Source organism: Vigna angularis, chromosome 2, assembly GCF_016808095.1.
Source record: "Vigna angularis cultivar LongXiaoDou No.4 chromosome 2, ASM1680809v1, whole genome shotgun sequence".
Lineage (NCBI taxonomy): Eukaryota > Viridiplantae > Streptophyta > Magnoliopsida > Fabales > Fabaceae > Vigna > Vigna angularis.
In genome coordinates, this window is record NC_068971.1 from 3,560,001 (window position 1) to 3,677,879 (window position 117,879).

General features: G+C 34.6%; 9 protein-coding genes and 1 long non-coding RNA gene across 22 annotated transcripts; 7 read left to right on the plus strand and 3 right to left on the minus strand.

Annotated features, from left to right (window-relative positions):
• The first annotated feature begins 5,891 nt into the window (after positions 1-5,891).
• Positions 5,892-8,677, plus strand: LOC108323030 (ninja-family protein AFP3). Its single transcript, XM_017555358.2, has 2 exons — positions 5,892-6,836; positions 8,103-8,677. The coding sequence occupies exons 1-2, from the start codon at positions 6,110-6,112 to the stop codon at positions 8,510-8,512; spliced, it is 1,137 nt and encodes a 378-aa protein (XP_017410847.1). The 5' UTR covers positions 5,892-6,109; the 3' UTR covers positions 8,513-8,677.
• Positions 8,678-10,965: 2,288 nt separating this feature from the next.
• On the plus strand, positions 10,966-22,457 carry LOC128195429 (uncharacterized). 7 transcript variants are annotated; one of them, XR_008246904.1, is made up of 4 exons: positions 10,966-11,185; positions 12,144-12,231; positions 17,251-17,317; positions 17,432-19,046. It is a non-coding gene; the product is annotated as an uncharacterized LOC128195429 (long non-coding RNA). The 7 variants fall into 7 exon arrangements; XR_008246905.1 differs by lacking the exons at positions 17,251-17,317; positions 17,432-19,046 and adding an exon at positions 22,221-22,457 and having other exon boundaries at positions 12,132-12,231; XR_008246900.1 differs by lacking the exons at positions 17,251-17,317; positions 17,432-19,046 and adding an exon at positions 19,085-19,375 and having other exon boundaries at positions 12,132-12,231.
• Positions 12,686-15,028, minus strand: LOC108323061 (probable endo-1,3(4)-beta-glucanase ARB_01444). Its single transcript, XM_017555391.2, has one exon. It carries the CDS (start codon positions 14,824-14,826, stop codon positions 12,856-12,858), a length of 1,971 nt encoding a protein of 656 aa, XP_017410880.1. The 5' UTR covers positions 14,827-15,028; the 3' UTR covers positions 12,686-12,855.
• An 8,207-nt stretch (positions 22,458-30,664) lies between the features above and the next one.
• Positions 30,665-32,720, plus strand: LOC108323039 (probable endo-1,3(4)-beta-glucanase ARB_01444). The gene is given in 2 exon segments (XM_017555365.2): positions 30,665-31,573; positions 31,575-32,720. Coding segments are annotated over 2 exon segments (2,055 nt in total).
• Positions 32,721-36,701: 3,981 nt separating this feature from the next.
• Positions 36,702-38,898, plus strand: LOC108323051 (probable endo-1,3(4)-beta-glucanase ARB_01444). The gene has a single exon (XM_017555375.2). It carries the CDS (start codon positions 36,746-36,748, stop codon positions 38,720-38,722), a length of 1,977 nt encoding a protein of 658 aa, XP_017410864.1. The 5' UTR covers positions 36,702-36,745; the 3' UTR covers positions 38,723-38,898.
• Positions 38,899-40,560: 1,662 nt separating this feature from the next.
• LOC108323038 (B-box zinc finger protein 21-like) lies at positions 40,561-41,124 on the minus strand. Its single transcript, XM_052872252.1, has 4 exons — positions 41,022-41,124; positions 40,958-40,985; positions 40,752-40,914; positions 40,561-40,707 (listed from the first exon to the last, which is right to left on the minus strand). Exons 1-4 carry the CDS (start codon positions 41,122-41,124, stop codon positions 40,561-40,563), a joined length of 441 nt encoding a protein of 146 aa, XP_052728212.1.
• Positions 41,125-57,013: 15,889 nt separating this feature from the next.
• Positions 57,014-63,085, plus strand: LOC108323062 (serine carboxypeptidase-like 25). The gene is made up of 8 exons (XM_017555392.2): positions 57,014-57,435; positions 59,208-59,411; positions 60,179-60,354; positions 60,428-60,712; positions 61,211-61,341; positions 61,420-61,515; positions 61,883-61,988; positions 62,739-63,085. The coding sequence occupies exons 1-8, from the start codon at positions 57,018-57,020 to the stop codon at positions 62,880-62,882; spliced, it is 1,560 nt and encodes a 519-aa protein (XP_017410881.2). The 5' UTR covers positions 57,014-57,017; the 3' UTR covers positions 62,883-63,085.
• A 3,190-nt stretch (positions 63,086-66,275) lies between these two features.
• On the plus strand, positions 66,276-69,093 carry LOC108323064 (exocyst complex component EXO70E2). Its single transcript, XM_017555394.2, has 2 exons — positions 66,276-66,507; positions 66,667-69,093. Exon 2 carries the CDS (start codon positions 66,847-66,849, stop codon positions 68,896-68,898), a length of 2,052 nt encoding a protein of 683 aa, XP_017410883.1. The 5' UTR covers positions 66,276-66,507; positions 66,667-66,846; the 3' UTR covers positions 68,899-69,093.
• Positions 69,094-77,941: 8,848 nt separating this feature from the next.
• Positions 77,942-87,530, plus strand: LOC108323048 (glycine-rich RNA-binding protein blt801). 3 transcript variants are annotated; one of them, XM_052873724.1, is made up of 6 exons: positions 77,942-78,096; positions 78,840-78,984; positions 79,055-79,123; positions 79,551-79,657; positions 80,128-80,582; positions 87,512-87,530. In XM_052873724.1, the coding sequence occupies exons 2-6, from the start codon at positions 78,849-78,851 to the stop codon at positions 87,513-87,515; spliced, it is 771 nt and encodes a 256-aa protein (XP_052729684.1). In that variant the 5' UTR covers positions 77,942-78,096; positions 78,840-78,848; the 3' UTR covers positions 87,516-87,530. The 3 variants fall into 3 exon arrangements, with proteins under 3 accessions (XP_052729684.1, XP_052729682.1, XP_052729683.1); XM_052873722.1 differs by lacking the exon at positions 87,512-87,530 and adding an exon at positions 84,124-84,260; XM_052873723.1 differs by lacking the exon at positions 87,512-87,530 and adding an exon at positions 80,729-81,009.
• LOC108323059 (protein RIK) lies at positions 82,578-97,187 on the minus strand. Of its 5 annotated transcripts, XM_017555384.2 has the most exons (13): positions 96,783-97,184; positions 96,220-96,442; positions 95,137-95,238; positions 95,022-95,056; positions 94,860-94,935; positions 94,389-94,508; positions 94,232-94,309; positions 93,282-93,375; positions 93,058-93,175; positions 86,825-86,870; positions 86,207-86,734; positions 83,204-83,429; positions 82,578-83,030 (listed from the first exon to the last, which is right to left on the minus strand). In XM_017555384.2, exons 1-13 carry the CDS (start codon positions 96,860-96,862, stop codon positions 82,906-82,908), a joined length of 1,851 nt encoding a protein of 616 aa, XP_017410873.1. In that variant the 5' UTR covers positions 96,863-97,184; the 3' UTR covers positions 82,578-82,905. The 5 variants fall into 5 exon arrangements, with proteins under 5 accessions (XP_017410873.1, XP_017410874.1, XP_017410872.1 ...); XM_017555385.2 differs by having other exon boundaries at positions 86,207-86,870; positions 95,137-95,183; positions 96,220-96,438; XM_017555383.2 differs by having other exon boundaries at positions 86,207-86,870.
• Positions 97,188-117,879: the final 20,692 nt, after the last annotated feature.

The following is a 117,879-nucleotide window of genomic DNA, read 5'->3' on the forward strand; positions in this document are numbered from 1 at the left end:
TGAATGAACAAGATTGCTGGATAAGCTTTAAAACCATTTTCACATGTTTAATATAGAAAACGTGAGTCCCAACATGTTTGTTTGTGCGGAACTGACTTTGAATTTATTAGAACCACTCAAATTCATATACGTCGTATTAGTGGATTCCATGTGTCAAGCGAGGGGTTCGACACTCAGATGGGCGAAGGCAGGTGTTGGCAGATAAGCGGACGCTTGTTTTGACGTTAGAAGGAAAACTTGATTTTCAGAAATCCACGCCACTCACTGCATGCACCCTTTTTCCCCAAATTCTGAAAAATCTCATTTTCTCCTTCTTCTCTCTAAAAGATATTCCTTCTCTCTACAAAATCTCACCCTTTCTCTTCTCCGATCACCACTTAGGCACCGCAGAAACACTTTCGGCGTTAAGAGCTTCCAGTTAAACCGTTAGGTTTGTGAAGCTGAGCTGGTAAGTTCTTCTCTTCACTCAGTCGTGCGTTTTCCTGGACATGCAAACCAAGTTCTGATTTCACGTGTTGATCACCCTTCTCATAATGAGTGGTTCTGATAGTGTTGGGTTTTCACTTGGTGTAGTTTGGATTGTCGAGCGTTGAGGGTAGAAGAACTTGTAGTGGTGTGAACTGTATTCTGCCTCTGTGAACGTTCGGTCACGCTCAGAGGTAATGGAAGCTTATTTAATTTAATTTGGATGTTGCTTGTATTGCATGTATGTTGGTTGAGTTTACTGAATTAATATGATTGTTGCTATGATCTGATTGTATGAAGTATGGAAATTCAATATGATATGGATGTATGAGATTTTGAAGATAAATAATTCTAAGTATGAAATTCCCTATGATAAAGTATGTTCGTTACTGAATTGTCTTTGATTGTTCGGTTTTTCTCGGGGACTCGTTTAAAACTGAACTCTCTCATTTGGAAGGAGTTTATGTTGAGGACGAGCGTCTTTGTCTAGTACAGTTTGTGTACAGGCGTTCCACCAAGGATATTATTTTCTTGGCATTTTGATATAAATTTAAGTATGTCCATAGGTAGTAGTATAGTCGTTCGTTCTTGAATATTAATTAAATAATATCTTATATTCCAAGCGTTCGTACGATTTAGTGCTAGGTCTTTCACCAAGCGATCGTACTATCTACTCATAGGTCTTTTATCAAGCGTTCGTACTATTTAGTGATGGGTATTACATCAAGCGCTCAGTCTCTTTTCTATAATTTATCTAGATGAAAATAGCGTTCGTCCAACTTCAATGGTGTTCACCTCTACCGTGCTCGGTCTTTGACTAGTATTCGGTTTTCTTGAGGATAAATTTATAAGTAAGCTAAGTATTTATAAACGTTCGATTTCTTCATATGAGTCTTCTAAGTACTATTATTTGAATGTCTCGTGGTGTCTGTCTCCATTGGTTTCTGCCTAGAGTCTTAGTACTCGGTCTAGGCTTTAAGTTGTTCAGTTTAAACACTCATGGGTCAGTTCATCAAATTGACTCACCTTGTAAATAACGTTTGATCCTTTTAAATCTTGAGAAATAATATTGAACTCTGTCTCTTTGAAATCTCGGTAGCAATTCTCTCTCGGCTTCGATCTATTCTGGAACTGGAAACCTCTCGGTCTCCATCCAAGTGTTCGGTCTCGTTAAAGGTTAAAGTTTCACGTTCGGTATTTTGTATCTTAAGTGATCTTAGTTAAAATTAAAGTTTGAAAATGGAAGATGATGGAATATAATGTATATGAAATGTATTTGATTTTGAACGAGTATTCCGGGGAGGAATATCTCATTATTGGATATTGGAATTTGGTAAAGTATGAATGTGGGCATGCTAAGCTGGCAGTTCATCCTAATGTTCCATGATTACTCTTCCTCACGTAGAGGAGGGTAAGTCATGTGTGGGAACGGCAGGAGGTTCTAGTCCTTATGGTTAATTTGGACAGATAAGACTAACCTCGGGTGGCAGCTATTGAGGGCATCCCAGTTACTACATCACCCGGGTGCACGAACGTCGTAGCTACACAGATTTCATACAGTTCGGACAATCAGTCAGTCTAGTATTAGGCTTTGCATGAACGAATGATGATTTATCTTGTTTGGTTGATTGTGTGAAATATATGTTTATACATGAATTAAATTACATAAGCTTATCCTATGTTTCCTGTCTTGTCTATTTTGTACGTTCGGTTGTCCTTCTGTTGCAATGATCATCCATGTGGATGTGAGCAAAAGGAGACGAGCTGTTGGAAGAGGCGCTGGAGGAAGATAACTTAGTGGAGGTAGAAGTTAAAACCGAACAATAGAATCATTCGGTCAGTAGTATAGTCTAATAGTAAGGTGATCGCTCGGTCACCTTTTCCCTTTGCTTTTGTATGATCGTTCGGTATGGACTTTTGTACACCGTTCGGTCAGAATTGCTTAATTTTAAGATAATCGTCCGATCATCTTTTCTCTTTTTCTTTTGATAGGACTGTTTGGTATAGTATTTTGTAAACTGTTCGGTCGGGATTTGTTTATGTCGTTCGATTTTAAATTTTCTAGTTTTTCTGTAAAGTCGTTCGGCCACAAGCATACTTCTCTTTTAATGTAAGACTGATCTGTAATATTATTTAATGTGATTATTCTATTATATAGTTTTAGACTGTATTCTTGGGATGTTATATAATTTTATAAAAAATGTTTTATGTCGTAATCTTTAAAATGAAAAAACATATAATTAATAATACAATGATTAAAAAAAGAGTGAGAAAAAAAAATAGAGTATATTTTGATTTCCTTCGCACTTAAAAATATGTTGAAAGCTAGTATTTGCGAATGCTTTTGTAAAGGTGTTTGTTTAGTGAAAAGTGTGCGTGTTTGTCTGTTGAACTATGTATTGGATACGTAGAAAAGAACATGAAAGAAAGAAAATGAAAATAGTTGTTTGATTGAATGTTGAGTGTTGCAGCAGTAGCAACAGTAATAATAGGAAAAAATATGGAAGAGAGAGGGTGGGTTTAAGAAGAAGGAGAAGCAGAAAGAGACACGTGTTGAAAAGAGATGGGTAGTTGCGTTTAGAGTAATAACACTGTTCCACCGGTCACCTCAGTCTGACACACAACCTAGCGCTTTTTTTCACCACATTCACGTTAGCCACGTCATTCTCTCTCTGCAACTTGCTCCTCTCTCCAACCGTGCAGGGACGCGTGGCACTCACCCGCTCAATGCAGAAAAGCAAAAGCGCAAGTTGGCCTCTGCCCGGGCCCCACCGCCGGATCTCAATATCTCATCTGCTGCCGTGTTGTCCGGAGATTCCTTGGGTTTCTGTCTCTCCCCAACCATTCTCCACCCTCCGATCCCAATCATCCTCTTCTTACGTACGATCCACGATTCTGCCTTCACACAACTTGCTATTCTCTATTTTTTTATTTTTTTATTTATTCTCTTATTAATCAAACTACACATGTTTATGTCATCCTCGTGGCTAATCTTCGAGGAAAAAATAAATGTAAACACAACTTTCTACAAATCCTCACACAAACCATGAATGGACCAACTTTTGTTATATTTCCTTATTCGATTTGAACGATGTTCTATCGTACTACAAACTCCTGTAAACAATTACTTGAATTCATATATTTCACTGAAATAGAACCTTCAATAGAATTATATATGCTTTCTGCTCCTAATCATTCAAAATAATACTCATAAAGCAAAACCATATCGAGCAAAAATTATCGAATATATATACAAAGCACGCCATGTAAGATAGAGAAATTATTAAATTCATAGCAATTGGTTTAAAAACCACTAATATTTTGTCTGATACAATAAAGAATGAATATATTAAGAGACTTATTTAAGAAAAATAAAGTCATATTTTTAAAATGGTTTGTTTGAGAGAAATACTTAAGAATTGAGTAAGAAAGAGCACAATAGAAAAAATGAAAAGAAAGTGTTCATTGTTAAGTGGTTGTTTTTAAAATTAATTATTTGAATAAAATTTTGATAAATGATTTTTAAAAAACAAACAATGGTAAAAATATAATCAAAATTTTGTCTTCATTTCTCCTCTACTTTTAATCTCTGGAGGTTTTTGTGACTGTTAAAATTTAGATGCAAAAGTATTAAATATGTGAATTTAATGAAAAATTTAATTAAAATTGAACCATTTTAAAGGTCAAGACTGTTTTTTTGAACAACCTTCTTCAAGTTTCAAGAGTAAAGATTGAGTGTAGGAAAAACAGTATTTATTTTAAATATTTAATTTTTTCTGTTCTTGGAAAGAGTAAAATATATACAAAATATTATAATTTTATTATTTATTACACTTGTTAATAATAAATTTATACATTTGTTGTCATAAAAACATTAATCTTTTTAAAGACGTGTTTGGATAATATTTATATTCTAGATTTCTGTGCCAAAGACATTTTTTAAAGATTTAAAAGATTGAGTGAACTTTTTCAAAAAATGAAACGGTGGTTATCAGAACGTACTCACTCAGATTAGTTTTATTTAAGAGAAGATAATTTTATTTAAGAATGATTGATTTTATTGATCTACGGAAAGACTCGAGAAAAAAAACTAAATGAATAGAAGTAAGGAATTACTTTTTGGTTAAGACGAAAGAGTAGTTTATTAACAAAAAGGCAAACACGTCCTAAGGTTAGATGTTGGGAGAGAAATACGGTGCAGAGGTGATAGAAGTGAGTGAAGTAAAAGCCAAAAGAAATTGTTAGAAAAGATTGTCGTGTATGGAAGCAGAGCAGGAGGGTTTATAGGTTGAAAGAGCGTAGAAAAAGTACTGCGAAAAAACAAGAACCCAAGAACATGCATTTGCTAAGAAAGGTGTCGTAACCGATGAAAGTGTGCGATGATTCATCATTCAATTGAACTAGTTGCTCTTGCACAGGAAAAGAAAAGAGTGCAACTGGGTAACCCTCCCTCACCCTTTCACCTCAATCAATTTCTTGTTATTGGGTTCACTTACACACAAAATTAACTTCAAACAATCCAATAAACCTGTGGGGACCGATTCAGAGTAATCATCGAATTATGTGTTACAACGAAGAAAAAAAACATATTTTTGAATGAAAAATTATAAATGAGAAAAGGTTCATAAATATATTGTATTGAAAAGGACCCTACATAGTTGACAGAAGCACATGTGTTGATCTTTCGTTGTTCACTGTCTGTCCATGTAGGCTCCACGTTCAACCCTGTTCATTTTATTCATATAAATTCTATAAATAATAATTTACTGTTTTAGCTTTTAACTTGAAACTGTAACTGAATTACTGAATTAATTCAAATACCCATTTAATTAACTGATTTTATTATCACATTTAACACCATATTAAAAGATCAGTTACTCAGATGTAAAATGCTGGCCAGTAACAGTAATTAAAAGATAGGAAGTTTAAGAAAATTATATTCAGAAAGGGATATGTGTTACATTATTATTGATGATAGATGACATAAAATCTGGGATTGATTCAGTCATGTGAATAGATAAAATAAAATATGTTTTTTTTTTCCTGTAAAAAAAAGAGTGAGTGTGTGCAAGCTGGGTGTTGTGTGGGACGTTATCTTGTATTTCAGTATTCATCCTAACCCATATATGTGTCACCTTCTCATTCCATCACGTGTGGTTTGCTTTCACTCTCACCATTGTGGCGACACGTGTGCATCGAAAATTGCAATCATCTTTCCCAATTTTCTTCTCTCCTACCTTTCCTTTCCTACGAGACAAACACAATAGCCTCGTACGCGCCACCTCACCACTCTCTCTCATCGCCACGTGTACCTCCAAGCTTCCCTCCTCTCCCCACGTGTCGCCTCCTTATCCCTTAGCCCCATTCTCGTCATTTCATACCTTTTCACTCTCGCTCTTTTTCCTTTCTCTCATTAATTCCTTTATTTTCTCTTTCTCTCTCTTTATCCCTCTCACAACAACACACTCAGAAAATGTAGAAATGCAACAAAGTTTTCTTCCAAACAGAAAACGGATGAATTGGTCGGTTTAACAATGAATCATCTTTCCTTACCCACATAATCACCAACTCCAATTTTACATTTTTTTCTTCAGGTTTTACCCTCTCTGTCTCTTTCTCTGTTTCTGTCTCTTAGTTTCTTTCAATGGCACAAGTTCAAGACAGAGACAACACCCACAACAAACATCATTACATTTCTTCAGCACCCACAACAACAACACAATCTCCAATGAACAATTTGCCACGAGATCTGTTGAGAAGCTTCATGGGAGTGAATAATCATCACAGCCGCCATGGTAATCATCAGAATTTGCCTCTGCCGGTGGTGAAGTTGGAGGAAGAAGAGGAGTTGGAACTAAGTCTCGGGCTTTCTATGAACGGTCGATTTGGGGTGGACCCCACCGCCAAGAAGATAAAGAGAACGACGTCGATTCCGGAGTTCGTGAGGGACGAGGAGATGGGGTACGCTGCTGTGGGGTGCACGGGGCCTCTGGTGAGGACATGCTCGCTGCCGACGGAGACGGAGGAGGAGTGGCGGAAAAGGAAGGAGTTGCAGACGATGCGCCGCATGGAGGCTAGAAGGAAGCGCTCCGAGAAGCAGAGAAATTTGAAGGCTGTCAGAGAGCAACAACAACTAAGGGTTGGGTCTGAAGGGAATAATCCTGTGGAACAAGGTGCAGGGGCTTACGCTGAGGGTGCACCCCTGGGGAGAACCGTGTCGTTGACCACACGCGTTTGTGGACTCGGTTTGAATGGGGACATCGAGAAAGAGAAGAAGGAGAAGGGTGGAGTAGTGTTGGCGCCTCCATCGCCTTCGCAGGGTTCCATTGGTTCTTCGGGAACCTCAGAAGTTGAGTCTCAACAAGGTCAAGGTAATAATTATTAATTGCTATTTTTTATTTTACACTTTTTTTCAAGGGCTTTTGGTTATTTGTTTTTGCATTTGATTGCTTTCTTTGACTGTTCTGGTTTTATTCCTTTTCAATTTTTTTCTTGTTGTGTTTTCCCTTTGGGATATTGGTCATCAATCAAGCAGGAAAAAAGTTGAAATATTTTTTGCTGTTTTTTATTTTTTAACTTTTCACCCCTAGTCAGGGATTAAGTTAGGGAGGGTGAGACCTACTAGGGTCCCCCATAGTGGCATGATTGTCCTAGGTTATGATATCGGGTTTCTCATTTTATACCAAAAAAGAGAAATCAGGAGAAGTCAGCCTCTGCTTGGGGTTTAACTTTTCAACTCTTAATTGAAAATTAGAATTACTGTTTTCTTAATAGATGTAAATTTGTTGAATGATGAGATGATCAGGATGAGTGAGTTTTATTTTGCAGATGTCAGATCATGTCTGGGCCAGAAAAAATTAGTCAGAGTTTTGTCTTAGTTCAATTTTGCATTTGCTGGGTAATTTTTGTAACAACCCAACTAGATATTTAGGAGTATTATTGTTTAAGCTGAATTTGGCCTTTGATTTGAAATGATAATCCAAAGTGGCTAGTATTTAGCACTTCACCGTGATCTTTTGTGCATACCTTTGGGCTGACATTTGTTATGTTGAGAATGTCTCCAAAAAGATAAGCATGACACCAGAGGTTGTATCCTTGTGTGTCAAACAAAGTTGGAGAACATGAATGTTGAAAAAATTATATTAGTCATTTTTCTTGTAATGCTTATTCATTTAGAGCAAATATCATTACCCTTTACTTCCATTGGATTCTGACCTCGAATCAGTTGATTGTGAATTCTCTTTTGGAAAATCTAATGATGGCTACTGCAGTACATGTAAGCTTTAAGAAATGGTTGTCTATAATCACTGTTGCATAGTTCTTTAGATTGCCTGCCTCTATTTGGTAGAGCAACACAATAATATCTTCTAAGAGCTGAAGAATTCAGAAAGGTGTGTTTCAACGGATCTATATATTGAATTTGGCATTTTACTGAAAATTTCATTTAATCTGTTAAAATGTATATGAAGTTTATATTATCAGAAACATTTTCAGCTTCTGTAAGGCTTGGGAATAGCAAGCTAAATAGTAATTAATGAAATGCTTTGTTCATCCTGTTCTATGACTAGTAGTTGACTACTGCAAAGCCATTTTTGGTATCTTAAATTATTTTGCAACCTATTTTGGCTAAACTTCAGGACCAACACCAGTAGATGTTAGAAGTCCTACTAGTGCCAACTTGGTGCCAGAAGGTGATCTGAAATCACCAATGGCTGCCCAAGAAAGTGTTGCAGAGAACGGAACCAAGAATGCTGCTGCAGTGGATATGAGAAGTGAATCTAACAAGCATTCACTACCCCAAAACAGAACCAAAGACATTGTGAGGAACTTGTTGGAAGACATGCCCTGTGTCTCCACAAAAGGTGATGGTCCTACTGGAAGAAGAGTGGAAGGTTTTCTTTACCGGTATGGGAAAGGGGAAGAAGTGAGGATAGTGTGTGTTTGCCATGGCAGTTTTCTCACCCCTTCAGAGTTTGTTAAGCATGCTGGTGGCGGTGACGTGGCAAACCCATTGAAGCATATTGTTGTTAGTCCAAGCATTTTGTGAGGCCAAGAGAAAGAACCAACCAATCATGAGTCATCAAATTTTTACTCAATTGATTCCTATGTTCACTCTTGAACTCACCTTGACTTCTAAACTGCATGTTATGTTCAAGTTCTGTTCCTTTGAAATCATAGATAATATATTATTATGAATCTGGTTTCTTATTCAGGTATTCTTCTCCTTTGTTCTTATGCATTAGAACGGAAGGGGTTATTTGTTACTTCTCAGACTTTGTTGGTGGGCTGCTTTTCATTTTTCTGATATATGATAACTGTCAAAAGAAAAGTTTCACATGGTTTATTGTTTCCATATTTTACAACTGAAAAGGTATAAAAATTCTATCTTTGGAAAAGGGTTGTTGCATCATTTCATATATATATATATATATATATATATATATATATATATATATATATATATATATATATATATATATATATATATATATATTTATGTGCAATTGTATGGATTTGATACGCCAACCTGTTTATACTAAAGACCCGAAAAATATTTTGTTTTTCTATTGAGGAGAAATATTTTTCTCAGTGTTTACATTTATTTTTTTCTCTTTCATCCCTTCCCCTTCCCCACCTGAAAGAAAAGTAAATATTAAGCACCAAAACGTTTAATCTATGAGCAATGGTAGGTTGAAATACTTACACTTATTTGACATGATATTTACATAAGAGATTACAATAGGAAAATGAGAAAATGTCAAATGAGTGTAGAACTGTATATTATTACACTGGGAATTCTTTTCTGTTTTTTTGTGTCTACATTTGCATAATCTACTTGATGCCTGCTTCTGATTTTGTTTTTGTTTGTCGTCTGTTATACTTGCTTGCTATTATGAAGGAATTAAGAAAAACCTCTCCAAATACATATTGTATCATACCTCTTATTGTTTTATTTCACTAATTAAGGATGCATTACTGTGTAATTTTTACACTTTAAATCAATTAGAAGTTATTATTGAAATCAATGTGGAGATAATTATTACAAATATTATTATATATTATTATCATATACATTATTACTATCTACATGTCTTCTTGAAGTTACATACATGTCCTCTTGAAGTTTGTTCTTGGATAAAAGTAATAAAACAAGCAGTATCAAAATCTATCTTAATCTCATACAGCTATTTTTATTTTATCATCACCAAAACCTCTGGGTGGATATCTAAATAACATGCTCCCTTCCATGAGCACAAAGATATCTCAAAATTGAAGAAAACTAGGTCCAACTATGGCTGTGTTCTTTTGGGTAGATTTGGGGGAGATGATTTGAATGGATTTGAGGGTAATTTTTTAGTTGTTTTTTTGAGTGGATTTGTGGGTAATTGAGAGTGGATTTAGAAATAAAGTTTGTGAGAATTAGTGTAGGATTTGATTGATGTGATAGATTTTAAAAATTAGTTTAATTGGTAAAAATTAAAGATTAGAAAAATGTCCCTAATTATAAAAGTAATATAAAATGTTATATTTAATTATAAAAATGTTTATAAAGAAAAAAATTATAAATAATTTATAAAATTAATGTTTAAAAATTATAAAAATTAAATAATCAACTTATTTTTAATAAATTAGAAAATATAATATACTTAATTTTATTAAAATGTACATTTTTAAATTATAATATTAAAATAATTATAAAAAAAATTGAAAAATATATATTGCGTAACCGGTTACGCGTTCGCCAGGTTACGTGGGTGCAAGCAAAATTCATTCTTCTCTATAATCAGTTACACTTTGCTGTAACCGGTTATTTTTGGCTAATGCGGTAATTCACGTGAATAGTATTTTTCTTCCAAACGAACACAGCCTAAGAGAGTAATCTTTGATTAAGAATTTAAGAATGTTTATTTTTTTCTATTGAATGTTTATTATAAATGGTGATGTATATCTTATAAATGTGGACAATTTCTTTCTATATTTATTTTGTACTCTCATAAATTTTTATATTTCAAATTGAATAATTTAAAATATATTTTTTATAAAAATGTGGATAAAAATTGTTGTATTTTAAATTATATAATTTAAAATGCATAATGTGGATAAAAAATATGGTACAAGAAGAAGAAATGATAAGGTGTGTTAGCATCAATCATCTCAAAACATTCTTCTAGATGTATCAGTTCAGTCATGGTAGAGAAAACAGAAAACTATTCTCCATTTTCAGAACATAAATTTAGGGTCAAAGTTCAATGGTGTCAAACATTTTACTCCGTAGAAGTAAATCTTATGTTCTTTTGATGGTAAAGTCCCTAGTTTCAGCATCACCAAGTTTAGAACAGAAGACTTAGTTTAAATTTCTAGCTTTAGCAAAGCTTTCACTAATGATACAGGATGGTCAAAGGAAAAAATATAAAATAAATATGCAACCCACGTAATATACTTTTATTTAATTAGAAAGTAAAAAGTAAAAAATTACTTTTTTGTGTCTTAAAACTGAAATTTTTAATTTAATTTATTTTTTCATGAATCCAAAATTTAATTTTTTTTACATCTTCCTTAACGGTCACGTTATCCTAAGCTCTTCAGAGCCACAGAAATTCCCCAAATCCCAGGAACGAGATAAGAGCCAGAAACACATTCGAACGAACAACACCAAAACGTAAAATTTCCAATACTTTCTCCGTGGATTCAAAGAAAGCCTCAAATCAAAATTGCCAAGGTGAATTGCGTTTTTTCTTCTTCTTTTTTCCAGTTGATATGCTTTTGGTAATAATTATTGAATGAGAATGAATTTCATTTTATTTTAATTTTGATTTACTGGCATGGTTGATTTTAAGGCTTTGTTTTGGCCATGGAAGTGTTAGTTAGGAAATGCCTATGTGTTGACGGGATTATGATTTGAGAGTTTCTGAGTTCAATAGCATGGGAGTTTGTGGCCTAGTGGTTTGAGATGCCATGTATCACGATGAAGAGAAATTACATTTGTAAAGCTCCTTAGTTTTCTGTATGACAAAGAGAATTATAGGAAAAACAACGGGAAGTGCTTGATTAGAATTAGTCATTATCAGATAATGTGGTGTACACAGAAGGCACAATAGTATGGAGAGTATTTTAACACAATTTGTATGACTGAAGAAACGTGTGATTGGGGAAGGAAATTTTTCAATGTGGCGTGCTTTGTGGTGCTTTGGTGGGAACGTGTGTTGCGGAGTGGTGGGGGCTGTTGTTGGTGCAATGAAATGGAATGCATATGGTGGTATTTGTCAATGCTGTGGTCCGCAAATAGTGTGTTACATGCTACAGTTTTGAAGTATGCACACAAACAAGAACAAGACTTTTTTTTTCTTCTAACTATGTTCCATATAGGGATTTCTTTGGAATACATAAGTGGACAACAAATGTAATAATATATTAGATGCTTTTTTGGGGCTAATCCTTATTCCAAATTAGAGTTCTACTTTGATTTCAGTAACTTGCATAATAGAAGCTGACTCTAATTATCAGGATGAAGTTTCAAGTTTGATTGAAATAAGATATCACACTTAAGTTTATTTTTAGAATTGATAAAAATAAGATATCTTCTGTTTCTTTATTATATATTATTGAATTTGGAAGCAAGTTGAAAATGAAAGCTATAAGTTGTTCATTGAATCTCAGTTCTGCAGTCTCTAACCCAGGTACACTGGCCTTGTGGTAGTTCAATACCAGTTCTGGTAGCTAAGCCAAATTATGAACAAACTGTGGACGTCTCTGGCTTCTGCCTTGGTAATATACTCTTGTAATTTCTTGCCAACACAAATTATGAATATTTTTGTTTCAACTGCTATTTTCACAATACCGACTCAAGCGTTGTCCAGTGAACTACAGAAAGTGTGAGAAGATTTTTCATGAGTCGAATATTACTTTACTCAAACACACTATCAGAGCTTCGGATCTTTTTGGTGCAACAAAACGTTTAATCAGTTTGGACTTGTTGATGAGAGTCATTCTTGGTTTTGAAGTGTTCTATTCTAGGATTAGGAGGTTGGCTTATCATTCATTTTGGATCATTAAATTAACCCGGTGCTTTTATAGCTTCGTTGTCTCAATAAGCTTGAACATCATTTGCTAATTAGATTGATCCTACATCAATAGATGCCAAACATAAAAATTCTGTTAAAAGTTACAGGGAACTGACTGAACTTCTAATTACAGAGGAAAAATCTGCTAAACTGCAAGGTTTAAAAAATTCTTAAAAATTATTAAATATTAAATTTACCTCACCACATTAACAACAACTGATACGAGATGTAGAATTTCATAAATTACAGTGAACAAAAAATGTTGACAAGGATCAAATTGAAAAGTAAGATTACAAGAACTTGTCCAAAAACTTGTTTGCATTACTCCTCATCTGCTGTGAATCCACCAGAGGAGGTTACTGAACGAGTTTCCATCATCGAAACCTGTCAACGTTCTTATTTTCTTTAATGCTGTACTTTTATCATAAATTCCTTGCAAGGCATAGGTGAATCCCTTCCAGCCTTCTACATTTGTTTTATTCTTCAAAGAAGGCAGTGTCCATTCCACAAGCTCCTTGGTATAAACAGTATCAGAGAACAAGGTCTCAGTGACAGGCAACAAGGGTAGAACTTGGATACTAAGCCTACACTCTCTACACTCGGCAGTAGCCCACCATAGCTTACTGTCCCTCTTGTTAGCCCACAGAATACCCACAATCCTGTTATCTTTTGCAAATTCTTCTTCATACAAGTTGTCTTCCGCTTTTACATGCCACCATGTTTGTGTAGCACGAATTTCCAATGCTAACAGTGTCGATCCAGTATCAACAAGACGGCTATCACCATAAGCTAAACCCATCAAAGCTGCTGCATAGTATGCATTTACAGCTTCACTTGTACTCTCCTGATTCCTTCCATCTTCAAATTCAGTCAGCCCTGAAGCCCAAGAGTGTAACTTGTAAAGGTCAAAACACCTTAGGCGTGGATAATCTGAGTTATATCTTTGGCCCAAGTTCATAAAATCTGTCACAAGTGAATAAGCTTGCGGTTTGAATTTTTTGCCCCAGGCAGGGTCAATCTTTGCAAGAACTGCAATTCCATAAAGGAAGTACCCCAAATGAAAATGGTGATCGTTATATATTCCAAACCCAAAATCAGCAGTTGAATCTGTGGAGCCTTGTTCGGTAACAATTCCACGCCATTTTCTTTCGTATAGAAAACCATTCCCTTTGAAAGTTCCATCCAACCAGGGCTCAATGGTTTCCTTCAGAAACTTTTTAATCTTGGGAATCACCTTAGGATAAGACACTTCTTCTGCGATCAAGGCTAACCTTGCAGCCCTTCCAACAAGCTTTCCATAGAAATAAGATGAATTTGTTGTTATTGCAGAAGAATTTAGCCCCTTGACATCCTTATAAAGTGCTGAGACAATCTCACCAAATGACTCTCTATTGATCCCTTTTTTAGAATGCCATGTCACAGGAATAGGGTCCGTCTCCAACACCCATGAATCTCCAACAACACCAACAAGATCACCGTCAACACTTCTATACTTAAAATCGTGCAGAATGGTAACGTTACAATCATGTGATAGAAGCTTAGCATGAAGAGGGTGCGCTAGCATGAGCAAGTCCCCTGACCTTTTCTTTTGCCATTTATACTCCACTCGGAAACGCTTACTGAGTGCAGCACCACCCGACACAGGGTAACAAGAACTGAACTTGTCAAGAGTTGCCACATTATTGGGGTTGGAATCAGGCAACGCTGCTATACGAATGATGCCAGAAAACGGCTTGGATGTAACCTCAGAAGCAACATGGTTCAAATAGATTGGGGAGGAGGCGTATATGAGCCATGTCTGAGTGTTGTTAAGCTGAAGGATAAACTTGGTATTGTCATCATAGGAAGACAAAGAGACTATGGTGTGCACTGTTTTGATGGAAAGAGATGTTGGCTTTGTGACAGAAGCAGTTATGAAAGGGCTTCCTCTGACAAGAAAGAACCTGAGGTTGGAACTGGGGATGTCCAAAGTGACACCAAGATCACTGTAGGATGAGATGACACGGTTTTGTCCATATGAGTTTGTTTGAGAGGCTGAGATGGTGAGATCTGGGACAAAAATTTGGTACAGGACAGCTGCTGTAAAGAAGAGAAAAGGGTAGGAAGCAGAGAGTGAGGAGTTTGAGGACTGAATGTGGTAGGGGTGAAAGTACTCAGGCACTGTACCATTTGGAATAACAAAGTTTTGGAAGAAAGAGTTTGTGGGGAGTGGAGATGAAAGGAGGTTTGGTGAGAAGTAGGTTGAAGGATCAGGGACAACTGTTGATTGAGTTTGAGGGAATAGAAAAGAAGGAGACATTGTTTGTGACGAGGAAGAGATGTGATTGCTTGCTGCAATGTGTGTGGTCTCTTATATGAACCAAGCTAAGAGTTTCTTTGACCTGCCAAGTTGACTTTAGAATAATGCTTTCGTATATTATTACACTTATTGCCTCACCATCCTTGTGTTTGGTTTTGTAATGGTAAAACAACATTTACCTTCTCACACTTTTCGTATACTCCCTCCCAGACGTCACGTAATTGAAAGCTATGCGATTAAGTGTAGACTGGGTAAATTATACGATTTTTCATTTGTTGGTTTGTGTTTGCTGGCAGTTTAGTTGGAGGACACGGAAGATCAATTCCAAGGCTTGTTCAATTTCCAAGCCGAACGGAAACTTTTTCTTTGCTTTGTTAAACCTCTCTCTCTCTTTCTCCACTTTTCAATGTATTGTTTAGTATTCAAACATGGCATATTTTAAGAGTTTTTGTTTATGGATCGGACGATAAACTCTCACTGTGGAAAAATGTTATATTCTTGTATAAAAGATATTTAATATCTTGAAAACATAAAATGTTTTATATATTTATTTATCTATTATATTACTTAAGTAAGAAAAGTAGCAGGAAGAAATTTTTAGAGGATTCAGATTGACTCATTCTTATATAACTATTATTCTGAAGTGTATAGCACATGACATAACTGTTATTGTTAATTAAGTTAAAAATAATATCTAGAAGTTTAGCAATTATTGAGAATATTGCCGTTGTAAAGAAGTATCTTTTGGATTTTTGTGGACATACTTTGCTGGCTTTGTGTGTTTGGAAGCAGAAAGTGAAAGGTACTGTAGTTCTTGAATGTCGAATCCGTATGTAGCACAGAACACAAGCAGTAGCATAATCCCATTTATTGTTGTGTCTTTTTGAAAGTGGAAGCCAAAAGCCATATACGTTACAATTTGATTTTTTTTTTCTTGTATGTGTGTAACGGTGGTTTGATAAGACTGAGTTAGGCATCAAATTTATTTTTAAAAGTATAGCAAAATTTAATATTTGTTAGATATATTATTTAATTAATTAATACACAATAAATAAATAAATATATATATATATATATATATATTTTGTGAGATGAGTGAATTGAAAATGTCGAGTAAAGTTAAAATTAAATTAAAATATATAAATAGTTTAAATTTTATCAAGTTGAATTAGATTTAAAATTCATCTTCTAACAATATTTATAATTTATATTTTTTTTTTTAAATTTTCATCATATCATATATGAGATTTTCTAAAAATACATAATAACAACTTTATAGATCTTTTACTCATATTTTATTCATAATACTTATATTTAAAGTGATACTTTAATTTATCTTAAATTTTTAATAAATATTATTATATATTAAAAATTACTTAGTTACTATGCAACTTACTGAGAAACTAAGTTTGAACATGTGATTATATTTTAGTCAGCACACACTTACTACTTGTTGGGACCTTAACCATTTTGAATACAATTACCATATTTTGAATGACTGGTGCTTGTGATCTAGACAAAAAGAAATGAGGAGCATATAATAAGTATAAAATTATATTTTTCTTAAAATACCATTATTTAATATAAAGTGTAAATGGATTTTGTTGTTTGATTAATATTTTTTAGGAAGTTCTTTAAACAAGTTGTAGTTAGAGTATCACTCCAATTAGTTTTATAAATAGCTCATTTATTTTTTTTGGATATATTTAATAATTTTATATTATTTAAAAATTAAGATAAAAAAATTTAAATATATGTTATTTTTTAAATTTTAAATTTTTAAATAGATTTTTTAAAAACAAAACTATAATAAGAATTTCTAATTTTAAAGTCGAAATACCTGAAATATACCGAATATGACAATAATGAAAGATTAAAAATAATTTCAATACATTGGCATCCATATGTTTTAAAAAAATAAATAATATTTTAATACGTATAATGAATTATTAAAATTTAATATGATAAGAGGTATTAAAGTAAGAATTTTATATGCATATGTAGCAATAAAACTATGAATCGATGAAAAGTATATATCTCTTATGAAAGAAACGACATATCTATATATACCACTATTTTTTCAATTAAAAGTGTGATTTTGATGGGAATATATATATATATATATATATTTAAAGTATGTCCTTTGTCAGAACCATAAAAATGCACTCAGATTCGTTTTAGTGGGTTTCATGTATCAAGAGAGAGGCTCGACACTCAGCTGGTAGAGGATAGGTGTTGGCAGGCGAGCGGATGTCCGTCTTGACGTGGGAAGTAAAACTTTGAATTCTAGGAAAACTCACGTCATTCTCTGCATGCACCTGTCTTCCTTAAAACTCTGATATTTTTATTTCTCCTCCTTCTCTCTAAAAGATCTCCCTTCTCTCTACCAAAACTCACCCTTTCTCTTATCCGATCTCTGTTCAGACACCGTAGAAGCATTTACTGCATCAAGAGCTTCAGTTTGAACCGATCAGTTTCAAGTTCTGAACTGGTAAGTTCATCCCTCCTCCATTCGTGTGTTTTCTGTAACATGTAAACCCAGATTCTTGGTTGCATGAGTTGATCTTATCATTCTGAGTATTTTCTGGTCTTGTGTTTGTTATAGTTCTTAAAACGTGTCTAGAACGTTAAGGCCTCTGTTAGAGGAAAACCCTAGTCTGTATCTGTGAGCGTTCGGCTATCTTAAAAGGTAAGGGAAGCTTATTTAATTTAATTTGTATGTTGTTGTGCTGCATGAACGTTCGTTTATTTAATGATTGGAAATCAAATGTGATTGTGCTATGTTCTGATGTATGAAATATTTGGAATTTCTATGATATGGATTGTATGAAGCATGAAAAGTGATTATGAGACGAATGTATAAAGTTATGAAACTATATGTTAAGAAATGAATTGGAATATAAATGATTCTGATATGAAATTTCTATATGAAAGAGTACTTCGTCACCAAATGGTCATCGACCGTTTGGTATTTCATAGTAAATTTGGTTAGAATTGGATTCTTTCATTTGAGAAGAATCTTAGTTGAGGACGATCATCTTCGTTTCAAAATACTGTGCATGAGCGATCGTCTGAGTAGTGCTTGGTCTTACACCAAGCGATCGTCTGAATGGTGCTTGGTCTTACACCAAGCGATCGTTCTGAGTAGTGCTTGGTCTTACACCAAGCGATCGTCTCAATACTTTTATAATATATCTTGATGAAAATAGCATTCATCCAACTTCAATAGAGTTTTCTCTACAGAGCTCGGTCATTAACTGACATTCGAATTTCTTGATGTAAATTCAAATAAGTTAAGGATTCATAAGCGTTCGGTTTCTTTATGTGAATTCTTCTAAGTATGATTCTTTAAATGTCTTGACGTGTCTACCTTTATTGATTTCGGCCTAGAGCCTTAGTACTTGATATGGTCTTTTCGGTGTTCGGTTAGAACTTGCAAGAGTCAGCTCATCTAATTGGCTCACCTCTTAAGTAACGATCGTTCGTTCTGGTCGTTCATGTTTTATAGGATTGAACTCAGTTTCTTTCTCAAACCGATAGTAATCCTTTTGGTCTTATTCTATTCTGGAACGGGAGACTTCTCTATTTCGTTCCAAGTGTTCGTCCTCGTTCTGAGTGAGGATTGAACGTAGGGTATCGGGTGTCCGTAAGAATCCTTGAACAAAGATGGAATTTAACTGATTGGTAATGAAAGATGACTTTGAGAAAATTGATAATGAAAGATGAAATTGAGAATGATTAGGAATGAAATATGAAGAGAATGTGATATGAATGAAATGTAGTGGATTTGAACGAGCGATCCGGGAGGAACGACTCATGGATGAATATTGGAATTGGTAAAGTATGACTGTGGGCATGCTAATGTTGGCGGTTCATCCTGATGTTCCGTGAGTACTCGTCCTCACGTAGAGGAGGGTAGGTCATGTGTGGGAACGGCAGGAGGTTCTAGTCCTTAGGGGTACTTTGGACAAATAGGACTAACCTCGGGTGGGTGGCAGCTGATGAGAGTATTCCAGTTACTACATCACCCGGGTGCATGAACGCCTATAGCTACACAAATTTCATACAGTCCGGACAGTCAGTCTAGTATTAGGCTTTATGTGAAAAGTATGTTGAAATATATCTTGTGTGTTTGATTGTGTGAAATGTATGTTTATACATGAATTAAATTACATAAGCTTACCATGTGTTTCCTGTCTTGTCTTGTTTTGTACGTTCATCTTGTCATTGCAATGATCATCCGTGTGGATGTGAGCAGAGGGAGACGAGCTGTTGGAAGATGCGCTGGAAGAGGAGAACCTGGTCGAGGTTGAAGTTAAGACCGAACAGTAGGACGTTCGGTCAGTAGTTTAGTTGTTTTAAGGTGGTCGTTAGATCACCTTTCCTTTTGTTATGTACGACCGTTCGGTATTTTCCTGTTGTAAACTGTTCGGTCAGACTTTTACTCCTGTACAGTTTAAGTTTGTAACTTTTCCTGTAAGGCCTTTTGGCTATAGACTTGCGTTCGCTTTACTTTAGTGTAAGAACTGAGCTGTAATATTATTATACATGATCATTCTATTATATGGTTTTACACTGTATTTTTGGGATGTTACATCCTTCCATGTAACTTATTTTTTATTTTTATAATATAAGAAATAGGTTTAACAAAACGTAAATACATTTGAAATTAAGACAAACAATAAGATTGATTTTAAATTGATGAAAGAAATAAAGTAGAATGAAATACAAGGAGATTAATTTCTATGTACAATGAATGTAAAATATATAAATTAATAAAAAAGTATTATTTATATGATTTTTAAAGTAATTCTTTTGAACACTAACTAATTTACAATACATTACCGTAAGTTAGATAAATTGTCTTCAGTGTTTTGGAGTATTTCCTAATTGGAACTACAATTTTATCTAGATATTCCATATAGTACAAGTTTTCATTAAACATTAATACAAGTTAGTATAGGTTATTAAAATGAAAATTTAATTTTAATTAGAGATTAATCTAAAAATTGTATCTAAATTTTATAAATCCTTTATTATATTTACTCACCATCAACTATTCTGATGTTGTAAGACCTTGGAAAATTAAACCGTAAGCCAGCTGTCAAATCTAATTAATGCACTACTGAGTCACCTGGTTGCTCTCATAAATGCACCACGCCACACGCTCAGTGCCATTAAAAACGCACTCACTAATCTGACGCACCACTGCCAAGTGTCACGGTTGGAACATTCTGAAATCAGTAGTGGAAGACAGGTGTCCGCATGTGAGAGTACGTCCGTTTGACATTGGGAGGGGAAAAGATTTTTCTGAAACACTCATTCCCATTCTCTGCATGCACCCTCCTTCTTCCCCAAAACTGACTTCTCATTTTTCTCCACCTTCTCTCTAGAAAACCTCCATCTTCTCTCTACTGTAACTCACCCATTTCTTCTCCGTTCAACATTTAGAACCGTAGAAACGTTCCCTGTGTCGTGAGCTGCATCCTGGACCGAACAGCTCCAGATTTTGAGACCGGTAAGTCTCTCGACTTAGACACTCGTTTCTGGATGACACGCGAAACCAAGATTGGTTGCATGAATGGGTGTAAGCTAAAGTTTTCCGTGTTTCTTTCGGTTAGATTTAGTTGAAGAACTTAAGAGAGGCGTTGAGGGTAGAAAGCTATTGTTGGAAGAGTCAAGATCACCCTCTTAGTACATTCACTACTGGTCCAGGTAAGGGAAGCTTATTGTGATTTAATTGATGCTGTATGTTGTATGAACGTCTGATATGGACTGAATGTATGAGATAAATGTTGATTGATGATGTATGAACGATCGCTGTTATAATGAATGAATATGGTATGCATTGGTTGATACGTATGCTGATGGTTGCTAGGTATGAATGATTAATGTGAATCATATAAAGTTTGTAATTTGATATTTTGATATGAAGTTATAAAGTATGAGCTGATATGTTAAATCTGGAATTTTGATAATATGGATTATGATAAGAAATACCCCTTATGATTATGTACGTACGTCACTGGACGGTCTTTGACCGTTCGGTATTCTAGTGAAAATGATTTGGTAAGGGATTCTTTCATTCGGAAGGAATCCTAGTTGAGGACGAACGCCCTATTGTATTATTGCTACGTTCGAGCGTTCGGCCGAACGTAGATATCCGAGTGAAATGTAAGGAGTTGAGAAACTTATAGTTGTACCTTTGGACTCTTAGTCATTTCTAAATTCTATCTGCACCATCTCGTATTACCTTTGATTATATTTGCCATTATGAATACAAGTCCGCGATGGGTCTCGAACCAAAGCGTTCGTTATGAGTGGCGCTCGGTCTTATACCGAAACGCTCGTCCTAGTATTAAATTGCCAATCAGGAAAATAGCGTTCGTCCAAAACTTTAGTAAAATCCGTATACCGCGTTCGGTCATCTACCTAGCGTTCATCCTAAGTAGTGCTTGGTATTATATCAAGCGTTCGTATTATTATGTGATCAACCTTGATAAAATAACGTTCGTCTATCTGTAATAGTAATTCCCTTTTCTTCACGTTCGGTCATTTACCGGCATCGGTCTATCGTATGTGAATTACTTCAAAAATAATTCTTAATATTCTTGGTTCTCCTTCTTAAGTTGGATTCGGCCTAGAGTCTTTGTACCTAAATTATTCTGAATGTTGATTTAGATCATTCTACAGTCAGTTCATTCAACTGATTCGATTAAGAAATAACGTTCGGTAAATCTGATGTGTCAGTGTAATCCTTCCTGAAACAAGAATCTTTTTGTTTACTCTTTTACGTTCGTCCTCATTATGAAGAGGGCTGAATGCTCGTTATTTTATGGAATTGAAATGGAGTATGAAAATGAGTTTAAGGTGAAGAATGATAATGAACGAACAGTATATGATATGAATTAATGATTGTGGATTTTGAACGAGCGTTCCAGGGAGGAACGACTCATGGATGAATATGGAATTTTGTAAAGTATGACTGTGGGCATGCTAATGCTGGTTGTCCATCCTGATGTTCCGTGGGTACTCGTCCTCACGTAGAGGAGGGTAGATCATGTGTGGGAACGGCAGGAGGTCCTAGTCCTTAGGGGTACTTTGGATAGGGCTAACCTCGGGTGGCAGCTGATGTGTTTTTCCAGTTACTACATCACCCGGGTGCTAGGGACGCCTGTAGCTACACAGATTCATACAGTCCGGACGGTCGGTCTAGTGATAGTTTTTAGATGATTATTCATGTTGAAATATTCTGGTGTGTTTGAAATGTTAAATGTTTATGTTGATGTATGAATTAAATTACATAAGCTTACCCTTCGTTTTTCCTTGTGTTGTCTTTCGTCCTTGTACGTCCGTCTTGTCTTCGCGATGATCATCCGTGTGGATGGGAGCAGATGGAAGTGAGCTACTTGAAGAGGCGCTGGAAGAAGAAAATTTGGAAGATGCGAGCCTCGTAGATGTGGAAGTAAAGGCCGAGCCCTAGCGCGCTCGTTTGTTTAGTTTTGAATTGTTTAGTCTTATTAGTGAACGTTCGGTTATTTTGGTTTTGTAAAATCGTTCGTCCCTGACTCTTCTTATCTCTGCTGTATTGTATTTTTGGTTTCTGTATTGTAAGCCGTTCGGCTTTTTGAACCCAGTTTTAATGTAAGACTGCTTTGTTTAATTGATTAATGTAATTAAATTCTAATTTATGGTGATTACTGTATTTTGGGATGTTACATATGTCAGCTAATGTTTTCATTGAATTGCTTTTTTTTCTTAGCAATGTAAAATTCTATATGATCGTCATTATTTTTTCTTATCAAAATTATGTTCATCAGCTTGTTTTAAGTTTTTTTTTTCTGTTGTTGTAGATTTAATGCTGCTAATTTAAGTTTTTATTTTATTTCTAATGCTTAGAAATTGTAAAAAATGGTGTATATTTAGTTCGAGTTGAGGGTATATCGAGGGATAAGAAAACGCAATAATTTTATTGAAAGTAAGGAGTAGAAGAGAAAATTCTAGACGAAAATAAAAAGATCAAAGGTAACGAATATATATATTTAAATGTATTATTCTTTTGAAAATCTATAAACAATTTTTAAATAAAAATCAAATTAGAAATGTGTATGATTTGATTTGATTTTATTGAACTGTGTTGTCAGAGTAGATGACCGTTGAAAAAATATATTGTAAATTAATTCCGATAATCTTCAACGCTTCATTAATTGTTAAAATATAATATAATATCATCAATCTGGTTGAGTAATGGCTTAAAACACTGGTTAAAAAATTAAGAAAAAATCACAAGGAATTAAGAAAATACATTTTTCTACAGTCTTACGTAAGAGTTTAGATTTAAAGTAGTTTAAATATTATTTTTCTTTTTTATTTTTTAAGATAATCTTAAAAATAAAATTATGATGAAATTACATACTTTACGATAAATAACATATTAAATATTTAGTGATGGACTATAATGATATTATAATACACGTACATCGAAACCATATCTATTTTGAAATATTAAATTAAAAGAGATATCGAATATTATTAAATTGAAAAATCTAAAACGTAGTCCGTAGGAAATCAAATATCGATGGTTTACGTTAAGACGCTCCCTTGTAGAAAAGGTGACCGTTAAAGAACAAACAAAAGTGTTTTCACATATTCTAAAGCAAATTAGAAAACAAAAAACCACCGTTGGACTTTATTATTATTTATTAACCGAAATCCATTAATTTATGCACTAATTAATTTTTAAAATTAATTAGGGTAACGGTTTAAACTTTTGTGACTTGAGTTAATATTATTATTATCATCAACAATTTAATAATAATGTATTTTAGAAGATTTTTATTTCTAGTCAATTATATTTTTTAGTAAATTGTGATATAAAAAGAACAAAATAAAAAATTTCAAAGTAAAAAAAAATCAAATGAAGACACTTAAAAAATAGAATAAGCAATATTTTTTAATAAAAAAACGAAATAAATTATTATTATTATTTAAAATTAAAAAATAGTTTTTCTTAAGTTCCGTGCAATTCCCTTTGATATATGTTTGATTTTCAATTTTTTAGTCCACATTGACGTTTCAATAAATGCACCAAAGTCTTGCTTTTTCTGTAGACGTGCTTTGCAATTGCAAAGACTCTTCTTTCTTTTGTTTCAATAATTCATCTCTCTCTCTCTCTCTCTCTCTCTCTCTCTCTCTATATATATATATATATATATATATATATATATATATATATATATATATATATATATATATATATATATATTTGTGTATATTGTTTTTATACAATATTACATTTCTTCTTCTCACAAAGTAATTTTTTTTACATATAAACAATTGTGTCAATTATTTTTTTTATTTTAATGACTTTAAAAGTGTCGAATATTAATGCTTTTACTAGTAATAATAATAATAATATTATATATATATATATATATTATTACGCTGTAAAAATCAATTGTTATAAATAATCATAATCAGAACTAGTTTTCGCATAAAGACAACTATTTTACAAAATAATTAATTTATTTTAATATGATAAAGTTTGTTTTATATATAAGAAGAGTATCTATAAACCTAATGCAGAAAAAATAGTTATTGAAAAATAATCATAAGTTATAAATTGTTAAATTATGAAGACTTAAAAAACGTTTTAACTCCTTAATTTAACATAACTGTTTTAAGTATTTAAATTATGTAGAAATTAATCTTAAAAGAAGAGTATTAATTCCTTTTAGTACGTTTCAAATGGAGAACACGCTATCAATTCAATTGTGATCTGGAATTAATGAATTCACTGTAAAATAAGACATGTCGATTTTTATTTTTGATTTATTTCGTCAATTCTTATTAATTTATTAACGTTGACGAGAAAAGAAATAATATGTTATGCTTTAATGAATTTTCCTTTTACTAAAATTAAAAATATATTTTAAAATCCAGCTTATATTAAAGAGAGAGAAAAAAGAAAATGAGAAAAGTTGTTCAAGTTGTGTACAGTGTCCAGATGTAGGAATTGGAGCATAGGTGAAGCTTAGCAATAATCTGGGGCAGCCATGTACGACCCAAAACCCTAAAATAATAGAAGCAGCAGCTATGTCACAAGGCCATGTGTTTGGTGAGCAACTTCAATAATTTTCTTTTTGGGAGCACTCTCAAATATTACTTACTTTTCTGTCAGAGACTTCTGTTGTCTATTCTCGATCTCTTGCACTTTATTAATTAAATTTGTTAAATAATTTTGTATCTTACTTTTTAATTTTATTATGTTATTTTAAATGTTTTTAAATTTCTTTTAAAAACGTTTGGAAGTTGAAAAAAATATTTAAATTAAGTCTCGATTCTTAAAAAAATGTGATACTGTTAAATAAGATAAAAACAATAATTAAATATAAATAGTAAACATTAGATAATATTTAATAACTAATATTAAGTTTGACAATAGATATTATATTTCTTTATTTTTAAAAGAAGTAAAAATTAAAAATGTTTAAAATAGCAAAACCAAATTTAAAAAAGAAACATTATAATACTAAGATCGAAACGCATTTTCAACCTAATTGAATTTTTTTGTTGCCCTTGTTGATAAAAGAATAATGTGTTCAGATCTATTGTTATTAGTTAACTCTTTTTTCTTTTTGTTGTCTTACACTAATGATTTGATGCATTTTGCCTCGTGCTTATAATTAATTATTGGGTTAGTGAGTTTTATAGTTGTCTTTTTAATGATGGTTGATAAATAATAGATATGATAACACGAGTCTAAAGTGATTTCATTTGTTAAATGGAAAATGTATTTTTTACACCACTTATACACTTTGATAAATTCAGTTTTAAAGATATTTTTTTGTCATAAAAAAGAGTCAACTGTTATATTTGTAAAAAAAAGGTGAAAGATGGAAAAAAAAAATAATAAATGTTGAATATAAAAATAATATTATCCTTATTAAATTTATAAATCTTGTACCTTAGAACAGAAAAAGGTAAAATAAATGTAAGTGGAGCAAGTGGAGTATTTTGTGAAGTGAAAAGAATAGCATCAAATATTGACACACTGAATAATGTAACATCATTATAAATCCAGAACTGTCAAGGAGAAAAGAATGTTAAAAAAAGAACATGTTGTTACCTTAGAGTTCACATGAAAAATTACATTTTAAATTCATGGGAAAGTTCTTCATATGCTCCTCTCCCTATTGGCTATTTTATTTTTTATTTTTCTGTCATTAAACATCACAAAGTTAGAGTTAATAATTATTTTAATCATTAGAGAATGTTTAGTTAATTATTACTAATGGGCTTAAGTCAAAAGAAATGAATTTTTTGAATGGGCCTTTAGGGTCCAATAGGAGATTGCTATTTATAAATCCTAAATCATATATACCCAGCTAATAGTTCGTTTGGCACAGGATAAGTAGAATAAAGGAGAAGAAAAAAGAAGTTATTTGAAGGATGAAAGCATATATTAAAAAAAGCAGAAAATGTTGTGAATAATAGATTATAATGACATTATTGATTATGGTAAATTGAAAATGTACCCTCCTCTCTCCTTTTCTTTGATAAGATTAGTAATACCTTTTCAAAATTTATATTATATAAAAGGTAAGTAAACTTTTAAGTTATTTTTCAATCAAATGTATTTTATTTTCATATTTTTCTCCTTTACTTTCCTTTTTTTTCTACCAAACATATGATAAGTGAATGTAGTTCATTCATTACATATGTTTCCTTTCCTTTTAATTGATATCAATATAGTATTTGACATTTTCAGTAATATTTCCTTAGTCACATTTATTAAAAATGATAGCATAGAAAAATTTGACATCTGTAGTAATACTTTTTAAAATAAACGTTGCTATAAATAACATGAACACAATATTATAATAGTTTTAAATAAATGTTACTATAAACTAAACCAATCCCGCTTATTATATAGTTTTTAAAAATGATACTAAAAGGTCATTTATATAAAAAAAAAGTATATTATTATTATTATTATTATTATCACTTATTGCTTTTATTATAAAAATTAATTATTTAAAATTCATTTCATAGAATTACTATTTCTCTGTTAGTAAGAGAGTATTTTTTTTTATGTCCGAATATTATATTGGTGGAAATGGAACAATTGTAAAATTGAAAGCGATAGTAAATTTAAAACTTTTGGAAGAGATATTACATCTCTTACACAATAAATCGATGTTAAAAATGAACTCAAGCACTCTAACTTTTTGTTCTCACTTTTTCCGGTGTTGCAAGTTGACATATTGCATAGTTTCAAATTTCACATCCATCATAACAAATTATAAATTATAAATTGATGTAAAACACATCCTACTTTTCAACTATGGGATATGGTTCTATAAGTAATGTAGAATGTAAAATACAATCAATGTTAAAAGTCTTTTTTCTTTTTTTTCAAATAGTGCTAAAACAAATTTATTTTGCCTTCTTTTAATATTTCTGAAATAGACATTCATCATTTCAAAAAATCCAACCGTTTTGTTCAATGAGAAGTTGTGTTTGAGTAAGCTCCTCTTTGTCATTTTGTGAATAAAATTATCGAGTTCTTGATCAAATTACTTAGACGGGATCTTAAACTAGTTTGATTTTTTATTTAAGTAATGTGGTGTATATATATATATATATATATATATATATATATATATATATATATATATATATATATATATATATATTGGTAGGTTGAAATATATAATAAGTTTAGTACAAATAGGTTTTGTTTGATTAGATTATATTGATATGATTATATAGCAATTTGAAACTGTTTTAATTGAAAAAGGAATTTTTGTTATTTATGAACTAGGTTACACAAAATTTTAAGTTAAGTGAAGGGTTTCTTGTTCAAGCCAAATTTTGAGAATAAATTAGATTAGATATCAATCTAATTTTCATTTAAGTGAAGCTTTATCGCTTAAGTGAATATTATGCAGAATTGATAGAATTATTCTTGATCTATATTTGCTTAAACAAGATTTTAGTCGTTCAAGTAAAATTGAGATTGAGAGTTAGTTGGTCTTTGATCAATACTTATCCTAGTAACGAAAATTTCACTTAAGCAAAAATTGAACAGAAAATCACCTTGTTTGCAAGTCTACTATTGGTTAAGAGAGAAGTCTTTTGCTCAAGCAAAGAAAAGGTATATTTCTTTAATTAAATAAGTACAAGGGTTATATGTGCATATGAATATATAGAATTTGAAATATGATTTGAAGTGGTGAATTTAATCTGAAGTATTACAAACATAAATGTTTATAGAAAAAAATATTATGTTGGGTCTAACAAGGAGGAGTTTTTCCGAGAAGGCACAATACCAATGAAATATGAGTCCAACTATAGAAGAGATTGACACCACTCTCTATCTAAAATCTTAAGGCAATAGGTTAATGTGTCATTCACCTTTATATACTGCTATACTTTCTCATTTCTATCTAATGTGGAAGTTAAACTCATACTTGGATTTCCAACACATAGTGATTCTAATATATGCTTGAAACTTGAATGACTTGTACAAATGATCTATGTGTTTGTTTTTCTCTTTCTTTCTCTTTCTCTTTTTCTCTCTTTCACACTCACAATTTTTAACATAAAACATTAAGATAAAATGTTTGTTGCTCTTTCTTGTCTAATATATCACTCATTTTTTTATATTTCTATTCAAAATGAAACTTCTCACTCAAATTTAAATTCTTACAACATCCTTAATTTTCATATCTACAAAAATAAAATATAAGGATTTGGATCTATCTAATCCAAAATAGTTCACGAAAAATAATATAAAAACTTATCACATTTTTATTTTAAAAATAAAAATTAAATAAATCAATCAAACTAATCTTATTATTATACATTTAGTTTCAATTCATCTCCATAAATCACGTTTATTAATTTGTTCCTTTCCATTCCTTCACTCTTTTTTTTGGTTGATCACCTCTCTACCCAAAATGGAGTGTACAAACATTTTTCATAACAATTGTTGAGTAAGGAATACGAAAATCACAACTTTTGTTTTCTTTTTGAAAAGTTTCATTTAATAATAAATATTGTACATTAGATTTTTTATTGCCTTAAATACTCTTTTTATTTCTATTTTTGTCAATTTTATTTTATGTAACACTTTTTTGATTTCTATTAAATATTTATTCATTATTTTTAAACCAATTCTAACTATATTATTAGAATATAACTATTACATTTATGTTTGAGTTTTTCTACCTATTAAAAGTAGGGTTAGGATGGGATTAACTATAATAATGAAATTTTCTTTTTCTAACTTTAAAAATAAGTTAAAAAACTTGGATGATCATATATTTATACAGTAATCTCAATTCGATTGTAGGGTTAGGATGGGTTTAACAATAATAATGAAGAATTTTTTTCTAACTTTAAAAATAGGTTGAAACCGCAGAGACTGCAAACCCCCGCGCTGCAAAGACGCCACCACCGTGATACTTGCGAGAATGGAGGTCACGCTTGCCGTAGGAACTCACATCCCCTCCCTACGGAAAACCTCCTCCAGAAGGAGAAAAGGGAAAGAAGAAAGGTGCCTTCCCCCTTGCACAAGCCGAACAAGAACCAAATAAAGGGGAAGGAGAAGACACCCTCCCTAGCCAAAGAGTCCCTCCAAGCATGGTTTGTTCGAGAAAGGGAAGAAAAAGAGCCAAGGGTTTTCGAGAAAATGACACCCAATTCCACGTCATCCAATTAAAAATAATAAAGGATTTTCGTTCTAATTATAGAAATAAATTATAATTTTTCTTTAAATTTTAAAACTGATGAATAATTGTCCTTATAATTTTAAAAACAATAATGAAGAATTTTCCTTTTAATTTTAAAAATAATGATTAATTTTCCTTTTAATTTTAAAAATAATGAATAACTTTCCTTTTAATTTAAAAATACGAAAAATTTTCCTTCTAATTTTAGAAATAAGGACAAATTTTCCTTTTAATTTTAAAAATAATGATGAATTTTTAATCTCATTTTAAAAATAATGATTTTCCTTTTAATTTTAAAAATATTAATAATTTTCCTTCTAATTTTTGAAAATTAATGAGAAACTTTCGCTGTAATTTTAGAAATAATAAACAAAATTTCTTTAAGTTTTAAAAATAATGAAGACTTTTTTTATCTCCTTTTAAAAATATTGAAAAAAAAAATTCTTATAACTTGGAAAATAATGAGGAAATTTTCTCTTAATTTTAAAAATAATAAGAAATTTTTATTTAATTTTAAAAATAATGAAGAATCTTTCTTGTAATTTTAAAGAAATGAAAATTTTTCTTTTAATTTTAAAAATAATGAACAGCTTTTCATTTAATTTGAAAATTTTAAAAATGATGATTTTTTTTTTCTAAAATTGAAAATTAAGTCTAAATGGAACAAAACTAACGAAATTTGAACTAAATTAACAAAACTAATGAAAATTAGAAGTGAATTAAATATAAGACACAGACATACAACAATATTAAGGTAATAGTGATACTGACTCACACATAACACTAAAATTGACTTCACACGTAACACTAAAATTAACTTCAGACATAAGACTTGACATGTAAAATTAATATTGTTGCATGAAACAAAGTTAAAGTGAATAATTTTTTAAAAATTAATAAAATTTAAAAAAAAAATCACACATCAACACGTAGCACATTATTTTATCTTCCATTAACTATTTAAACAAGAAAAAAAGAACAAAGTAAACATAATATATCAAAATAAGAGCCACGTTAAAATATGGAAAAAAAAAGTGAATATGCACATTAACAAAGTCAACGACAATGGGAATAAAAGTATTTAAGCTTTTTCTTTCCTTATGGAGATTCCAATCTCAATCTGCATACATACAAGATTGCATACGGATCAACGAATCCTTTTGCTCTTCCATACAACAATGTCTTCTTCTTCCCCTTTTGTGTTCCCTCAAACTCAATCCACAGTTCTCCCAGACCCTTCTTCAACTTACTTCTCCGCAAACCTTCTTTCATCTCCACTTCCCACAAACTCTTTTTTCCAAAACTTTGTTCTTTCAAACGGATCAAAACCTGAGTATATTCATCCCTACCTCATCCAAACCTCAAAGTCCTCACTATCTGCCTCATACCCTCTTCTCTTCTTCACTGCATCAGTCTTGTACCAAACTTTTGTGCCGGATCTCACAATCTCTTCTACTCAAACACTTTCAACTCAACAAAACCATGTAATCTCATCCCACAGTGACCTTGGTGTCACCTTGGACATTCCCTCCTCCAATCTCAGGTTCTTTCTCTCAAGAGGAAGCCCTTTTATAACTGCTTCCGTCAAATCTTCAACATCTCTTTCTATCACAACGGTGCACACCATACTCTCTTTATCTCCCAGTAATAACAAAAACACCAAGTACACCCTTAAGCTCAACAACACTCAGACATGGCTCATATACACCGACTCCCCAATCTCTTTGAACACGCTTGGTGCTTCTCAGGTTACATCGAAACCATTTTCTGGCATCATCCGTGTAGCAGCGTTGCCTCATGACAACCCCAACAATATGGCAGTTCTCGACAAGTTCAGCTCTAGCTACCCTTCATCGGGTAATGCAAAACTAGAGGATCCTTTCCATTTGGTGTATCAATGGAAAAAGGAAGGTTCTGGGGATTTGCTCATGCTGGCTCACCCTCTTCATGTTAAACTTTTATCAAATAATAATAAAACTGGTAATATTGCCATTTTGCATGATTTTAAGTATATATAGTAGCATTGATGGTGATCTTGTTGGCGTTGTCGGAGATTCATGGAAGTTGCAAATGAATCATATTCCCGTGACATGGCATTCTAACAAAGGCGTGGAAAAAGAGTCATATCAGGAAATTATCTCAGTACTTTCCAAGGATGTTCAAGCACTATCTCCAATAGCAACGGCATCCTCCTACGCATATGGGAAACTTATTGCAAGGGCTGCAAGGTTGGCGTTGATAGCGGAAGAAGTGTCTTTTCCAAACATGATTCCCAACATTAAGGAGTTTCTGAAGAAGAATATTGAGCCTTGGTTGGATGGAACATTCCCAGGGAATGGTTTTCTATATGAAAAAAAATGGGGTGGACTTGTAACGAAAATGGGGTCAACTGATTCACGCGCTGATTTTGGGTTTGGAGTGTACAATGATCACCATTACCATTTGGGGTACTTTCTTTACGGAATTGCGGTTCTAGCAAAGATCGACAACGAGTGGGGAAACAAATACAAGCCACAAGTTTATGCACTTTTGTCAGATTTTATGAACTTGGACGAACAAAACTCTCATTATCCACGTCTAAGGTGTTTTGACCTCTACAGGTTACACTCTTGGGCTTCAGGGCTGACAGAATTTGGTGACGGACGGAACCAAGAAAGTACAAGTGAAGCTGTGAATGCATACTACTCAGCAGCTTTGGTGGGTTTAGCATATGGTGACTCACATCTTGTTGCCACTGGATCAACGCTACTGGCGATGGAAATTCTAGCTACACAAACTTGGTGGCTTGTGAAAGTTGAAGACAACTTGTACAATAAAGAATTTGCAAAAGACAATAGGATAGTTGGTGTTCTGTGGTCTAATAAGAGGGATAGTGCATTATGGTGGGCGGCTGCTACATGCAGAGAGTGCAGACTTGGAATCCAAGTGCTACCCTTGTCGCCTATCACTGAGACATTGTTCTCTGATGCTGCTTATGTGAAGGAGCTTGTGGAATGGACATTTCCATCTTTAAGTAGTCAGAGTTGGAAGGGAATGACCTATGCCTTGCAGGGAATTTACGATAAGCAAACAGCATTGCGTAACATAAGAACGTTGACAGCTTTTGAAGATGGAAACTCATTCTCTAATATCTTGTGGTGGATTCACAGCAGATAATTATGGAGTCGTGATGCGCATAACTTTGAACAAATAATGTTTCAACTCGATAATCTAGATTGAAGCAACATGTGCAACGTCGAATCTCATCTCAGTTTTGCTAGTTTCTGATTATGGATATCAATTTAATAAAAAAATTTATAGACTTTGTTCCTTGTTACAGTGAAGTTGAACTTTTGTCACAGTTATATCTTTAGGTTATTACTCTATCACAAAAGATAAAAGATATTATGTTGAAGACAAAAACAATATAAATATTTATTTTAATTTTACGATTTATACGAAGGCATCTTTAGAGAAATTTAAAATATTTGAAGTCTTTTTTTAAGGTATTTACAATGAAAGATTTTTTTGTATTAAAACGTTTGAACCGGTTTCGAATTTTAAGATTAAGGTAACGATTGTTTCAAACTTGAATGTTATGGGGATAAGATGTAAAATGATTGTGTATAGAAAGAGAACTTTTGAATTTTTTTTTTCTATACGGTATAGTAAATCTATTTTCATAATTAAAATTATTGAACTATTACCATTATTATAAGTAAAGTTGAGTCACAATTCGTTTTCGTTATAAATATATAAGTTAGACTTTTGACGTAAATTAAAAATAAGATCAATTTAAAATAAAATATACAAGCATAAATTTTATTTTATAAATCTGTTTTATATATTAAATTAAGTTTAAAGTTTATTTTTTTTAACGATATTAAATTTTCTTTTTTAAATATACATAACTTTTAAGTTATAAAAGGTACGTGCTCTTCGTAAAATATTTTCAATAATATATTCTAGTTTTTAAAATTACTTGATTAATTAATTTATATAATATATTTTTCGATGGCCAAATATTTTTAAAATATTTCTTCAGTATCAACCTAAATAAAACATTTTCTAACTACATGCAATATATTTTATGTGAAAAACTAACACGATAACATGTGTTATGTTTTATCAAAGTGGAGTTAGAGGGTAATTTATGGCTCAATGAATTAACAGAAGTTCTTCGAACATGGCACGTTTAAACATTAATCAAAGGCATTTTAAAAGGAAAAAAAAAACATTAATGAAGAATGCAACGAAAAAGTTTTGGTTCCACCGTAGGAATTGGACGTGCCTTGGAAATTGAGACATGTTCTGCCTAGTAAGAATAGGAAGCTCATGCTATAAAATATAATCATTGACACCCTCGAGCTTACTAACAGCCTACAAATCCAAAATTAATAACAAAAATAATACTTTGACAGCATAATGTTTGTTTTTCACATTCAAATTGACATGGTAGGTCCTACTTTTTCTAATATTTATTAAAGATAAAAAAATAATTTTGAAAGAAATAATTGAAAAATAACGTATCAATTGAATATTTTCGTTACATAAACGTAGTGCTCAATTAATAAACAAAGGTAAACCTCAATTACTATTCATAACAAAAGAATATTTATTTTTAAATATTCTTTTTAATTATCTTACATAGTTTAACAAATATTTTGAATTCAATTGATCTGTGATCTTTGGTTACGTTATCACATCACATATTTAATTTTATGAGAAGGATTTTTTTAAAAATAAAATAAAATATTAATAAAATTTAATGTAATATGTAAAATTAGTTTTTTATGTGGGAACGGAAAGTACTACTTCCGAATCTTTCGTTTGATTCTATCATTTATTTATTTATAATTTTAAACTTTCCAAAATAGCTTATTAATTTTAATTATATGCATGCTGGGAAATAAAAATAATAATATGAATGAAAAACGAGAGATATGAATGAATTATAACAAATTATAATAGTTTTCATATAAAGAAAAATGTCAATTATTTTTTAATGTATGTATTACAATCTCTTAAAGTTATTTTTAAAATTTGATTTGAGTCTATTTTAACTCCATAGATAATAGCTTGTAAATGTTTAACACTTTATATGTATACACGAGAATTTGTATTTAAGATCAAATATCAACTATAAATACGATTAATATAAACAATTTTTATCTTACAAATTAATTTTATAAAATTTAATTACATTGATAATTGTAAAATCTGTTTTATAAATTGTTTGCTGTTGGTTCTATCAAATTACTTCTTACCTAGTTCTAATTAATTGAATATCATCAAATTGTTATTAATCCATTCACAAATGTTTAATTTTGCAATCTCTTAACTCTCGTGGGTGTTTGAAATCAACTCTGACTAGTATACGAGAAACATAATGCTTTTGTAAGATAGAGATAATAATTATTTAACAAATCAGTGGATTAAATTAGGTTCAAAAGTGGATTCTAAGATGATGCTACATTTTATCTTATTGATTTTGATGGACCTCTTTATTGAATTATTAACAATCTGCCTACAAAATTTTAGTCTTTGCAAACTTGTAAATATTTAATCGTGTAAACAAATGTGATAATGCTTATCCTATATTTAAAAAATAAATTTAATGCTTACAATCTATTTATTTAACAAACAAAAGCTTCATGTTGTATATATTTTAATGGAAGATAATTAACTAGAGAATATGAATATATATAAATTAGAAGAGTGTTCCTTCCCTATTACACAGGAAGATTATGAATTAACATTTTTTAGGGTATACTTATCAAGGAACGGGAATAAAAATATGTAACTTGTAATTTAATAACGGGATGAAAAGAGTCTAAAAAGAAATATAAGGTCGTTAACCAAACGTGTGGGGCAACATATATAATATGCAAGAAGCAATGTTATTCAAAGAAAAACAAAATACCCTTTGTACGTACGTACCTTGAAAGAAAAATTATGCAAATAACAAATGATACCACATACGGAAAATATAAAATATGTCTAACTTAAAGTAAAATAAATATCATAATTTGTTCTATTAAGAACATTAATGCCTTTATTATATGGAAACTGATGTTTTAACATTTTTGGATTTCATTAACTACTTGTTAATTTATTATTGTTAAAAGTTTTAAGTACCTTGTCGACCGAACGGTAAGGAACGTTACTCTGGGTTCATATAATATCGATAAGTTAAATGACATAAGATCCTAAGAAACCGAACGATCAACAGGAAAGAGCCTCTCAACCGTTTGGTCCCGACAACCATTGAGCAGAGTTAATGTATAAATAAAGGTGATAACGACTACGGTTAAACAGTTAAGGTTTGCATTAATAACCATTAAGAGTAAACTAATTGGTCAGATTCTTTTAAACTCTATAAATAAGCAGGAGGACGTTCGACGGAGATCCTCGTCCTATTTCAACATAAACAATATATAAATAAATATAAATTTCATCTTATCAATTAATTTTATGAGATAGAATCATAAATAAAGTATATCCTAGAATGTTAAAAATCTCATAAGAGATAAAATCCATTTATAATTAATATATATAAATGCAAACATTATTTTATAAGTTATTTTTTAAAATAACTTCTAATTTATATACTATTTACAAATTATCGTATTAATTCAAATATTTATATTATTATATTGTTATAACCAAGTAGTTGTACTTAAACTAAAATATATATATATATAAAAGCATTATTACTCGTTATATCATACACTTTCTTGCACCCCGTGAATCATGAGCTCAGTAGGAAAGAAAGAAAAAACTATGAACACAAAATTAGCTAAAAATATAATACATCAAGTTGCTCTTTCATCTTATTTATGACAACTTAGCAACTTTTTCTTCATTTTTAGTAGCACCATTTCAATATTTTATACTAATTGTTTCTCTCACTTTTAACTTGCTTCCTTGCACTTATAGACTCTAAAATGACATTCAACATCTGTTCATAATGATTAAAAGAGTAATAAATAAGAGCAACACAAATTGTTTTATTTTTAATGAAACTCATTTAATAATAATGAGTGTACAGTGGCAGCCGGGCAAGAATATAAATTTATAGCCTAGCATTTTCTCTTGGTTCTAAAAGTCAACCATTAGGCCAAACAAACTCTTATCTTTACTTATAAAATGGCTGAGGCAGCGGCACCACACAACACTGCAAGAAGCAACCACAGACAACAATGTCTTCTTCTTCTTCTTTCTCTTTTCTGTTCCCTCAAACTCAATCCACAGTTCTTCCAGACCCTTCAACCTACTTCTCCTCAAACCTTCTTTCATCTCCACTTCCCACAAACTCTTTCTTCCAAAACTATGTTATACCAAACGGATCACAGCCTGAGTACATTCACCCTTACCTCATCCAAACTTCAAACTCCTCTCTATCAGCCTCATACCCTTTTCTCCTCTTCACCACAGCACTCTTGTACCAAGCTTTTGTGCCAGATCTCACCATCTCTTCCACTCAAACACTTTCAACTCCACAAAACCGTGTAATCTCATCATTCAGTGACCTTGGTATCACTTTGGACATTCCCTCCTCCAACCTCAGGTTCTTTCTCTCAAGAGGAAGCCCTTTTATAACTGCTTCCGTCACATCTTCAACATCTCTTTCTATCACAACAGTGCATACCATACTCTCTCTGTCTCCCAACAATGACAAAAACACCAAGTACACCCTTAAGCTTAACAACACTCAGACATGGCTCATATACGCCTCCTCCCCAATCTATTTCAACCATGATGGTGCTTCTCAGGTTACCTCAAAGCCATTTTCTGGCATCATTCGTTTAGCAGTGTTGCCTGATCCTAACTATGCGACAATTCTTGACAAGTTCAGCTCTTGTTACCCTTTGTCGGGTCATGCAACACTGCAGGAGCCTTTCCGTTTGGTGTATCAATGGAAAAAGGCAGGTTCTGGGGATTTGCTCATGCTGGCTCACCCTCTTCATGTTAAACTTTTATCAAGTAAAAATAACGGGCAAATTACTGTGCTGAGTGATTTTAAGTATAGAAGCATTGATGGTGATCTTGTTGGTGTTGTTGGAGATTCATGGGTTCTGGAAACGGATGGTATTCCAGTGAAATGGTATTCTAACAAAGGAGTGGAAAAAGATTCATATGATGAGATTGTGTCGGCGCTTGTTAAGGATGTGCAGAAGCTTAATTCTTCAGCAATAGGAACAAATTCATCTTATTTTTATGGAAAGCGAGTTGGAAGGGCTGCAAGGTTGGCATTGATAGCGGAAGAAGTGTCTTTTTCGAAGGTTGTTCCCACCATTAAGGATTTTCTTAAAGAGGCCATCGAGCCTTGGTTAGATGGAACTTTCGTAGGGAATGGTTTTCTGTATGAAAACAAATGGAGTGGACTTGTAACCAAACTAGGGTCAACGGATTCAACCGCTGATTTTGGGTTTGGAGTTTACAATGATCACCATTACCATTTGGGGTATTTTTTATATGGAATTGCGGTTCTTGCAAAGATTGATCCCGAGTGGGGACAAAAATACAAGCCACAAGTTTATTCACTTGTGACAGATTTTATGAACTTGGGTCCAAGGTATAGCAGAATTTATCCACGTCTAAGGTGTTTTGACCTCTATATGTTACATTCTTGGGCGGCAGGAGTGACCGAATTTGAAGATGGTAGGAACCAAGAAAGCACGAGTGAAGCTGTGAATGCATACTATTCAGCAGCGTTGGTGGGTCTGGCATATGGTGACTCAAATCTTGTTGCCACTGGGTCAACGTTAGTGGCGTTGGAAATTCTAGCTGCACAAACTTGGTGGCATGTTAAAGTGGAAGACAACTTGTACGAAGAAGAATTTGCAAAAGACAATAGGATAGTGGGAATTTTGTGGGCTAATAAGAGGGATAGTAAGTTATGGTGGGCCAGTGCTGAATGTAGAGAATGCAGACTTGGAATCCAAGTGCTACCCTTGTTGCCTATCACCGAGACATTGTTCTCTGATGCTGCTTATGTGAAGGAGCTTGTGGAATGGACATTTCCATCTTTAAGTAGTCAAAGTTGGAAGGGAATGACCTATGCCTTGCAGGGAATTTATGATAAGCAAGCAGCATTGAAGAACATTAGAACGTTGACAGGTTTTGATGATGGAAACTCTTACAGTAATCTCTTGTGGTGGATTCACAGCAGATGAGGGATGATTGGACACAAGTTAAATTTCTGGACTATTTATGATGTTTCAATTTGACTATTTATCAATGTTTTCATTTGTAGTAATTTCTGAAATTATGTATCTCTGCGATTTTTCAAGAATGTAATAAAATTTGCAGTTTACAGTGGTATTCTAGAGCTGTAAAAGTTCAGATTCATATATGTTGATTGTAACACAACATTACTCACTATTTTGGTGTACGTTTGTCTGAGCTTTGGGAATGTGGTCAAAGGAATGATGCTGAAGCACATCGAATCTACAAAGGTAGCAAAATTCCCTGTAGATATGATTTCATTTTCGTACCTTTTGGTGCTTTAAAAGAGTGTTATTTTGGCAATAGAGAGTTTTTAAATAAGCAGAAATGGATAGTCCACGAACCGCACAACTCTTTATGTAAATAGCAGTGTTTGATGCAATGTCAACTTAAAAAGTGGTAAACCTGAAAAAGAAACATCAAAATTAAATTATAAAATTAAAATTTTCAGTAGCACAAATCCTTTTTCTTTTTGTTAAAAATAATAAAAGAATGCGTAATGTGGATCTTAGAAGCAAGTGTTCAGACTCCTCCTTAATCACTTCATCTGGGCCTTCGAAAATTATGGATGACCTTTAGCTTTAGGCCTTTAGGGATTCTCCATTAAAACTTCGGTGAACAAAACTGTACCATACGGTCGAAGTTCCAAATGATGTGACAGGCCCACTACCATTAGGCCGATCACAGGTCCGACTAGGCCAATCACTCGAGCAGTATAGCCAAACAAACATGGTTGATTGGGTATCCTTAAATGTTCAGCTATAATGACTTATTAAGTCTCTAAAACAAATTAAGGTGTAATTTGAATATTTTTAGGTCAGTAAAATGTAAAAGTTCATCACAGCTATTATAAACAAAGGTTTCATGTATGACTTTAACATCATACACATAATATATATATATATATATATATATATATATATATATATATATATATATTTAACCATCAAAATGTTTACCTACTTACTTAAAACATGAGAGTATTTCTATGGATGATCATAACAAATTATAGATGAACTTTCCAACAGCTCGATCAATCTCTCCAATCATTCAATCTATTACAGGGGGTCAGTGCACGATCGACCTTCTACATTTTATGTCAAATCTGCTACAATGCTTTTCAACCGTCTCAAACTTCGAATTCGGTTTAAAACTCAAAAATAAAAATAAAAACTTCATGAATCGAAATTAGATTTTGTACGAAAAATACCCAAATTCAAAAAAGTCCAAACTGATTTAGTAGTTTGATTTTGACATTTCTTTTACTCAAAACTCTCGTAATAATTATTATAAATGCACTTAAATAGACTATATTCTCAGACAGCAATGCCCATTTCAAACCATTTATAGAAAAAATGGTTAACTGAAGAAAAAATGTTTAGTTGGAAAGTGCCAACAAGTAATTACAGAGGAAACTTATCGTGAAAAAGTATAATTAATATAATCTCATCATAATTTAAAAAAAATAAAATAACAGTTATTTTTTTAAGGGTTAAATATGTTTTTCGTCCCTTAAATATCACACGTTTTTGGTTTTAGTCCCTACTCAAAACTTTGATGATTTTTAGTCCTTATAGTTTTGAAACTCTGAGTTTTAGTCTTTCAAATTGAACGGTGTTAAGTTTTAGTAGAGGTGGCAAACGGCGTTGCCACATGAAATACCAGCCCTCTTCTCTTTCTGCCACGTTCTTGATTGAAATCAAATTAATAAATAGGATTCTTAATTGGGCAATTAGGGTTCTTAATTGGGAAATTAGGGTTCTTAATTGGGGCAAAGTAAATTTTTTCAATTGGAGAAAATTTCACGAGCACCGGAACGAAAGGGAACAGAATATGAATCGAGAAAGTCTTCAACCTGCCACCCAGGAAGAGTCTCTATCAAATACTCCGATATGCTGCTAGCGTCGGTGGAAGCCGCCGCTTCAACACCAACCTTATTGACGATGGAAGATAAAGGTAATGTTTTTTATGAGAAACGTCAAAAAGAGAATCAGGGGCGGAGTTTGAAGGAGAAGGGGTTTCTTGCGATGAAGAAGAAGCAGAAAGTTTAACACCAGCGAGAAGGAACCTATCATGCTTAAGGGTGTGTTCATTCGCAGATTGAATCGACACGTCGCACTCTCTACACAGAACGTGAATGCTCTTCTCTCCTACGACAATGCAGAAAAAAATTAATCTTCAACAATTTCAAACATCTGAAAAAACAGTTTCCTTTTTCATTTATGTTTTGTTCGTTTAATCAGTTACTAACCTGACAAACATTGCAGATAGGGTGTTGTCTGGGTCGAAGAAGAGAGAAACGCTGGTGTTTGGAGGCTAGTTTGTTTGCGTGGTGGATGCACCGTTTCATCACACCCACCGTTCCTTAAGAACCCTAATTAACTTTGCCCCAATTAAAAACCCTAATTGTTAATTTGATTTCAATCAAGAACGTGGCAGAAAGAGAAGAGGGCAGGTGGTATTTCACATGGCAACGCCGTTTGCCACCTCTACTAAAACTTAACACCGTTCAATTTGAAGGACTAAAACTCAGAGTTTCAAAACTATGAGGACTAAAAACAATCAAAATTTTGAGTAGGGACTAAAACAAAAAACGTGTGATATTAAGGGACGAAAAACATATTTAACCTTTTTTTTAATTAATGTGCAGTTCACACTCACAAACCATACTCTATTTCTCCCTTCTGTATTAAATTATCTTTATTGTAAATCGCTAAAGAAAATTATTAATTTAAAAAAGGGCTATAATTGTGAGTTTATTAAAAGATTCAAATAAAATACTAACAAAAGTACGTTAAGAGAAAAATTAAAACATCTAAAGAGATATTGTTGTGCATGTTAGTAAAAGTGGTGAGACGTAAGAAGAGTGATGATTGGATCTTAAAAAAATTTCAAGTCCATCACAAATTTATATAAACGTTCTAAAGTGAAGATTTGAGATACTTAATCCCCTTAGTCCACTATAGAATTTCCTATTCCTTTCTTAACTTAAACTTTAGGCCATCCACCACTTTCTTATTCAGATTCCAACCATCACTGATACCTAGATTCATGTTACCAAACTCTCACAGCGTCATTCCGTTTCTCATCAACACTTCCCTCTCTTCTGACTGCTGACGTTACTGATATACTAAACCCAACTCATTTCTCAAACCTTGCTACAACCATGCTTATCCACAGCTTCCCTTAATCTACCCTCTGAACTTCTTGCGTACGATATAAGATCTTCTGACTTTGTTTCTTGAAAGTCTCTTCACCTAAAACATTACTTCTAAACTCCCACATCTTCACCCGTCCTTGAATCTGCATCCCTCTACTACCATAGAGCATAATACACCACCACAAAAGCAAGAACAAAACAGGAATTACTACAGGAAACAACACTGGAACTCTAACTCTCTCTTATCTCAAACCTTCAGAATTAAGAAAGGAAAATCATCTATGGTAAAAGTCATGAGTGTGCACCCTCATTACTCTTATCAAGACGTTTTCTGTTCTCAAAACTTCTAGTTAGATACACACCTTACTATATAGACTCGGAGGAAATGGTAAATCATACCATTTACACTTAATTCTTCACAGAGAAGACACGACAAACCCACAACACAGAGGTCATCCAAAGGATGAACTGCTCTGATACCATAAATGTAACATCCCAAAAAAATTTTGCCCTTTTAAAAAACAAAATTTAAAATATTGTAATAATACAATTACGGAAACACCCCGAACCTCAAACTTAAATCTATACATAAGTTTTAAGCTCAGACTTAACAGTAAAGATAACATTGAATCCTTCTAATACGATCTTCCATCTCTTCCTGCACTTGCGCCGGATCACGCGACATCCCTTCATCTGCTCTCGTATAACAAAACGTTATACGATCATCGCAAAAATATGATTTTCCGATACATGCACAAATAAGTAAGGGTGAGCTAACATGCAATATATCATTTATAAAAAAATATGCATAATTGCTTTGATATAAACATCATATAATATTTAGGTTAGACATCCCCATATTCCATCATACCAAAATTTCTACTAGACACTCATACGGATGATACATTGCTGAGCTACTGGACAAAGCTATTCCCCAAACATTCTAACCGGATCCTATTTGGACGAACGCTATTTGCCGAACACTATCTGCCGAGCGCTATCCGCCGAATGCTATTTAATGAATGCTATTTGGATGAATCCCAATTGAATGGACGCTAGGTGATCATGTACTATTGAGCCGAATGCTAAACTCAGAAAACCATAATGACCGAACACTCTCATAATGAACACTGAGATCAAACACTAGGCCGATTGCTAGAAACCGAACGCCAGATCAAATATTATTAGGCCGAACGTTATTTGCTTAAACGTCACAGAAATGAACGCTAACTCAATGAGCTTCCTATTTATCGAATACCGTTTGCACGAACGTTAAGATTGATCACTTAGGCTTGACACTAAACACCAAACGCTATTAGACCGGATACCAGTAGGTTGAACACCAAGAGACCGAACGCTAAGTAAGATCAAGCACTTAGACTTCATGCTGAGACAACGCACTCTACTAGAACAATTACTATTATTTCGAACATCATTCAAACGATCGCTCAAAGATCAAATCTCGCGCACCACAGATTGAGTACCATTCGGACGAACGCTTAATTGATCACTTTACTGGATTTAACACTATCTGAGGGTAACCTCATCGAGACCGGATGTTCCCTACGTATGACCACTAACTGTTAACAATCCTTATCTGAGACAAGCGTCATCCAAACCGAGCACTACCTATGAATGATCACTGCCTGAATCATGCATCATCACGACTGGTCACTACTTATTAACCGATCGCTACCTCAATGAATATCAAGGCCGGTCACTCCCCATAAATGATTGCAACCTCAGAGCAACATCACCAATAAAGACCATTCTCTAAGAATGATCGCTACGAGATAGAACACTATAATAACGAACGTTTGGGTCTGGGTTAAACGCCTAGAGTACTCTGCTGAACACCTAAGTACTGACCGAACGTAATCAAACTAAACCACAGGGTACCAAATTAAGACCGGACGCTAGCTACCTCAGGACAACTAACATCAAGATCAACAGTTACCTAATAACGCTCGTTACCTGCAAATAAATAACACCAAGACCGAACGTCACTAATAAGAACGCTCGCTACTACTTATAGACCCAACAAGTTTTACTTCCCGTCTCTCTCGAAGAATTATTCCAAATCCAGCTTTATCTGCATTACCATTTCTCCCGTACCAGTACGATCATCACGGTTGGAAACCACAGCCACAACATGCAAGATGAATATCCGGAAGTATCACATCATAAACCCATTACATATAAACTATCACAATTTCCATGATTTAATATAAGTCGACACACATGACATTATAGACTAGTCCTTCATAAACAATGTCGTTTACTTGTAATTCGTCGTCATAACCTGCTCTCAATAACAGGCGACCCGAGCCGTCTTCCATCGCGACTTCAGACCTATGTCCCTGACTCCTCAAGGACTAACGAGTAAAAACATCGATACTATGCGTAACGATGCACTATACTCAACACGAGCCGAAGTCATTGGGCGAGACATTCACCTCCTCGCTCAGAAGAAGGTGACACTCGAATCTCAGTCTCACGCGAGACTAGCAAAAATGCTCAAAAGACAGACGAAGTTACAAGTAAATAACATAGTGTATGTACCACCTCCAACAGAGTAAACGTGCTCAATCACGAATTCATACATATTCTCAATAACATGTATAAATAAACCAATATTAGAGCAAGGAAATAACCAACAATTCTCAATAATTGTTTCAAAATACTCCCACGGATTCATACATTATCGCCGAACGCTATTTTCAACTCGGATACTGTCTGGACGAACATTCTGGGATCAATCATCATCAAAGGCCGAACACTGCCGATGAACACCAAACGTTATTAAACCAAGCCCCAAAGGACGAACACTCAAGATCAAGCGTAGTCGTAACAATACCTCTAACGAGTACTTCCTGAGGATTAACATCATCGAGAACAAACGCTCACAATCACAATTAAACCAAGGTCAAACGTCCAAGATCCAAACCTAAGAGTACCAACTTAAAGCCGAACGCTCAAGATTGCTACCCAAGAATTCCAAGTTAAGAACGAACGCTTATACTCACTAATATCTCAATACCGAACACTCAAATCAAACACCATTAATCCGGACACGATTAGGACGAACGTTTTGATACTTAGTCGAACTCCTAGGTCACTTTGCCGAACGGCATTAAAAGAAGCCTGACCGAACGACATAAATCAGCAGCTAACTGAACGGTGCTAAAATCAAAACTTAACCGATCAGCAGAAACTAACGACCGAACGCTCATTAGTCACTAATACCCCAAGGCCGATCGTTCAAGATTCAAAACTTAAGAATAAGTAACTTAAAACCGAACGCTCACTGATACCCAAAAACCGAACGTTCAAGATTCAAACCTAAAAATATCAATTTAAGGCCGAACGCTCACAAGCTAAACCTGAGAATACCTCATCAAAACCGAACGCTTACTATTACCAATGCATAATCAAGACCGAATGCTAAGGATCACCAGCTGAGACTACCAAATTAAAACCGATAGTTATAATCACTAATATACGAAGACCGATCGTCAAACGCTCACTAAACAAGCCCAGAACGAACGTAACGCTCGTTATTGGAGGAGGCAAGACCGAACGGTTAATTTGTCCGACCACTAGGTTGAGCACTAGTTGAGCGAACGCTCGTTCTACACTTTATAATTTGGCCGACCACTATTTGGTCGAGCACCAATTGGACGAACGTCCAATTTTGACTCACCAAAATTGGACGTACGCGCGTTCTGCAGAATTCTGCAGAATCGCACCAACTTTTCCAGAAACCCAGAAACTCCATTTTTGTCCCCTTTCTTCCCAGATTTGCATCAACACAGTATAATTCAACAATCAAACAAATGGATCTAGCTCCCCTTACCTTCTACCCATCATACAATATACACGCACCATCAAACATACATATATAGTCTAGTTTTTAACTACCCCAACATGCATACAGTTATATAAAACCTAGTTTCCCCCCTTACCTGATTTTCTCCAAGCACAACCATCCTACAACCAAGAACTCTGCCCCGATCGGAACGACGAAAACGTTCGGTTGAAATGAAGCCCTGTACTCCGCGGGGGTCATGGTAGCATCAGAATAGAATTCCTATGGTTCAAGGTGCTGGAATTCTAGAGTGAAGCGGGATAATTTTGGAGGTGAAGTTTTAGAGAGAGGAAGAATGGGTTCCGAAAATGAATCTGCCCTCTCCTTTTGCTATGCTTCCAGAATTATGCACCTCCAATAATTGCATTCTAATAATGCAAGAGGTGGGTAACCACCATGTCCCCACCACTTCTAAAATACAGGTTCTTACATATATACCAAAGGAAATCCGTATAAGCTTTGAAAATTATATACCAAAGGCAATAAATAAATAAAGTAAATAGTAAAGTTGTCAAGATTAAATTAAAATGTGTACACAATTTCTAACTAGACATGTCAAAGTTAGTCCAAACTGGTGAATCAATTCTATTTATCATAAATGAGTTAAGTCAAGTTGAAAAATTGAACATTTTGTAGATTATGAGTTAAAACAGGTTTGACTCATTCTTTTTTTGTTTCTCTGTTTTTCTCATTTTCCTTGTGAACTATTTATTGTTTTTGCATCACTCTTTTGTGTTCCTTTGTTACTCTTTTGTGCTCTTTCATCATTCATCTGCCATCTCTTTGTTTTTCCGTCTCAATCGCGTTCCTTCTCCATATTTCTTTTATAAAGTTCATATTTTAGATTCAATCCTACATTATATTTAAAAACAAAAGAAATTAACAAATATTTTTTACTTTTATAAAAATAAAGTTAGTCAACCTATTTAATTCACCATAAGTCTTAAAAATTTTAGTTTGTCATAAAATAAGTTGATTAAACTCATTCATTTTTAACTTAAAATGTGGTGAATCAATTTGTGTAAGATGAATTGACTTTGTCAGCCTTAAATTCAACCAATACATAACTCACTTCCTTTGCAATCCACGTTTTAAGAGTATAAGAAATGTTTTAATATACAAATCCTTTGAATAAGGGTCATCTAATCAATGTTGGACTAAAAGTATTTTGGCAATACTCAAATTTTCACAAGAGTTGGTAGTTTGGATGATTGAAGGTCGAACACGTCTCTACTCTTAAGTTTGGCCTATTTATTAGAAATCAATTTTGCAGTAATTATGGCAATGTCAATAACTGGAGTAGAGAAGATGATGCAACTAGCATATTTTGGAAAAGAAGCCTTGTTACAAGGCTAGTAAGGGAGTTAAGCATTAAACAAAGTGACGTCAAGTTGCACTATGATATGAAATTTAGTCAGATATAACTTAGAACATTAACATTTGTGACCTACTAATGTGTAAATAGGACAATTGCCACCAATGAGTTCCAGCATAATTTGGACTCATCGAAGATTGTCGATTGCTAGACATAATTACAACCCTAAAGCCAAGAGAAAAGTGAGGGATATTTTGTTGTTATCTTCCATTGGGTTGAATACTTACTAAGGTGAAGTTGACGTGCATAGTTTATATTTTATTAGGTAGATGTTATAACCAAGCTGATTGAATATGTGCTTTAGCCTTGTATGTATCATAGGCTTATTGCAATACAAGAGTAATAATCGATACAATAATTCTAGAAACTTATAGGCACACTAATGAATCTCATATATAGTTGTTTAAAGAATTTCTATTAATGATTTAGAATCTTCTGACCAAAATCATATATAGAATTGTTTTGGAAATGGAATTGATAGTTACTCCTTTACATTTTTGTGTTAGTCTCTTCAATGTTATTCAAGATCTATATTACAATATTTCATAGTTTTTCTCCTTGAGTTTATGAGTTGTAATATTTCTTAGTCTTTCTCCTTCAATTTATGAGTTGAATTGATGGATAACTCTGAAAGATATTTTAACGTTCAAATCAATTAATTGTGTCCGATTGGTTATCATAGTCAAGTTGTAAATTTGTAATAAATGCAATCATCTACTTTTTTACATTACTTATGTATTTATAGGTTTTAAAGAAGACTTTTAATTAGAGTTAGTCCAATTATGACCCAAAAGTCTATAAGTGTATTTTACTTGTTTTTACTTCTTAAACATGTTGAATTTGTGATAATAGTCTCAACGGTGTAATCATCAATCGATCAATTGTGAAAACTTTGAGCGAAGAATCGACTATGACAACATTCCTTTAAAATTGGAAAAATCTTCAATGTTTCTTTAAGATTGAAAACATTTTCAACATTCCTTTGAAAACGTTGACTGAGCAATCAACTGAATATCGAACGGTTGGTACAAGAATAATAGTCAATGCCATTTCAGTTTAGAAAGAAATAGAAAAAGTAAATTAAGAAGGAAGAAATCAACTGGTGAAACACAACCGGTGGTAGAGAGCTTGACACGTATTCAATTGCAACTGCACCACAATGTACCTCAGGGTCAAATACAAAATCTGTAAGTAGTTTATGAAGTATAAACTTCATAATTAATCAAATATGGCATCATTGACTGAATTGTTTTTCTCAAATTTGAGTTCGAATAGTTCAGATGAAACTCCTGAGTAGAAAGATGAGCCAGAAAACAGCATAAAGAAAAAAGAATAGGTGTCTTTTTAAATTAATCAAGGGATAAACTGATTCAAATAATTTATGAAACGGCCTCTAAAAATTATAAATAAACTCGTCAACTAATAAAATTTGTTTGTGTGAATAGAAGTAAGTAGAGAAAGAAAAAAAGTGTTTTTTGTTCACCTAACTATTTAAACAACAGTAATGTTGCAGGGCAGAGGCCCCATCAGAGACAGCACTGTTTGTCTTCGACTTCACTGCATTGCACCAACATCACTCCACACTTTCCACTGTTGTATTGCAACATGTTCTTCCCTAACCACATGCACTCAAACTCTCTTCACATGCCAAACAACACCCTTCTCATCCAAAATATTCATATATGTATAATTGTTTAGCCCCAAACAATCAAAGCCTTGTGCTACCTTAAAATTGACCAAACAGCCATGTCTGTCACCACTACCACCTCCATCTCAAATTCAATAACTTTAATTTCGTAGGTTAATGGAGTTTGAGTGAGTGTGTAGACTGTTTGTCCCGTTCCTCGGTTCCAGACTTTGGACTCTTCTCTGTAGTTTCTGTACGAATTACTATTATGTAGCCGAACATCATTATGTCCTCCATTAATGTATCACAATGTAGTTCGAAGCTTCTCCATTTACCACACACATTTCAAAACTACTATTCTTTTCAAAAATCATATTTCGTTTTCTTAATCCACCTTCCTTCAATCTTCTCCTACTTTCTTCAATACTATAATTTTATTCTCTAGTTTTTCTTTAGTTATTTTATTTTTTGAAAATTCAATATCAATTATATATAAGATAAATATAATATATATATATATATATATATATATAAAAGTTATTTCGAACCTTAAGTCGATTTTATTGATATATATTTAAAGTTTGCTTTTTAATACAACACTATGATCATCTAAAATTTATTTTAATAAAATTCATCCATTATTAAATCACCATTAATATTTAATTATACATTCAATATATATCACAACATGAAAAAAATATGATAGAAATTCTAATAATAAAATAGATTTTCAATACATAAACGAGTGCATATGACTTTTATTATTAATATGATAAATGTAGATTAAAATTATTTTATTCTAAAATATTTACATTATGATTAAACTTGTTTACAAATAAATAAATAAATATATATAATAAATACACAATTAAATATTCAAAATAAGAGTCTGTGGTTGCATTAACTGTAGTTTGTTATAGCCTACGACACCATTCATATCTTTGACATTTTTTCACAGTAAAACAATGGTCCTCATAGAAATTATTATATATGTATTTTGGACCAACATGCATTGATAGTTATAATTAGAGCTATGATAACCAAGCTATTTGACACAACCACTATACAAATAATTTAAATTTTACAAGTCACTTCTTTTTATTGAAATGCTTTCTGCACTTAAACAATATTTTATAATTAAAATGAGGTTATCATATATAGTTGTTTGCAAAAGCTTAGTTGGAAAAAGATAAACTTTCCTTCTAATTAATCTTTTTAACGGATATTCCAACTTTTTAATTTGGAAAATAGTACTCCTTCACAAAAGTGTGTTCAAGGAGATAGTTTACTCTTGACCTATATTCTTACTCACCCTGCGTTGGCTCTAATTGAATTTCAAACATGAAATTCGATTAAAGGAATCAAGGGTATATTATAGTGTAAAGAGTTTTTGTTTTTTTTTTTAAAATAAAGGTTAAAATTAGTTTATACATAAGTTAGTTTAAAGAGACTTTATATGATTTTTTAAAATATTTATTAGTTTAAACTTATATAAATAATAATAATTTTAGATTTTTTTCATGAAAAAGTATTATGAAAAAACTCATTTAAATAGACCTAATTAACTTCTATTGCTTGTTTTGTTTGATCAAGCTAAAACTTAAACATGCATTTTGCATCTAATCAATGAAAGTCTACCATCTTAAAAAAACCATTCAAACCTTTTTCTACCGTTATCTATTTGATTAGGTGATTGAGACAAGTTACTATTATTATTCATTATTGTTTTTTATTTTCTTTTGTAATGACAAAATAGCTTTCCCACATGGCCAATGAACGATGAGGAGAACGTAGAAAAAAAATGTGTTCTGTCTGTCGTGCTTGGGATTCATGCATGTCATGTTAATCTCAGCTGCAAAAGCTTTCTGTGACCTTGCATGTGCGTGCTACGTTCAGACAAAGCTTCAACAAACGCGCTTATATTTGCTTCTTTTACTTTTTCTGTTCTTGTGCAGTGATTTCAACATCAATAGTCAACACAAAAAAAAAAGTTAGAATTTCAAGGAGCACATAATCACTCAGAAACTCATAAATACTCAACACCTACTACAATTAAGATAAGGTTTTAATGCTTTTACTATTGCAATTTTCTTTTAGTTTCTATATTTAATCTTTTATAGGTTAAAGTATTAATTTAAGAATGTTTAAAAGGGTATTGCAAACCAAAAAAAAAAATGGAATAGTAGTAGTTGAATCTTATGGTTGGCGTGAGTAGGAGAGACAGTTGAAAGGACACGTGTGCAGCATCATTAGTAGTACATTTATTGATATCTGAGCATTTGATAGTACTAGTTTCAGAGTTTGGTCACTCAGAAAGAAATAAGATATCAAATTCAGGAAGAAAACTTATGAAGCAAGAACAACACAGAAAACTTTCAGTGAGAACACCCTGCAAACTTGTCCAAGAATATGTCAAATGAAATTCAGCAACAACTTAAATTTTGATCATTTTAATGTCTAGTTTTGTTCTAAAGATAATGAATTATCAACATGACATTTAATAAACCTTTGAATTAGGTTAAAATGAGTTTGTGATTACTGAGAAAATTCCAACACACAGCAGCATTTGTAGTTTTTTATTGAACAAGTTTTGTGGTGGAATGAGTTGTGATAAGATGTATGATAATTAGGTTATGATGAGTTTGATTGAACAAGAGTTGGCATTGTGATAAGATGTGAGAAAAGGGTTAATTTGAGTTGAGAAATAAAAAATGGAGTTTGAAAATTGAAGTGGATGAAGAGAGAAGAGAGCATTAATTAAGTGAGAAGAGATGTGACAGTGAGAAATGGGATTGAATGAATGGGTTTGAATTTAGGTAGGAAAGAGGTTAATTATGGACCTAACTATGTCCCTATGCTATGCAAAGCTCAAGTTCCAATTCCAATTCCAATCACTCTTTCTATCCTCTTCTCCACATTGCCCCTCATCATGTCCTTTCAACATTTCACTTTTTTTTTAATTACATATACAATACAAGAAAATACTCAAATTTAACTAAATGAGTGTTTTCAATGAATTAAAGTTATAAAAATTTAAGTTACCTGCTAATTGATTTAAGGTTAATTGCTTTCAGGTTGAGTCTTTAAAATGCACTTATATGGATATATTAAAAATATTTTTAATATATTTTAAAATATCAAAATTATTGTCATATATTTGGAATATTCGAAAAAGAGATAATACAAAAAATTTAGTTGATAAGTCATACTTTAATCATATGTGTTAGCAATTAAAAAAACACGAGTAAATATTTTAATGCAATTTGTATTTATGTTAAATTTATAAGAATCATTTAAACATTAGAAGAACTTGAAATGAAGACTTTCGTATGTTTTTGTTGAAAATTGATTCTATTTTAGTTTATTATATACTTTCTTAAGATTTTTTAGAGGTTTAGAGAAAAAAAAAATCGTTAATGTTTTTATGTTTGTAAGTATATTAATTAAAAGTTTCTTAAAATTTTATAAAAAAAATCATTTTACTAATTAGTTAGTTAATTTGACTTTAATTTATAGAGAATAATATAATTGTTTAATATTTTACTTTCATGTATTTGTTTAGTTTTTTTTAAATATAGTTTACTTTCTATTTCGTGAAGTATAACTTTTATTATAGATTTAATGTGATTTATGTATGTCAAAATAATTAAAATATCAAAATTTATAATAATATTTAACATGCGCTTATTTTAAAAATTTGAGTTACTATATATATAATTTTTGTTTATCGCAGTAGATAACAAAATATTATAAATGATATTTCATTTTTTTTATTATATTCCTATTGTGATATTAACTTGTTTTATTTTTTATGTTTAATAAAATTTTAAGTTTTTCATAAATTTATATAATTTTATTTAAATTTTTAGTAAAAATTTATTAAATAAAAAATTAATTTTGGAGACCAAAATAATTAATTATAAGTTAAAACTAAAAAATTATTCATATCCAAAATAGTTTGCATTATAAATAAAAAATTATAATTGATTTATAAATAAAAATTATAATTAATTTGTTTATTAAAATCTAAATTATTCATTAACATTAACTATTAGTTATTATTATTGATTTTAAATTAATTTCTAATCTTAAATTACAAATTAAGTTAAACACTAATTCCTTGTATTTTAAATATATAAATAGAGACTATTTTAAATATTAATATAAAATTATATGTAGATTAGACAATAAAATAATTAATTATTTTTTGTCGTCAAATTGATCGTTATTTAATTATTTTCTTGATGTTAAAGTCTTTATTATTTCTAAAACTTAAAAGAATGTTTTGTAACTAAAATTGTATTAAGATGAAATTATAATATAATAAAGAATGAAAATTTTATTTACTACAACTTTTTATTAATAGTTAGATTTTTACATGAATTTTAATTTTTAACCCAATATTTTAATAAACTTAAATATATTAATGATAAATAAATCATCACAAATAAAAGAAAATAGAATAAAATGAAAAACAATAAAATAACTGACAAAACAAATGATCAAAAGGGAAAACGAAAAGGAAAAGGAGAAAATCTCGACATATTTGTAATTTGAAAATCCAATTTGTACATGCAATCATTTATAATAAAAAAAAACATGTAAAATGAGAAAAAAATCGCATAACTTATTACAAAATAATACATAAAGACCCGTGTAATTTCATAAAAAGAAATAATCATGTCAAAATAACTTAGTAACTAATAATAAAAACAAATTATATAGAGAATATAAAATTAGTCTATTAAAAAAATCATATATTATCGATAGATATAATTTGTTAGTAATAGATTTTTTTTTAATAATTTGATTTTATTAAGATTATTAATGATAAAAAAATTGTTAATAATTAATGATAATATTAAATCTATCCATAAATATATATTTTGATAATTATTAACAAATTAAAATTTGTAGATAAATATCATGATTAGTTTTTTTTTCTTTCTTCCTTTTATCTTTTCTTTTTACACCATCGTGGTTTTGGATTTTTTCTTCGTCTCATTCTCTTCTCTTTTGTTATATTTCTTTCTTCTCTTAACTTTGTATCATCATTATCATTATGTTACTATCTACATTGGTGTGGTTATTCCTTTTTCTTTTCTCATTTCTCTTTTTTATCTCTTTCTTTTATTCTTCTTACCATGTATTCTTAATACAAAGGATTTCAAAAAATTTGGTAGAAAATTTATTACTTTTCTTACAAATAGAAATATTCATCAGTAATATAAATCACAAATTATCAACAAATTTTATTGATGAAATTGATCATAAGACAATTTATCAATAAAAATATCTATCAATAATACAAATTATAATTTAATGACAAATTTTATACCAGCAAAAATATTCATTGATAATTAAAACTCTAAAATTCATTAGTAAATTTGGGTTTGTTAATGAAAACTTCATCAATAAAAATCTGTTTTTGTAATTACAAAATTTTTTTATAGTGTAATAATCTTACGGGATTGTAAAATGAAGAATATATAAAAAGTAAGACTTGCAAAATTTAACGTTTAAGGTTAAAGATAATGTTAAATATCTTATACTATTAATTCATTACTCGATAGATTTAAATCTCTTCCGGTTAATCAAATGAAAGAATCCAACACATTCAAATAAGGAACAATCTATAAGAAGGTGATTGTTCCAGAAAGTGTTTATAATTTTGAAATTAAGACGTAATTGTGTGAATGGATGTTTTGTAGTTACGAAACAGTGATGGATTTGGTTTTAAGATTTAACAGAGGCAGGCTGAGCATTCTATTTTGAGAAATTGTTGAATGGAACCTCTCATTCCCACACCACACCTAGCGTGCACGTCAAGAGAACTGTTGATAATAATGCTTCTTTTTCTCATCTTTCTTGCCTCGTCTCTAATTAGAAAAAAGGACAATTTCTGTTCCTTCGCCATGATTCTTCACTTTCACCAAAATGGAAAATGTGTTGCTACTTATTTCACCTTCTTTTCTAGTTTAACCACTAATTCAATATCTGTGCATCACTGCATCATTCCACCAATATCCACATTCTTTTTAACATCTTTTTTACTTTTGCATTATCGCATATTAAAACTAATTCCCATTTATGACCAATAATAGGATATTGTCCTCATATACCCTGCACACATTCAACAACACTCTACTATTCACACATTTACATTACTATTCTTTTTATATTCTGACATATATTCTCTTAATAAATGAAATTCATATCAATTCTATTCAAACATTTCTTTATTTTTTTATTTCACTCATATCAATTACAATTCCTTTGTAAATTTGAATATTTCTAACTGTTTTTATTAAATATTTTTTGTGCACCGCATATTCAAACCTTTTGTATTTTTTAGTCAAGTTTTTTCTATTTTAAATTTTCATTAATTGAATTTATTTTGTCTCTTCCTCTTAATATATGACAATATTACTATTCATATAAAATTATTGGATTCTTTCTCTTGTATTCAAGTACTACTATGAAATTTATCCACACACTTATTTTATAATGTTTAATGAATTTGGCAAAATGAGAAGTCACTTTTCGATTCAGAAAATGTAGATGACATTCACGTTCTTTTACATCAGCTCTGATATCTGAGCATCTATAGTTAATTTGCAGAACAGTGCAATAGCATTTAATCTTATCACTCACCCTTTCTCACTTTCTTTTAAACCTAGCAAATGCTTCTTCTTCTTCATCTCCATCTTTTTGGCCTGTGCCAGTTTCTTCTTCTACAAAATTGCGACAATAATTGCAAAACTCCATAATCATTAGCCCAAGAAACTCTAATTATGAACTACGTACCCCAAGATATATAGAACACAATAATTTGTTCAATTATGGGTATTGTACAAGACAAAATAGATATTTTCTAACTTTTGTACACAATGCCCAGATTGAAGCAAAATAGATTGAATAGTAATAGATAGATGTAGTCAAAGTTATTGTGCTTAATTAATGGAGGTTCAAAGGGACGCTTTCAAGAGCTCTTCAAAACACCATGTGTGAGCCACTCACATAAGATTCAACAAACCCATCAAAATCATTCATCCCTAACTTGATTTTTATGCCATTTAATACCAACCCCACTTTCCAATCTTTTCCTAATCATCAACCTCATGCATAAAATACAATCTTTTTTTAATAAAAAACAAAAAGGTGGCCCCTTTCTTAGATTCATAACAAATCAGTATTTAAGTCATCATTTAATTAATCACACAAAAGATAATAGTTTGAATGAAATTGAACTTCACTTTGTTGATTAAAGCTTTAAATTGAAATGCTGTATATGAAAACTTATAGTTGAAAGAGAATAACATGATTTTATGAAATAATTATGGTTTGATTACATTTCTTGTTTTCTTGTCATTGTAATTATATCTAACAAGTTTAATTCATTTACTCTCTTTTTTCACAAGTCTGATCTTGTGTTTTGATTTATTTATTGCCTTGCAAACTTAATAGAAATTCTAAAGTATTATGCAGCATTATGACATAAATGTGCTGATGTAATAAACTGCTCTATCACTTTGCTTTGTTAAATTTTATGTGTAGTAGAAATCAAAATTTATGATGATTTTCTTACAAAATATCGATAAATAGAATGGATAGATAAAAAAATGTAATTAAACATTAAATATTTTGATAAACATCTCCCAAAATAAATAAATAGAAAGAGCTTCACTCATATTATTCTTATTTATATAAAAATATTCATTAAAATTTAAAAAGTAAGGCTATAAACAGTGTCTTCAGCTAAGAAAAAGAAACCTTTTATTGGGATTAGAAAATGCACGTTCTGTTATGGTTTTCTTAATAGGTTATCATATGATTTTTAATATGTATTAATTTCTTAACTAATCCTCTTAAGATATTGATTACCATTATCGAAAAGTATAATGAAGGAAGAATGAATTGTGTGTTTGATGAAATTGCACTCTCTGTAATTATTTTTTTAAACATTTTTCAACGGCAGTGGATCCATATATCCTATTGATTTTATTGAAACTCCTAAGTCCTACCTAACATGAACTAGGTGTAACAACTGACACCTTTACACATATTTTTCTTCCTCTACAGTTTCTATATCGACATTCTTTGGTTATAAGATAAACCAAAATTAGTATAGTAGCTAGACAAAATAGGGTCAAAATAGTATTTTGAACGAAAACTGGTATGTAGCCAAAGTGCCAAAAGTGTTTATGACACTCATGGCACTCTTCCCCTCTCTCTCCTATTTAATCCACCATTTTCATAACTCTTTTCACTCTCGCTCTCATACACAACCACCAGTTCATACACATTTTCGTTTCTCTTTTGCTCATTCTTCCTCACACCCTTTTCTTCATTTTCACTCACCACACCAAGCCATGGGGAAAAAACAGATCTTTTCTCATCTCTTCATTTGGGTTGTAATGATCTTGGTCGGAGCCTCTTGTGCTAAAGCAGGAGAAGAAGAAGAAGCTGTTGATAGGATTTTGGCACTCCCTGGCCAGCCTAAGGTGTCATTTCAGCAATTTTCTGGCTATGTAACTGTCAACAAGGTTGCTGGTAGAGCTCTCTTTTACTGGCTCACTGAAGCTGCACAAAATCCTCTCACCAAACCTTTGGTCATTTGGCTCAATGGAGGTTAGAAGTTACATCTTCCAACCATTCAAAACCTCTTCTCTTTCTTACACAGAAAACCACTGCATATCATTTTCAACCACTATGATCTCAAATGATTCTGATGATCCAAAATTACTACCGGACCATTTCTCTTTCTTACACATCATAAGTCACTTTAACGTTTTGATTAAGGAAGAACAATTGCATTCAAATTTTATGTTTTCTTAACGGTCTGTGCATAGCTGAAGTCACTGTTATATCGCGTCTTGATTAGAGAATGGTTTTGGTTTTGTTTTCCTCATTTGGTATTTTTAATCTTTTGCTTTCAGTAATGCCATCAAAGGGTTAAAAAATACAGCTAATACTATTTTGCTACCGACATACCAGTCAACGAAATGTACAAATACCACTATATTTTTTTGAACCCTTTAAATATTTTTCTGTGCATAATTAATTAATGAGAAGTCTTACTTCTTTTCCTTAAATACCGCTTATGCGTAAGCTTATAAGTTTGACTTGAAATTCAATGAAAACATTTATTCTTTTTCCGTGTTACTTACTTTTTAAAATGGCTTCTTTAATTAAACCTGCTTTTGATTGCATTTCTGGGGTGTTGAATTGGAGGGAGAAAAATGAAAAATTTAAAAACGAAATTTGGATGTGGAAATGCATTGAATTTGTGTACCGTGAAAGAAACAAAAGAAAGTGTAGGTAGAGCCCACATGAGTGGGTTGGCAAATGGCAATGGATAGCTTGGAATGATGACCTAACTAACGATGAATGGTACACACAATGAACTTCTGCACTCTATTTTTCTCTCTCTATTTCTTTTTTCTGTGTATGAATCACAGATACATACAGATACAGAGACGCACACTTACACACGCATGGCACTTAATGCTTGAAAGCAACTAAAAACCAGACTCATTAATGATTAAATAGGCTCAGAGCCATTATTTAAGGTTCTGTTATGCAACTTGTCAGCTGCCATTGCCACACCATCAATGCAACCCTATGTTTAGCACATTGCCTACACCTTTCTCTCCCTATTATGCACATTTATATCTATCCAACCATTTAATTCGTCTTTAATTAATCTCATTAAATCCTTTCTCACCAAAACATACCTCTTCTTTTCTCAATCACTAACTCATTAACTAACATCTTTACAAGGAAACATATATATGGATAACATTTTCTAATATCAACCTTTTGTTTTACTTTCTTAACCACTACAACTTAGAATGAATACTTTCTAATTCTTTTAATAACTCTGCACTTGTTTTTACATGTTATGGTATAATTTTAGATGCATCTCATATTTTTTAAGACATTTAACTATATATTAATTCCAATCACGCCTTTACATGATTGAGTAATTAAGGTTATTTATGTACATTAATGAATTTAACTTTTAGAAGATACTCATAGTAGAACATCTATGCTATTTTGTAGCGGCAATGGTATAGAAGATTGAGTGTAAATGAAGTAGTTGGAAATAATACAAACAACTGTAAAACAATAAATAAGGGTAATTTGGTCAAAATGTATATCTGTAAAAATCTTAAATATCTAAAAGTCTTGAAAGAGAGTAGTGAAGAGATTTTTTTCTCAAGTAGTAGGGAGATTTTAGGAGGATATATTATTATTACTCTATCATAAATTTCTTAGACTATAATTGATAAAGATAATGGTAAAAAAATCAATGAATAAGGAAATGTTTGAACATAATGGTAAAGAAAGTAAACCCAAATCCATATTTTAACGTAGTGTGCAAATTTGTTGTATATTAGGTCCAGGATGTTCATCAGTGGCATATGGAGCATCTGAAGAGATTGGACCATTTAGAATAAACAAAACAGCTTCTGGGCTATACATTAACAAGTTTTCATGGAACACTGTGGCCAACCTCTTGTTCTTGGAAGCTCCGGCCGGCGTTGGCTTTTCCTACACCAACCGTTCCTCCGACCTCCTTGACACCGGCGACCACCGCACTGGTAGGTCCCACAACCCTCAATCCTCATTAATTGTCACCACTGTTCACGCTTCATATATTTTTCCTATAGTGATGATTTTCTTGGTAGGCCATGGAAAATAATAAAGATGTACATGTCCTATAACTAGTGATAAAATGTTAATTACTGCTTCTAACATTATTATTATTATTATTATTTATTATTATTATTATTATTATTATTATTATTATTATTATTATTATTATTATTATTATTATTATTATTATTATTATTATTATTATTATTATTATTATTATTATTATTATTATTATTATTATTATTATTATTATTATTGTGAGTTGATAAGTGTGTCCCGGAACATAATTGCCAGTTGATAATGATGGACCAATTTTGGTGGTCCACGTTTATCACATAATAATTTATGTATTGAGCAACCACGTACCTCATCAACATAGCCACATTGTACTTGCAGCACTCGCTCCAGTACAAAAATTTCTCATCATCGTAGTTGAAACTTCCACAACGTGATTCAGCTGAAAACAACACCTAGAGACTAGAGTTCAGCTTTACCACTTTTCACATCCATTTGATGACTTTATCAGCAACTAAATGTTGGTCTCTCAAAAACGAATCATACCAAGTTATGATGATATCTACCAACTCATTTTCTTTGTTTCTCCTCTTAAACGTCTCTTCATAAATATAGTGATTAATCATTTTTCTAATCAATGACTAATGAATTCTATATATCCTTTTATGTGTGTTGAATTCTGTATATCACTTTTCAGCTCAAGACTCTCTGGAATTTGTTCTCCAATGGCTGGAACGGTTCCCCCGTTACAAACACCGGGAACTTTATATCACTGGAGAGAGCTATGCAGGCCATTATGTTCCTCAATTAGCTAAGGAAATAATGAACCATAACGCAAAAAGCAAGCACCCCATTAATCTGAAAGGCATAATGGTTAGTGAGGTGAAATGAAATTTAGTATATTGAATGAGGCATTGTTAATGATATATATGAAAATGCAATGCAGGTAGGAAATGCAGTGACAGACAACTACTATGATAACTTGGGGACAGTGACATATTGGTGGAGCCATGCTATGATCTCGGACCAGACTTACCGGCAATTGATGAGTACATGTGATTTTCACCGGCAGAAGGAATCTGATGAGTGTGAGTCAGTGTATAGCTATGCCATGGATCAAGAATTCGGTAACATTGATCAGTACAACATCTATGCTCCTCCATGCAACAACTCTGATGGTAGTACCTCTCCCACCCGCCACACCATGCGCTTGCCTCACCGACCCCATAAGGTATCAATTTAATTTTCACTACTACTATCTCCCTCCCACTGTAATCATTTTCTTCATAATTCTGTGTAGTCACATCACATCTTTTAAGAAGCAACATGTTAGTGTTCAATACATGAGATCAACATACCCTGATAAATAACTAACTATCTCCTTTAAATATGTGATTAGAGATTTTATTTTCAACTCTGAATGTGTGAAGAACAGATAAAGATGTCATTATCTTAAATGAGTTTTATGCACTGATATATTGATCACCCCAAAAAAATGTTCATGATGAAAGTATACAATCAAGTTGTTACTTTGGAATGTGTTCCTTTTAAAAGAACAATTATGAAAACATTGGCAGTTTTATACAAGATAAAAGTTAATTATTAATTTTGAATATTTGTGTAAGGTTAAATACTTGACATTGAATTTATCGTATGATGTTGTTTCTTTCTGTATATATGACATATAATCTTGTTCGTACGAGCTTATGGAGAATTTATTTATTCACAGGCTTTTAGGCATTGGTCTGGCTATGATCCATGTACAGAAAAGTATGCAGAGATTTACTACAACAGACCTGATGTTCAGAAAGCCCTCCACGCTAACACAACTAGAATCCCTTATAAGTGGACTGCTTGCAGGTAAGTTTGTGCTGTAGACTTTATGAAGGATTGAATAAAGGGTTTATTGATGATTATGTTTGTTTTTATTTGGTGCAGTGAGGTTTTGAATCGGAACTGGAATGATACAGATGTATCTGTTCTTCCCATTTATAGAGAGTTGATAGCTCACGGAATAAGAGTTTGGGTGTTCAGGTTGGTTTTTAAATGCATATATATAGCTCTTCTATGCGTGCACCCTTAAGACTCTCTTGTGGCTGCACCATCTAGTTTGAAATGCATATAGTTCAAGTATATCTTTTGTATCTTAGAATCAGAGTTTCACTTCTATTGAACAAAAGTTTATATTAAAAGTTAAAACAAGTTATCAGATTGAAACATTAACTTTGAAGTTTTGACTAGAGAACAGGATCAAGAACATCTAAAGAACCATGCCTAAATTGAGGCAAATCCCATTAATTGTCCCATGTCTCTTTTTCTCTCACACGAGATAGTGCAGTTCAAGTCAAAGATTAATTGTTAGATGCATATCAATTATGTTTGACACTTTTTGCTAATACAGTGGGGACGTGGACTCAGTGGTACCTGTCACAGCAACAAGATATGCCCTTGCACAGCTTAAGTTGTCAACTAAAATACCATGGTATCCTTGGTATGTCAAAAATCAGGTAAGTGGTTTGAAATTGTTCTTCCTCTCCCATACACATTTCTGAGTAATTACTACTTAGCAGTTATTGCCATATATCTTGCACTGTTTTAATTAGCTATCAAGCTACACATGAAAAAGAAATTTTGTTAGAGTGGATAATGAAGCTTAATTATGACAAAGGAATAGTCAACTGTATTAATTAATGGTCTTGAATCCTAGGGTAGTTAATTAAACATTTCTGGTGTGTATTGTTTCAAAATCAACCTTCACCTGATGCCAAACGGTGAACTTTAAAGTCTGAAGGTCCTACTGTCCTACCTTCAATCATTATTTTAAAATGTTCCTTTACCAGCATTTCCCTACAGCTTCTAGCCCCTACTTTAGTTTCATCCTCCATTGTGGAGCAAACCTACAATTTGGCTCAAAACTGAAAAAAAAAACTGCAATTATGTTGAGGCAACAGCTACTACTATATACACAGTAAACAGAGTTTTCAAATTATCATGTTCACTGCAATTTTTGATCACATGTGATACACAGGCAAATCCTTAAAGGATGCATGTGCATACTTTGATATATTCACATTTAAATGCACATCCTTATTCTTTAAAAAAGTTATGAGTGTCATTTAAGATAATACAGTGGGAAGTGAATGCAATTTATTCTGTATATAATATAAGGGTGCAATTTTTTTGTATGAAAATGAAAAATTGAATTGACATAGTTGAGTTATAGAAAGTGAGGGAAATTTTGTGGTGTTTATTTGAAGGTTGGAGGGTGGACAGAGGTGTACGAAGGAGTAACATTTGCAACAGTGAGAGGAGCAGGGCATGAAGTGCCTCTATTCAAGCCAAGAGCAGCCCTTCAGTTATTCACATCATTCCTTGCAGGAAAGCCTCTTCCCAAGTCCTGAAACAGAAAAAATAAAATGTTCTTAAGGGAAAATGAGGTGACAAAAAGAAAACAATGACAAAGGTAAAAAAGAAAAAGAAAAGGAAAGAGAGAGAGAGAAACAAGTGTAAAAGCCAGAGATGCTAATTTCTATTGTCTTGCTATCATCGTTCTGAACAAATGTGACATTTTTCGTTGTCAACAAATTAACTGAAATTTGTATTTTTTTTTCTAGTGAAAATAACTTCTATATTTTTAACAGAAAAATTCTTCAAAACATATCTAATTTGTATCAAAACAAATCTAATTTGTATCAAAACAGAGGCTTAAGTAACTTAAAAACAGGGCATGTCTGGTTAACATATTATTAAGGTCAAGGAAAATGTTAAAAGACAGTTGTTAGAGAAATAAAAATGTTTTTATAAAAAAAAGTAGATATCTTATCGTCTCATCATGATTTTTTATGTCTTATCTCTTGTTGGCAAGCACATTAATATTGTCCTACAATTGGTATTAGATAATTAAACAATATGTTATGGCATACCATGTTTGACACAAGGGAGACTTTCCTTCATTGGTTGCATCATTTTCGCTTTTCTGCAAAAGTAAGGTACCTAATGTTGGAGACAAGTGCCACATTTTTTATTGACTGCACACTTTGACTATATAAAAGATAATAATGTAAAATGTTTACCATGGATGTCGGGTCAACTTTCGAATTCTGTTTCTGCAAACCCTTGTATAGAAATTGTGTAAAAGGGTCTAGAAGGTGCTTCTAAAACTTGTTCACGTATCGTTTAATGATCATTCTTTGTATGATGTCACTAATTAGATCATGTTCTTTTCAGTTTCTAAATTGTGTGATTGCACATTTATTCTTACAAATAATTCGTCTGTTTGTCTAGGATCTTTTGGGTGTTTGAAAATTACATCTAATAAGCATGTGTATTAAGAAAAAGTAATGTCAAATTAGAATAATTATGTCGAAACCATTGCAAAACACATCAAAACAAACACGTATTTAATAGAAGAAAGTATTAGTCAATTAATCATAGTTGATAGTTAAAACATGATTACATACTTGTTACAAGAATTTTCTAACGCTGAAAATTTCCTTGCATTTCAAGGGTTTAGGGTTCATCGATTCTAGATGTCTACAAGTTTCTTTTTATATCATTTCTAAAATGTGATATAATATATATATTTTTACAATATAAGGTAATATTGTATTAATATTTTCATTATTTTAATCGTACACCATTTTCTTATTAATTTGGTAAGTTTCTCACTATCTTTTTTTGTTTGACGATGTGAAAGAAAGTTAAAAAAATAAAATATAAATTATTTAAATATAGTAAGATTGAGAAGAAAGTTAAATAAATTTATTTATTATCATTACTTTTATTTTCATTTTCAACGTTATTTTTAAATTTTTATACTATAAAAAATGTATTATTATTATTATTCTGATTATTGTTATAATATTTCAGAATTAAGTATACAATCTTTATTATTTTAGCAACATAAATTGAATCCTTGGTCACAATTCAAGATTTTTCACCCAAATAGCATATTTTTATTTAAATATTATCCAAATAGCATATTATGTCAAATATTTACATAAATAACATGTTTTTTTTCAATATCAAAAATTGAATTTTGAATTGTATTATTTTTTGTAATTTTTTTTTCAAAAATCTCTTCCCCTTCTTTTTAGATGGAAAAAAAATAAAAATTCTATTTTTCAACAAGTTTCTTTCCAATCATAATTTAGAATTCAAAATTTCCAGAAAGTGAGTTATGACCTAAGAAAATGTGTTATGTGTATAAATATCTAGCATAATATGCTCTCTCTAAGTAATTTTCTAATCTATATGTGAAAAAAATAAATCTACAATGCAATACACAAAAACATTATAAGTGATAAGATGAACTTTCTTCTTCAAATAAAATCAAGTTAACAGTGATCATCTCTAATTCTCTCCTTTCTATATTTGCTGCTACAAATTGAAGTGTGGAATCAAAGGAAGTGTTAATGCTCTCCAACAACACCACAAATGTGCATCTTTGCTGTAATTGTAGGACTTTACGAAAACTACATTGACCAAACCTCTTTCTTTCTACTTTTGGTGTGAATCAAAGGCCATTTTGTGCTTATTTTCTCTGTCATTTTATCGTGAAAGAACCTCAAAAAGCAGCAATGGAGCCCAGATGTTAACTAATTTTATGATGATTGAGTCACTGTTTACACTTTATATATCAAAGTAAAATAATGCCTCTTCTTTATTGTCTGTCAATTCTTAATTATGTTTCTGCCGTCCAAATTATTCACCATCACATCTCTATGACACTGTTGTTATCACTACAACAACACTTCCAAATTCCCTTTCTCAAAATATATTATGTTCATAACTTTTCTCTTTTTTGAAAAAGAAAACACCATCAGGAGACATGAATTATGTTCATACACACGTACCTGCTTGAATCTAATAACAAATATACATAGTTTTTTTCGTATTGTTAAGAAAGTTGTCCAAATCTAATAAAAAGTATGTAGTAAACAAAGATGGCAGCTGAAAAGAAAGAAAAACTTCTCTACGTTAAATATAAATAAAATCTTACATTGGATAAAATAAAAGATAAACATGGTTTGGTTATAGAATGTGTGTTGTCCCACGCTATACCCCCAAAGGAAAAAGACAAGTCCAACAAGTCAAAAGCACAACAGTAGTAGAAGAAACTCTTGAATGAACCCATTCGATTGATTTAGATACATCATGTGAACAAAGCTTATAACATAACAAGAGATAAGTTCTAAAATAGTTCCTCAAAATATGTATTTATTGATTTAAAAAGAAATTTTTTTAACAGTATCTTTATTAAATTTATAACTAGTTTTCTTAATGAAAAGAAGGTGTCTGATCATAATAATATTTCATGATGAAAATCACTTTTTATTTATTTGCTTATTTTAAAAATAAATTCACTAATTGCCACTTGTATACACAATAGAACACATATCTAAATCATATACGCTTTTCCAAAGTATACCTGTTCTGACATCAATTTTAGTTATTGTCTGTTTTATTGTTTTATAGTTCCGTGTAATTTTGTCTTTTTCAAAGGTATTTCGATGAATTAAAAAAATATTTATACATCTGAGCTTTTTATATGTCAAAATCCACACCATATAAAAGAATTAAGAGTGCTCAAATAATCAAGAAAAGAAAATTAATTTAAAAAAAAAAGGTGAGAGTCGTACAAACCAACCAGAACAAGGACCAGTACGAAAATTTCAATATTTTAAGGATAGATCGTAATTGGTAGTAACAAGCAGTAGAAAGAAAACGAATTTGAGATTGGTAATAGAAATCGCAGCCACGCCAATATTTTTCATATTATCATTGTCATTACTATTATTATTATATTTATTTTATCTTTTTAAAGCTCCTAAAAGAGCTCTTCCTTCTCCTTCGCTTTCTCCTTATTAACACAACTGTGTCTGCCTTCATAAAAGTCAAAACAGAGCGTTCAGTGCTTTTGATACTTCTTCTGTCCTTCCAGATCTTGCTCACCTTTCAATTCTCCTGCTTCTTCTTCACTCAGATTTTTGTTGGGTTTTCCAGATATCCAGGACGGAAGTAAAGGTAAATTTTTTATGTGTTCCATTTTCTTGTTTCATAATTATCCTGTTGTTATTCTTCCCGGTTCATCTGGGGTTGCAATATCTTTATTTTGCTGGTTTTGTTATGGGTTTTGTTTTGTATCTATGATAACAGTTAATTTTGTTTCGGGGGTTTCTGCAGGCAGAAGGAGGATTTTCATCTTAGCCACCTGAACTTTTGGTGTTGAATTTGGTTGCTTATAAATTGTTGAAGTGGGTAAATTGGAGGATTGTGGAGGAGGAAGTGTTGAGCTTGATTTTGGGGTTCAAAAAGGTTGGAAGTGGTTTTGGTGATTGTTGTTTGTTGAAGTGGGGTTTTTCAATGGCTGTAGAGGAGTCTGAGTCTGCGATTGGAGAGCTAGAAAGAGAGGAGAACTTGATTGCTGCAGTAAGGCATATTGTGAAGGCACTAGGGCCGAATAAGACCCTTACCAGTGATGCCAAGAAAATTCTGGCAGATCTTGGGACCAGATTGTCTTCCATGTCCGTACCTAGTGAGAAGGAGGAGGGAAAACAAGGCCAAGGAGGGGAGGGCGGCAATGATCATGATGGTGGTGCTGATGATGATGATGATGAGGAGGAGGAGGATGATGAGGGTCTTAATGCTATTGAAGAAAGACTTAATGTGATTCAGGAGAAAATTATGAGATGGGAGGAGGATCAGTCCATGATTTGGGATTTGGGAACTGAAGAAGCGTCTGAGTATCTGAATGCTGCTAACGAGGCCCGCAGGTTGATTGAGAAGTTGGAAAGCTTGCATTTGAGGAAAGAGGATCAGGAGTACGAGTTTCTGCAGAGGGCTTATAGTGTTCTTCAAACTGCTATGGCACGCCTTGAAGAAGAATTCAGTAACTTGCTTATCCAGAACAGGCAACCTTTTGAGCCTGAATATGTCTCTTTTCGTTCCAGTGAGGAAGATGTTGTTGATGAGAACTCCATAATCTCTATAGGTGATGAATCGGTTGAGGAATCACTTCAAAGAGATAGTGTCAGCAGAGCGTCTGAGGAGCATATCATTGATTTGGTTCATCCAGCCGTGATCCCGGATCTCAGGTGTATTGCAAACTTACTTTTTGCTTCAAATTATTGCCAGGAATGTTCCAATGCTTATATCATTGTCCGGAGGGATGCCCTAGACGAGTGCCTCTTCATTCTTGAAATGGAAAGGCTCAGCATCGAGGACGTTCTGAAAATGCAATGGGGTACTCTGAATTCCAAAATCAAAAGATGGATTTGGGCTGTCAAGATCTTTGTTAGGGTGTATCTTGCAAGTGAGAGGTGGCTCAGTGACCAGATTTTTGGGGAGGGTGAGCCTGTCAGTCTATCTTGTTTTGTTGATGCATCTAAGGCTTCGATATTGCAGCTTCTGAATTTCGGTGAAGCCATGTCCATTGGCCCTCACCAACCTGAGAAATTGTTCCGTGTTCTTGACATGTACGAGGTTCTGCAAGACCTTATGCCAGACATTGATGCTTTGTACACAGATGAGGTTGGTTCCTCGGTTAAAATTGAATGTCATGAAGTTCTGAAGAGACTAGGCGATTGTGTGAGGGCAACATTTTTTGAATTTGAAAATGCCATTGCAACAAATGCATCATCAACCCCTTTTGTTGGTGGTGGGATACATCCTTTAACCAAATATGTTATGAATTATCTCAGAACCCTTACAGACTACACTGACATACTCAATCTACTTCTGAAGGACCAGGAAGAGGAAGAATCCATTTCGCTGTCACCTGACATGAGCCCTGGTACAGAAGAAGATAGCAGAAGCCATGGGTCTCCATGTAGAGTTTCCTCAATGGCCCTTCACTTCCGATCACTCGCATCTATCTTGGAAAGCAACCTTGAGGAGAAGTCTAAGTTATACAAAGAAGTCTCCTTGCAGCACTTGTTCTTGATGAACAACCTGCATTACATGGCTGAAAAGGTCAAGGGGTCTGAACTCAGGCTGGTGTTTGGAGATGAATGGATTCGAAAGCGCAATTGGAAGTTTCAGCAGCATGCAATGAAATATGAGAGGGCTAGTTGGAGTTCCATTCTTCTCTTACTAAAGGATGAAGGGATTCTTGCTCCGGGTACAAATTCGGTCTCAAAAAGTCTTCTTAAAGAGAGGCTACGAAGCTTCTACCTTGGTTTTGAGGATGTTTACAGGATCCAGACAGCTTGGCTTATCCCAGATATTCAGCTTCGCGAAGATTTACGGATTTCTATATCTCTCAAAGTAATCCAAGCTTATAGAACTTTTGTTGGAAGGCATAACAGTCACATAAGTGACAAAATCATTAAGTACAGTGCTGATGATTTAGAAAACTACCTTTTGGATTTCTTTGAAGGATCTCAAAAGTGGTTGCAAAATCCTCATAGAAGGTAGTGATAGCAGATAGGCAAGAATAATCATGTTCTCTTTTACAGGCTTGTATGTGTTCATAAACAGGTTAGGGTTTCCAGGTCAAAAACCTTATTGTCCCACTTAGTGTGTATTATATTTAATGACTGTAAGAGTTTCATCTGCCATTTTGCAATGTATTATTCTTTTGATTTACTTAAATTTGATTTGATTCCAAAATAGAGTGATACCATATTCTGTTTTCTTTCTCCTGAAGTTGATCTATCTGTTCAACAAATGCAATAAATCTAAAAGAATGGAGTATAATGAAACAACATGCTTCTATAATATTGAAATTCTCTGGTAATTCAATTCCCACCAAACCTTAGCACGGTTATAACTTGCATAAATTTCTAGGTTATGTTTATTGAGGCATACAAGACCATAAGCCAATTCAGATAGTTGGTAAGCATTTTGACTCCAGTGCATGGTCATCAAAGAAATCCATTGTGGTCAAAATCTAGAAATAACATTTGAAATGGCTCTTGATAAGAAAAAAGATATATTATAAATTTGACCTATAGCTGGTGGCATTGTATGGAATGAAGACATTTGAAGTCAACTTGCGATTTTCATGCCAGATGCATTCATCAGAAAAAAGCAATTTGTTACTGATTGCAGTGCCATCATTTTCAAGTGTAAGATATTATGGCTTTCTTCTCAAGGAGATGAAGCAGACACAGTTCTAGGAAAAAAAAAATTAAAAATTAAAGCAATATTTTTTAATGGGCTTTATTGTTTAAGAAGAAAAGTTCAAGGAGTCTAATACTGCTATTTAAGAAATTGGTGAAGAGCACTTGGTCTTTTCCCCTGGATGTGTAACCCTATTTACTGAAAGAGACACTTGCTTGAGCAACTTGAAATCTTGGGAGGGTCCTGAATGCAAATGGCCAATAGTCACATCACTGGTCAATATTTTAAATGAAAAATTGAATTTGGACCTAACTCTTTTTTTATCATGCCATGTGAATCATGAAGGTAATGAGTCCCTTTGCCCACCTTCATGCCCTCCAAAACTTAAAGGGAATAAATTAATGCACCAGAGGAAGCACCCACCAAGGGCTTGCCACAAGCAACAACCAATCTTTCTTCTCTTGTGGCAATTCTTCAAAGAAAAAGTGGTTTTGAATGAGAATGAACATATGAGAAAATGTTAAAGAGTCTCTTTTGCTGGCCTTATTTTATTGTTTAAAGACTAGAAATTTAGTTGTTCTTTTGAGTAACGAAATATCTCTCCCTTTGACCGAAAACTATGCCAGGAATCCCTTTTTTGAAAAATATGCATTACGTAGACATTCAATGTTTTGTGATCTGAGCTATGATTCAAATTATCTTTTAAAGCTTCAAGAAATTCTTAGTAGTTACTACAATCCCAACCTTGTGGCTGAATCTTGAGCATTCACAGTCGGCAAATTTATGGCCACCAAATTAAGCAAAAAAAAAATAACTGTGCTTGTAACTTCTAAGTGGAAAAATCCTGTTTTTCACAGTTATATCTTTTTTTAGCTGTAAATTATTATGAAGAAGTAAAGTGTAAGTAAATTATGATTAAGATAATTCGATCAGCTTATTCATTTAATAGTTACTTCAAATTATGTATATTTAAAGAAATGAATAAAAGTTGTCCTAAATTGTAAGGATTACTGCTACTAAATCATCAGAAACCAAAGACTTTTCACAATATTCAGCAGCTCAACAGAAAATTTATAAAGAAAAAAGAAAAGTAGTTCAACAATAAGCTGAATTGGGACCAGAATAAGGATGTGATGAATTCAACCAAACAAAATACAACTTTATAGACAGAGACCTAAAGTAAAATCAACAAGAAATGAAACACACATGGAACAATTAAGTTTGTTGAATCTTCAACAATTTCTAATGCTTGACAAAATAATGCCACGTGGTATCCTCCATTGGATCACTTCATCAGAGTTTGTTGAATTGAAAACCAATCTTCAAATTCAATTGGGTAATTCTAAATGACCAAGTGGCAACAATCAAAATAGTCCTTCTTCTTCACGGGTAGTGGTTATTTTCATTCCTGTCATTGATTGAGTGAGAAATTGTCCTAGCTCTTGGGATTTGAGTCTCGATCAACTTCATTTTCATGAACCAATGGTGCAGATGAACCATCTTAGTAGTATTTACTGGCTTTAGGGGAAAATAATATAGTGTTGCTGCCATGGAATGAGTCAAAAGAAACTTCAACATCTACAATCTAACAGTCTCTATTCTCGTGTAATGAATTTCACTTGTAACAGATGAAAATTATACATCACTGATTTTTAGGAGTTTCTACGTGGAATACCATTATTGCGTACTGAAAATTGGACAGGTCAAGCTTAAAATAAACGTAATAGACAAGCAAAGGTGTGTTCATATTTAATGTTCTCATTTGGTTGATTTTCTTCTAACTTAAAATTCAATCTAATAAAATATAGATGAATGACCGCGCAGTGAGAATGTAACTATTTAAGTTGTAATCTAAAATTCTAATTCAATCATATTAAATTATTAAAAATTTTGTTTGCTTTACTATTTCCTTTCTAGTTGTTCGAGACCTTTTATTCGATTTAACTAACTTTATTCAAAAATTCATGGAGCATGAACCAAATGGCATATCTATGATATTCTTGAATTAGATTATTTGGATGAAGATGTATGAAATCCACACCAGTGGTTAATTTTTTCTTCATCAAGGATATTGTGAAGTGACATTATTTTGTTATATATTTTGGTCACAGAATATTTCAAACATCTTATAAATGAGTTGGGTTACAGCAAGTGTTGCATCATAATTTTGGGACCCACCTTTGGCAGCACCATGGGTTGGTTGGTGAGAAGAAAGAATGAAATATCTCTTTAATGAAATTTGTTTTGGCTCTTAAGAAAAAGTTTCTCAACAGTAGTGGCGGACCTTCATTCGGGGTGGAGATGGCTTCAGGCCCCACTTCGTCATAACATTAATTCTTTTTTCAATAATAATAAAGTTAAGATAAATGTTATTGATGATTAAAGAAAATACACTTATTTTATATTGGCTTAATTGTTTAAAGTAGATTTTGAGTTTTTTTCAATGTTTAAAATAACTTTATTTTTTTAGAATTTTTGTTCAATTTGGTTATTTTATCTAACGAGTCTAAATCATTAACGATATAGTATTCAGGTTAGTCATTAGTGAATGAGTTATTAGTTTCTTATATACGTAGCAACATCCGCAACCTTAACCCTCCACTTCCTCCGTCACCTTTCTCGATTTCATCTTCTACTACCACTTGGTCTTTGTCGCCTCCTTCAACTTGGCCTAATTTCCAGGCTTGTATAGGTACCAACTTGGAGATATGATGAAGGTTATAGGGTTCCATAACTCAACTCCATAAGTGATGTTTGTTAGACGCAACAAGTCTTTGTCTTTAGTAATGACATTTCGTGGAGAGTTTTTCTATACAATATGTTTTGTCATTAAGGTTTATTTCCTAAAGTTTCCATTTTTATTTGTGATCGTGACTATTTTTGGAGAACTTAATCATGACTTTCAATGAATGTCCTTTTTTTGTATTATATGTTTATCAAAATTGGATATTAATTCTCATTATTGGGTTTACCGAGAAGGTTCACTGAAAAGATACAACACTAATAAGATATGAGCCCAACCACATAAGGTATTAACATCAATCTCTACCAAAAACCTTAAGGCAATATGTTAATGGATCTTCAACCTTATACGATGCTCTACTTTCTCATTTCTACCAAATTTTAGACTTAGACTCACACTTGAAATTCTAACAATCTCCCCCTTCTAGGATGAGTCCCTTTGTCATTGGTACATTCTCCCTCTAGTAGAAGCAGTTGAGTATTCATTTCCGTATTGTCGTTCATCTTAACGAGACACACTAACCTTAAACCCTTTATCAGGAAGACTTTTGATACAGGGATCATTGTACTCGTCTAAGCCTAACTTGACTCTCATTATACTCATTTGAGCTCAACCTAGCTCTAATACTACTTGTTGAGTTTATCGAGGAGGAGGTTAACTAGGGAGATACCACACCGATGAGATTTGACTCCAACCACATAAGGGATTGACATTATTCTCTACCCAAAACCTTAAGACAATGGGTTAATGGATCTTCAACCATATCATCTCCTTTACTGCTTCTGAGATAACTACATATTCAGTTTCAATGGTTGAGAGGGAGACTCTTCCTTGAAGTTTAGACTTCCAACTGATAGTTGTACCACCCAATGTAAAAATGTAACTTGTTGTGATCTTTCTACCATCCAGATATCCTCCCAAGTATGCATCAGAGAACCCTTGTAAAGTGAGATTGCTTCCCTTTTGAAAACTTTAAGTGAGTTCCCAAAGTTGTATTTCTGGTTTTAGCATTTCCAACATTAAATCTGCTACGCAAATTTTTATCTATATATTTATCTTGAGATAAGTTTAAAATACCTTCATATCTATCTTTGGAGATTTTCAAACCAAGAATTTGTTTGGCAAGGCCAAGATCCTTCATTTCAAAATTTTTTGACAATTATTTCATCAACTTGGCCTCTTACCAAAGGAAGTATCTTATATGTATATAAATTCATGATCATCTCTTGTTTTATCTCACATGAGACTTTTGTTTGTATCCTACCACTCACCTCAGTTCATCTTTTTACCAATAAAAACAACTACGATGAAATGAGTTTTTTCTTAATGAGTATCATTTTTTTATCTTGCGTATGACCAAGTTGAAGAAGAGTTAGTGACTAGCAAAGTCAAATTTAGGACAGAGATTGAGCCACTCAGGAAAAGATTGAGTTTTTCTTGGTTTAGGGTACTTAAGTGAACGATTGAACTTATTCTACAATGCCTTTTAACTTCTACAACTCAATCTTCTTTCGGAGTGGTTTAATCTATATCCTAAGTTTGGCTTTTCTACTCATCAGCTCTTCCTTTCCTTGACTAAAATCCTTCGTTTAATAAGAACATGTAAACTGTAAAGTTCATAAATACTCATTTTATATATATTTTTATTGGATGCAGGACATTTAACGTTGATTCTCATTACACTAACACAAAAAGGGATTTCAATATCATCATTTCCACATCAAGTGTAGCAAAATCCCACATTAAAAATGCATGAGAACATTTTTGTAAATATTTTGGCCAAATTGACATTGGCCTACCTCCCAACTGACGTTAATTTCTATGAATACTATGTAAGTTTAGTGCAAAGTTTGTGATGTAATATAAACTATAATATGATCGAATGTATGTATTAAGTATGTTATAAAAGGAAATTGCAAGGAGAAATTTCCCGTGTTGTTTTAAATTTTGTATGTATTGATGTAAGGATTTAGTATAAGTGTTTCTGATGTTTTAATAATCATCCAATCTCAAGTAAAGAATGGTGGAGTATGTGGTGAGAGGAGTAAAAGATCCTAATATAGGAACTTTACCTTGTCCTAAGGCATTAAAGGACTAACATTGTGTATGGTATAGGGAAATTCATTGGCAATGACTCTGTAGAGAATTGAAGGTTACCACAAATACATAACCCACCAAAATTCTACATCAGTACATATATCTGAATGGTTAAGTCTAGAGTTAACGTCTTTATGCTTAGGAATTGTTTGATTCACTTGTGTTTAATTGTTATTTTCATAATTCAATTATATATATATATATATATATATATATATATATATATATATATATATATATATATATATATTGGTAATATTAGCTTATCCTTATATTTGTGTTTGTATATTTTGTTTGTTTTCTAGGTTGCAATAATCATCTTAATTATCCGAATAGATGATTATGTTTTTGTAGAACAAGTGTTTGGTGTTTGGTGGTAACAGAGCATATAGATATTACTTTTTATTTTTAGGTTTAATCCTTTCGGACATCCCTATTTGTGTAGGATTGTCTCAAATAGGTCCTCGTATTTATTTTTATCTCAAGTAGGTCCTTATTTTTGTAAAATTGAGTCAATTGGAACCCTGCCGTTAATTTCAACAGACGGCGTTAAATTTATTGAGTCGTGGCATGCTGACGAAGCAAATTTTAATGACATGACACAGTGTGCTGGATTTTTTAATGACGTGTCCCGTGTCACGTTTGGATCCTATGACCTCTCTCACTCTCTCGGGTGCCATGGAATCAGTAGCCCCTTTATTTCTCTTCTTCCTCCTCCTTCGCTCCTCCCGCGCCGGATAATTTCTTCGTCGAACTCATAGTGGCCGGATAATAACAAGGGTGTTCTGTTTTTTGGATATAGGTTCACGTATTGCCCAGAGAAGTATTTGGAAAATCAACATTTATATTTGCGATGGCTGCCCAAAGAAGATTATCTTGTTGTTGGCATGGTTTGTTTTTGGGAACATGGACAAGTTGGGGCTGAAAAGGCGTTCGACGGGTCCTTTGGAGCTGAAGAACACAAAGGGAAAGACCCCGGTTTTGGATCTTGGTGCCTTGACGAAGATTAGATCCGGTGATATAAAAGTGGTGCCAGGAGTTAAGAGGTTCAATAGTGGAGAAGTTGAGCTTGTCAATGGTGAAAAGCTCTATGTCGATGTAGTGGTGCTGGCAACTGGTTACTACAGTAACGTGCTTTATTGGTGAGAATATGTTCTAGATCTTTTTTTAAAAAAATGTTTTTTTTTTCATCACAGAAGATTGTCAGACCAGAAAGGCTTTTGGGGTATGCTGGACTTTATGCTGTGGGGTTCATGAAGAGAAGGCTATCTGGTGCTTCTTCTGATGCTGTGAAAATCGCTCAAGATTGAAATCCCTAAATTGGAAGATTGAAATCTCTAATTTAAGGAATTAAGGAATTCAATGGAAATCCTCTCATTCCGTCCTTGCAGCCATAACCTTGGCTGCCCCGGTTCCGTCGTCTCCCAAACACTCGACACCGTCGAGAGAAAATCAAGTCGGGTTATGAAATCAAGTCAGCTCCGGTCTGAGTTTTTAGGGAAGAAGGATGATGAGGAGGAGAATGATCCGCTTTTGGAAGAAAGGTAACAAGATCCAAATGGGACACTCCACACGTCAATAAAAATTCCACCACACTATGCCACATCATTAAAAATTGCATAGTCAGCAAGTCAAGTCACACAAATTTTAACGCCGTCCACTAAATTTAACGGCAAGGTTAAAATTAAGTCAAGTTTACAAAAAAAGGGACCTAATTGAAATAAATAAAAATACGAGGATCTATTTGAGACAACCCTACACAAATAGGGATGTCCAAAAGGATTAAACCTTATTTTTATAAGATCTTTTGTAAAACTCTAAATATTACACTTTTATTTTATTGTGATACAATTCTTAATAAATTAGGATCTTGCATATATTTTGACGTTGTAGGTACGTTGGTTAACTCTAAGCATTCTAATAGCATTTTATATGTTCCATAAAATTAACAGTTTTTTATATGTTAAAAGTGTAAAGAATCCTATAATAATTTAATATTATTAAAATAAGATGTTAAAATGAATATTTATATAATATTTAACAATTAATAATTATTATATTTTGAATTTTTTTCACCTCTAATCTTAATTATTCATTTTATGAATTTCAATTAATTATAACAAAAGTTAAACAATTTATCATGATAATCAATAAATGTATAAAAATATAAAATAATATTACAGTCTATGTATATTTTAATTTGTAACACGAAAATTTATTTTTGCTTTATATACTTCTGGATGAACTGTTATTTGTGTATTGAAAATTTAATAGGACCATGAAAACTAAAATACTACATATCTTCTATTTTAATTGTTAGCTCGAGTTAATCTAAGAGTAAACTACCGGTTATTTAAATATATTATGTAGAATAGAAAATTTAAGGGTTTATTCTCTGTCGTGAAACTTGGTTTGACTTGAACATAAAATTAATAACATGTGTTTCACTAAGGTTGTGCTTAGGATGAATTTGAAAGTATATTCACTTTAGATAATGAATTTAGGAGAGAGGACACAGATGAATTTAAATATTTGAGAATAGATTGATTTTGTTTATTTTAATGATGTGAAAGAAAGCAAGAATAAATTTAGAAATAAAATTCATGAAAATTAGTATAAAAATATAAAAGTAGATCGATGTAACAGATAAAAAATGATTTAATTATATAAATTGAAGATTATTAAAATAATCTTAGTAATAAAAAATTAATTATTATTATTATATGTTTATTATTATTATTTTTGCATCATTTGTCTTGAACCGCGTTCATGTTAAATCTTCATACACAAGTATGGAAACCAGTAACACGGTTATAAATATAAATATAAAGACCACATAAACATTTCAGATAAATCTTTTTAAATCTGCGCATATATCTGAAGATTGAAAAAATGATTTTATCTCTCAATTCTTCGCTTTCCATTCTTTGCAATGAAAATAATGCGTGTTTGCCAATCAATTTTAACATTAACTCATTCGAAACAAATACAGCCTAAAAGTTTGAAATCATGTTATCCTAAATAAGATAGTTAGACACCACTAATTGTACGACTAGGTTAATTACATATGCTTTATATACATTTCCTTTACTATATAATTCAATATATTTTAATATATCATTTAAATACTTAAATATAGTTTTTAATAAAATAACGTTTTATTATTTCGTTTAGAGAATTTTATATGATACAATTGAATATCTAAATTTATAAAACGTTGTCACCTATAAAAAAATGTTCTTAATATGAAATTGTCTTGTGCATAAATAAATTTTGGAAATTTTAATGAAATAAACTAAAAAATATTTTATATACTGTATATTGAATTCTTATCAGATAGATTTTGTAAAAAGATCATCAATTTTTGCTAACTCTTTTTCTTCCTTGGATTTGTGATCATGAATCATGTTTTACATCAGACTCTGAAATATATTTTAAATTTGAGATATTATATATATATATATATATATATATATATATATATATATATATTATATTTAATATTAATCCACTCTCTAGAAGGGGAAGGGTTTTAAAACAGAGTACATTTTAGTGTTATTTATTCTAGAGTCACCACGTGTCAAGTTGCAGAGCCAAAGCCCTATTTAGTTCAGCGTGGAGATTCAAGGGTTTTAGGTTTAAACAGCTTCACGCGCCTTCGAAAGAGAGAACCGAGTACAACAGAACCACCGTTCTGTTCTACAAGGCCGGTAAGATCTAAAGTTCACAACTTTCTTTGGACTAATTTCTTTTACGTCTATCAACATTTTACTCTTGCTGGTTTCTTTTTCCCCTGCATGCCCTTGTTATTGGATTCGTAGCAGTTTCTTATTTTTCTCTTTGGTTATGCCTTACACTCTGCAATATTTATTTTTTTACGATCCGCTAGCCTTCTTTTTGTTTAAATCACAAGTGGGTATTCTCATTTTTTTTATTTGTACTTTGGCTGGTGGGTTTGTTTTTTCCCTCAGAAGTTTATGACAGACCTATTGCACATATGAACATGTATTCGGCATATATAAGAGTTCTTGTCGATTCAGTGTCTTTCTAGTGGGGCAATTTTTTTGGTGCGAAAGGCTATTATATGTTAGTAATTTTAACTGGGAATGAATTGCTTCTAAAATGATACTGAAAACATTCATTCACGAATCCATAACTACTATGATTTCATGGTTAAGTGGGGAATACGTTGTATTTCGATTGGATTGAACAAGGCACGCCACAGACTTGATGCTGTGGAGTGTGGAGTTCAACCACAACTCCACAACGTTTGGTGGTCACTTTTAATTTTTGAGCTGTGGCTAGTGAGAAAATACATTGCAATTGCATTGATGATTATTTTTAATATGAAAGAATATGATCTGGGGTTTGGAACTTTTGTGTGCCGATGAGCATAAGTTACATTGATCAATTAACATACTGTGTAAATTATTGGCTTGTGATACTTTTGTAGGTTTGGGCAATGGCATTCTTAAATAAAATTGGAAATCTACTCAAGAATTCTGCTGTCAAGCACATGAATCAAGATTTTTCTATGTCTAGCCCCTCACTTTTCCAAGCAATTAGATCAATGTCATCTGCAAAGCTTTTTGTCGGAGGTACTTTAGCTTAGCATGACGTATATTTTCAGAATGGAACTCAGCTTAAGTTTTTAAACTTTCGCTGCAGGTATTTCTTACAGCACTGATGATATGAGCCTGCGGGAGGCATTTGCTCGCTATGGAGAAGTTCTTGATGGTACTTTTCTGACATACATAGTCCACTAGTTTTTCATTATTTGAGGTAGAGGTAATAAATAAATATCACACTCATGAAAAAGGAAAAAAGTCATTTGTGAATACTTTTTTCAGTGTTCCGAAGAATCCAATGACATACATTATGAATATGCTTTGATAGAGTGGCTACTCATTGATAGTTATGTACATAGTAGAAATACTTTAGTCTGTTCCTCTGTCTTCGAATGAATTTCACAATTGTAGTTTTTAGCGATGATAGTGTGTTTTAACAGCCACCATCTGTATTGTGTAACAAAGTGGCGGGTAACAATCAAATGTTTATATAGCAAGCATTAAAAAATGTCTTTGTCGAGCAAACATGTTTAATTTCATAATATGTTGCTTATTGATATCTGCTCTGAAACTGTATGTTTTGGATATTCTTCCAGCCAAGGTTATTATGGATCGTGAAACTGGTAGGTCAAGAGGTTTTGCCTTCATAACCTTTGCAACAAGTGAGGATGCATCTTCTGCAATTCAGGCCTTGGATGGTCAGGTACTATCTATTGTCCGTGCTAACTTTTAAAAATGTCATTCGTGACATTTCACGTTGGAAGCATGTTGTTAAATACTTCTGCAATTTTATATGTATGTTTGAAGAAATTATAAAGTTGTCCTGATATTATTTATGAATTAGTGAAAACCTAGCATGCATACACGTATTCCTGTAGTAAGTTTAAAAATAAGAATATTTGTGAAACCAACGAATTCTTATAATATGGAGTTAGATTTCATAACCATGATCGAGACTTTGAAAGATACATGTTTTAGTAAATTGTTTAACCAATTAATCTTGTCTATATAAAATAAAGAAGGAACAAGGATAGAATTCTTCACATGATAGTTCCATTAGAATTTAGCATCGAGTAATTGTTACTGTTAGTTCAATAGATTAATCATGCTAATGTCTGCCTACATTACAAGATTGGCAATGTTTCTTTGGTATCTCTAATAGTTGTGTTACAGGATCTTCATGGTCGGAGAATTCGGGTGAATTATGCTACAGAAAGGGCACGTCCAGGGTTCGGTGGTGGTGGAGGTGGCTATGGTGGAGGTGGTGGGTATGGTGGTGGTGGTGGTTATGGTGGTGGTGGTGGTGGCTATGGTGGAGGTGGATATGGCGACAGCAGGGGTGGAAGTTATGGCGGTGATAGTTATGGAGGAAACAACAGCAGGGGTGGAAGCTATGGAGGTGGTGGTGGTTTTGGTGTTACAGGAAGCTATGGCGGTGGCAATGCTGAAACTAGTAATTACCAATTTGGTGGAAATTCTGGTGGAGATCTTGGCTCAGCTAGTGGTGAATTCGGAAGCAGCCAAAATGAAGGAACAGGTGCAGCAGACAATTATGAATTCAATGATCCACTTGAAGACAATGTGAGGGGGAACAGTGATGAACCTGATGACTATGCTCAGACCCGCAGGTGAGAATTTTCACCATGCCTAGAGCAAGTAACCGGTGCTTGTTCCAATATCTTGTTTTAACTTCTTGATTTTCAGCAGTTCATTGCGTGGTTTGAACATGATAGTTTGTCAGCTCAAGGACTGATGAAAAATAATATTTTTGTAGGAGTTGAACTTCATTTAGAATAGTTTTATCGTTGATCTACATTCAGTATCTGGAATGATAAACGAATAAAAATTAAATAGTTAATAATATCAAATGATATTAAGAATGGGAAAGCTGGAGTTAAGAAAACAACAATCTATTCCAGGGAAATACAGGATGCAAAGTAGTCTTGCCCACGAAGGACATTTATTGAAGTTGTTTACTTTTTCAAATTCCTCATTCAAGGACATTCTTAGTTTGTTTGTTCAATGGGAAATGGCTTTTTAGGTGCTTCTGTTTCATTCGTTTGATTTTTAAATGTTCAATTATATTACTTAGATTTCAAGTTCACATTCATTTAATTGGGCAAGACTAGTTCAGATATTTTTTTGGAAGTGATTTGAATTTGGTTTTAAAGCCAGATTTTTGCAAATCCATTATTGGTTTTTAAATTATGAACCAAATTTTAAATTTGTATCAAACCATGAACGGGTTGAAAAAATGGAGCCAAAGATGACAGATAAAGTAAAATTGAAGCTACTTTAGTCAAAGTGTTCATATTTTAGTTAAAGTCACAGTATTAATATTTTTAATTATAAACCAATTTTAAAATTTGTATCAAACCATGAACGGTTTGAAAAAATGGAGCAAAGATAGCATGGATAAATTTAGACTGAAGTTACTTTAGTCAAGATCAAAGTGTTAATGTTTAAGTCCAAAGATTATCTAACTAATTTTGAACTAAAGATGTCTCGAGTGAAACTCCTAAGACAATTTTCCTGATTGAGCCCAAAAATTCAACCTAAGATCTAGTCAAATTAAAATTTATAGATTTTTAGATTGAAACTTCTAATAAATATATCAAGTAACATCTTAGTTGGTGTCACATAAATAATTACATAGACTAAGTCCAAGTGAACGATGTCGAGAGAGAGATAAGACCTTAAAGTAAGTGAAAATATCATACTTGAAAATATTTTCACCAAACAATATTTTAGTATTAGCATTGGTTTTAATTGTTTTTTTAAATGAACTAAACTTATTTATAATTCAGAAAAGTAGATTGGTAAAACAGGTTAGGCCATGTGGACTTCCCCACAGCCCGGTGTAAAAAGGAACGAACGATATATTTTTTTGTCAACATTTCGTTGTTAATTTTTTTGTATTTTATTGTTGTGTAATATAGTTTGTGATCAATCATTTTTAATCATTTACCAGTAGAAATCTAGATTTTATTTCATCATCTATTTTAATTTTTTTTATTGTGATACGCTTAGTTATTTATAGTAAATAATAAATCATTTGTTTTAAGGTTGTTTTTTTACTTGTCATTCTTAGTAAAACCTTCCTTAGTATTACGGAATATATTTTCCGGAACATAAGCGAACTACTTAAGATTTATTTGTTCCGTAATTACATTTTCGGATAACCATTTAGCCTCCATATCAGACCAAGCAAGCAAGAAGAATCTCCAACAATGCAAGACTAATAATCCTTTCTTCTTCACTGTGCCTCCTTGTTGATACAGATTTCAAAAACGGATAAAATTGGAATTAAATAAAATGATGGGATGCGGGAAGAAAATGACAGTACAGAAAGCAATTGCCAATTTATTTTAATTTTCTTTTAACTTTCTAAGAGACTGACCCGCATCACAGACCCGTATCACCGGCCCTACAAAAATGGATTTAGAGACGAATTCAAACAAAACAAACTTTAAAGTAGTTTGAATTGGTGTGAAAATGGATTGGATTTTATTACTTACATATACACAGGATTTTGTGCAATTTATATATTGGGATTTAAAATCGCTGACCCAAAATAAATAAATGAAACGTGAGATTTCAATAATTAGAGTATATCGCACTGATTTGTATGAAAATGGTAACCACAGTTTCATTATCAGTCAGGACGAAAAATTGAAGGGTTCTAACAAGAAAATTTGGGGTGAGTGAAAACTGTGACTTATCACTGCACAGTAAAGACACTAGCAGTGTTACATGCATACGACAAAATATTACAACATACGATTTCTCTAACGAAGCATGGGAATGAGAAATTACAACCTTTTAAATTCCTCTCAACAGCCAACTATGTCGCTCCAAAAATCATGCTGAGGGGCTTCCTTTCCACCCGGAAGAAGAGGACACAAGCAAGACAATATTTACACATCTTATGTCCAATTTACACTTTGTAGCTCATAAAGCCCAGAAAGGCTTTTGAACCCCATTTGCTTGGCTGCCATGAGGAAATGATTCCTCTTTAGAATCATCTACATCATCGTCATCCTCCTCTCCGTATTCCATTAGCTTCACCAAAGTATCTGAAATACGTAAACGTTACATAAAAACAGTCTAAAGATGGCTAATAAAACGAAACATTGTAAAGTTAAAATTTCAGGGTCAGAACAAAAACTACATATTCCATAGAGAAAAAAGAAATGAAGCTTCAAAGCAGTAATGACCCAAATATAGTAAAAGCAAGCTTGATTCTAACCAGGAACTGCATCAGAATTTGTATTAAGCAAATTCTTGTTGTCTTGTACTTTAACTTCAGATGGACCAGAAAATTTAGGTGGAGGCGGTGGTGGCATAGTTTTCGGTAGAGGTGCTGGCATTCCGTTGGATGATGGCTGGACCAACTTCTTAGGGGCAGGCATAGTTGATATATTCCTCACAACAAGACCATCAAGTTGTTCATTAGGTTTTATAGGTTGCAAACCCTGCAATCAAGATAGAGTGGGAGAAAACAAAAACCCAAATACAATTTTTGAATCAGGTACTTAACTAATCGTCCCAACACGCCAGACTTGAAAGTCAAATAAAGACACTGAACTGCAAACGAGGAAAACAAACACAAAAAGCAAGGTAAAACACTACATGGTAAAATAAACAGGTAACGACTTGTTGCTAGTGTACCGTAACATCCAAAATTGATCTACTGAGACAAACAATAGCAGGAAGCCAGAAAGTATAAAAGCTAGCCAGATTATGTAAATGGTTAATAATATTAAGACAGGTATACAGTAATTTATTGCCATTCTCCAAATAAAAAATGTTATAACTGTAAATCTGCAGCCCAAATTTCCCCGATAAATGGGTTGGAGTTCATATACCAAATGTAGCATTGATGTCAAATATTCAGATAAAATTATTTGCACAACGAGCAACGGTGTTGTAAGATGTTCTAAAAGTGTGACGATAACTAAGGGAAAGAACTTTTTTATTTTAATTTACTTCGCCCATAATTTTAATCTACTCTGATGTGATCCTTTTCTTATTATACCTACCTATGATATCTCATTCTCTAGTTTTATATTTTCTACTATCCCAAATTGTCTTCTTCCCTTTAAAAGATTTCATCAATTTGGTATGGTAAACCCTTCCCTTCAAGAAATTGACAGTCCCTGTATGCAGGACTAGAGGAGGGCATGATCGCCAAAAAGCACGCCACATCTTTTGCAGCAATTTTACCAATGAAGGAAAAAGTCACAATAACATCTTGGATTAGAAAGGACGTATGCTGTGAAGACACAAGCACGCTCCTACTCCTCCAAAATTGAAAACCCTGTCAAACATACAAACCAATGGCCCAACAGACAGGTCCAGTGTCAGGCTTTTAGCTTCATAGGTCAGAGAAAATACCTGGAATATTAAGCATTACAGTCAGCACAAAAATACACGTTTAAATCGGAACAGATCTAAAGATGAACAGTATTTGAGAAAAAGTGTTCTGCACTAATACTTTTATGATCTCTTTGCTAAAGCAAGAAATAAAGAATTAAATTCTGAAGGGTATGATATCAACAGAAAGCTACGGCTGTAGTTCAAAGGGAAAACAATACCATAACATGGCTCTTTGTTCCTGATATGCCTCCACAAAAGACTTAATTTAGGTTTAATTTTACTTGTTTGATCCCTACAATTGCACAATACATCTTTTATGTTGAGTTTGGATGAGAATGAAGAAGGGGATTAGAGGACTTAGGAAAGAAAAACGAACTATGGTGGTTTGATCGAGTGAACAGAAAGTTCAAAAATCCAAATTGAGTGATACGAAAACTTTCTGCATAAGAATGAGAAGTGGAAAAAAACTTAGAGACAAAACAATCAATTGTTTACCAATTATAAAATGGTTAAAAATAAAAACACTATGTTGTCAATATAACCGATTATGTGCTTATATTTTTTAACACAATCCTTATATTCTTGACCATACAGTTAACCATGTTGTCAAGAATAGAAGGATTGACACTTAATCGAATATGCTGTAAAGGGTAGAGGGACTGTGCTAAAAAATAAGAGCACATGATCGATTCTGCAGCCAATTTAATCGATTACAGTTGTTTTTGAATAAAAATATATATTCATTTTCATTCTCTTTCTCACCTATTTCTTTTCCAAACAAATCATCCCTATTTCCACTGATATCTCAATCTTTCTCTTCCTTTTTTGTTTCCCTTCCACTAACTCTATTTCTTTCCTCTCTAACAGAACATTAAACATCTCATTTTAGTAATACACAATTTCTTTTAATCTCTTATAGTTCCTGCCTGTACATCATTTTTAATCCTTTTTTGTAAATAAAAGGAATTAAAAATAGTATGTAGAGGCCAAGGTGGAATTTATTTAAGTATTGGAACTAAAAGGTAAATTTTTCGAAAACTATTACAAAGACCACTAAGTAATTAAACCTTTAATTTATTTTCTTTTTTCTTTGCCAAATGGCAAAGTTCATCTAAATGTGTAAACAAGAAAAATGCATTCATCATGTACGCATAAGAATCATTCCATGTAGCAGGCAGAGTGGGAACAGTGAAAGGGGAAATCTAGAAAATATTACTTCTATCCGGCAGCACTGGGGACTTATATATATCATATCAGTCAATTTGAAGGCATTAACCTCCGACAAACCTGTCTACGTATAAGTGACCTCCCTTTCCAAAGCATTTGAAATTCAATATCATTTCAGTTATTGAATTAGAATCCTATAAGCAGGCTTCCACTCATTATGGAAACAAAATACCACAAGGACAACCAACAGCTAAGAAATTCAATGAATAATGTAAAGATTTTCAATAGCATGTGTGTACAGAATCTTTAATCAAAAGAACCAGCATTCTTGTACGAGATTATGTGAATCCTTCGGGAAAAATGTCAGGAGTTGGTGTAAACCTAAGGGGGCTTTGAAAGAAAATGGAATTCCAAGCTGGTGTTGTCTTGTTTACAAAATATGTAAATTAAGTGAATTGAGATTCTTAAAAGCTATTCTGCCCATCAAGAATACAAAACGGTTTTTTCCTTGCTTCGTGGTGTCCTAGTTTCAACTCTGGTGATGGCAAGTAACTCTAGATCTGATGCTTAAGGTAGAAATAAATCTAAACTTCAACCAAGTCCTTCCATTCTTTTGCAAGCTTACTATAAACAACTAAATTAAGGGAATTTCCCTCAATGCATGCAATGATGTATTTAAAGATTTTATCAATGGCAATTCAATGACCTGATTGAGTTTTGCTGTGCCTTTCGAACCAACTGGTAATTCTTGAAACTTTCGTTTTTGGGGTGGCCGCTTCTCCCTTTCAAGATCAAAGCATGAGGTTGGCTTGGACTCTCCGTTTGATGCTAATGTTGTGGGATCAACTGTTGAAGAGACAGGAGGTGAGTGCCTCAAAGCAAGGGCAACTTGTTGCAAAGGGGTAGCTTGAGGATATATTCCACCATATCCAATATAGCTAGTGCCACCAGATACTAAAGGGGGGGGAGTGTAACCAATGACGTTTGCTTGATGGCCAGAGCTTAAATGTCCAGTAAGTTGTGGTGTAATTCCCAAAGTGAGGGCAGCGGTGTCACCAATCACTCCAACCGAGGAAGCTGGAGGAAATGGTTTCAAGGCCACTACTGCTGACATAGAACTACTGGTTACGCTGGTAACTGCCTCTTGCTCAACTGCAGGGCTCTGAACTCCTGTCAACTTCGGTGGGGGTGGTACAGCGCTGTAAACTTGTGGGGGTGAAATGACTGTAGGAATCTGCTTTGACAAGGAAAGGCCATCATAAACCTGCTGAGGTGGTGGAACAGCACTATATACCTGCTGGGGAGGTGGAACAGCAGTGTATACCTGCTGTGGAGGTGGAACAGCACTATAAACCTTACATGATGAAACCCTATGACAGTTAAATCATAAGTTATTCCCTAAAACTTATATAAAATCAACATGAAGTACCATATCACAGCACCAACAATAAACATAATCAAATAACACAAGTTAAAAGCATTGAAATGGTACAAGGCAGAGGAATTTTTCTCTACTACTAGAATTAGATTTACCAGACCTTAGACTTCCTACCAAAAACCGCCCTAAACTCAATCTCAGTTCCACAGAAACTAAAACTATATTTAACTTTGATGCAAACCAATATAAATATCATATTTGAACTATCCAGCAATTCGTAGTTAAAATTGGAAAATTAGCCCTTAATAAAAAACTGCACCTGAAACCCGAAAGTACGCAATTGTAAACAAATAATAATTGCGGCAACCGTATAATGATGATATTAGTGGACTAGACAGCGCTGGGAGGGGAACATACATTCATGAAAACACTGTGTATAAACCAATGAGCTGCTATCATGGAAGCGAATGGAGAAGGGCATAACCATTTAGTCATCAACATGATACTTCATTCTAGGGTAGCCCTCTTAGCAAGGACTAACACAAAAACCTAGAGTGTTCATTTTCCACTCATCTCATCCTAATGAATGTAATTTTTTTTATATTAATGTAATATGGCTTTGTTGTTTTACAGATAGTGCCTTAAAGCACAGCATTTACAGATGTGAGAATATCACCACCAGGTGCACAGCCAGGCACTTGAGTCCTCTGATTGATATCTGTATGGTATAGGTTTAAATGAGAACACCCTTAAATTAAAAAGGGGATCCATGTTTTCCCAGGATTGATGGATGGAGAGAAATTTACTATTTATATTACAGCCCCTTTTCCTCAATGGTACTAAAGTAATCTACCAAAAGTTCACTGAAAATAAACTAGTAATATAAATGATAGAACGTGAAAAATGTGTTTTAAACTTATCATGTTGAAAATCCATAAATTTACTTGAGATCTAAAAGAGAGAAAAAAATGTTTCTCAAAGACTTATTTCATTTCTACTCTTAAGCTTACATTTATAGAACTAGAGAGAGTGCTCTCTAGTTGTAACCCACTTAATACAACTCACACACAACTCATACACACTCATACACACTCACACACAGCTCATACACACTCACCCATAAACCAATATTCTAACACTCCCCCTCAAGCTGGAGCATACAAATTGTATGTGCCAAGCTTGGAACAAATAAACTCAATCCGAGGTCCCCTTAATGACTTAGTCAACATATCTGCAAGTTGGTCATTTGATCCAACAAACTCAGTACATATTTCTTTTGACAATAATTTTTCCCGAACAAAATGACAGTCAATTTCTATATGTTTGGTTCTCTCGTGAAACACTGGATTTGATGCAATGTGAAGAGCAGCTTGGTTATCACAATACATCTTCATACTCTGGATGTCACAGAAGTTAAGTTCTTGAAGGAACTGCTTCACCCATATAAGTTCACATGTTAATGAAGCCATTGCCCTATATTCAGCTTCAGCTGTTGATCGAGCCACTACATTTTGTTTCTTACTTTTCCATGAGATAATGTTTCCTCCAAGGAAAACACAATATCCAGTAGTAGATCGTCTATCAATAGGAGAACCTGCCCAATCAGCATCACAATATCCTGATACCTGAAGGCTTCCTTTTTCTTCGTATAACAGCCCTTGCCCAGGAGCCTTTTTTAGATACCTTAGAATGCGAATGATAGCATTCCAATGGCCAACACATGGAGCTTGCATGAACTGACTAACCACTCCAACTGCAAAAGATAGATCCGGCCTTGTAATAGTAAGATAGATTAGTTTTCCAACTAGCCTCCTATATCTCTCTGGGTCGGAGAATAACTCACCTTCTTCTGTTGTTAATTTTTGATTTGGATCCATAGGGCTATCAACCGGTCTACAATCAATCATGCCTGTTTCTTGCAAAATATCCAGAGCATACTTCCTTTGGGAGATTACAACTCCATCTTTTGACTGAGCTACTTCAATGCCTAGGAAGTATTTGAGGCTCCCAAGATCCTTGGTTTGGAAATGTCTACACAAATACTCCTTCAATTGAGATATTCCAGCAGTATCATTTCCTGTAATAACTATATCATCAACATATACTATCAAGTAAACACATTTCCCTGGAGACGAATGATAATAAAAGACTGAATGATCTGCTTCACTACGTTTTAGCCCAAATTTTTGAACAATGGAGCTAAACTTTCCAAACCATGCACGTGGTGATTGCTTGAGCCCATATAGAGATCGGTTCAATTTACAAACCATACCAGACTCCCCCTGAGCAACAAACCCAGGAGGTTGCTCCATATAAACTTCTTCCTCAAGATCACCATGGAGAAAGGCATTTTTGATATCCAATTGATGAAGTTGCCAATGACGAATGGTTGCCATTGCAAAGAACAATCGAATGGTAGTCATCTTTGCCACGGGAGAAAAGGTATCACAATAATCAAGACCATAAACTTGAGTGTACCCTTTTGCAACCAGTCGAGCTTTGAGTCTATCAATGTCACCATTAGGACCGACTTTAATTGCATATACCCATCGACAACCAACAGCCTTTTTGCCTGGGGGAAGTGGCACAAGCTCCCAAGTATGACTGTGGTCAAGAGCCTGCATTTCTTCAATCATTGCTTGTCGCCATCCAGGATGATCAAGTGCTTCTTTCACACTTTTAGGAATAACCACAGAAGATACTGAGGATAAAAGTGAATAAAAAGAGGGCGACACTCTGTGATAACTAAGAAAATTATAAATGGGATGAGGGTTTCGAGTGGAACGAGTACCTTTTCTGAGAGCAATGGGCCAACCAGAATCATCTTCACCAGGAGGCGTGACAAGAGATGGTGACGGAGAAGAATCTGAAGAAGGAGATCCACCATTTTCTGGAAGAGGATTATCCATCGGGGTACTGTGTCCAAGGATATCAGTATGTGGAGAGGAAGGTTCGGGAGGACCTTGGGTATGACTTGGATTGACAGAGGTATTGGAGATATTAGACTCAACCACTGGAAGAGGGAGTACTTGGTGGAGGATGTGAACATCTTGAACAGATGGAGAGAAGAAAGGTGTCTGTTCAAAGAAGGTAACATTAGCAGACATGTAGTACTTTTTGGTTTCAGGAGAGTAACATCGATACCCTTTTTGAAGTCGAGAATAGCCCAAAAAGACACATTTGATCGCACGAGCCGAGAGCTTGTCGAGCCCTGGAGACATGTCGTGAACAAAACAAACACAACCAAAGACTCGAGGAGAGGTGTGAAAGAGAGGGTCATTGGGAAAGAGAATGGAGAAAGGAACTTTATTATTGAGAGAGGAGGAGGGCATCCTATTAATAAGAAAACATGCAGTTAAGATGGCATCCCCCAGTGATGAACAGGAATATGAGCACCAAGCAAAAGGGTACGAGCCGTTTCAACCAAGTGTCTATTTTTTCTTTCGGCTATACCATTTTGTTGGGGTGTATGAGGACAAGTGGACTGATGTAAAATACCATGGGAGCTAAGAAGTGAAGAAAAAGTTGATGAGAAATACTCTTTAGCGTTATCACTTCTTAAGACTTTAATTACTTGACCAAATTGGTTCTTGATTTCATTCAAAAAGGATGTGAAAATGGGTAACAATTCAGAGCGATCTTTCATCAGATAAACCCAAGTACATCTAGAATACTCATCAATAAAGGTAACAAAATACCGAAAACCAAAAGAAGAGACGCGACTAGGTCCCCAGACATCAGAATGAATAATAGAAAAACTAGAAGTACACATTGATTGAGATCTTTTAGGGAAGACAGATCTAACATGTTTTCCTAGTTGACAGGACTCACATTCTAAGGTCTGAAGACCACTAAGTTCAGGACACATCTTTTTTAATTTTGACAAGTTAGGATGGCCAAACCGATCATGTAACACTTTAGGGGGAAGAGCAGCAACACAAGATACCCGTGGACGAAATCCAAAATGGTATAAACCTCCAGCTTCATATCCTTCTCCAATCTGTCTCCCCGAGCCACGCTCCTGTATAACAAAAGATTTTGAATCAAACGTTATTGAACAATTTAGTATTTTGGTTAACTGACTTAGGGAAATTAAATTGAATGGACAGTTAGGTACAAAAAGAACGGATTTCAGAGTTAGAGAAGGAGACAGGGAAACTTGACCGACTCCCTTTGAACAAGTTTTAGAGCCATTTGCAAGGGTAATGAAATGAGGTTTTTCTTGAAGGGAAAGATTTGAGAACAATGAGGTATTACCAGAAATGTGATCAAAGGCACCCGAGTCAATTACCCATGAATTTGGACCTGCCATGGATTGAGAAATGCAAGCTGTGGACGTACTTGGGGACTGAGATGATTGTGCCAAGCTGTTAGACTTTAAGCGCAGATACTCTTGATACTCTTCCTCAGTAAACTTGGAGTTGGAAGTGGAAGTTTCAGCCTGAGATATATTGGCAGTTTTTGAAGGAAAGCCATGCAAGGAGTAGCAGTTTTCTCGGATGTGACCCATCCTCTTACAGTAAAAGCACTGTTGATTTCCCCGACCTCCACGTCCTCCTCCTCTAGTTCCACGTCCTCCTCTTCCTCGCGTGGCAACCATGAGAGATGGTGCTATTGTTTCATGAGCTTCCTGAGACTGAGGCACAGGAACACGAAGAAGACGTGTGGTTAAGGCTTCCATAGAAGGGACTTCATGACTTGTCAGAAGTTGATCTCTGATGTGATTCAAATCTGGATGCAAAGCACGAAGGATCATCACCATATAATACTTGTCAAGCTTCTTTTTGATATCTTCCGAAGATTCCACTTCCAAGAACATTCTCAATTCTTCCACAGCTGCTTGGGCTTCAGTCATGAAGGAGACCATATCATGGTCTGTCATTTTGAGACAGGCGAGCTTGTTTGCGGTATCATAGAGACGTTGAATATCATTAGCATAAATGCTTTGAGCTTTCTTCCAAAAAGTGTGACATGTCTTGAAAAGAGATATCAAAAGTCGGGGTTCCACAGATTGCCACAAGAGGGCACACAATTGAAAATCAGCTTGTTTCCATTGTTCAGCTATGTCAGAAGGTACTTGACTCCCATCCTGCTCAAGGTGGTCATAACGTCCTTGACCAAGGAACCACATTTCTACAGCAGCAGACCAAGACATATAATTCTTTCCATTTAGCTTTTCGGAAGTGATTGAGGGACTTTCAGAGAAAGAAAGAGCACTTCCAGATGCCATTCTTTGATAAAAACAGGAGAGGGAATCAGAAAATCCGTGAAGGACCAGAAAACCCTAGAGGGTTTCTTAAGGTTTTCTTAAAAGGGAGCTTCTGGACCCACCAAAGTAAGATTTTGAGGGTCAAAATGGACAGAGGAGCTGAGGGCGACGGCTATGGAGGTGGCGCGGAAACTTTCTGGTGAGCAGAGGGCGGCGCGTGGACAGCACGCGCCTATTCGCAGCGCGCAAAGAGGTGGCGCATGACGGAGCGTGGAGGAGAATCAGGCGAACCCACCGGCGTGGTTGGCTGTCGCGTGAAGAGGCGAACCAGATCCAGTGGTCGCCGGACGGAACAGTGGCGGCGGACGTCGGCGGACGGCGGATAGCGGCAGACGGTAGCGGACAGATACCAGGATGGCGGCCAAGTTGAAAAACTTGAAATTGCAGTTGACAGCTGCAAATAGTGGCGAGACAGCCGCAGACAACGACGAACGGCACCGGACAGGTGCGACCAGCAGTGACCGTGCTGGTGAACAACACACGGAAACCAGAGCAGGATGAACCCGCTCTGATACCAACTTGAGATCTAAAAGAGAGAAAAAAATGTTTCTCAAAGACTTATTTCATTTCTACTCTTAAGCTTACATTTATAGAACTAGAGAGAGTGCTCTCTAGTTGTAACCCACTTAATACAACTCACACACAACTCATACACACTCATACACACTCACACACAGCTCATACACACTCACCCATAAACCAATATTCTAACAAATTTAATTATCAAAAGGTATGTGTCATGTAACATCAGCTATCCCATGTAAGAAATTGGGACTGTCTCGAAAAAATTATGTTTCTTCATGGCAAGAATTAAAATCTAAAGAGGACACAAATTTCAGAAATTTCCACTTGGGAGGAGAAACATCTTGCCCATAGATCCCATACCCTATTACAGTACAAAACTAAATACCTTGAAGCACCACACTCAGTACAGATTGTATCCAAAAGATTTTCAGCCAAAAGCTTAGCATCATCAAGGCTTTTTGCATTGCTGCTGGACAACAACAGATGCAGAGGCTGCTGTCCATCTGCAACCAGAAAGGTAATCAAATGAAAAATATATACAATGAATAAATGAACTATGCTGAAATACCATGCCCTTCAGAAGTCGAGATGACAGAAATGAGAAGGCACCTTCTGCATTCAAGCATTCATTGTTTCCTGAACCATGTCCTCTCAGTATAACTGTTGCTCCTGTTTCATTCATAATGTGATTTATATACTGGTCCTGCACGTTCAAATCCAAACCACCACCAACACCAAAACAATTTCTCCCAATCGTATGGAGATGTCAGAGAAAGCTTGAAACATTAGATTATCTCGACTTCATTGTACACGATGTAAAATTCAGAAAACACTAAAGAATTATATCTACCAAATAGAAATAAAAATATGGCAATAGCATTGGATAAAAAAATACAGACTAATTATTTCTATAGGTCAAGGTTACTGATTAGCATAGTTCCGGATCTTTTTTTGGTAAATATAATTTTACATATTGAAGAGTAAATACAAAATGTCCAGCCTATATATTTTACTGGTAATTAACTTTCTTACTAGTAGTATTTGGCAAGCGCCCCCTGTTCTTGTGACTTCTGAGTGTGGACACAAACTTACATGTCAGACAGACTCTCAGACAAGTTAAATATTCATTGGAAAAAGGTGCTTCTATAGTAATCAGACAAGCCGTTTTTCACCTTTTTGAACATTACTTTCAGCAACTAACAAGTATTACAGTGGCATATGTAACCATAGAGGGCAACAACTGTCCATCCACCCTTTTCTTGCCTAATCAACTCATGGAAAAACAGTGCTCATATTAATACCTCAATATTTTCACACCATCAAATCAGATGTTAACAAAGACATGGGCACTCCTAGTGAGTGAAAGGCTAGAATAGTATGAAAACAAAAAACATCAGATGAGTAAGTGGTCACATCACATATCAAATGAGACCAAATAAACTTGTAGGCTTTAGAAAGCATCTAATAAAATTTCTTAAAGGATTATCCAGATACGGTCATGCATGAACTCTGACCTCGAAAAGTGACTAGACAAATCAATTGAGTACAGAAGGGCTTACATTTGGTCCACGTATCCGAGCCACAATGTTCAATGAAGGATCAGCATCAAAACCCAAAAACACACACGTAGTCAGCACCTGATTCAGTAAGACATTTCAGTTGTTAACACATCACGTCAGAACTATGTGCACTTGCTAGTAATATATGTATGTCTACCTTCGGTCCACTAGGTGAGGCAGAAGAAATTGACTGTGAATTTTGCCCAAGCTTGAGCATTTCTTCAATCATTGCAGCAGCACGATCAACAGCTAAAATCCTTTCTGCTGTCTCTTTTATCTGCAATACATTTGATGTCACCAAAAGCAAACCATCTTAGGTAATTCACTACTGTGTAACACTACCATTAGAGAACATGAAAACAAACAAAGTGCAGATAAAAACAAGGCTGCAGTTTCTATTTCAAGAATAAGAAAACATTTTAAGTTACAAATACATCAATCCCTTTCATATGACATTTCATTCATTGCTGTGATTATATATTATTTTTCTTTTGACTTCTGAAATCTTTCCAATCCAAGTTATAAATGTTTGCTTTCATATCAAAACAAAGAAATACAAAAAAAAATAATGAAATCTGATAATTTAACTCGATCATCATGCTATATGAAATCAAGTAGCAGCTTTTACATGAGCTCCTGCAGATATGTGAAGATACAGTGGTTTCTCTCCATCAAGTGGTACAGTAGGAGGTCGATACTTTCCCCTGTGGGAAAATTCCAGATATATGTTACATTAACAGCATATAATATAAAACACTAACAGGATTTTAGAAATGCCTTAAAGACCTACCTAGTAATTACTATGGCACCAGTACACCTCTGGATCTACAAGAAGAAGATCAATCACTAAAGATTAATTAAGAGGTGTTTGCAGCTAAAAATGTAAAATTGATTATATATGTCACCTCCTCCTGTGTCTGGCGTTTTGTCAACTTGTAGCGAACAGAAGACTCTGCATCATTTATGACAATTTCCCGAGCAATTATTAATTCATCTTGGATCTTTTGCTACAGGAACATTCATCTCACAGTTAAGATAGATAAGAAACTTGAATATTATTTGAAATATAAAAAATAAATTCATAATAAATAAATAAATAATGAAAAAAGTGGGGAAAAGGGGCTTCAGAAGCATGCTGCAAAATATCTATGTAGATATGTCATTAATTAGACAGATTATACATTATTCATCTACACTTAAGCAATTATTCTGAGGAATGTATAAGGAAAACAATATATACAAAGAACACTGATGTCTCAAAACACGGACCATCACACTACACAAAATGAAATGATAAAAGTTAATATAAACACAGACACAGCCTATTGATTATATCGAAGTCAAAAGTATAGTCACTATTTCACTCCATCTCAACCAAAACACATTATGAAAACCTATTATTGACTGAGTCAAATTTCAATATAATGTTTAAAGGCTAAAAAAATATAATGTGAAAATATACTTCATCTTAAATATAACCAACCTAAAAAGGTATACGAGATAGAAAAACAAAATTTATAAATCATGTCATTGACAAACTGCAAAATCAAATTTCCAGAATTTCTAAAGTTTCGATATCAAAATGTTGTGATGGAGCAAGTTCCCGATAGACTACATCTAGAGAAGGTCACTCCAAGTCTAACCAAATAGAGGGTGACAGGAAAATTCAACAAGAGACGGATATTTGTTTCTGCATACTTGAACTTTTCATTATATACTTGTATGCAGTAATATTACTTCTTATTGAGCCAAGGATTTGGTCTTTCAAATTGAAGAACTGGTGGAGCACAACTCATCCTCCTTATCATGTTTATTGCAGCTTCAAAGATCTCCCGATCACTCCCAAATTACAAATCCTAAGATGACATTTCATTTAACAACTACAAACTCCCTTCTCCAAAGAATTAAATGTTGATGCAGCAATTTAACCAAGAAAGGGCACCAGCAAATATGATAAACATCATAAGAGATTTGAAATCTACACTCACTTGATTCGTTTTTTGGGCGGCAACAGCAGCTGCAGCAGTTTGTTGCTGAAAATGAGCAGAAGCTGCCAGAGGATTCGTCAAAAGGGCACCGGAGATCACCGGAACCATACCAGGATATGGAATCCCTCCAAGTGAAACAGCATTGCTCAAAGGGAGTGCTCCAGGTACTGCCATGCCAACTGGCATCAACGAATCCGCTGGTTGATCCCACTTTCTTTTCTTTCTAAACAAAAACCACAACACTCAAAAATGAAATCCCGAAAGACATGCAACAAAATAAAATTTGTTTAGCATTCCCATCACATGTCGATGCATCAACAACAACATATCACATGTCATATTGGCTACCTGACATCACACCACACCATTCTCGGATGTCGACGAGACCCTAATTCTAAAATTCCAAACACTACGCTACAAAAAATAACAATTACAATAACCAAATAAAAACAAAGCAGAACGACTAACAAAACGATAGAATCAACACCGCACGAAATCCAAACGAATTTCGCATAATTCGAAAAAACACGGAAAATAAGGCATTAGAGTTAAGAAGCCTTTACCTCCGCCGCGTTTGCGAAGCATCGTTGGACACGGAGGTTTCGTTGGAAGAAGAAACCCTAACGCTGCTATCTTCTGTCATAGTTTAACCAAATCAAGATTGCGAAACAAGAAGATGACGAAGAAAAAGAAGTGCAATATTGTCTTTGTTTCTCTTTTCGCTTCTTTTTCGTTTCCGATAGAAAACGAAAGAATACTCAGGGAGCGTCGGAATTGGATTGGAACGAACGCAATTGCTCGGCGAAACGGGGTTTTGTGCCTCTCGCCCAACTTCGTACGGTTACGTGACTCGGAATAGGATTAAACGACACGATGCAGAAATTAAACGACACACTACGGGGATTAAAGCATGACGGGGTTTCACAAGACCAAAGATCATCGCCTGTTTCGTACGTACTACTACTAGAGTCGTGTAATAATATTTATTTGTTTGTTTTGGACTATTTTTTTAACATTTTTTTTCCAAAAAAAAAATGTGTTTGTTTCTCATTTTTCTCAATGATCAATAAATAAGGAAGTGGAAACAAATGATAATATTTTTTTCACTCTTACAGTTACAAACATAATTTTTCTTCTATCTTAGTTTCCACTTTATTTTATTTTTCTATTATATAATTTTTTTTTATCTTTGTCCTTCTTTTTCAATGATCAATCTTAGATGTGGTCTACCATGGATTACTATTATATTTTTTGAGGACATTTTTCTGATAAGCAATATTTGTACACTTATCATATAACATGTAACATAATTAGGAGATTCATAATCTCCTAGAGAAGCATTATCGAGGTCAATCCAAGTAAATGATCATTAGATATCCTTTGAGAATGTGATTTTCTTTTAGAAATTATACGAGGATTACATTTACATAAAGTTACACTACAAAAAATAAATTAATTAAAATTAAAGTATATTTACCAAATTTCTATATCATTATAAATATAAATTCTAACCAAATGTTTTATTGTCAAATATGCCATATATAAGTAGAATAAATATAAAAGAAAAAAGAGCAATGATGTATGGATTCAGAAATTCAGAGAAAGTGAAAGACAAGTTTATGCATCTGATTGGACCGGTTTTTTACAGTAGTATATAAAAGAACTTTTCAGAATTTCGTGTCATTCTCCTCTGCATGCACTTCTTCTCTCCAAGTTTCTGAATTTCATTTTCTTCTCATTCTATCTACAAATTATCTCTAGAAAATTCTCACTTTTCTTCATTTGATCATCAATCATGTCGTGCCTGAGCTTTCCTAGTGTCAGAAGCTTCCTTCTTCACCAATCAAAAACAATCTTTAAGTTGGTAAGTTCATCCTCTTCTCAGAAATTCTGGTTTCTGTTACATGCAAGTGAAGTCTCGAGTTGCATGTGTTCATCAAATTTCTTTTTTGGATCTGACTTCATTTTGGTTCTATGTTTGGTCTTTTCTCACCAAACGTTGATCTATAGGTGTTCATAGAGTTTCTTTCGGTGCAAGATTCAAGTTGGGAATTTTGGGATTAAGTTGTTCAGATTTTCTAAGGTAAGGGAAGCTAGTTAAATCATTTGTTTAGTTGATGATGTATGAAAACGTGGTTTGATGGTTTTGCATGTGGGAGAAGTTGAATGTTTGAGTGATCAACTTGGTTTGTTTGATATATTAAATGTTGTGATTGTTGAGTTGTATATTATATCTATCTTGGAAGGAATTATGGGTTGAAAAACATTCAGTTTTGGTAAATTCTAGTGTGTATTTCATTCTGCAGAAGTTCTACAGAATTATGCAGAATGTTGACGTTCGTTGTTGACTGCTCAGTCAAGTTTAGGTATTCATTTTCATAGTAGTATTCGGTCTTAGGATCGTTCGGTGTTGTTCTAACGTTCGTTTTCGGCCTTGGCAGTATTTAATTGGATAATAGCATTCGAGTTAGTATCACTAGATTTTGTACAATGGTTAGGTTTTGTATTTCCGTTGGGTCTTAATAGTGTTTGGTGTTGTATTCGTGTTCCGTTTGTGTAGGACTCAGGGTTATATTAACGTTCGATTTTTAGTAGTATCCGGTTTAGTTATAATGTTCGTTTTGTACTAGTATACGGTTTACCTATAAAGTCTGTTCTCTCACTAGTGTTTGGTCTCGCGTTATCGTTCAGTATTGTATCGATGTTCAGTATTAACGGTGATAGTCTTCCTATGGGCCTTGTCGCAACCGGAATCGCGACGGGACGACGATCCTTAAAAAATAAAATAAAAAGTTTCGAAAAAGAGATTTGGAGTCGCCACCATAGTTTATTCTGGAAAACTACGGAAAAACCATAAAATGATAAGGCATGGTCAATTAGAACCAGATTCTTGGTTCGGGAGTCGGTTACGTGTAGGGAAGGTATTAGCACCCTACAACGCCTGCCCTAAGGCAGTACCTTTAACTAAATGCGCGAATGTGGATGTGGTTTTCAAAATGTTTAACTTTCCCTTGAAATAAAACTCTAAAGGAACAAACAATATTTTTTAGTTTTTTGGGCCCGACAAGGATTGACCTTGCTCCTACGTAATCTCATTCAAAATGAGAAATCAGGGTTACGTAGTTCTTTTTGAAATTGTTTGAAAATATTGTTTGAGAAATTGTTCAGAAAATTTGTTTGGAAAATGATTATGGATAAATTTGGATTTTTGGGAAAGTGAACCTGACAAGGACTGGCCTTGCTCCTACGTATCTCCATTTTTGATGGAGAATCAAGGGTAACGTAGTTCTGGGAGGCAGTATTGTTTGTTGATTGAAATTGTTGATGTTTTTAGTTTTTGAAGATTTTATATGTTTTTGGTATTTTTATTTAAGAAGGATAAAAGGTTCATAGCACAAGGACGATGCGAGCGATCACACGTGTGCTTAACCTTTAAAACATATTTTTTTTGTAATTTTTATTTAAGAAAGAGAAAAGGTTTTTAGCACAACGACGATGCGAGTGATCACACGTGTGCTTAACCTTTAAAACATATTTTTGTAATTTTTATTTATGAAAGAGAAAAGGTTTTTAGCACAAGGACGATGCGAGCGATCACACGTGTGCTTAACCTTTAAAACATATTTTTGTAATTTTATTTATGAAATAGAAAAGGTTTTTAGCACAAGGACGATGCGAACGATCACACGTGTGCTTAAGCTTTAAAACATATTTTTGTAATTTTTATTTATGAAAGAGAAAAGGTTTTTAGCACAAGGACGATGCGAGCGATCACACGTGTGCTTAACCTTTAAAACATATTTTTGTAATTTTTATTTATGAAAGAGAAAAGGTTTTTAGCACAAGGACGATGCGAACGATCACATGTGTGCTTAACCTTTAAAACATATTTTTGTAATTATATATATATAAATATTTTATTTTTAAAACAAATAGATATTTAGAAGAAATAAATAAAATAAAATAAAGACAATAAAAAACAATAACAACAATAGAAATGATAAAAACAAAACACATAGTGGGGTGCCTAAATGAGAAAGTGGGGCTGCAGAACAAAATTGGGGCTCCTCCGGTTTGTAGAAACGGAATGGGGTGTGAATGGGAAATGGGGGTGCGTTTCGTGTTTGCTGGTCCAATTCCCCTTCCTCTTTTTTGTTTGCACGGAGTAGGCCTAAACCCAAACGAAAATGGGGTTGCGCGTGTGGCAAGAAAAGAAGGGAGGTAAACCGCACCAGGCCCAAAGCCTCTCTATTCAGAAACCAGAAACCCATTTGGGGTTCCTTCAACTTCATCTCATTTGTGTGAGCAATGTCGAGATCTAGGTTTTCTCCTCTGAATGAAAGCACAAAGAGATACTCATCCCTGCCACCCACAACCGTGACTCAGCCTCCACACGAACCGGCCACCGCTAGCCGCGGTTCGCGGCGTCGTCAACCGAACATCACTTCCACCGAAACCAGCCACTGCGCCACCGAAACCAGCCACTGCGCCACCGCGGCGAACCCCAAATACCACCGGATCTGTTCCTAACCGCGACGCCGTCAGCCTTGGAAGCCGTCGTTGATGGGCTCTCCTAGTCTCTTTTATCTACTTTCTGTTTTTGTGTTTGGATTTCCGGGAACGGTAAGTTTCCGTCGTGTGCGTGTGTTTCCTGTTCAAGGGTTCAACTCCTTTGGCGGTGATTAGGGATGAAAGGGAGCTTGATGGCTTAGTCCCAGTATTTGGTTTGGTTCACTAGAATTCTCGGTGGTTGGCGAGTGGGTAACGATTGTTGCTGAAGGTGTGGGGTTGGGAGTGATAGGGAAGTTTGGTTGATGAACGAAGTTGAACTGGATGCTGGTTGATGATTGTGACGTTGGTGGTGTATAAAGGGGTAAGGATGAAGAGACGATACTGGAGGTGGTGTGCAGATGGGGACGGTGGAAAGGGAAATCACGGGTGTTGAAGGTGATTGAAGAAAGACGAAGATGTCAGGCACAGGCTGTGAGTCGTTGGAGACGAATAACCGTGGGGAAGACGAACGTTCGTGGGGATGGCGAGATGGAAAATTGCCCGTGAGGTAAGTTGGAGATACAATGTTGGAGATGAACGTTCGGGAAAAGAGAAATCCAGAGAGGATGATTGAAAGGAAACGGGGATGAGGGCGGACACTATACACTGGGTATTTTGATTAACGTGTGAAGTTACAAACTACTATGTAATGGTCAAACATCTTTCATACGCATAACATCGTTTATTCACCCAGTCTCACATTCATATCTAAACAGTTAAGCAGAAACACATTCCCATCACGACCAAGAGTTTAGATAAAGAAACTCACCTCCGCAGCTTTAAGACGTTTCTCCTTCTGAGTTCTCCTTCTTCTTGCAGTGAATGGTACCTCTTGTGGCCGACTGTTGAGTAATGTTCTTGTGGCTGACCCTCCTTTTTTTTTAACGTCCCCCTTTTCTTTGGCTAAGTCCTCTTTTTTTTCAGTCTCTCTCCAGAACTCTCCTGGCTCCCTCCTCTTTTTTTTTCTGAATCTCCCCCCCTCTAGATAATCCGTTGAACTCCAAATGGTTCTGGTGGTAGTGGTCCCCGGTTCACCTTCCAGTAAAGAAAGGCCCAAGATAATGGGTTTCCCCATGTTCCCAAGAATGTCCCCTCTCTTGGATGGTGTAAAAGGCCACCTTACAGAGTTTCAAGGATGGGCAGCCGCTCCAGATGGACACCCGTGGCAGACAACTCCAAGAATGAATGTGCCAGAGAGATGATTCCCAGAAACCCAATGCTCAGCCCAAAAAAAATCCGTACCGTAAGTGGACGTTCGTCCGGGAGTACCTTTGGACGCTCGTCCAAACAGGAAATGCTAACGAAAACGAGCGACCGTTCACATTACACGACCGAACACTCTAACGCTCTCCAACCCACAAAACCGAACGCTCACGGAGAATTCCGTACAGACCGAACGCTTAAACTCGAACCAAAATAAGGACGAACGCCCACAATCACCAATAACGAACGCTTGAAAAAAAACACAGCCCCTACTACTATTCGGACGCTCGGCAAATAGGGAAAATGAGCGCCCGTTCTCATTGGAGAAAAACAAACGACCTTCATATAAGCTGACCGAGCACCCAGACCAAACGCTAGCCACTGGGACGAACGTTTTTCATGACCGAACGCTCACATTTGCGAAAAACGAACGACTGTCCAAAACACTATTTGGACGAGCGGTAGAACGAACCGGACGATCAAATACACTAGGGATAGGACGAGCGCTCAAAACCGAGGACGAACGTCCTAAATTAAACAAAAGCCGAACGGTACAACAAAGAAAAGACGAGCGATCGCACAGAGCGAATGACGAAACCGAACTCCAGAGGACGAACGCTACCAATGGAGGACGAACGTTTTAAAATTGGAACCATAAGGACGAACGCTTAAGACGCAGACCAAAATAAAATCGAACGACACTTGGACAAATATGACGAACGTTTAGACGCTCCTTACGAGTGAGAACGAGCGGCAGAGGATGGTAACGACACCAATACCGAACGCTCGTTAAGACAAAAGACCGAACGCTAAAAAACGCTTTACTATTTGGACGAGCGTCCCAATATTCCAATTGCCGAACGTTATACCGAGCCGAACGCAATGAGACCGAGCGATCAATTACGAAAACAAAACCGAACGTCCAGTAAACACATGACCGAACGTCCCAAAGAGCCGAATGGCCGAACGGGCGAACAGTAAACAAAGGACGAACGGTCACGCAGCTCCCCCCTTTTTTATTTTTATTATTTATATTTTTTTTGTTTTATTATTATTTTTTATTTTTTATTTTTATTATTTTTTATGATGAAAATAAATTTATTAATCAACCCGGACGAAATTGAGTGTTGACAGCTGCCCCTCTTTACTTAGATTTTACTAGATCATATGACAAACAAAGTTTTTATATTATCAAAGTAAAAGATAAGTAAAGATAAAAATACTAATTTCGTTCGGGTTTCAAGATAAACAAGAAACAAGCAGGGAATAAAACAAATGAACAGAGCTAAGAGCAGTGAGGTGTGACAACCTCGTGGATGGTGTCCCCACCCCATGGGTAGTAAGTGAAAATCCGAATTCGATTGGATCCGACCATTGCCAAGCAGAGGGCCGTTGGAAAAAAACTAAGATCTGGATTCGACCATTGCTTTGCAGAGGGTCGTTTTGAAAAGTTAAAATTTGGACTGACCATTGCCATGCAGAGGGTCGCTTGAGAAGGTAAAAATGATCTGACCATTGCCATGCAGAGCGCCATTTGGAAAATTTGGACTGACCGTTGCCATGCAGAGGGTCGTTTTGAAAAGGTAAAATTGATTTGACCATTGCCACGCAGAGGGTCGTTTGAAAAATTAAAAATTGGGCTAACCATTGCCATGCAGAGGGTCGATAACCGAAATTTAAAACCTGGATTTGACCATTGCCTCGCAGATGGTCGATAACAAAAATTTAAAACCTGGATTCGACCATTGCCTCGCAGATGGTCGATATCGGGGTACAACAGTCTGGATTTGACCAGTGCATTGCAAGGGGTCAATATTGTTACCAATAAGGAGTATTGGTAAATCTTGAAGAAATTTGTTTTGATGATGCTACAAGAAGTTTTAGTTGAAGAAGATATTAGAATTAGTTAAAAGCAATTTGTAGAAATTAAATGTAGTAGGAAATTCTTGTAAACCTTGTAAACTTGCATTTTTAACTGCAATAATCGATTATGGAATGGCAATAATCGATTATCACAAAGTCATACAGGAATAATCGATTATCTCTTCATATAATCGATTATCACATTTTGAAAACCCTGTAACGGACTTGAATAATCGATTATCACTTACAATAATCGATTATTCATGGCAGTTGGGAGCTGACCTTTGGCATTCAGTGTACTTGGCTATATATTTTGATTTGGAGAAATAAAAAAAAGAAACGTTGTTGAACAGAAGCTCTTGCAGAATACTGTTTGTCAGAGGAAGTTCTCAGAAGCTATAGTTCAAGTTCCCTTGCTTGGTCTCGTGAACAGGAGAGGCTCGTGTGTCGTGTGTCGATAGTCGGAGCAAGCTCTCTTCGAGTTAGCAAGGTGCTTTGCCTGGTCTCGTGAATAGGAGAAGCTCGCGTTTCGTTTGTCGATAGTCGGAGCGGTTCTCTTCGAGTTGGCAGAGTGTTCTTCTTCCGGTTCGTTCGTCGAAGGAAGGTTTATTTATCTGCTTTATTCACTATTTGTTGTAATCTGTGAAACCATTTTTAGTGAAAAAGGTTAATCACTATTTATAGTGATTAACGACTGGACGTAGAATCTTTTGATTCGAACCAGGATAAAAATTATGTGTTGATCTTCTTATTCCCTACACTCATTTTATTGTACGTACATCAACTGTTTGATAAATTTTCTCTGAGAAAATTGTTTTTCTAAAACGGACCATTAAACTTGATTTGTGACCGTAACACGCTTTCTAAGTATTTTATTCCGCTGCGCGACTCTATAACGGTACCGATTGTTCCAACAAATATCTCAGATGGAAACTTAAATTCGACCATTGCCATGCAAAAGGGTCGTTTGGAAAATTTGGACCGACCACTGCCGTGCAGAGGGTCATTCGGAAAGTTTGGACCGACCGTTACCATGCAGAGGGTCGTTTGAAAAATTAAAATTTGGGCTGACCATTGCCATGCAGAGGGTCGTTTGAAAAACTTAAAATTTGGACTGACCATTGCCATGCAGAGGGTCCAAACATAGAAGAAAACTCGGATTGGAAACCGTTGTAGTACCCTTTTGAGAAATTCTCTTGTGCATTAAGGATTTTCGAAAAAAATACCTTGCTTATTACGAAATGTATGATGTAATGTCATGAAGGTGCATGAATGCATGAACACACGAAATCTTCTTTTCTCTTTTCTTCTCTTTTTTTTTTCCTTTCTTTTTAGCACTCCTCTCTTAATTAGACTGCCCATGTTTGGAACTCGTTGTCAACATCGTCATCAAACTTGATGTACGTTCGAAACGTAACCATAGAGAAAATGGCAAGAGACAGTGAGCCCTCTAATGAGAAAGAGGAAGGTGTAACCATGAGTTCAAATTCTCTTTATCGCTTCCTGCAATCCAATTGGGCTTGAACCCGAGAAGGTGAGGAAAAATATGGACGAGAAGTAGATAGCTGAATGATTGTATGTGGAGCTAACATTTGTGTTCTCCTTACCTAGGGAGGTATGGTTAGCGTGGAAACGTGTAAGGCCCCCAAGACTGCCCCAACTTTGCTGTGTAGGCGAAAAGGTTTGGGTAGGAAGGATTGCCCCAATTGGTTTGATTTTCTTTCGTATGCTGCTGGCTGGCTGGCAAAGAGATCCCTTCTTCCTGAGACATTACTTTTTTCATTTTCAATTTTTGGACAAATTGCAAGTCATCACACATTATCGCAAAATTAAGCTTTATGAAAATTTGAGCAAACATTATTCAATCCGTGTGGACTTTATTAGGCTGGTAATGTGGCTAGGGCTAGAAGGTATCAAAAGAAAGGGATAAAGGCTCAAATCAAGGCTTGTCGGTTATTTTTATTTTTATTTTTATTTTTATTTTTATTTTATTATTATTTTATTATTATTTTTTTATTATTTTTTTTTATTTTCTTTTTTTTGAAACAAGGGTTATCATCTAGGGATCGCATCAACTATTTGAGCTTTTGAGCACTCTGCCCCCTTTTGTTTTTGAACTTCGTTTCTTCATTCTTTTCATTTATCGCCACTTTATTTTGTTTTTTTTTTCCCTTTTTTTTTCTTCTTTCTTCCCCCTTTTTTTTTCTTTTTTTTTTTTTTGATTTTGAAGGATTCTCCCGTTTGATCATTGAGTGCTTTTCACCTGCTTCTTGAGTTGACTCATATGGATGATAACCCTCGCTTGGGAAAAATTTTGAAAAAGGATTTATCTTTGGCTCAAACAGGGTAACAATGGATTTATTTGTGTTTTTTTTTTCTTTTTTGGATAAAGAAAGGAGGCCACACATCATTTTGAACTCTGATTGCTTTATTTTCAAAAGATTAATTCTACGATTGGGTGACCTCAGCATGAGTCCTTTTTGAAAGTTCTTTTGTTTGTCTCAAGGGATTTGGGGATCACCCTACTAGCGCAAGTGAGGAAAATTTTGGCCAGGCCAACCTGCCCAGTGTTATATTCACGACAATCCTTTATTTTGAAGGGAAATGAAAAATGTTATGGGTTCACGCGATATGAAAACGGATGCTTTAACGAGAAATGAATACAAGTTGCCCCCGAAACCCTGAATCAGGAGAAGACCCCGTATCTTTGCCACTTCAGGTTTTTTTTTTTTTTTTTTTGAACGTACTATGTCCTAGACACCTTAATTGACAACGAATTCAACATGTGCATTTTTATTCTCTCCTTTTTTAGTCTTCCACGACATCCCTCAGGAACGAGCTTGTGCCAACCGAATATACCCGCGATGCCTTTACTCATGTGTGCTTAATTATCATTGCCTTTATTTTCCCTTATTTACCTAAAAGCTCAGCGCGACATGCAATATTTCAATAAGCGTGCGCACAAAGATATGAATGAAACCGTGCAGTATTTATTGAATGAAATAACACAGAGTACAATAAACTGTAAAGATCATGTCAATATCCCTTAACAGCATTCCCCCATCACGGAATCATCATGCGTAAAACTTTTTGACCGCATCTGAATTAACCGGTAATGGTAATTCCTCTCCATCCATCCTCGCGAGAACTAGTGCCCCGCCAGAGAATGCTTTCTTCACTACGAATGGCCCTTCATAATTTGGGGTCCACTTGCCTCTATGATCCTTTTGTATAGGCAAGATCTTCTTCAACACCAGCTCGCCTTCGTGGAATTCTCTTGGATGCACCCTCTTGTCAAATGCGTTTTTTATTCTCCTTTGGTACAATTGTCCATGACACACTACTGTTAACCTTTTTTCTTCGATGAAATTGAGCTGATCAAATCGAGCTTGCACCCACTCAGCTTCCTCTAGTTGGGTTTCCATTAACACTCGTAGGGACGGAATTTCTACCTCAAATGGATGTACTGCCTCCATCCCATACACAAGCGAGAAAGGTGTTGCCCCAGTTGATGTTCGTACCGATGTGCGATATCCATGTAGAGCAAAAGGAAGCATTTCGTGCAAATCTTTATAGGTGACCACCATCTTTTGCACAATTTTCTTAATATTCTTATTGGCAGCCTCTACCGCCCCATTCATCTTTGGACGGTAAGGAGAAGAATTATGATGATGAATCTTGAATTCCTCACATAACTCTGTCATCATCTGGTTGTTCAGGTTAGTGGCATTATCAGTGATAATTTTGTTAGGGAGCCCGTATCTACAGATCAACTCCCTTTTTATGAATCTGGTCACCACCTTTCTAGTCACGTTTGCGTAAGAAGCAGCCTCCACCCATTTGGTGAAGTAATCGATCGCGACTAGTATGAAACGATGTCCATTCGACGCCTTCGGCTCTATAGCTCCGATGACATCTATCCCCCACATCGAAAATGGCCATGGTGCAGACAACACGTTCAGAGTAGTGGGTGGCACATTGATATTATCCGCATACTTCTGACATTTCTCACACTTTCTCACATGTGTGCAACAATCGCTTTCCATGGTCAGCCAAAAATAACCAGCTCTCAATATCTTCCTGGCCATCAAGTGCCCGTTCATGTGGGTGCCAAAAGTACCCTCGTGCACTTCTCTCAATATCAGCTCAGCCTCCTTTGCATCCACGCATCTGAGGAGGACCATGTCGTGATTTCTCTTGTATAAAATATCCCCACTCAAGATAAAATTGCCAGTCAATCTCCTTAGCGACCTCTTATCGTTTTCAGACGCCTTCTCAGGGTATTCACCACATTCCTCAATAGAGTGTCCATCGTCTGGATGAAGTGCACATGTTACATCCTCGTCACAATCGCCTTTTAAAAGGCCCACTTTTATCAGCGCCTTAAAGATAAGTTTCCTAGAACTTTGGATTTCTTCCGCGTTTCTTATCAGCTCATGTTTTTCATCCTCGACGGCATTCGTCGAGGCACTCCCATGCCCAGCAAGCGGATTAGTCTCGACGCTAGGTTTATCTTCTTCAAACTTTAACCACCCCGAGTCGATTAGAGTCTGTACTTTGTGTTTAAAAGCCAGACACCTCTCAATTGAGTGACCAACACCTCCCCCATGGTAACTACATTTGGCTTCTGCATCATAACCCCTAGGGTACGGAGGTTGCATGGGCTTCATCGGGCAAATGGCAACCAAACCCCTTTTGACAAGATGGGGTAACAATTCTGTGTAAGTTGTAGGGATAGGGGTGAAATTAACAAATTGGTTCCTTCTCGGGTAAGTGTTTTGGCCCACATTCTGATTTGGACCTGCAATTGCCCCAGCCCTCCAAGTATCAGTTGAGGGCAATGGCGGTTGATAATACCCCTGTTGTTGTTGAGGCCTGGCTTGATGAGCAAACGTCGCATTAGCTGCATACTGAGGTTGACCCGCGTATGGTCGGAAGCTATGAGTGGGAGCTTGACCTCCCCACGCAGGCATCGCCGATGCCGCATGCACATCCCCTTCCTTCTTCTTTCCCGCATTGAAATTGGGTTTTTTGTAATTCGTAGTTGCGGGCGAACTGTATGCAATTTTCCCACTTTTAACCCCAATTTCTATCCATTCGCCTATTATAATGATATCAGCGAAATTAGCAGATACATTTGCGACCATGTGCTCGTAAAATGGCGGTTGGAGAGTGTTCACAAACATTGCCACCACCTCCCTGTCATACAAAGGCGGCTCAACTTGTGCAGCTAACTCTCTCCACCGTTGGGCATATTCCTTGAAAGTTTCGTTGCCCTTCTTTGACATATTTTGCAGCTGCAGTCGATCCGGTGCGATGTGCGTGTTGTATATATACTGCTTTACAAAGGCGTCTGCCAGGTCCGCCCAGCAACGGATTTGAGACGGCTCAAGATGGGTGTACCAGTTCAACGCTACCCCGGCCAAGCTGTCTTGAAAAAAATGGATGAGTAGCTTATCATCGTAAGCGTACGCAGCCATCTTTCTACAGTACATGGTCAGATGGCTTTTCGGGCAGGTATTACCTTTGTATTTCTCGAACTCCGGCGCTTTAAATTTGTGTGGTATCATCACCCCGGGAACCAAGCTCAGTCTTGCAACATCTCCGAACCCATAGCTTTCCACTCCTTCTATAGCTCTAAGTCTTTCTTCCAGAATTTCCAACTTATTTTTAGTTCCGACGAAGCTATCGAATCCCCTAATCACTGTGGTATGTGGCGCGCCTCCGGCTGAAGGATCCTCCTTGACCATTACGTGTGGCACTACAGTTACCCGTGTTCCTTCAACTACGGTCGACTCATTCGTAGTTACACCTGTCATGGGTGCCGACACTAGGACAGGGCCCTGAGTACCGATGGGCGGTACATTGATGATTTGGGGGAAAGAGAAAGACGCATCTTCCGCTTCCGAGTAATCTCCCATAGGGGGAGTATATCCTGGGGGTAGGCCATACATCGGGAACGAGACCGACGGGCTCAAAGCGTTAAACTTTGGAGGATAAAGGGGGGTATTCCCTTCGATTCGTGCTGACGAGGATTCTCCCGAAGTCTTAAGAGATTCAATAGCAGTAAGGATCTGACCTATCTGGTCCTTCAGCTGACTGATATCGGCTTTGATAACTTCGTGGGCTTCCTCCCAATCTTCCATAATTCTTGAATTAGCCCGGGTTCTGTAGGGATGTCGTGGAAATTTAGCCGTTGTCCCTCACTCGTACTGCTTTATTATTTTAATCGAATTAAATTAGATGAGAATGAGATATGCTAAAGAAAAATATGATGCATGCTAGTGAAGGGTGGAAATCACAGGATCACGATAACATCAATGATGGAAATTAACACAAGTTGGTACCAAACGAATATTCTGCACCTTTCATTTAAAGAAAAATTCAGTTCAATACATTGCCTAAAGGCACAAAATACAATAGTCTCATTTATACATCACTCCTGAGCTCGAACGATGAAGGATTTCATCTCGCCTACCAACCATTTACAATGATTAATAAAAAGTTTGATTTCTTCCGGCGGGTTACAAAAGTGGGTACTAGCTTCAGCGGCCAACACCATCTTGGGGATGTCTTCAATTGCTCCGTTTGCCAACATAGCCAATTGAGAAAAACTCCCCTTCCAGTGCTTCACAGCCTCTTCTTGCTCTGCGATGTGATCTTCCATTCGCTTCACCAACGCCCGATGCCTTCCTTCAAATTCTGTCGACCTCCACCGTTCCTCCTGTTCCTTAATATACTCCTCCATTTGTTTTATCAGAGTTCGATGCTCTTCTTCTGCTTCTGCTAGCTTCCAACGTTCCTTGTTCATATCTGCCTCAAAAGTCATGGCCATTTCCTTCATCTCGTGCCCCACTCTTTCTACCTGAATCTGCGCTTCCCTTAGTCTTTTCAAGGCCTCTCGTTTATCTCTTTTGGCTTCTTCGTAGAGGTACTTCCACTGTTTTCCCTCTTCTAACGCCGTATTTTTCTCTTTCACTCTCATGGCCAGCTCTTTGCTTGCGGCTACAAGATCTTGTTTCAATCGGAATGTGTAATCTCTCTCGGCCTTTTGATTTCTGACAATTTCTTCATAGGCCTGTGCTTTTTCTTCTTTGTCATTCCGCATATCAATAAGATCATCGCGCGCAGTTCGTAATTCCTTTCCCAACCTAGCATTCCTCTCCCTCAATTTTTCCACTTCTTCCTTCAATTCTTTCATCTCTTCACTCTCTAGGTCTCGGGAGGGCTCTTCATTAACCGGCTGATCACTGATTGGCTTGAAAGGCAATTTGACTTCCTTCACCCTCTCCAGGATCCATGTATGATAACTAACTTTGCTGTCCACCACTCCTAGCCTTAGATCCTTTTCCGCTCGCACAACGCTTTTCCAAGCACTTCTAATTTTCCTCAGTGTCTCAGTGAAGTGTCCATCCCCATAATAGATGAACAGCGTTGTGAGGTAGTCCGGTGAGGGTGCCCCCTTCATGGGATGTCCGAATTGCCTTTGAACCAAAATAGGGTTATAATTGATGCAATATCGGGTACCTATGAGGGGTACATTGGGAAAGTTGCCACAATGATAGATAGAGGGCTTAACCGCAAGCCAAGGAAGACGCCACTTTACTTTTCCTCCATTCAAACCGGCAAAGAATTGGGCCCACTCATTTCCCCCTTTGTCTTTAAGCCCCTGGTGTGACGGATCTTCTGACGAACACCTGACATCAACCGACCCTTTACATACACACGTAGTCATCCATGCATACAGCGCCGGCAAACAACAAAGAATTCTCTTCCCTTTCCTCTCATGGCAAAAACTCATGGTCCCATAGACATCCGCAAGGATTGCAGTCACAGGATTCTCCAATCTCGTCTTTCTCGCCACGAAGACATCTATTGCGGTATAATCCACAAAGTCTTCTATTTTGGGGAATAAAACCACGCCGTATATGGTGAGAGCTAGCACATCCATAAAAGTCTCCCAGTCTTCCTTATCAGCCAGATGGTGTAGGTACTGTTCCAAATATCCTTGTGTCAGTCCACGTACCTGATTCCTTGTTACCATCCTGTCTTCAAGTTCCTTGAGAGGTACTTTCATTATAGCGGCAATGGTAGGGATAGCGGTGTGATGCTCTGAATGCTGGTACGGAGTGGTACCCTCTAGTGGCAATCCTAGGATGTGCTCGAACTCCTCTACAGTTGGCGCCAGCTGAAAATCTTGGAAGGTGAAGCATCTTAGTGGAGAGTCGTAATACTGTGCTAGGGCTGTGATAGCAGGCAACTGTACCTCAACTTCCATTAGGCCCAACAAGTCTCCATACCTCTTCTTGAAAGCTCCTCTTTTTATGGTCTTTAGTCGTTTGCCTAAACTTATCAACCCTGTCAGATTTCCCCCATGAATCCTCAGGCGGGGTTTCTTCCTTAAAATGATAGAATCAGTCTGTGGTGTGGCACCAGAACTCGTATCAACTTCCATCCAGTGAGACCTCAAGTGAACACCTGTGATTTCCCCTAAAACCAGCACGTCACCCAATGATGTATGAATATGATGCATGAAAATACAGTGAAGTAAAAACAATATGACGAACAAAAACGCATGCATGGTATGAGAATGCAAAGTCATTATTATTTTTTTTTGAAAAAGAACAAACAGTGTGAGAGTTACAGGTATATACATTTCTCCCTTTGTGCCCTAATAGAGGTTCAACGCTTTGGAGTTCAAGGTCAAGTATATGCAATCTCACAAGGATGGTACCCTGAACCTAAAGATCAATGGTCACTAGAGCTATGGCTCTTTTCATTGTTTCTCCACAACATTCAGAGTAATCAACTAGATGTGGAGACACAAATGAAGAGAACAGACTCTAGCTGGGGTTCTCATGATAGCCAAACAGGAAGTATGTCCCAAGTGGCACCGCTACACAACCCCTCTATTTCTATGTTGCACTCAGACCCGGGTATAGGGTCCCACTCATGATATGTATAATGTGTGTGTGTGAAAGGAGAATGCAATTGTACACCCTAAACCCTCACCTGCAAAACAACCAGAAAAATTCCAGGCAGATATAAACATGTTTCCTACCCTAGGGTTCAACATACAACAATTTTTTCAAAGAACAACCAAAACAAACTCACATGCAATTATTATAAATGCCAAACATAGACAAAGAAAAAGGATAGGAAAACATAAAGAAAAACCACATTGAATTCGCATATCTAATTAAATGGCTTGACTCTCTATTACCTCCCCAGTGGAGTCGCCATCTGTCGCAACCGGAATCGCGACGGGACGACGATCCTTAAAAAATAAAATAAAAATTTTCGAAAAAGAGATTTGGAGTCGCCACCATAGTTTATTCTGGAAAACTACGGAAAAACCATAAAATGATAAGGCATGGTCAATTAGAACCAGATTCTTGGTTCGGGAGTCGGTTACGTGTAGGGAAGGTATTAGCACCCTACAACGCCTGCCCTAAGGCAGTACCTTTAACTAAATGCGCGAATGTGGATGTGGTTTTCAAAATGTTTAACTTTCCCTTGAAATAAAACTCTAAAGGAACAAACAATATTTTTTAGTTTTTTGGGCCCGACAAGGATTGACCTTGCTCCTACGTATTCTCATTCAAAATGAGAAATCAGGGTTACGTAGTTCTTTTTGAAATTGTTTGAAAATATTGTTTGAGAAATTGTTCAGAAAATTTGTTTGGAAAATGATTATGGATAAATTTGGATTTTTGGGAAAGTGAACCTGACAAGGACTGGCCTTGCTCCTACGTATCTCCATTTTTGATGGAGAATCAAGGGTAACGTAGTTCTGGGAGGCAGTATTGTTTGTTGATTGAAATTGTTGATGTTTTTAGTTTTTGAAGATTTTATATGTTTTTGGTATTTTTATTTAAGAAGGATAAAAGGTTCATAGCACAAGGACGATGCGAGCGATCACACGTGTGCTTAACCTTTAAAACATATTTTTTTTGTAATTTTTATTTAAGAAAGAGAAAAGGTTTTTAGCACAACGACGATGCGAGTGATCACACGTGTGCTTAACCTTTAAAACATATTTTTGTAATTTTTATTTATGAAATAGAAAAGGTTTTTAGCACAAGGACGATGCGAGCGATCACACGTGTGCTTAACCTTTAAAACATATTTTTGTAATTTTATTTATGAAATAGAAAAGGTTTTTAGCACAAGGACGATGCGAACGATCACACGTGTGCTTAAGCTTTAAAACATATTTTTGTAATTTTTATTTATGAAAGAGAAAAGGTTTTTAGCACAAGGACGATGCGAACGATCACACGTGTGCTTAACCTTTAAAACATATTTTTGTAATTTTATATATATAAATATTTTATTTTTAAAACAAATAGATATTTAGAAGAAATAAATAAAATAAAATAAAGACAATAAAAAACAATAACAACAATAGAAATGATAAAAACAAAACACATAGTGGGGTGCCTAAATGAGAAAGTGGGGCTGCAGAACAAAATTGGGGCTCCTCCGGTTTGTAGAAACGGAATGGGGTGTGAATGGGAAATGGGGGTGCGTTTCGTGTTTGCTGGTCCAATTCCCCTTCCTCTTTTTTGTTTGCACGGAGTAGGCCTAAACCCAAACGAAAATGGGGTTGCGCGTGTGGCAAGAAAAGAAGGGAGGTAAACCGCACCAGGCCCAAAGCCTCTCTATTCAGAAACCAGAAACCCATTTGGGGTTCCTTCAACTTCATCTCATTTGTGTGAGCAATGCCGAGATCTAGGTTTTCTCCTCTGAATGAAAGCACAAAGAGATACTCATCCCTGCCACCCACAACCGTGACTCAGCCTCCACACGAACCGGCCACCGCTAGCCGCGATTCGCGGCGTCGTCAACCGAACATCACTTCCACCGAAACCAGCCACTGCGCCACCGAAACCAGCCACTGCGCCACCGCGGCGAACCCCAAATACCACCGGATCCGTTCCTAACCGCGACGCCGTCAGCCTTGGAAGCCGTCGTTGATGGGCTCTCACAGTCTCTTTTATCTACTTTCTGTTTTTGTGTTTGGATTTCCGGGAACGGTAAGTTTCCGTCGTGTGCGTGTGTTTCCTGTTCAAGGGTTCAACTCCTTTGGCGGTGATTAGGGATGAAAGGGAGCTTGATGGCTTAGTCCCAGTATTTGGTTTGGTTCACTAGAATTCTCGGTGGTTGGCGAGTGGGTAACGATTGTTGCTGAAGGTGTGGGGTTGGGAGTGATAGGGAAGTTTGGTTGATGAACGAAGTTGAACTGGATGCTGGTTGATGATTGTGACGTTGGTGGTGTATAAAGGGGTAAGGATGAAGAGACGATACTGGAGGTGGTGTGCAGATGGGGACGGTGGAAAGGGAAATCACGGGTGTTGAAGGTGATTGAAGAAAGACGAAGATGTCAGGCACAGGCTGTGAGTCGTTGGAGACGAATAACCGTGGGGAAGACGAACGTTCGTGGGGATGGCGAGATGGAAAATTGCCCGTGAGGTAAGTTGGAGATACAATGTTGGAGATGAACGTTCGGGAAAAGAGAAATCCAGAGAGGATGATTGAAAGGAAACGGGGATGAGGGCGGACACTATACACTGGGTATTTTGATTAACGTGTGAAGTTACAAACTACTATGTAATGGTCAAACATCTTTCATACGCATAACATCGTTTATTCACCCAGTCTCACATTCATATCTAAACAGTTAAGCAGAAACACATTCCCATCACGACCAAGAGTTTAGATAAAGAAACTCACCTCCGCAGCTTTAAGACGTTTCTCCTTCTGAGTTCTCCTTCTTCTTGCAGTGAATGGTACCTCTTGTGGCCGACTGTTGAGTAATGTTCTTGTGGCTGACCCTCCTTTTTTTTTAACGTCCCCCTTTTCTTTGGCTAAGTCCTCTTTTTTTTCAGTCTCTCTCCAGAACTCTCCTGGCTCCCTCCTCTTTTTTTTTCTGAATCTCCCCCCCTCTAGATAATCCGTTGAACTCCAAATGGTTCTGGTGGTAGTGGTCCCCGGTTCACCTTCCAGTAAAGAAAGGCCCAAGATAATGGGTTTCCCCATGTTCCCAAGAATGTCCCCTCTCTTGGATGGTGTAAAAGGCCACCTTACAGAGTTTCAAGGATGGGCAGCCGCTCCAGATGGACACCCGTGGCAGACAACTCCAAGAATGAATGTGCCAGAGAGATGATTCCCAGAAACCCAATGCTCAGCCCAAAAAAAATCCGTACCGTAAGTGGACGTTCGTCCGGGAGTACCTTTGGACGCTCGTCCAAACAGGAAATGCTAACGAAAACGAGCGACCGTTCACATTACACGACCGAACACTCTAACGCTCTCCAACCCACAAAACCGAACGCTCACGGAGAATTCCGTACAGACCGAACGCTTAAACTCGAACCAAAATAAGGACGAACGCCCACAATCACCAATAACGAACGCTTGAAAAAAAACACAGCCCCTACTACTATTCGGACGCTCGGCAAATAGGGAAAATGAGCGCCCGTTCTCATTGGAGAAAAACAAACGACCTTCATATAAGCTGACCGAGCACCCAGACCGAACGCTAGCCACTGGGACGAACGTTTTTCATGACCGAACGCTCACATTTGCGAAAAACGAACGACTGTCCAAAACACTATTTGGACGAGCGGTAGAACGAACCGGACGATCAAATACACTAGGGATAGGACGAGCGCTCAAAACCGAGGACGAACGTCCTAAATTAAACAAAAGCCGAACGGTACAACAAAGAAAAGACGAGCGATCGCACAGAGCGAATGACGAAACCGAACTCCAGAGGACGAACGCTACTAATGGAGGACGAACGTTTTAAAATTGGAACCATAAGGACGAACGCTTAAGACGCAGACCAAAATAAAACCGAACGACACTTGGACAAATATGACGAACGTTTAGACGCTCCTTACGAGTGAGAACGAGCGGCAGAGGATGGTAACGACACCAATACCGAACGCTCGTTAAGACAAAAGACCGAACGCTCAAAAATGCTTTACTATTTGGACGAGCGTCCCAATATTCCAATTGCCGAACGTTATACCGAGCCGAACGCAATGAGACCGAGCGATCAATTACGAAAACAAAACCGAACGTCCAGTAAACACATGACCGAACGTCCCAAAGAGCCGAATGGCCGAACGGGCGAACAGTAAACAAAGGACGAACGGTCACGCAGCTCCCCCCTTTTTTATTTTTATTATTTATATTTTTTTTGTTTTATTATTATTTTTTATTTTTATTATTTTTTATGATGAAAATAAATTTATTAATCAACCCGGACGAAATTGAGTGTTGACAGGCCTTACCTGTTAATGATCATTCGGTCACGTCTTAGAGTTTGATTTTATCTGAATATTCAGTCTAAGTTCTTAGTTTTCGGTTTAAGTTTTATGTGTTCGATCTAAACTAATAGTGTTCGGTTGTTCTAGCTTTGGACTCTTTAATTGTTTTAGGATAGTATTCGAGTATTGCTTGTAAAAGGACCGTTCGGTCATGATTACGTGTTGTGAGTGTTTTCCCGTTCGGTCATATTCCTTGGTTATGTTGAGTTTTTCATTCGGTCATACTCAAAGGTTGTGTGTTGTCTGTTCGGTTCTGTTCTATGAAATGATATTCGGTCTTTACTATGATTTCATTGTTTGGTTCGGTTCAATTATTAGAGTGCTTTGATATATCTTGTATGAGTTATTGTATTGGAATTCAAATAAAGTATGATGTTTGAAATGGTGTGAAAAGAGAATTCCAAGGAGGAATGTCTAAGTAATTGGATAAGAAAGAGTGTTGGTATAGTATGAATATGGATAGCGAAATCTACGGCGTTCATCCTGACATTCTGATGATTACCAAGTCTCAAGTAGAGATGGGTAAGTCATGTCGTAAGAATAGTAGGAGGCCCTAGCCGAGGAGGGGGTCCTACGGTGAGTAATAACGGGTTAACCTCGTGTGGCAGCTTCTGGGTTCCAGTTACTACACCCCACGAGTGCACGAATGACCAAAGCTACATATTCATACTAGTCCGGACGGTCGGTTAAAGTGGTCTGTCAA

What these genes read in the sequence shown, in the direction of transcription:
- LOC108323064 (XM_017555394.2), top strand. Translation starts at nt 66,847, where the DNA reads ATGGCTGTAGAGGAGTCTGAGTCTGCGATTGGAGAGCTAGAAAGAGAG.
- LOC108323030 (XM_017555358.2), top strand. Translation starts at nt 6,110, where the DNA reads ATGGCACAAGTTCAAGACAGAGACAACACCCACAACAAACATCATTAC. An exon ending in TGAGTCTCAACAAGGTCAAG is followed by an intron (nt 6,837 to 8,102) that starts GTAATAATTATT and finishes GCTAAACTTCAG; the next exon opens with GACCAACACCAGTAGATGTT.
- LOC108323038 (XM_052872252.1), bottom strand. Translation starts at nt 41,124, where the DNA reads ATGAAACGGTGCATCCACCACGCAAACAAACTAGCCTCCAAACACCAG. An exon ending in CTGCAATGTTTGTCAGGTTA is followed by an intron (nt 40,986 to 41,021) that starts GTAACTGATTAA and finishes TAAATGAAAAAG; the next exon opens with GAAACTGTTTTTTCAGATGT. An exon ending in CCCCTGATTCTCTTTTTGAC is followed by an intron (nt 40,708 to 40,751) that starts GTTTCTCATAAA and finishes ATCGTCAATAAG; the next exon opens with GTTGGTGTTGAAGCGGCGGC.
- LOC108323051 (XM_017555375.2), top strand. Translation starts at nt 36,746, where the DNA reads ATGTCTTCTTCTTCTTCTTTCTCTTTTCTGTTCCCTCAAACTCAATCC.
- LOC108323048 (XM_052873722.1), top strand. Translation starts at nt 78,849, where the DNA reads ATGGCATTCTTAAATAAAATTGGAAATCTACTCAAGAATTCTGCTGTC. An exon ending in CTATGGAGAAGTTCTTGATG is followed by an intron (nt 79,124 to 79,550) that starts GTACTTTTCTGA and finishes ATATTCTTCCAG; the next exon opens with CCAAGGTTATTATGGATCGT. An exon ending in GACTATGCTCAGACCCGCAG is followed by an intron (nt 80,583 to 84,123) that starts GTGAGAATTTTC and finishes CCCTGTATGCAG; the next exon opens with GACTAGAGGAGGGCATGATC.
- LOC108323062 (XM_017555392.2), top strand. Translation starts at nt 57,018, where the DNA reads ATGGCACTCTTCCCCTCTCTCTCCTATTTAATCCACCATTTTCATAAC. An exon ending in CACCGGCGACCACCGCACTG is followed by an intron (nt 59,412 to 60,178) that starts GTAGGTCCCACA and finishes ATCACTTTTCAG; the next exon opens with CTCAAGACTCTCTGGAATTT. An exon ending in TATAAGTGGACTGCTTGCAG is followed by an intron (nt 61,342 to 61,419) that starts GTAAGTTTGTGC and finishes TATTTGGTGCAG; the next exon opens with TGAGGTTTTGAATCGGAACT.
- LOC108323059 (XM_017555383.2), bottom strand. Translation starts at nt 96,862, where the DNA reads ATGACAGAAGATAGCAGCGTTAGGGTTTCTTCTTCCAACGAAACCTCC. An exon ending in GGTGCCATAGTAATTACTAG is followed by an intron (nt 94,936 to 95,021) that starts GTAGGTCTTTAA and finishes ATTTTCCCACAG; the next exon opens with GGGAAAGTATCGACCTCCTA. An exon ending in CTCGGATACGTGGACCAAAT is followed by an intron (nt 93,376 to 94,231) that starts GTAAGCCCTTCT and finishes TTGAACGTGCAG; the next exon opens with GACCAGTATATAAATCACAT.
- LOC108323061 (XM_017555391.2), bottom strand. Translation starts at nt 14,826, where the DNA reads ATGTCTCCTTCTTTTCTATTCCCTCAAACTCAATCAACAGTTGTCCCT.